The sequence below is a fragment of the Mobula hypostoma genome, chromosome 27 (assembly GCF_963921235.1).
Source record: "Mobula hypostoma chromosome 27, sMobHyp1.1, whole genome shotgun sequence".
NCBI classification, from domain to species: domain Eukaryota; kingdom Metazoa; phylum Chordata; class Chondrichthyes; order Myliobatiformes; family Myliobatidae; genus Mobula; species Mobula hypostoma.
Genome location: NC_086123.1, coordinates 32,334,662 through 32,478,840, shown reverse-complemented (window position 1 = coordinate 32,478,840; position 144,179 = coordinate 32,334,662). Strand labels below are relative to the sequence as shown.

General features: G+C 42.4%; 2 protein-coding genes across 3 annotated transcripts; one reads left to right on the top strand and one right to left on the bottom strand.

Moving 5' to 3' along the window:
- Positions 1–55,518: 55,518 nt before the first annotated feature.
- mapkapk5 (MAPK activated protein kinase 5) lies at positions 55,519–98,449 on the top strand. Of its 2 annotated transcripts, XM_063034104.1 has the most exons (14): positions 55,519–55,916; positions 61,159–61,232; positions 70,703–70,778; positions 73,716–73,813; positions 73,999–74,107; positions 76,961–77,050; positions 84,440–84,535; positions 88,352–88,432; positions 90,714–90,901; positions 91,196–91,316; positions 91,735–91,865; positions 96,696–96,811; positions 96,898–97,002; positions 98,265–98,449. In XM_063034104.1, exons 1-14 carry the CDS (start codon positions 55,884–55,886, stop codon positions 98,354–98,356), a joined length of 1,410 nt encoding a protein of 469 aa, XP_062890174.1. In that variant the 5' UTR covers positions 55,519–55,883; the 3' UTR covers positions 98,357–98,449. The 2 variants fall into 2 exon arrangements, with proteins under 2 accessions (XP_062890174.1, XP_062890175.1); XM_063034105.1 differs by lacking the exons at positions 55,519–55,916; positions 61,159–61,232 and adding an exon at positions 62,190–62,329.
- Positions 98,450–101,851: 3,402 nt separating this feature from the next.
- tmem116 (transmembrane protein 116) lies at positions 101,852–133,579 on the bottom strand. The gene is made up of 10 exons (XM_063034254.1): positions 133,570–133,579; positions 127,861–127,924; positions 125,986–126,117; positions 123,665–123,769; positions 115,878–115,930; positions 113,008–113,085; positions 111,056–111,194; positions 105,556–105,697; positions 104,010–104,086; positions 101,852–102,239 (listed from the first exon to the last, which is right to left on the bottom strand). Exons 2-10 carry the CDS (start codon positions 127,921–127,923, stop codon positions 102,069–102,071), a joined length of 960 nt encoding a protein of 319 aa, XP_062890324.1. The 5' UTR covers position 127,924; positions 133,570–133,579; the 3' UTR covers positions 101,852–102,068.
- Between the last annotated feature and the right edge of the window lie 10,600 nt (positions 133,580–144,179).

Sequence of the window (144,179 nt, the reverse complement as noted above, 5' to 3'; positions counted from 1 at the left end):
GGGTAACATGAGGGGGAACTTCTTTACTCAGAGAGTGGTAGCTGTGTGGAACGAGCTTCCAGCAGAAGTGGTTGAGGCAGGTTCGATGTTGTCGTTTAAAGTTAAATTGGACAGCTATATGGACAGGAAAGGAATGGAGGGTTATGGGCTGAGTGCAGGTCAGTGGGACTAGGTGAGAGTAAGAGTTCGGCACGGACTAGAAGGGCCGAGATGGCCTGTTTCCGTGCTGTAATTGTTATACGGTTATATGTTATATGGAACACTCTGCCATGTCACTGCAGGACACTAAACTGAACTGATGGACAATGAAGGAGAGAGAGAGGTCGACTGTAAAGCCCGCCCATAGAGAAAACTGATAGGTCTACTTAGCACAAAGAGAGACCAATCAGGATTCTCATTCATTCTCTCTCTCTCTCTCTCTCTCCCCCTCCCCCCCCCACCACAATGACTTGGCCCCCCCACAATACACACAATGACTTGACCTCTACAGCCACTTGTGGCAACAAATTCCACAGATTAACCACCCTCTGACTAAAGTAATTTCTCCGCATCTCTGTTCTAAATGGACGTCCTTCAATCCTGAAATCGTGCCCTCTTGTCCTACCATCAGAAATAACTTTGCAATCTGATCTGTCAAGCCTTTTAACATTTGGAATGTTTCTATGAGCTCCCCCCCTCGTTCCCCTGAACTCCAGGGAATACAGCCCAAGAGCTGCCAGGCAAACCTCATACGGTAACCCTTTCACTCCTGGAATCATTCTTGTGAATCTTCTCTGAAACTTCTGCAATGCCTGTATATCCTTTCTAAAATAAGGAGCCCAAAACTGCGCACAACACTCCAAGTGTGGTTTCGTGTATGCCTTATAGAGCCTCAACATCACGTCCCTGCTCTTATATTCTATACCTCTAGAAATGAATGCCATCATTGCATTCACCTTCTTCACAACCGACTCAACCTGGAGGTTAACCTTTAGGGTATCCTGCACAAGGACTTCCAAGTCCCTTTGCATCTCTGCACTTTGAATTCTCTCCCCATCTAAATAATAGTCAGCCCGTTTATTTCTTTCACCAAAGTGCATGACCATACACTTTCCAACATTGCATTTCATTTGCCACTTCTTTGCCCATTCCCCTAAACTATCTAAGTCTCTCTGCAGGCTCTCTGTTTCCTCAACACTAGCTGCTTCTCCACCTATCTTGTATCATTGGCAAATTTAGCCACAAATACATTAATCCCATAGTCCAAATCATTGACATACATCGTAAAAAGCAGCGATCCCAACACTGACCCCTGTGGAACTCCACTGGTAACCGGCAGCCAGCCAGAATAGGATCCCTTTATTCCCACTCTCTGTTTTCTGCCAATCCATCTATGCTAGTAACTCCCCTGTAATTCCATGGGCTCTTATCTTGCTAAGCAGCCTCATGTGCCTTAAAGGCCTTATGAAAATCCAAGTACACCATGTCTTCTGCATCTCCTTTGTCTACCCTACTTGTAATTTCCTCAAAGAATTGCATTAGGTTTGTCAGGCAGGATTTTCCTTTCAGGAAACCATGCTGGCTTTGGCCTATCTTGTCATGTGCCTTCAGGTACTCTGTAATCTCATCCCTCACAAGCGATTCCAACAACTTCCCAACCACTGATGTCAGGCTAACAGGTCTATAGTTTCCTTTCTGCTGCCTCCCACCCTTCTTAAATAGTGGAGTAACATTTGCAGTTTTCCAGTCATCCAGTACAATGCCAGAATTTATCGATTCTTGAAAGATCATCGCTAATGCCACCACAATCTCTCCAGCTACTTCCTTCAGAACCCGAGGGTGCATTCCATCAGGTTCAGGAGATTTATCCATCCTCAGACCATTAAGCTTCCTGAGCACCTTCTCAGTCGTAATTTTCACCGCACAAACGTCACTTCCCTAACACTCCTGAATGTCCGGTATACTGCAGGTGCCTTCCACTATGAAGACTGATGCAAAATACACATTCAGTTCCTCTGCCATCTCTGCATCTCTCAATACAATATGAAACGCTGTTGTAGGAAAGCAGCATCTATCATCAAAGACCCCCACCACTAAGGCCATGTTCTTTTCTCTCTGCTGCTATCAGCAGAAGATACAAGAGCCCCAGGACTCACCAACTGGTTCAAGAACAATTACTACCCCTTAACCATTGTGCTCTTAAACAAAAGAGGATAATTAGACACATCTACTGAGATATTACAACGACTAATGATCTCACTTTAAGGACTTTTTATCTTGTTATTTTATGCTCTCATTATTCATTGCTATTTATAATTGCATTTCAACAGGTTGTTATCTTCTATGTTCCTGCTCTTTCTTTGATTCTGTTTACAGTTACTATTCTATAAATTTGCTAAGTATGCCCACAAGAGAAAGAATCTCGGGTTATATGTGGTGACATGAATGTGGCCTGATAATAAAGTTTACTTTGGACTTTTACTGTACAGTGCTGATGAAATAAACCTTTGTATTGTGTCATGCCAGATGGTTCCCATTGCTACAAACTGGCAATGCTGACAGGGTCAAAGAAAGCAACGGATTGCATAATTGTATTGTATTGTATCAGGAAGTGATAAAAATAAATTGTTGGTTGTTGGGAAGAGGGTCCAACCTCAATGCTTTAAGGGACTAAGAATGGATAGTTTACCAATCGAGTACTATGCTAATAAGGATATGTGAATGATTTCTGAAATTTTTAAGAAATGCTGATGAATTGGGATATAGAGCTACAGTGGAAATCAAGCAGAGTTCTGCTTATTGACAACGGTGCAGCACACTCTAATGTAGAATGTTTGAGAAACATCCAGCTGGAATTTCTGCCTGCCAGTACAAAACCTTTAGTGCAACCAGTGGATATCAAAATCATAAAAAAATTAAAAATGTATCACGCCAAGTTGGTGAAACACATTCTGGAAGCAATTGAAGAAAATTTACTGACTGTTTCTTCAACAGCCAAGGAAGTGAATCCAAAGTTAATCTTTTACAGGCAGTACAGTTTGTTGCTGAGAGTTACTGTGAAATAAGTAGCAAGGCAATTCAGAACCGTTTGCCTCACTGCAGTTTCAAGCATTCAGGCTTGGAGATGCCTGAAATCACTCGGAGTGAGAATGAAACAATTTCACTACTTCAACGAGTTAAGAATATGAAGAATTTGAAGATATCAATAGTCATCTTGAATTTACTTTCAAAATGAAGATTTGGAGAATGCAATCGTCAAAAGCATTGTTTCAAAAAACCAAGCCAGGGAATATGAAGATGAGGAACATGATGAGAATGACACAAATGAATCTGAGCTAGTGACTACACAGGATGCCAAGAAATTTATTGTTGGATATTGCATTACTCCATGCAGGAAGGCAACGAATACAGTCCGTTATCTGCACAAGGTATCTGCGTTGATTTTGTTCATTTACAGTCAATCTGAGAACATGCCAGCATACACTCAATGAATACCTCTGTCAGTAACCAATATGAGCTAATATGCAGTTTTATAGTACTGTAGTAAAGTCGGCAGTGCTCTAATTTGTTTTGTATTTCATCACATAATTTGTTACTCAGTTAAACAGTAATCTACATCAAAGTTGCTGGTGAACGCAGCAGGCCAAGCAGCATCTATTCTTATACCTTTTTAAGGTATCTCCACACTGCCATCCAAATATGTATCTCAATAAATAAATATTTTGTGAGGTACCAAATCTGGTAGTGTTGTTGACAGTGAGAACAGTCGTAGGTTCAGGATGCTGTTTATTAGTTGGTAAGACAGGCAGATGAGTGGCAGATGAAGTATCCTAGTATGTCCAAGGTGATATATTTGAGAAGATAAAAAGGATAATCCATCAATAATGATAGAGTCCTAGAGAGTATTGAGGAATAGAGGGACCTTGGTATGCAACTGCAAGGATTCCTGAAGGCAATATGGGCAGATGAGGTAATTACAAAACCATATCGGACACTTTCATTAGCTGAAGTAATATAACCATGGGAGGATAATGTATGACTTTATAAAGCCTTGGATCAGCCACAGAACAGTTCACATTTCCACATTATAGGGAACAAAGTGACTGTGGAGAAGATTCACCAGCACATTGCCTGGGTGGGGTGAAACGTTTCAGGTATGAGGAGACTGGATAGGCTGAGTTTGTTGTTCTGATAAAGGTATACAAAATTATGAAGGGTATGTGTAGGGGAGATAGTAGGAAACCTTTCTCCATAACTGAGGTATCTAAACCCGAGGACAAAGGTTTACAGTATGAGTCTGTAAGTTTAAAGAGAATTGGAGGAGTATTTGCTTTTCACTCAGGTGATTAGAATCTGGAATATGTCTCCAAGTGAGTTGTGGAGATAGAAAATGGAAAAGTTTAAGTATATAAACAAGCACTTGAATTGCAAGTGCGGAGAAGACTACGGACCAAATACCAATATCAATAAATAGGTTTGTTATAGATCGGTATGTAATGAACGTGGATTTAGCAGCCTGTTTCTGTGGTACCAAATCTGATTCTGTGTTATATGATGCTGTGTACTCTGTGGACTTTGCAATACCATTGCAATTGATGATGATTGAACAATGCCATTTACTGTACAGCACAGAAAATCAACAATGAGTGCATCTGATTTATGTGGACCATATACAGTAGTCTCTGGCAGAATCCTCTGCATCATTAACTTTCTTTGGAAAACATTACATCATTAAACATTTCTTCAAGCAAATGAATGATGTGAAGACCTGCTGGTCTTTAACATTTTGAAGAATTGCTTTTCACAATAGTTGGTAAGAGTAACCAGTATTCTTTCCCCAAAATGCAGTAAAGAGCAATAATATCTGTGAGCTCATTGATTTGTAATTAGGATCTAGATGAAATACTCAATAACCTTCCTGTGCTGAATGTTTATTTTCTCCTTGCATGATTATTCAGTTACATGTCAGGTATATTGTCGATGTTAATATATTTTCTTGGGATGGTTAGGAGTCACAAAGATCTGTCGTGTGTCCACCTGGTTATCAAGAGTTTGTACCTTGCAGAAAAAGGCCAAAGAATTGATGCATTTCAGCAAAAGGCAATAGTTCAAAGCAACTCAAATAGCATAACTAAAACAGCTGCTGTAAGAATTATGTGATCTCAATAAGCAAATAATGTTGTAATTGGTAAGGTCATAGGATTTGTTCACATTATCCCAAAGGTTATTGGGTGTGCCCGTGCGAAAGCACAAACATAGCAGTCTCCAAGGTACTTCTGAGTTTTAAATATGTTTAAATAACCAGTCTTTTTGTAACAAGCCTGATTATACTATTAAAGGGGAATTAATAAAGGAAACTAAAACAATATTAATTTCAGAAGCTGAAAGCACCCTTGTCCTCTTGTGAATTGTAAGGTAGAAATCGTAACAATCTGAATAGATAGTCTCAAAAAAGACAAGCTATATTGTGGTCAACTGCAGATTTCTGCGGCATTCATTGTCTCAGGGCCTCACGTTGGTGCCATATGTTTACAGCCACCAGGACACAGGCATCAGAGCCGATGAGTCCCACCAGTGGTGGTTTGGGTGGTGCTGCCCCCCGGTGTTTACTTTGCAGAAGACAAGCCGTATTTGTGGTTGACTGCAGACGTCTGCGGCATTCATGGACTCGGGGGTTTGGACTATTTTTTTGCGTGGCTGTATTTTACTGGTATCTTGCATGTGCATGCTATTTTGTGTGTGGTATGTGTGCTTCGTGCTGTGTGTGTTTAGCATCTTGGACCCTGAGTCACACCGTCTCAATTTGTCTATATTCATGGGTATTCATGTATGGTTGAATGACAATTAAACTTGAATTGAATTGAATTGAAATTGTTTAGAAATAAATTGTACTCTTTTAATTGAAAATAAGAAAGGGCAGATGCTGGAACTCTAAAATAAACAGAAACTTTTGGAAACAGTCAACAGATTAGGTAGCAACTACAGACTAGATAAAAGAGTTATCTTTCATATCCAGGACTCTATCAAAACAAACCCTCCCAAACTTGAAATGTTTACTGTTCAGTCTATTGATACTGTCTGACTGCTGAATATTACCTGCATTTCCTATTTTTTTGTGTAACATCTGTGACCCCAACTGACTCTCGTTGCCTAGGGTGAATAGCCGCTGACCCCGCCAAACAGTGCAAATGCTTTGATGCGGACATGGTGTGAGGCACCCAAATATCAGCCACGACACAAATATCAAACAATATACAAAGTGCGAGTACAGAAATATACTTTATAGTAACTATTGGTGATGGGTTAGTAGAAACAACTAAAAGAAAAGGCACCACACTACTCATCAGTCTTGTGCACATAATATTTTAATACGTTGGCGCTCACGGCTCCGAGTCCATCCACAACCTCCTTCCGAGACTCCGGCCACCATCCGAACCCCCGAGGTCTGGTGTCCGCCACCCGGGAACTGCGGTCCATTCCCGCACATCCGTCCTCTCCGCTCGCCTCCCGGAAAAGCCCGCGATCCTCAGCTCACCACACACATACAAGATAGCAGAACATGACTTCCATTGGCTAGCAAACAAATGCGGTTTCCATTATCACTAATTATAACCCAAACATGCTGTCACAGAGAACCCCTTACTCAGCAGTTAACAGTACGAGAAACCGTTTTAGTTTAACACTTAAGAGAAGCCATTTTGTAATAGGCAATTAACAGGTAACAGTCCATCTAATATTACTGAGAACCCTACATTTTCCCCCCACCGAATTAAGTCATGCCCTCATGACGTTCCCTTCCTGCAGAACACACAGCCCAATCCACATGCAGAAAGCAGTGACGAAACAGTAGAGATCACACCCTGTTCTCCTCTCCGGGGGTTCTGACTTCTTTGAGACCTACGTACCCCCTCTTCTAACTTTTCCGCCTCAGACACTACAGGGGACCCTTTGAAGCTACAGGGGCGAACCCTCCTCCGAGCGGTCACCCAAGCCCCTCTGCACCTTGGAACCCTCTATTTCTGGCTCAGGCCCTATGTCCTCTCCTGCAGTGCCCTGCGGTACCATGGACTGCCCCTCACTAGCCCCTCTTACCCCATCTAACCCAGTGGGGGAAAGACCAGGAGTCTCTTCCTCCATCACGGGAGCATCAGCGAACGGCAGAAGGTACCAACCATCCCAGTCATCATCCTCCGAGTCAGTATCCCTCACAGGGGCTGGGCCCGGGCCCGTCTCTCCCGGGGTACGTATGTCCTCCACCCTGCGGGGATGCAGAGTCCTGGGACTGGGTGCAGCTACCTCGTCAAGCTCCTGCTCTACCTGTACGTCTTGCCACAGGGACAACAGGTGATTCTGATGGAGAATCTTGACAGGCCCCTTTCCATCCTCGGGCCGCACCCGGAAAACCGGCAGGTTTGGCATCTGACTCTCCACCACATAGGGCGTGGCTGCCCAGCGATCAACCAATTTGTGTTTTCCCGGTAATCCCAGATTCCTGATGAGGACTCTGTCTCCCGGTAGGAGTTGAGAGAACTTTACTTTCTGGTCATACCTCCTCTTATTTCCCCGATTCTACCAGGCGGCCGCCTCCCCAACCAACTCGTAAGCTATTTTCAGCTCTTTCCTCATATCAGACACATTCTTCAAGTAAGGCTTCGGCGACACCTCACCTGCATCAGTCCCGAAACAAAGGTCAACGGGCAACCTTGCCTCGCGCCCAAACATGACATTATAGGGCGAGTAACCAGTAGCTTCGTTGCATGTACAGTTGTAACAGTGAACCAGATGCCCAATATGTCGACTCCATCGATTCTTTTTGCTGATCTCCAGAGTCCCGAGCATGCCTAGTAGCATCCGATTGAACCTTTCCGGCTGGGGATCGCCCTGCAGATGATAGGGCGTGGTCCTCGATTTCTCAACCCCCAGCATGCCCAGTAACTCATAGATGAGCTTCCTCTCAAAGTCTCGTGTCTGGTCACTATGTATCTGCCGAGGAAGGCCATAATGCACAAAATACTTCTCCCATAGCACTTTTGCCACTGTAGCCACCCTCTGATCCTTTGTAGGAAAAGCTTGAGCATACCTGGTGTAGTGGTCCGTGATGACCAAGACATTCACCGTGTTGCTGGCATCGGGTTCTATGGCCAGGAAATCCATAAATACCAGGTCCAAAGGCCCCACACTCTGCAAGTGGAACAAAGGGGCAGTCTGCCTGGGCAGCGTCTTCCGTCATATGCAACGAATGCAGGACTTGCAGTACTCTTCAACCTCCGTCCTCATTCGGGGCCAGTAAAACCGATCCTTGAGCAATCCCTAGGTCTTTTCCACCCCCAAATATCCAGAGTCACCATGGAGGGACTTCAACACAACCTTCTGATACTTCTCCAGCAGGATCAGCTGCCGACACCGAGGTCGGTCCGGGGCTGACATTACCTGGTGTAACATTTGGTTCTTCAACTTCAACCGAAGCCATTTTCTCAGTAACAGGGACACTGAACCGTGCTCCGCCCATGTCACATCCATCCCCCTCTTCCACGGCGTGCCAGACGGGCCAATGTCCGGGTCATCTCGCTGAGTAGCGGCCACTTCCCCAGGGTTTAACCCTGGCAGCTGTGTGGTCTTCAGAGCAGTCAGGTCACAGTAAACTAGGGGCAGAGCGTCATCTGACGCCCCCAGTGAGTCCACTGCTCGATCTGGCCTCTCCTTCTCCTCAGCCTGCACGGTGATAGCAAACTGACACATTGCCTTCACCCCAGATGCAGGAACACTCTCCCACTCCTCATCCTTCTCCAGCTCCTCATGCCCCCGTCGGGACAGGGCATCCGCGTCGACATTCCGGCTCCTGGGCCGGTACTTCAGGTTGAAATCATATACAGGCCACTGATGGCCTGTGGCATCCAGTTTCGCCAAGGTCAGGATGTAGGTGAGTGGGTTGTTGTCTGTCCTTACCTCAAACTTGGCCCCGTAGAGATAGTCACTCAGCTTATCCGCCACTGCCCATTTCAATGCCAGGAACTCCAACTTGTGAATGGGATAGTTTCTCTCAGATGGTAACAAACTCTGGCTGACGAACGCTATAGGCCTCAGCCCAGCACCCTGATCCTGATATAAAACGGCCCCTAACCCCTCATGGCTGGCGTCAGTGTGTAGCACATGGGGCAATCGAGGGTCCGCAAAAGTCAGTACCGGCGCCTGAGTCAGCATCTCCTTTAGTGACTGGAAAGCCACTTCACATTGGTCATCCCATCTCTGTCCGAAGGGCTCTGATGGGTTCAAATATTCTCCAACCTCCCGTCCTTTCCTCCCTTTCCCCCTCTGTCCCAGGGGAGGGTAGCCACGCAGAAGCTGGTTCAAGGGATGACTCACCTTGGCATAGCCCTTCACGAATCTCCGATAGTATACACAGAACCCCAGGAACGAGCACAGAGCGCTCATGGTCTGGGGCCTCAGCCAGGTGGTCACCGCCTCGATCTTAGCCGGGTCTGTAGCTACTCCATCCACGAGAGGATGTGTCCAACATAGCTAACAGACGTCTGGTAGAACTGGCACTTGTCCAGGGAACGTTTTAACCCTTCCTGCTTCAGCCAGTTGAGCACCTTCATTAGTCTCGCTTCGTGTTCTTCCAAGGTGGATCCAAATACTATGAGGTCATCCAAATATATTAGCACTTCGAGCAGGTTCATGTTCCCCACTGCCTTCTCCATGACCCTCTGGAAGGTGGCAGGGGCCCCCAATATGCCCAGGGGCATCCTTTCAAACTGGTAAAATCCCAAAGGGCATATGAAGGCCTCCTTCTCCTTATCGGCCTCACTCATTGGGATCTGGTAATACCCACTCCTCAAATCCAACACGCTAAACCACTTCGCCCCACTCAGACAGGCCAGCGCGTCTTCAACCCGGGGGACCGTGTACTGATCAGGGACCATGCGCTTGCTTAGTGTCCTATAGTCCACATACATACAAACCTTCCCATTCTTCCGGGCCACTACTATAGGAGACATATAAGGGCTTCGGGACTCCATGATGATCCCAGCCTCCTTCAACTTACACAAGTGCTGCTGCACATCTTCCACACCTGCAGGGGCCAGTTGCCATGATCATTCTCTAAACGGACTATCCTCTGTCACCCGTATGGTGTGGTGAGTGCTCCTGGAACATTCCACATCAAACTCGTCAAGGGAAAAAACATCTGTCATCGTCAACATCTCCTCCACGAGCCTCCGCTTCCAACCCTCCGGCACAGGTGATGCCCCAAAGTTAAAAGCTTCACCGGTCAACTTCGGCCTTTTTCCCGACAGCTCTCCCCTGACTAGCCTCATGGGGGGCGCTATGCATCACCGTCACTGGGAACAAATGCGCCAGAGGCATCCCTCACTTAAAGGTGACCTCCCTTGCCGTAGTGTTCCTGACAATCATCACTAGCCTGTGTGCCTGTACCACCGAGGGCTTCTGCAACTCGGGTCTCACCAGCACCCCAGCAGGGAATCTTGACTCCCCCTCGCGATCTTTCAGGGTGTCCACTAAAAGAGCTTCACCCTCAGGCACTCTCGGGAATCTAGGGATCCCCATCACTCTCACTACTTCACCGGGCCGTACCACCCTGGGCTTCGACTGGGCACACCACACAGTGCCTCGTTCACATGCCACGTCCAGCCCAGGGCAACCCCACGCTTCCTCAAAAGCAGCTCGGAACACTGGGTGCACTGACAGGGTCTCCAAAAAGTCTTCACCCACCTTTTCCTTACAGGCTCCCAGGAGTCTCCACACAATAGGGGTGTTGGTCCCCACCACAATTGACACACCCCCAGTCTCACCGGGGTCTGGGCAAACCAGTACCAGAGCCTCATGAGCCTCAGACACCCCCACCTCAGCTTCCAGGAACTCCAGTTTCACAGACAAATAGCCATCGTATGGCTAATCACCATCACTGATACCCCAAATTTCCAGTGCACTGAAAGGTGTCAGGGGTAAATGCGCCAGATACTGATCATAGAACAACCGGTACAGTAATGTGACCTGCGACCCAGTGTCGAGTATGGCCTTTGCATCTACCCCCTCTATCCGTATCAACACACTGGATTGGGGTCCCACCAATCCGTATGGGATATGGTCTCTTCCTCTCGAGGGTCCCGCAGCATATTGTTGGGAACGTACTTACCCAGAGATTCCAGTCCATTCCCTCACTGAGTCTCTTCTAAGTTTCCCGACCCCCCCTACATGCTGGGACACCTGGGGGCTCTCCCTCTGAGGGGCTCCCTGCCGTTCACATTCCCGCCTGAAGTGCCCCTCTTCCCTGCAGTTATAACACATGCCTCGCCTCGTGGGACCCCAGCCTCCGCCTGGCCTCAGTGCTGTCCGTTCTGCCCAAGAGGGGCCTTCTCCGCTAGTCCCCTCCCACGTGGAGCTGGCCCCGGTCATTTCACCACAAGGAGCTACTACCGAGGACTGCACCGTACTAACGGAGCTGCCAATGTGTCCTCCTTCTCCCTACCTCTCTGAGCAACTGAACAAAAGACGTTGGCGGGGGGGGGGACGCGTTCTACGAGACTGCCGGAAGCGCATAGCGATCGCATCATGGCTCTGCGCTCCCCTGGCTACCTGGTCGATCCTCACCCGATCCACCTCATTCCCTTGAATGACCCCCCGGCACCTCAAACAATTTAGCCTTCGCTCCAGCCGGAAAAGATACTCAGAAAGCTTTTCCCCTTTCTCCTGATGCAGATTCTGAATTCCCCCTAAAAGCTCCACCGTGCCCTCTGTTAGCCCAAACGCCTCCTCTATTGCTTCTAGACACTCCTTCCAAGAAGCCAAGGGCTGGTTAACTTTCACGCCTTTTACCACCTCAGCTGCCACCCCTCTCCAACTTTCTCCCAATCTTTGTCGCTTCTCTTCCTCAGAACACTGCCACTCACCCAGCAACTGAGAGGCATGTTCTATCCAGGTTTCATAATCATCCTCCCCTTCGGGAATGGGGGACCTTCCTGAGAAAATTTTTTTTTTTGTCATTTTTTAAAATTGAATTTCATCATTGAACAAATATTTCCATAAGATGTATTTCAGATACTGTACATATATATCATATAATCATATTTGTCACAAATCTCCACATAATATTTATCTGAGGTATACACTTATAGAAAGGAGAGGAAAGAAAGAACAATCGAAAGAAGAAAACTAGGTACAGAGTAGAGAGTGATCTTTTTTTACAACATATTCATTGACTTGTGAGAATAAAATCAGGCCTATGAGGTGTTATGTAGTTAAACAATTTTTTCCAGTGTGAATAAAATTGTTCCAACTTATGATTAACGGATGCTGTTATCTTCTCCATTTTGTAAATGTCCATTGTAATTTCCATCCATACATTTAGAGTTGGGCTCTCCTGTGATAACCATTTCCTGGGTAAGAGTCTTTTTACCAGCCACCAGCAGTACATTCATTAAATATTTATCTCTTTTCAACCGTTCTTGAGGTATACACCCAAAGTATATGGTCTTACTCTCTAAGGGTATTTCACATTTAAAGATGTCTTGTAGGGCATTATGTATCCCACTCCAATAGTCTTTGATAACGGGGTATTCCCAGAAAATATGATAACGGTTTGCATTTTGATTTCCACAATTTCTCCAGCAAACAGGGGGTTGTTATCATAATGGGATTTCTGAGAGTGTGTAATAAAATATCTTATCAAGTTTTTCTACCCGAACTCCCTCCATTTCTGTGAACTGGTACACTTCCATTGATACCTCCATATTATTGTCCAGTCTTCCTCAGATATTATTATCCCTACTTCCTTCTCCCATTTTGTTTTAATGTATGAAGTCGAATGTGTTTTAAGATTTGACAAACCCTTATACACGCTTGAAATGATCTTACTACCATTGTCTGAATTATATGCTTTTCTAAACAGCTCTATCAGACATGCACTTGCCTTGGTTACATTTTTAACCACCCTATTAACATACTGTCGCATCTGTAAATACCGGTAAAAGTCTTGTTTTTTTAACAAATGTTTCTCTTTGAGCATTTCAAAAGTGAACAGTGTTCCTTCTTTCATTATATTGCAAATAGCTGTTATTCCTTTAGCTGTCCAGTCCTTAAATCTAGCATCCAGTTTATTCAGCGTAAAATCCGAGTCATATGCACACCATTTAAGAATTGCAATGTCTCTCTCCAGTTTATATTCTTTTATAAAAGTTTCCATATTTTAAGAGTCCATTTCACCCACAGGTTGTCAATATTATTTATGTAATTTTGTAGGTTGTTATCAGCCAAATTTGCCTGTATGGGGATGGAAAGTATCCTCTCCTCAATGTTTTTTCATTGAGCGTCATATGATTGGTTGCACCAGAATATCACAGCTCTCAACTGTGCTGCAAAATAATAATCTCTAAGAGAAGGTAGGCCCCATCCCCCCCCCCCCTTTTCCTTGGCTAATTGCAAAGTTTTGAGACAAACCCTGGGCCTTTTACCTTGCCATATATATCTTGATAGCATTTTGTTCCATTCATTGAATTGATTTTGGTTAATCTCTATTGGTAGGGTCTGAAAGAGATATAGCAGTCTGGCAGTATATTCATTTTAATAGATTCAATCCTTGAACTGAAACCAAGAAAAGGGATTAGGTTCCATCTTGTTATATCTTCCCTAATTTATTTATATATTTGCTGATAATTGCATTCTGATAATCTTGCCAAATCTTTTGGCATAATGATGCCCAAATATTTGACAGACTCTGTTTGCCATGCCTGAGTAAACCTACTTTCAACTTCTCTTGGTGGGCTATAGTTATATGAAAGTCGTTGGGTTTTATCTATGTTGATCTTGTATCCTGAGAAAATTCTTAACGTCTGACTCGGACCCACCGCCCTGTTCACCAGGGAACTAAAGGCTGAGGCCAACTCAGAGCCCTCCCCCTTCCGTGGGGACTGAGAGCTAATTACATTCTCCAAATCTGACCACTCCCTTCCTTCATCCTTCAAAAACGATTGGACCCGCTCTCTAAAATCTCCGCCCCCAGTGTCGGGGAACTCCTCTGGTGTCTCCTCAGACCCTTCCTCTGTGACAGTGTGCACGCCCCACAGCCCCGCCTCACCAAGGTCACCGACAGACAGCGGCAGTCCCAATTTCTTAACGTCAGCACCAGTCTGTACCAGCACAAAGGCTGAGTCCCCTGTTTTACCAACCTTTCTGCTTACAATTTCAACCTTAGAGATAGCTCTGACCGTACTCAAACATCGAATTACCACATTGTCGGGGGTACTTGTATCCGCCCCACTTAACACGCAGGCATGAGTAACCGGTACTTCCTCGATCTCACACCAAAGTTCAATCTTATCCACGTCCATCTCTTCTAATTTAAACCGGGCGATTTACACCGCATCCGACAGAATTCAAATCCTGGACAAGCCCCCACAATGTAACGTCTGTGACCCCAACTGACTCCCGTTGCCTAGGGTGAATAGCCGCTGACCCCGCCAAACAGTGCAAATGCTTTGGTGCGGATACGATGTGAGGCACCCAAATATCAGCCACGACACAAATATCAAACAATATACAAAGTGCAAGTACAGAAATATACTTTATAGTAACTATTGGTGATGGGTTAGTAGAAACAACTAAAAGAAAAGGCACACATAAGTAACTTATCAGTCTTGTGCACATAATATTTTAATACGTTGGAGCTCACGCCTCCGAGTCCATCCACAACTAGATACAGCAGGCGATGAAAAAGGCGAATGGTATGCTGGCATTTATAGCAAAAGGATTCGAGTACAGGAGCAGGAAGGTACTACTGCAGTTGTACAAGGCCTTGGTGAGACCACACCTGGAGTATTGTGTGCAGTTTTGGTCCCCTAATCTGAGGAAAGACATCCTTGCCATAGAGGGAGTACAAAGAAGGTTCACCAGATTGATTCCTGGGATGGCAGGACTTTCATATGATGAAAGACTGGATTGACTAGGCTTATACTCGTTGGAATTTAGAAGATTGAGGGGGGATCTTATTGAAACGTATAAAATCCTAAAGGGATTGGACAGGCTAGATGCAGGAAGATTGTTCCCGATGTTGGGGAAGTCCAGAACGAGGGGTCACAGTTTGAGGATAAAGGGGAAGCCTTTTAGGACCGAGATGAGGAAAAACTTCTTCACACAGAGAGTGGTGAATCTGTGGAATTCTCTGCCACAGGAAACAGTTGAGGCCAGTTCATTGGCTACATTTAAGAGGGAGTTAGATATGGCCCTTGTGGCTAAAGTGATCAGGGGGTATGGAGAGAAGGCAGGTACGGGTTTCTGAGTTGGGTGATCAGCCATGAACGTACTGAATGGCGGTGCAGGCTCGAAGGGCCGAATGGTCTACTCCCGCACATATTTTCTATGTTTCTATGTCTCTATGTTTCTACAACGTCCTTCCAAGACTCTGGCCACCATCCGAACTGCCGAGGTCTGGTATCTGCCGCCCTGGAACGTGGTCCATTCCCGCATGACCGTCCTCTCCGCTCGCCTCCCAAAAAAGCCCGTGATCCTCAGCTCAGCATACATGTGGTAAACCATATATATGTTGTAACTGGGTTAACTGTCTGGACACGCTCCTCTGCTGTCTGCCCCTGTGGCTCCTCCCACAGATTCCTGAATAAAGGCGATTCCGCCTTGCCCCTCCCCCTCAGTCCGGGGCAGACACTCAGCATGAAGGTCATAAGTACAGCAAATAAAAGCCTTTCAGTACTTTGCCCAACTTCAGTCTTTTGGAGTTATTGAAGGTGCTTCAACGCACATACAAGATAGCAGAACATGACTTCCATTGGCTAGCAAACGAATACGGTTTCCATTATCACTAATTATAACCCAAACGTGCTGCCACAGAGAACCCCTTACTCAGCAGTTAACAGTACAAGAGACCATTTTAGTTTAACACTTCAGAGAAGCCATTTTGTAATAGGCAATTAACAGGTAACAGTCCAGCTAATATTACTGAGAACCCTACATTTGCTTTCTTTTCTTCTTAAAATCTTAGATACCAAGGATACAGAGTGAAGGGAAAAGGTGGGGTGAGGATAAAAGAATAAAGGAGGGAGGGGAGGAATATTCTCTTTAATTGGTATCTTTTAAAAAGTGTATGAGCTCAGGTAATGGATGCATATGCTTTAAATCTGCACATAAAGTGAAGTACTGGGAATATTGGATTTATGAAATGAAACAAATAATGCTAGATATATTCAACATTACAGGGAACAGGTGTAGAGTTAAACAGTAATGATTCAGGCTTAAGTAATTTTTTGTTAAATCGCACAATAACACTCAGTAAAAGTACTTTTAGAGAATATTCAAGTTAAATGGCAAGTTATGTCAGAGGTGTAAGTTGGAGTTTAAGTTTCCTGTCTTCTGAACGGGTATATGGTATTTTAATGCTATGTGATCAAAGGTATGTATACACACACTTGACAATGCTCCCTCATAGAGACTGATCCAAAGGTTAAGATGATGGGATTCGTCATGACTTGGTCATTTGAAATCAGAATTGACTTGCCCACAGGAGATGAGTGGGGTGGAGATAGGTCCCTGCCAAAAGAGGTGTAAGGCATTCCTTCCCCCCGCTAGCCTGGGCAGGGTGTAGCACCTGCTTAGCCCCTGATCAGGGTCACATGAAGCCATGGGAGCAGGTGGTGGATGGTCGTATGAGCAGCTGGTGCAGATCACAAGTCCTGGTTATGTGACCACTGATGCCAGGCAGACAATCTCTTAAGAGTATTGATAATGGCTAGGGTTGTTGGTCTTGTAAAGGTACTGCCCAGGAGAATGCAATGGCAAACCACTTCTGCAGAAGAATTTGCCAAGAACGATCATGGTCAAAGAGCGTGATTGCCCATGTCATATGACACAGCACATAATGCAGATGATGATGACAGGCAGAAGAGATTTAGTTTAATTAGGTATTGTGTTTCGTATAGACACTGTGAGCTGAAGGATATGTTGTACTGTTTTGTGTTCCCTAGGTTGCTTGGAAAATAGGGAACATATTATGTATACTGTAGGGTAGGCCTGTAAAATATTGGGAAAGTTTGATTAATGAGTCTGATAACATAAAATACATGTAGGGAAAATTAATAGTGATAAAAAAAATTCAGCAAGTGAGAATTAAACACATGGTGGATCTTTGATCTGAAGCATTAATTGTAACTCTACAAATATTGTTTAACATACTGAATGTTTTGAATATTGTCTGTACTACTTCATATTCCTGATTTGCCCAATATCTTATTTCTGTATTATTGGAGAATATTTTCATGAATTTTAGAACATAGAACATAGAACATAGAACACAGAAAACCTACAGCACAATACAGGCCCTTCGGCCCACAATGCTGTGCTGAACATGAACTTACTTTCGAAATTACCTAGGTTTACCCATAGCTCTCTATTTTTCTAAGCACCATGTACCTATTCAGGAGCCTCTTAAAAGACCCTATCGTATCCGCCTCCACCACCGTCACCGGCAGCCCATTCCACGCACTCACCACTCTCTGCGTGAGAAACTTACACCTGACGTCTCCTCTGCATCTACTTCCAGGCACCTTAAAATTGTGCCCTCTCGTGCTAGCTATTTCAGCCCTGGGAAAAAGCCTCTGACTTTCCACACGATCAATGCCTCTCATCATCTTACACACCTCTATCAGGTCACCTCTCATCCTCCGTCGCTCCAAGGAGAAAAGGCCAAGTTCACTCAACCTATCCTCATGAGGCATGCTCCCCAATCCAGGCAACATTTGTTAATTTATTTGTGTTAATATTACTTTATATGTTATGTGAGTGAGTTATATATACTGTGCTGTGCACCTTGGTCCAGAGAAACATTGTTTCATTTGGCTGTATACAAATGTATGGTTGAATGACAACAAACTGAATTTGAACTTGACAACTTTTAAAAGACACAGGACAAGTACGTGGACTGGAAAGGCTTAGGTAAGGTTATGGACCAAATGCTGATGAGTGGAGCTGCTTGGATGAGCCGCCTTGGTTGGCAAGGACCAGTTTGCACTGCACATTCGGCTCAACTGGTCCTTGCCGACTATGGTGCCTCATCCAAGCAGCTCCACTTGTCAGCATTTGGTCCATAACCTTATCTAAGTTTTGTTGATGAATTGTAGATTCATATCATTATTCAGATGGATCCACTGTCCGTGGATCTTTTCTTGCAAAAGAGAGTGTACTGCTCTGTTTTTCGTTGCATCTGATTGGTGGTCAGATTGAGATTCCTTTGGAAGCCTCTGATGACCATAAGACCATAAGTTATAGGAGCAGAATTCGGCCATCGAGTTCTTATCATGCTGATCCATCTCTCTCTCAGCCCCAATCTCCTGCCTTCTCCACCTATCCCTTCATGATCTGACTAATCAAGAATCCATCAACCTCTGCCTTAAACATACCCAATGACTTTGCCTCCACAGCCGCCTGTGACAATGAATTCCATTGATTCACCACTCTCTAGTTAAAGAATGGCCATTATGAACTTTATGTACAAAAGCTTGGTATTGGCAAGCACTTCAATGGGTTCGCATTCTGGCTAGGTTGAAACAGTTCTGATATGTATTGAATAGAAAAACTTCTGATCTCATGAAGGTGGACCATAACCTTGTCGTAGCTTTCGGAGAGTTGTGTGCCTCAATGACCCAGAGAGCTATGTTGGGTTGAGTCAGGGTCTCGTGCTTTGGCTCTTGCAAGGGGCACCCATGCCAAACAGGTCAAAGGGTAGAGGCCAGACTAAGAGTGGTCCACTGGTCCTCCAGGCTTGGGGGTTCAGCTCAGGGCTGACAACCCTGACTGGTCAAAAATAATTGTTACGGAAACAGCGATGAAGAATCCTCGTATACCTGTGTGTGATGGTATGGAGAGACAGAGATGAAGGACCTTCGTTGCTGCCTTAAACACCAGCAGTGTAATGAGCAGCAAGTAAGTCATGAAGGTGAGGAATATTCTGACCGAGCTGGGATTTACAGAACACAGGGATAATTAACAACCAGGAGCATGTAAATGCTTTAGATACTAGTTACTTCTGTAGTAATTTATCAAAGCAAAAATTAACTCATGGTTCTAAAATAGAAGAGGGATTTTTTAAATCAATATTTATAATGTTTGGGGAAAAGTCAGGACAATGGGAGTGTAGTGTGGCAAAGTACATTCTGAAGAAAATGACGATGCAGGAGATGTGTCAAAAGGAATCTGGGAGGCAGGACAAGCATGTGTGGGTGGGAGAGAGATAGTAAAGAATGTGGGTGATATATTCACATACCAGAGCCAGATAGATCAGCTGGTTGAGTGGAGTGGCGTGCACTCAATGCCAGCAAGACCAAATAATTAATTGTGGACTTCAGAAAGGGTAAGACGAGGGAACATACAGCAGCCCTCATGGAGGGATCGTAAGCGAAAGGGTGAGTAATTTCAAGTCCCTGGGTGTCAACATCTCTGAGGATCTAGCAGATCGAAGCAGTTAGAAAGAAGGCACAGCAGCAGCTACATTCTATTGGGAGTTTGAGGAGAATTGGTATGTCACAGATACAGATGTACTGTGGAGAGCATTCTAACCGGTTGCATCATTGTTTGGGAAGGTTGGGGGGGGGCGGTTAGCACTGCGCAGGATTGAAATAAGCTGCAGAAAATTGTGCACTTAGTCAACTCCATCATGGGCACTAACCTCCCCGGCATCTAGGCCATCTTCAAATAGCAGCCCTCAAAAAGGTGGCATCCATCATTAAAGCCCCCCCATCATGTCCTCTTCTCATTGCTACCATCAGGGAGGAGGTACAAAAGCTTGAAGGCACACACTCAAGAGTATTCAGGAATAGTTTCTTCTCCTCTGCCAGCAGATTTCTGACTGAACATTGAACCTCATTATGTTTGTTTGCTTTTTGCACTATTTATTTAACCTAATATTTACATAAATATACTTACTGTATGGGTGGCGGAGTGGAGATATGTCTCTACCAAAGGAGGTGTAAGGCACTCCTTCCCTCAGCTAGCCTGCAGGTTACAGGTCTCCCTTGGGCAAGGTGAGGCACCTGCTTCACCCCACACCCACCCCCACCCCCAGATCAGGGTCACCTGAAGCCATGGGAGCAGGAGCTGGGTGGTCACAGGTCATATGACAAGTCCTGGTCATGTGACCACTGACGCCAGGCAAACAACCTCTGAAGAGTATTGATAATGGTTGGGGTCACCTGTCCTGTAAAGACACTGCCCAGAAGGTGGCAATGACAAACGGCTTCTGTAGAAAAAATTGCCAACTCAAGACCCAATCATGGTCAAAGACCATGATCGCCTACCTCATACTACAGGTCACATAACGCTGGAATGATACTTAATACAATTTAGTTTTTTACCTGTCCTGACGAAGGGTCTCGGCCTGAAACGTCGACTGTACCTCTTCCTAGAGATGCTGCCTGGCCTCCTGCGTTCACCAGCAACTTTGATGTGTGTTGCTTAGTTTTTTTACTGTTATGTATTGCAATGTTCTGCAAGCGCATAATAAATTTCACGACATATGCCAGTGATACTCTGACTGAATTAGCTGAGGAAAGGCGGGAGGCTCACTTGGTGGAGAAAAACGCTGATACGGACTGAGTGGCCGAATGTCCTGTCTTTGGGGTTGTCTTTTCCTTAACACCGTATTTTCAAGCATCGAAGGAGATCATCCCTGTAGAAAAATAGTTCTGTTTTTCTCCATATGTGCTTGCTGAGTAGGCTGTCGTTTAAGATTTCCAGCATACAGTCGACCGTTGTGAAATAAAGATCACAAAACAATAACCGATGCTGTGTTTCAAATAGCCTTCGAACGAAAACAAAGCGGCGCCGGTCGAGCCGTCTTCACACGTGCGGTTTCAGTCAGTCAGTACGGCCGGCTCTCCGGTTCCCCGCAGCCGGTGAGGAGCGCGCTGCTCCGCTCTGAGGGCGACCATCACAGCTCTACCCTGATGAGGAGCCAAGCGAATTCAGAAATTGAATAGAAATACCCGAAAACCGCCTAGAATGGGAGTGGGATCGGATGGAGTAAGCTTCTGACCGTTAGTGGTTGGTCAAAATACGGACGATCTTTTTAAATAAAACGTGTCTTTTGTCGAAATGGAGGAAATTATTTCAATGTACAGAAGAGCCACGGGGGTTCTTCATCCGGGATTTTAAAAAAATAATGAAAATTACCTCAGCATAGGTTTTTAAAGAAAAAACATTCTTCGATTTTACGGTTATCTAGAAGATAATTACTTTTTTTTAATCGGATGGCAGAGCGAATCCAAGAATAACGGGGATAACTGAATTATCCTGAATCGAGCAACCGGGACCTCAGAATTCAATACTGTACCAGGGGAGAAGAGACAGGAATACCTCTAAGATAAGCAGGATACGGGCGTATGAAATTGGAAGTAGAATGGGGAGATCAATTATTCCAAATTAAATAAAGACGGCATGTTCCAAGGGTAGTAGCAAACTGCCCAGTAAAAGAGGTGAAATAAACTGAGCAGAGAATATCAGCGAAGGAGAAAATGGGATAGCACAGTGCAACTAGGACCCATCCAAGAATCGACAAGAGGAGCACAGGCCCTTTCCGAAGAATCCAATGACTTATAAGGGGGAGGGAAAAGTAGAAAAACAAATTGAATTCATCAGAGTGAATATTAACAGATTATTTATCAGCATTTGCGATCCATAAGAAAGGTGCAATTCGGAATAAATGCAACCAATTTCAACCAAAGGAAGGGAGAACATTGTTGGGTGCAGAACATTGCATAAAGCAAACTGCAGATAGAGTACCTCAGAGGAATATCCTGGATATTGTGTTTAAAGTGCTGGAAAGGAACATCTGAATTTATTTTATAAGAAGGCCCGCAGTAGTGAAGAGCGGGATTTCTAAAAGTGACTGTCAGTCCTTCAAGGAAATGGTTTAATCCAAGGGATTTCGCCTGTGAGTTATCTCAAGTTAGTCTGGAACCCAGGTCTCCATCGTCACTCCTTCAATGGGCTGCACTTCATCCATCACCACAATCCAAGCACCCGGATATCCAAATCAACAGGAAGATTTATTTGTACACATCAAAACAATGCAAAACCAGAATATTTGAGCTAATTTCGCTCATATGAATAAATTTGTGGTATTAAACAGTAAGAGGTGCCTAAATAACTTTTTAAAAGGTCAGATAATCTCCAATCTCAAATGATTAGATGGTGGTGTTCTATGGCAGACACAAGAAACCGCAGATGAACTGCTGAGGGAACTCAGCGTGTTCAGGCAGCACCTGTGGAGGGAAGTCAACAGATGAAAGGTTTCATCCGGAAATGTCGACTGTCCTTGAACAGGTGAAAGGTTTCATCCGGAAATGTCGACTGTCCTTGAACAGGTGAAAGGTTTCATCCGGAAATGTCGACTGTCTTTGGGCAGGTGAAAGGTTTCAACTGGAAACGTCGACCATCTATTTCCCTCCACTGATGCCGCCTGACCTGTTGAGTTCCCCCAGCTGTTTGCTTTTTGCAGCTTCTCCCAAAGGTTCTTTGCATTGGGTGGTGGAATGGTGATATGTTTCCACCAAAGAAAGTGTAAGGTGCCTCTTCCTTCTGCTGACCTGCAGGTTGCAGGTTACCCCTGGGCAAGGTGTAGCACCTGCTTAGCCCCCCCCACCCCCGATCAGGGTCACGTGAAGCCATGGGAGGAGGTGGTGGATGGTCATATGAGCCACTGGTGCACATCAAAAGTCCTGGTTATTCAACCACTGATACCAGGCAGACAATCCTGAAAAATATCGATCATGGCTGGGGTCACCCATCTTGTAAAGACACTGCCCAGAAGAAGGCAATGGCAAACCACTTCTGTAGAAAAATTTTCCAAGGACAATCATATCTAAAGACCATGATCACCCATGTCATACAACATGGTATATAAAGATCTTTTCATCAGATGCATGTTGTTTCAGAGTAACCTACAGCATAGTGACCGAGTCCTTGACAACATTAACTTGCAACAATTCAAGTCAAGTTAAGGAAAGTCACTTTTTATTGTCATTTCGACCATAACTGCTGGTACAGTACACAATAAAAATGAGACAACGTTTTTCAGGACCATGGTGAAACAATACAAAAACTACACTGAACTATGTAAAACAACACAAAAACTACATTAGACTACAGACCTACCCAGGACTGCATAAAGTGCACAAAACAGTGCAGGCATTACAATAAATAATAAACAAGACAATAGGCACAGTAGAGGGCAGTAGGTTGGTGTCAGACCAGGCTCTGGGTATTGAGGAGTCTGATGGCTTGGGGGAAGAAACTGTTACATAGTTTGGTCGTGAGAAGCCGAATACTTCGGTGCCTTTTGCCAGATGGCAGGAGGGAGAAGAGTTTGTATGAGGGGTGCGTGGGGTCCTTCATAATGCTGTTTGCTTTACGGATGCAGTGTGTGGTGTAAATGTCTGTAATGGCGGGAAGAGAGACCCCGATGATCTTCTCAGCTGACCTCACTATCCGCTGCAGGGTCTTGCGATCCGAGATGGTACAATTTCTGAACCAGGCAGTGACGCAGCTGCTCAGGATGCTCTCAATACAACCTCTGTAGAATGTGGTGAGGATGGGGGGTGGGAGATGGACTTTTCTCAGCGCTCACAAAAAGTAGAGATGCTGCTGGGCTTTCTTTGCTATGGAGCTGGTGTTGAGGGACCAGTTGAGATTCTCCGCCAGGTGAACACTAAGAAATTTGGTGCTGTTAACGATCTCTACGGAGGAGTTGTCGATGTTCAGCAGAGAGTGGTCACTCCGTGTCCTCCTGAAGTCAACACCATCTCTTTTGTTTAGTTCACATTCAGAGACAGGTTGTTGGCTCTGCACCAGTCTGTTAGCCGCTGCACCTCCTCTCTGTATGCTGACTCATCGTTCTTGCTGATGAGACCCACCACGGTCGTGTCATCGGTGAACTTGATGATGTGGTTCGAGCTGTGTGTTGCAGCACAGTCGTGGGTCAGCAGAGTGAACAGCAGTGGACTGAGCACACAGCCCTGGGGGTCCCTGTGCTCAGTGTGATGGTGTTGGAGATGCTGCTCCCAATCTGGACTGACTGAGGTCTCCCAGTCAGGAAGTCTAGGATCCAGTTGCAGAGGGAGGTGTTCAGGCTCAGTAGGCTCAGCTTTCCAATCAGTTTCTGAGGAATGATTGTGTTGAATGCAGAACTGAAGTCTATGAACAGCATTGGAACGTTTGGCACTGAATAGGTCCTTCGGCCAGAAAGCTTAGAAAACTTAAGACAACTTTTCCGTTGCATTTGTTATCTGTGGCAATGTGTGCCTAGGGAACAGCCCTTATGAGCACAGAATCCTTTGATTTTCGTGTGTTCTCATAATCATCTCTATTTTCATAAAATTACATTCCTCCTATTTCAATCCACGTTATATCTCTTTCCTTGTGTACAGCAGTTCTGGTGACCCACATTCAATCCGGAACTCCAGTGCTGTCAGTGTGGAGTCTGCATGCTCTAGCTGTAAATGTGTGGGATTCCCAGTAGCTCCTGTTTCCAAAAGGTGTGGGTAGATAAGTTATTTGGCCACTGAAAATTGTCACTAGTGAGTGTAGAATCCAGGCAGAGTTGATGTGAATATGGAAAAAAATAAAATGGAATGAATATAAATAGATCTTTAAGGAGCAGCCTGTTTGCATGTTGTATAAATCTATTCAAACGGTATCTTCTAAATTCAATCATTACAGCAAAATTTAAATTAAATTAATTTGATAATGGTGCCTGTGTTAAATATTCACATATTTCAGTCTGCATTAAGGGTTTCTAATGGTCTAGGCTTAGCCAATGTAATTTCTTAATTAATTCCTTTCTCCTTCATTCACAAAGCTTATTACATTTGTCACTCTCCAATCTTTTATTGTATTTCCTCACTTACTTTACAAGGGTATGGTGTAATAATGGATCAGATTTTGAATGCAGAGCAAACTAAATAGGTGATGTCAAAGTGGAATCTACAGTACTGTGCTGACATCTTAGGCATTTATTATATGGTTTCACATGGTATAGCCTCCATACAACCCTGATCTCAACATCATCGAGGCTGTCTGGGATTACCTGGAGAGACAGAAGCAAGCGAGACAGCCATAGCCTGCAGAAGAACTGTGGCAAGTTCTCCAAGATGCTTGGAACAACCTGCCAGCTAATTTTCTTATAAAACTGCACGACACTCTACCTAAGAGAATAGATGCAGTTTTAAGGGCAAAGGGTGGTCACACCAAATATTGACTTGATTTAATATTTTTTACTGTTTACTGCTTTTTATAGTAGTTTTTTGATATTTAGAAACTTTTCATTTCATTATTTTAAAGCATCTTCGTCTTACAGAATCTTTACATGTGCCTAAGACTTTTGCACAATACTGTATATAAAGTGGCTATAGATTCAGACTACATTTATTATCAAGGATTATATAAATGATACGACCTTGAGATTTGTTTGCTTATAGGTAGCCACAAAGCAAGAAACCTGAAAGAACCCAAATAAATAAAAAATAAATAAATAAAAGACCAGCACTCAATGCACAAGAGGAAAAAATACACACAAATCAGCCAAACAATTGAAGCAAACAACAGCATTCCAAACCAAATTGAGTCCTCAGATCCAAACCCCAGAGCAGCCCAGAGTAGACCCAAAGCCTTGCTTATCAGTTCATCATATTAGTGGGCATGGAGCACAGCAGATGTGGCAGTCTTCATAGCCTCAGTGCCATGGAGAGAGGAGTGACCATCACGGAGAGTGAGTGAAATTGGCTCTCACCTCAAATCCTGACACCCCGTGTTTTCAATCTATCTGGGCCAGTGTTTAAATTGACCAAAAAATGCAGCAGCAAAAGGCTCCAGCACCATGAAGAGAGGAGTGAAAATTGTGGACAGCAAGCAAAATTGACTCCTGCTTCTGATTTGCACTGGCATTTAAATGGTCTACAGCAGATTGTACCTTGCACTAGGACACATCTACTGTGAAAGACTCGGGCCTAGACCACACCATCCAGTGCCGTGCTCCGGGCTCAGATTTTGCCACCCAGCCCAAAGCCACTCTCAGGCTCTTCAAATCAGCACAGCACCCAGAACAATCCACCCTCACACCGGGCCCGTTGTACGGGCATCGAATCTCCTCTGCCCCGACTTCTCCTCTCAGTACGCAGAGCAATCCACCCTCACACCGGGCCCGTTGTACAGGCATCGAATCTCCTCTGCCTCGACTTCTCCTCTCAGTGCCCAGAGCAATCCAACCTCACACTGGGCCCGTTGTACGGGCATTGAATCTCCTCTGCCCCGACTTCTCCTCTCAGTACGCAGAGCGATCCTGTCTCATACCCGGGCCCGTTGTAGAGGCATTGAATCTCCTCTGCCCCAACTTCTCCCCTCAGTGCGCAGAGTGATCCACCCTCACACCCGGGCCCGTGGTACAGACATTGTAACTCCACTGCCCAGACTTCTCTTCTCCAAAAAACTCACTTCATCTGCATCAATTCTGCAACACACCATCTCGGCTCATCTCGGAACTCGCCTGGCAATCACTTACCTCCTCACAGTATGCAGTGATCATTTAACACAATTTACCTCAGAAAAGGTGTTTTTAGAGATATTTTAGTCAAATTTCCTGCTTTTTTAACTACCAGTGAGTTGTCGCAAGTGTTCAGTTGTACCATCTTAACCAGAGGCTTATAGCTTAATTAGATTAAGATTAAAATTGTTAAAGAAAAAGGAAAAGTTTTAAAAAGTTTGTGCTGACCAGTCCAATGTATACAAAAGCCCACTATGATGCTTAGATAATTCCAATAATTATTCCCTCATCAATTTATGTAGCTGTCTATTGCCATTTTAATTCTGAAATTCTGTGACTCTCTTCTTCTGATTTAATTTTTAGTGATTGAGCCCAGCACTCTGACTGAAGTATGCAGTGACACAGCCCCCTCCGTTACCTCAACAACACAGTCTTCAAGATATAAGACATCTGATGCTCTTCAAGTAACTGGCATTAGGAATTACAGGCGGTGTCATTCGGCAGTCAGCCATCTTGGAGAACCAATCAGAATATTTAATGAAAGGTGGCGCCCCACTTCAGACGGCGCTAAGGAGAAATCGAGTTTGCTCAGGAGAAGCCAGTCTGCCAAAGGTTACAACTCAGAACATGGATTCTGTTCACATTCCAACATCACTGCCTGGGGAATTGGGAATAGTTCCGAACAGGAGGAAAGGATGACAGATCTTGGACCACACCGTGAGTCAGGTATTATTTAAAAACAATGAGTCAGGTATTATTCAAATTCAAATACAATTTTTTGCACATGGGGGCGACGAGAAGGGAGCTTGATATTTGATATTTTTCTTTGAATGGGTTGGTTCCATGGTTCGTCTTTGTTTCATGCCTGTCTGTGGGTAAGGTGAATCTCAGGGTTGAATACTACATACATACTTTGATAATAAATGTACTTTGAATCTTAAAATGAAAAAAGCTTTGCAGGGTATGGGAATATAATGGCTTTTGTAAATAACTCCGAATGTAAGTTAGTGGTAAGAGAAACAGGATGGAGTTGATGTGAGAATGAATAGATTATAAAGCGAGGAGGATGGATGGGATTGCCCTGACAGCCAGCACAGACCCAGTAGGGCAAACGATCTCTTTATATGTAATAAAAATATAAAAATGAAAATGTAACAGGAATTAATAATATATATGACACTTTATAACGTCATCTGCTTTTCTTTAGTTGTTTTCTTTAGCATTTCTTCCCTCACCTGAAGACGATATCTTATATTGGAGTATAATTTTCAATAAAGCAATGATCCTCTACTGCTTTAACTCATCCAACCTTCATTAATGGAGAAACATATCCGAACTCAAATTTCTTCCTATAAATATCCACTTAGACGCACTCCCTGCAAGAGTCACTGAACAGTAACTATTTGAAATGCTGTTTGATCTCCATTCTCCAAAACTGATACCAGTCACATCACACCAAGTCACCATTTTGGCCAAGGATAATTAATTCAGCTCAGGCTAGCAGTGAACCATACTTCTTCTGGTCTGTGAAATTCTGTATTGCACCGAAGAGTATATGTAACATCAATCTCTGTCCTTGTTTTATTCTGCCAAAAATTATTAAAGTTTCTTCAGAACTGGTGAAATACGTTAATCCAGACAATTTACAAAAAAAGCTTTATTTACTGGCCAAATCTAACATGTAAGCAGACTTTTGTTATTGGCTCACCTCCACTACAAGTTAGATTGCAACCATTTCAAATGTATTTAATTTATTGTTCTTACTAATGGAGAGAAGACATTTCCAGCCCTTCATTCTGCACTCAACATACACCCAGAATTCAGAATGCCAAAGGGCAATATTAGGTTTACCACAGCATTTAGCTACCATTCTCCATTCAATTTAAGCAATTTAATGGCTAACAAGAAATGACATAATTTGATCAAACATAGACATTAAGTATTGTTTTTCATATCTCTTCTTTATGATACTAGGGCCATACCAAGAAATAAGTACAGATGAAACGAAATTCAAAGTACAGTTATTATCAAAGTATGTATACTAAATACAACCTTGAGATTCATCTCCTTACAGGCAGCCACAAAACAAAGACACCCAATAGAACTCATTAAAAAAAAGACCCTCTCACAGCCAGCGTGCAGTAAAAAAATTGAGCAAACAATAAAAGTAAGCAAATAACATTCAGAACTAAGGTTTTTAGAAACATAGAAAACCTACAGCACAATACAGGCCCTTTGGCCCACAAAGCTGTGCCAAACATGTACTTACTTTAGACATTACCTAGGGTTACCCATAGCCCTCTATTTTTCTGTGCTCCATCTACCTGTTCAGGAGTCTCTTAAAAGACCCTATCGTATCCCCCTCCACCACCGTTGCCAGCAGCCCATTCCATGCACTCACCACTCTCTGCATAAAAAACATACCCCTGACATCTCCTCTGTACCTACTTCCAAGCACCTTAAAGCTGTGCCCTCCCGTGCTGGCCATTCCAGCCCTGGGAAAAAGCCTCTGACTCTCTACACAATCAATACCTCTCATCTTATACACCTCTTTCAGGTCACCTCTCATCCTCTGTCGCTCCAAGGAAAAAAGGCGAGTTCATTCAACCTATCCTCATAAGACATGCTCCCCAACCCAGGCAACATCCTTGTAAATCTCCTCTGCACCCTTTCTATGGGTTCCACATCCTTCCTGTAGTGAGGCAACAGGAACTGAGTACAATACTCCAAGTAGGGTCTGGCCAGGGTCCTATATAGCTGCAACATTATTTCTTTGCTCCTAAACTCAATCCCATGATTGATGAAGGCCAATGCACCGTATGCTTTCTTAACCACAGAGTCAACCTGTGCAGCAGCTTTGAGTGTCCTATGGACTCGGACCCCAAGATCCCTCTGATCCTCCACACTGCCATTAATACTATATTCTACCATCATATTTGACCTACCAAAATGAACAACCTCACACTTACCTGGGTTGAACTCCATCTGCCACTTCTCAGCCCAGTTTTGCATCCTATCAATGTCCCGCTGGAATCTCTGACAGCCCTCCACACTATCCACAACACCCCCAACCTTTGTGTCATCAGCAAATTTACTAACCCATCCCTCCACCTCTTCATACAGGTCATTTATAAAAATCACGAAGAGCAGGGGTCCCAGAACAGATCCCTCAGTCACACCACTGGTCACCAACCTCCATGCAGGACATGACCTGTCTACAAGCCAATTCTGGATCCACAAAGCAAGGTCCCCTTGGATCCCATGCCTCTTTACTTTCTCAATAAGCCTTGCATGGGGTACCTTGTCAAATGCCTTGCTGAAATCCATATACACTACATCTACTGCTCTACCTTCATCAATGTGTTTAGTCTCATCCTCAAAAAATTCAATCAGGCTCATAAGGCACGACCTGCCTTTCACAAAGCCATGCTGACTATTCCTAATCATATTATGCCCCTCCAAATGTTCATAAATCCTGCCTCTCAGGATCTTCTCCATCAGCTTACCAACCACCGAAGTAAGACTCACTGGTCTATAATTTCCTGGGCTATCTCTACTCCCTTTCTTGAATAATGAAAAAATATCCACAACCCTCCAATCCTCTGGAAACTCTCCCGTCCTCAGTGATGATGCAAAGATCATCGCCAGAGGCTCAGCAATCTCATCCCTCACCTCCCACAGTAGCCTAGGGTACATCTCGTCCAGTCCCGGTGACTTATCCAACTTGATGCTTTCCAAAAGCTCCAGCACATCCTCTTTCTTAATATCTACATGCTCAAGCTTTTCAGTCCACTGTAAGTCATCCCTACAATCACCTAGATCCTTTTCCGTAGTGAATACTGAAGCAAAGTATTCATTAAGAACCCCTGCTATCTCCTCTGGTTCCATACACACCTTTCCACTGTCACACTCGATTGATCCTATTCTCTTAAATCTTATCCTCTTGCCCTTCACATACTTGTAGAATGCCTTGGGGCTTTCCTTAATCCTGCTCGCCAAGGCCTTCTCATGGCCTGTTCTGGATCTCCTAATATCTTTCTTAAGCTCCTTCCTGCTCGCCTTATAATCTTCTAGATCTCTATCATTACCTAGTTTTTTGAACCTTTCATAGGCTCTTCTTTTCTTCTTGACTAGATTTACAAGTTCATGGAAGTGAGTCCACAGCCACGAAGCCAGTCATCACCGCAGCAGATTCAGGAGCCCATTAGTTGCAGGCCACAGCCTTAGTTCAGCACAGAGCTGAGTAAACCTCATGGGGCAGAAAGTTGAACTGACCTGTCCCTCATCTCCAGCCCGAATCACCTTGACCTTTTCAATCTGGCCCAGTGCTAAAATCGGCCAAACTTTGGCTCATTCCTTGCTCTCGGACTGGGCCCCGTTAGCTCAATTCGGCCCATACCTGACCTTTCCAATTTGGAAAGGTCAGGATGTCAGAACAGAAGATATGGGGACAAAGAGTTGATATTGTGTTAACTCATGTGAAAAAAATAACAAGAGTTAAATTCTATACTTGTTCACTTTTTGATGCCAGAGGATTTTAATGTTCCTTTATCTCTTTCAGAACAGCTAGATTCACTTAGCCTGAAATAAATTCAATTCCAACCAGCTGATGAGGTCCCATTCAAACTGGCGGATCAGAGTAACTCAACCCAGTCCAATTTCACTCTTTCAAAACCATCATGAGTTTTATGACCTAATATCTTTTTTTCTTCTGCTTATTTTGTGGTAGGCTAGCTCTTCTCTAACCTAGTCTTTGAACTTTTTACTGTGCTCATGGACTTCTTCATCAAGTTATGGTATTGTTGCACTGTTGTAACTATATGTTATAATTATGTGGTTTTGTCAGTTTTATCAGTCTTGGTCTGTCCTGTGTTTTGTGATATCACACCGGAGGAAATATTGTATCATTTCTTAATGTATGCTTTACTAAATGACAATAAAAGAGGACTGCGTGTCTTCATAATCTAATATGCAGTGGCTACTTGAAAAACAAACCACAAGCCACTGAGAGACTGAGTGAGGGAATTGACACTATGTGAGATGCTTCCAAATAACTGAGTTCCAAGTCAAAAACATATGTTCGACCCTTTATTACAAAACCAGCAAAGACGAGCGACAAAGATGAATATCAAAAATAATGTTAAGAACTAACTGTTACGTACCCCGTAACGGGTTAAAAGACCAGCAGAAATGGAAAACATTTTGGAGTCTGGTATTGCTATTTACTAAAGCTTGTTTATTAGTAACTACGCAATACAGTAATATAAAACCAGATAAATCAAACAGATTAGCAATGATTATGCATATATAAGTGTGGAAATATATTTAAAAGCCAAGCTTCTTCAAGCTTAGGAGGTAAATGAATACAGTCTTACGATGATGGGTAAATGAAATCAGTTCAGTTCATGGTATTGAGTTGAGTAGTGATGGGGGGGGGAGAGGCGGGGAGAGGTGTTTATCTCTTCAGGTAAGCGGATGCTGTCGATTCTCCCATTGTCCTCCGAAATCCTTTAGAAGTCACCAAATGTGACCACAACAAGGAGACCATCTTTTGTGGGTGAGTTATCAACCCAGGCGAGGGTTGGGCACACTAATAACTTCCCACCAGTCACCCCTTTTCCACACTGCAAGAGCCACTCATCGATTCTCCTGATCGACCCTCCAAAAAACCCACTTTTCTGTGGGCACCACAAAGCTCATTCAGTGTCCAAAACCATGTGTGTGTGTCTAACAACCAGCTGACCTTGTATTTAGAACACTCACAATGCTCTGGAGGAACTCAGCAGGTCAGTCAGCATCAGTTGAAAAGATTAGTCGACGTTTCGGGCTGAAACCCTTCGTCAGGACTGAAGGAAGAACTTTGGGGAGGGTTTGAAGAATGCTGGTAGTTGAAAAAAACAGTAATTTGAAAGACAAAGGGGTGGGGGAGGGGAAGCAGGGAGGTGATTGGCAGGAGAACAATGTGCAGTAGTAGAAGGAGGCGGAACTATGAGGGAGGTGATGTGAAATAGGGATAGAGGAAGGGAGGGGGAGGGAATTACCGGAAGTTGGAGAATTCTATGTTCATACCACGGGGCTGGAGACTACCTAGATGGTATATGAGGTGTTGCTCCTCCAACCTGAGTTTAGCCTCATCATGGCAGTAGAGGAGGCCATGTATGGACATATCTGAATGGGAATGGGAAGCAGAGTTGAAGTGGATGGCTACCAGGAGATCCTGTCTGTTGTGACGGTCAGAGCGGAGGTGCTCGACGAAGCGGTCCCCCAATCTGCGTCGGGTTTCGCCGATGTAGAGGAGGCCACACTGGGAGCACCGGATGCAATAGATGACTCCAACAGACTCACAAGTGAAGTCTTGCCTCACCTAGAAGGACTGTTTGGAGCCCTGAATGGTGGCAAGAGAGGAGGTGTAGGGACAGGTGTAGCATCTTGTATTTATCTCTGCATGCTGAACACTAGCTGTCCATCAAGTAGCTCCCTCTCTCTCTCTCTCTCTCTCTCTGTAGGAACTCAGAAGCTGGCAGTGTCCTTGCAGAAATCCCAAACAAACTGTGAGCAGTCTTCGCCCACCTCTCTCTCTCTGTAACAAGCTGTTTGTGCTGTACAGCTGCACACTCTCTCTCTCTTTTTAAAGGCACAGTCCATAAGGGATAATTCAGAATCCCGTCACATAACACTAATAGCATAACGATAGTGAAATTAGCTTAATTAGTGAAATTAGTGGTCCTGATGAAGTGTCTCAGCCCAAAATGTCATCTGTTTACTCTTTTCCATGGATGCTGCCTGGCCTGCTGAGTTCCTCCAGCATTTTGTGTGTGTTGCTTGGATTTCCAGTGTCTGCAGATTTTCCAGTCAACAAAAAATATACATTTCCAAACTATAACTAAACTAACGGCACCATGTGTGAATACGTGACTTCACTCATTTACTTCTACCATGTCCAAACCCACATGACAAATTATCGTAACCCATGATAAAAACACGCAACACAAAATACAATACGGACAGACAGCCAGCCAGGCAGAAAATAGATACATGGCTCCTACACTATACTTGACAACATCCTAACTTGAACCTTTCTAGGAAATACTTCACCAATAATATTTCTTGTAAAAAAGAATCAGAATAACACCTCAAATTTTGGAATGAGAGGACTTGTGAAAACTTGCAGTTTATTACCAAAAAGGATTGCCTTTCGTGATCTTTCGACTTGGAGGAAAAGTCAAAATACCAGCTTGTTCGGAACCATTGGAGAAACTGTACACATCTCCACACAATCTATTGATCCTTAATTCCATATAATAATTGATTACAAGGATATGTACAGAGGTATTCGAAGGTGGCAGGATGGAAATACGACTCTACCAAAGGAGATGTAAGGCGCTCCATCCCTCCGCTAGCCTGCAGGTCACCCTTGAGCAAGGTTCAGCGCCTGCTTAGCCCCCCATTCAGGGTCACATGAAGGCCATGGGAACAGGTGGTGGATGGTCATATGAGCAGTTGATGCATATCGAAAGTCATGTTGATGCGACCACTGACGCCAGGCAGACAATCTCTGAAGGATATTGATAATGGTTGGAGTCACCCATCTTGTAAAGACACTGTTCAAAAGAAGGCAATGGTAAACTGCTTCTGTAGAAAAATTGGTCAAGAATGATCACAGTCACAAGACCATGATTGCCCATGTCATACGACGCAGAACTTAATGATGATGATGATGATGATAGAGGTATTTAGTATCATTCATATAAAAGATGCACGAACTTAGGTATTTATAGACTCAAGTTAGACAAATAAAAATGATTCTACAAAGTAGAATCTGAAATGGCATCAGATGTTAGTTGACGTTTCCCATACACTTAGCAAATTATTATCGTTTATGGATATTTTGTTGATTTTAGTTTACTTCTTGCATCAACCATGCTGTGGACTGTGATTTAAACCTTATGTAATATATTTGAAATGGTGCATAATCCTTTGTTGAAAGACTTGTCGCTTAAATGGGTCCTGTTTTCTACGAATGGAATTCTTTCAAACAAAATTGTTATGAACTGTAACATTTTAGAAATAAACCAGCAGCAAGAGATTTCACACTGGGTCGGGTTTTAATGTTAAAACCACTATCTTTATTAGTATCTACTTATAATATCGTAACTTAACCAAGATAAACAAATGTTAACAGTGTTATGGGTATATATATATGTGTGTAAGTGTAGCTCCCAACCTATGTTGAGCTTTGGGAAACAAGGCTTAAAGTCTTGAGATGATAAAGTAGGAAAGTTCAGTCATCCACGGAATAAATGACAGGAGAGAGATGTTTGTAATCCAGGGTGAAATGTAGAGAAAAGGTGGTTACGTCAAATTCCACAGGTAAAGTATCATCATCGAAGATCTTGTCTGTCGTTTTGTTCCAAATCCACAAACGAGTTATCACCGAAAGGGACCTGTCACAGGGATATCGTCTTCAAAGGATTACCACACAACATACCCAGGCAAGGGTTAACATATAAGTGGTCTCTACAAGATATCCCGAAAAATCCACTCCTTTGGATTATACGAAGTGACAGACACACATTCTTTATGCACTCCGTGCCGATGTTTAACCCACCCTTGTGGGCATAAGAGAGTTCCAAACCCAAGCTGTGACAAGCTCAAGCTGAAGTCTAAATCTAAGTCTCCCTCCCCCCCCCTCCCCCCTCCCCCTCTCCCCCACTGCCCCACTGCCCCTCTTCCCCCCACCCCCCAGCTGGGAGGGGGGTTTTGTTTTTGGCAACAAAAACAATTATTTCAGTTTTCCCTTTGTTTAACTGGAGGAAATTTTGGCTTATCCAATCAGTGATTTGTTCAATATAGGTTTTTAATGATTGTATGGGACCATAGTCCCTTGATTACACTGTTATATAAATCTGAGTGTCATCTGCATAATTAAGGTAAGATATTTTGTTGCTTTCCATGATTTAAGATATGTATATATATGTATATATATGTACAGCATGTATATGTCAAACAGAAGGAGACCCTCGTATGGCCCCTTGAGGTACACCACAGGTCATTTTTATTTGGTCAGATATGCAGCTACCAATCAATACAAAATAGACCTTGTCCTGTAAATACAATTTAAACCACTTTTGGACTGTACCAGAAAATCTCACCCAGTTTTCCAGTCTGGCCGGTAATATGCCAATATCAACTGTGTCAAAAGTAGCACTAAGGTCCAGTAAAACCAAAACTGAAATTTTATCATCATCAAGGTTTAAGCAGATGTCATTTAAAACCTTGACCAGAACAGTCTCAGCGCTATGGTGTTGTTGAAGTCCAGACTGGAAAACATCCATACAGTTGCTAAGTGCCAAAAAGCTATTAAGTTGCTGATAAACAACCTTTCCAATTTTACTTAGACATAGTAAGTTTGATATAGGCCTGTAGTTATTAATTACTGAGGCGTCTAGGCTGTTCTTTTCTAAAGGAGGCGTAATAACTGCGGTTTTCTGGGATTTTGGAAAGCAGCCTGATAGAAGAGAAGTGTTGACTATTTGCAGAATGTCTGGCGCCATGCAATTTAAAACATTTTTTATAAGGTTTGTAGGTAAAATGTCAAGGGAACAGGAGGAGGATTTCAGGAGTAGCATAGTTTCTGCTTAAGTTTTACAGTCAATGGATTTGAACTGTGTCATCTTAACTAAATTAGATCTCAGTGAGTGAAAGGATGACACGGGCACCTGACCTGATACAGAGACACTGACAGCGTGTCTAATCTTCTGAATTTTGTCAGTAAAAAAGAACACAATGTCATTACATGACTTTGTAGGAAGAAGTTCAGGTGCTACTGATATAGGAGGATGTGTGAGCCTATGAACTGTAGCATATAAGGCATGTGCATTATTGCTGTTTTTGTTTAAAATATCAGAGCAGGACTACCTTGCACGTCTCAACTCTGAATTATAGATGCGAAGAGTTTCTTTATAAATGTCGTAATGGACCTAGAGTTCTGTTTTCCACCACCTGTGTTCAGTTTTTTGACAATCTCTTTTTTGGAGTTTAAACAGCGAAGTGTTTCTCCATGGTGCTTTTTGCTTCAGAAACTACTCTTACTTTTGTTGGGGTAATTGCATCAATGATGTCTGTCATTTTAGAGTTGAGATAGTCTGTGGTGGCCAGTGCTATCATGTTTGCTGTTGTGTGCTGGGGCAGCAGGCTGAGAGTAGCAGACACCAACAGAATCAACAAACTCATTCGTAAGGCCAGTGATGTTGTAGGGATGGAACTGGACTCTCTCACGGTGGTGTCTGAAAAGAGGATGCTGTCTAAGTTGCATGCCATCTTGGTCAATGTCTCCCATCCACTACATAATGTACTGGGTGGGCACAGGAGTACATTCAGCCAGAGACTCATTCCACCGAGATGCAGCACAGAGCGTCATAGGAAGTCATTCCTGCCTGTGGCCATCAAACTTTACAACTCCTCCCTTGGAGGGTCAGACACCCTGAGCCAATAGGCTGGTCCTGGACTTATTTCATAATTTACTGGCATAATTTACATATTACTATTTAACTACTTATGGTTCTATTACTATTTATTATTTATGGAGCAACTGTAACGAAAACCAATTTCCCCCGGGATTAATAAAGTATGACTATGACTATGACTAAAAGATCAGTGACAGAGGCCGCAGATAAGGCAGTTGTGGGAGAAAAGGCCTGTGTGACTAACTCCTTGGTGTTTTCTGTGATATACTGTTTTGTGATTACCTTACCTCAGGTTGAGTGCTAGTGGATAGAACATAGAAATCTACAGCACATTACAGGCCCTTCGGCCCACAGTGTGGTGCCGACCATGTAACCTACTCTAGAAACTGCCTAGGATCCCCCTACCGCATAGCCCTCTATTTTTCTAAGCTCCATGTACCTATCTAAGAGTCTATTAAAAGACCCTATTGTATCCACCTCTACGACCTTTGCTGGCAATGCATTCTACGCACCAACCACTCTCTGTGTGAAAATCTTACCTCTGACACCTCCCTTGTACCTACTTCCAAGCAGCTTAAAATTATGCCCTTTATGTTAGCCATTTCAGCCCTGGGAAAAAGCCTCTGGCTACCACACAATCAATGCCTCTCATCATCTTATACACCACTGTCAGGTCACCTCTCATCCTCCACGGCTCCAAGGACAAATGGCTAAGTTCACTCAACCAATTTTAAAGAAAACAAAGAAATGATCAGAAAGACCAACATTGGTTACCACAACCTCAGAAGTGTTAAGACCTTTGGAAATGACCAGGTCAAGCATGTGGCCCTTGCTGTGTGTGGGACCTGTCACATGCTGTGTCAGTCCATAGTTGTTTAGGATGCAGAACAGTTAACTAGCACGACTGTCCTTAGGGTTATCAACATAAATATTAAAGTCACCAACAATAACTACCCAGTCAAAGTCAATGCAAACAATAGACAGCAGTTCAGCGAAGTCACCAAAAAAGGTTGCACAATATCTTGGTGGCCTGTATATAGTTAAAAATAAAGCACAACAGGAGGGTTTCAACTGAAAAGCAAGAAAGTCAAAAGATGCAAATGTTGCAAATGATATCTGCTTACACTGGTAAGAATTATTAAACAGAACAGCTACTTCCACTATAAAAGGTATCATTTCATCTAAAACTCTATTGAGTGACATCAGACACAGCACTTCCATTAAAGAAAGTAAGTTAGCATAGTAAATAGTGCAACTTCATATATTCCCATTCATATACTTGAGAGTTCTTCATTGTTGTAAACTTCTACCTGTACACTGCAAAAGAGTTATCTCTCAAATGCAGCTTTTTAGTGAAGTTTCAATTAATAAATGTCAAAGTTTTATTAATAGTATTGCGAAGTTGGTTTATTATTGTCACACGTATCAAGGTACAGTGCAAAAACTTGCCTGTCCATACAGATCAATTCATAACAGTGATGCCCTGAGGGAGTACAATATAAAACAATAACTTACTTACTGCCCATTACACCACTGGCGTTTAGGGCAGCAATAAAGGCCCTCCACCTCTGCCTGTCCTTGGCCATCTTCTCCGTTATGCCCCAGGTGTGGTTCAGTGTCTTGGTCTTGACAGAGTTCAGGGCTTCCTTCATCATGGCAGTACCTTCCTTCCAGTTTTCACTATGGTTAACTACGCAAGACCCGGATGGAGACTCAGGAATACCATCACACACAGATGTAGAATGATTCTTTATTGCTGTCTCCGTACCAATTTTTTTTTCACCAGTCAGGGTTGTTAGCCCTGAGATGAACCCCTGAAACTGGAAGACTGGTGGACCACTGTTAGTCTCGTCTCCACCCTTTGAGCTGTTTGGCATAGGTGACCCTATCTTTTTCTCTTTCAGAACAGCTAGATAGATACTTTGTTGATCCCAAAGGAAATTACGGTGGCACAGTATCATTACAAGTGCACAGATATGCAAATATTAGAAGAGAAGTAAGAAAGAATTTTTTAAAAAGTTACCTAAACAGTCTAACAGGAGAGGGTCATCACCTCCCCAGCTATAGGGTGACTCATTATAGAGTCTAACAGCCGAGGATAAGAATGACCTCATAGGGTGCTCTTTGGAGCAGCACGGTTGTCTTAGTCTTTTACTAAAAGTGCTCCTCTGTTCAGCCAAAGTGGCATGTAGAGGATGAGAAACATTGGCCAGAATTGCCAGGATTTTTCGTAGGGTCCTTTGTTCTACCACAGCCTCCAGTGTGTCCAGTTTAACACGGCCAGCCTTTTAAATCAATTTATTGAACCTGTTGGCATCACCTGTGTTGATGCCATTTCCCCAGCACACCACCACATAGAAGATTGTGCTGGCATCAACAGAGTGGTAGAACATGTGAAGGAGAGGCCTGCATACTCCAAAGGACCTCAGTCTCCTCGGGAAGTAGAGGCTGCTCTGGCCCTTCTTGTACGCAGCCTCTGTGTTGGTGCTCCACTCAAGTCTGTCATCCAGGTGCACCCCAAAGTACTTGTAGGTCTTCACCACATCCACATCCTCACCATCAATTGTAACAGGGAGCAGTGCAGGCTTAGCCTTTCCAAAGTCCATCACCATCTCCTTTGTCTGACTGATGTTGAGCTACAGATGATTCAGCTTGCACCATTTGACAAAGTCTTCCACCAGGGCCCTGTATTCATCCTCCCGTACTCCCTTTATACACCCAATTATTGCTGAGTCATCAGAGAATTTCTGCAGATGACATGACTCGGTGTTGTATCTAAAGTCCGAGATATACAGAGTAAACAGGGAGGGAGCCAAAACAGTCCCCTGTGGGGCCCCAGTGCTGCTTATAGTCATGTCTGACACACAGCTCTGAAGCCACACAAACTGTGGTCTGCCAGTCAGGTAGTCCATTATCCAGGATACAATGGAAGTGCCAACTTGCATTGAACGGAGCTTTGCCCCCAGCAATGAGGGCTGTATGGTATTGAAGGCACTCGAGAAATCAAAACACATGATCCTCACAGTGCTGGCCTGCTTATCCAAATGGGAGTAGTCTCTGTTCAGCAGGTAGATGACAGCATCATCGACTCCAGTGTGCCCCGGTAGGCAAACTGCAAGCGATCAAGGGATGATCTGACTGGGGGTTGGAGGTGAGCCAGGACCACCCTCTCTAGAGTCTTCATGATGTGTGAGGTCAGGGCCAGATGGTAGTCATTCACGACCTTCAGTTGGCCCTTCTTGGGTACTGGGACCACAGGTGATACTTTGACACAGTCAGGACCTGTTACAGAGCCCTTCCCACCTGCTCAGTGGTGAAGGTGAGTCCATGATGACTGGGGAGTTGGTGGAAGATGGGAGCTGGGGGAGGTGAAGATTGGGGTGATAGCAGTTGGTATGTGAAGGTGTAGTTGGTAGGTGCAGGGCAAGGAGGGGATGTTAACAGTGGTGGCCTGTGTTGTTCATCCACATGTTGAACTGGGGGGGGGAGGAAGCAGGAAGGGAGGTGTTGGTGCTGACGGAGCATTGGGTGTCTCGGCACCTGGACTGGTTTGCTGAGGGGTGTGAACAGGAGGGCAATTGTCAAACCTATTGAAGAATTGGTTTAACTCATTAGCCCATTCACGGCTGCATTCTGAGGCTCTACAGCCAGGCTGATTGAAGCCAGTGATGCTCTTCTTGCCTCTCCACACCTCCCGTGTGCTACTCTACCCAAGTTTGTTCTCCAGCTCTCTCCTGTATTCCTCTTTAGCCACCTTGACTTCCCCTTTACTTCCCTCTGCACGTTTCAATTCCTCCCTGTCTCCTGATCTAAAGATTCTCTTTCTGTGGTTCAGAAGAGCCTTTAGGTCACTGGTGACCCATCGCTTGTTGTTAGGGAAGCAGCGAATTACAGTGTCCACACAGAAGTTGATGTAGTGACGCAGTCAGTAAGTTCATTAATGTCCTCACCATATGATTCACAAAGTACATTCCAGTCAGTAACCTCAAAGCAGCCCTTCAAGGCCTCGATAGCCTCTGGAGACCATTTCTTTATTATGTTGGTGGTAGCTGGCTGTTGCTGAACTCTGGGCTTATACAAGAGCATAAGGTGAACCAGGTTGTGATCTGATCTTCCAAGTGGGGGGAAAGCAGTGGAGCTGTATGCATCTTTAATATTTGCATACAAGCTGTTTATCCAATGTTTTAAGATTCACTTAGCCTGAAATAAATCTAATTCTAACCAGCTGATGAAGACCCACCCAAACTGGTGTATCAGATCTTCTCTGTTGTGCCCAGGTGTAGTTCAGGATCTTGGTCTTGGCAGTTCATGGCTTCCTCCCTCATGCCCAGTAGCTTCCTCTCAGTTTTCACTACTGTCAGTCATGCAAGTCCCCGGTGGAGACTCAGGAATATTGTCTCACTCAGATATAGAAGGATTCTTCATTGCTGTTCCCATAACAATTGTTTTGACCAGTCAGGGTTGTTAGCCCTGAGCTGAACCCCCGAACCTGGAGGACTGGTAGACCACTCTTAGTCTTGTCCTCTACCTTTTGACCTGTTTGGTATGGGTAACCCTACCAAGAGCCAAAGCATAAATCCCTGACTCCAGGCAACATAGCTTTCCGGGCACGCAAGCCTCCAAACCATGACAGGGTTGTGGTCCTCTTGGAAGGGAAAACAATAACAGAGTACAGAGTAAAGTGTTACAGAAGAGAGGAAGTGCAGTGCAGGTCGAATGTGAGGTGCAAGGTCACAACGAGGTAGATTATGAGGTCAAGAGTCCATATTATCATACAAGGGGAACACTGGATAATCTTGTAACAGTGGGGCAGAAGCTACCCTTGAGCCTGATGGTGTATGCTGTCAGGCTTTTTGTATTTTCTGCCTGATTAGGGGGTGGGAAGAAGAGAGAGTGTCTGGGATGGGTGAGATCATTAATTATGCTGGCTGCTTTATGGAGGCTGCAAGAAATACAGACAGAGTCCATGCAGGGGAGACTGGTTTCTGTGATGCTTTATTGTTAAGTAAATCAGCACAGTTATCCTCATTGTCCTGGTCAAACTTTATTCCTTAACTAAATCTAATAAATATGATTATCTGGCTATTGTGGAACTCGCCGTTTCATTTGTAGCAATACAATAGCGACTATTTATCAGAAAGTACCCTTTCACTGGAATGTACTTTGGGAGCCCCTGACGTTGTGAAAGGTGATGTACCGTATGATTGGAAGTTATTAATTTAGTGCATGGTGAAGGATGTAAATTGCTAAACTGGAAGTAGATAAATGGTAATCAAGATGGCCAGCCTTTTACCACTCTAATATCAAAATCAGAAAAGTCTGTTTATCTGCACACAGTAATATCTAATCCTAAAGGAACAACACCTAAGTGTAGAGGAACCACATTGCTTTAAGAAAGCACAAAATGTGGAAAATAGCACAAGTGATGCGTGAATGCAGATTGAACCAGATGTTTCCTTTGAGATAGACTGGGGAGGAATTATAAGGCAACATTGTCACAGTACAGATACCTTTGTATTTGTGATTACAGCCAGTTCAAGAGCCACATTGGACAAGGATTGCAGTACACTTCTCAAAGCTGTGAAAATGTAGGGAGATTTAGAACAGAGAAGCTTGCTTTATGATTTGAACACTTGTTATGTGGCCCAGCTGCATGAAAGGTCAGCACTATATATAAATAGCTGTGTTCCTTGGCTTTCTAAGACATTGGCAGAAAGCTCAAAGCCGTCAGCAACATGTCAGCAGATCCTACACTTTCAAACTATTTCCTGCTGCAGCAGTAGCCAGTCTGTTTTAACATGCTCTATTCAAGCCTAGTTTCCAGAGAATTTTTTGCTCTGACCTCGAAGCAACTCGTATGTCAAACACCAAAAGACAAATTCAAAGCTTAAGATGGCTACCGAGTAACTATGGCAGCTTCTTCAACCCAAGACCGTATATCAAACAAAACTTAAAACTTCAGACAGGTTCTTACGTGTTTCATGCTATGTCCTATGCTGACGAAGTCAAAATATAGATAAAATAAACATAACTATTGATGTATTTCAAATACGCACTTAACACATAAAATTAATTAAATTTTTATGTGTCACATTCCACTGAATGCACTGTAACAATAGTCACAAAGTATTTTTCATATTTACTATATAGCCATTCCATTTTATGATTTTTTTTTAGCAAATTTCTGTCATTTTAATACAACTATTAAAAAGTACCTATTTTATCTATCAAGCTCGCAATAGATCTAGGATTCATCTGATGGATTACTTTCTCTAAAACTTGTGGAAGACATAGCAAGGTTGTACTATAAAATAATTAATGGACAAGCATACAAGCATTCAGTCTGCCCCAGGGACAAGAGTTCAAATAAAATATTGGCAAGTACTCACATAAATATCAAAGAAAGTTAAAATTAGCATTTGATGAAGAATGTTCCAATCTGGTTCACTCATGCCCTCCAAGAAAAGAAAGCTGCCTTTATTACCTGATGTAGCCTGTACTTAATACAAATCCAGATTCTGTATTTTGACGTGACCCAGCAAACCACTCAATTCCGAGGGAAAATGGAGATGGAAGATAATTGTTGGCCTTACCTGGGAATATCCATATCCTATGGACAAATACAAAACTGCAACAATTTTGACAAAAATCAACCAATGCAACCATACACTTATGCTAATTGTCATAATTCCTGAGCACAGCATGAGTTACTAAATATTGTTGTTCCCAAATATGGTGTAATGAAGGAATCAGAACTCCAAGAGGACCACAACCATGCTGTGGTTTCGGAGGCTTATCTGTCTCAATGACCCAGAGAGCTGTGTTGGCTGGAGTCAGGGCTTTATGCTTTGGGTCTTGGTAAGGTCACTCATGCCAAACAGGTCAAAGGGTAGAGGCCAGACTAGGAGTGGTCCACCAGTCCACAAGATTCAGGGGTTCAGCTCATCGCTAATAATTCTAGCTGGTAAAACAAAATTGTTACGGAAACAGCAATGAAGAATGGTTCTACATCTCAGTGCGACAGTATTCCTGAGCCTCTACCCGGGATTTGCATGACTGACAGTAGTGGAAACCAAGAGGAAGCTACTGACATGTGGAAGGACACTGCCAGAGATGGAAGACCATCATGGCTGCTCTAAGGGCCAGCGGCGTAATGGGTCATAGGTAATTAAGAAGGAACGAATACTCCAGCAATGTCTGATTATAGACTCTAAATTTCTCATAATTACCACACTGTAAAGAAATGTAGAATGGCCTTTTAAGGATTATATTAAGGGAGGTTACCAATTTATCAAATTTATCAAATTTATCAAATGTTGTATTTGATTGTCTTGACGTTGTTTGCATGTGTTAAAATTTCAACTTGAAGGCAGACAATAAGTAAATTTAAAAAATGGAATTACAAATGCTTCAGTTTACTGAAGATACTGTATTGATACAGTATTTGCATAAAACAGCCAAATGAGGTGTTCTGGCTTAACGATGTTACATTCTTATAATGCATGTCACAATAGATTCTGCAAATAATGTTCATTATTTGAGAGCTGGAAAGAAGGTGCACGCTAACCTTTTTTTTACTTCGTCACTTTTCAGGATTTGGGCATTATTGGCAAGAATAGCATTTATTGACTTTCCCTAATTACTATTTGCAAGGTGTCAATGAGTAGCCTCTTGATTCTTTGTAGATTAAGATACTCTTTCAATGCTGCTGGGGCGGGGGGAGTTTCATGATTTATTTCCATTGATCATGAAGGAATAGCAATAGATCTCCAAATCTAAAAATAGTGAAAGCTGAAGAATGGTGAAAGACACAGAGGGAAACATACAAGTCAGAATCAGAATTATTATTACTGACATATGATGTAAAATTTTGTGGCAGCATTGTAGTACAGACATAAAGTTACCATAAATTACAAAAATAGTGTAAAAAAGGAAGTTGTTTTGTTTTGTAACTTCAAAACACTGAACTAATTCAAAGAAAGACACGGAAGTCTGAAAATTGTGTTTAAGCGAGGTGCACATGTGTCACATGGTAGTTTGATGACATATGTAATTCATGTAGTTATACATATAACTTGTAATGAATTATTTAAAGAAACAGGAATGCTTATATATATATTATATATACACACACAAGATTATTCAAATATAACTGAAATAGCAATACACAACAGTGTTCATGGATTGTACAGAAATCTGATGGCAGAGTGTAAGTAACTATTTCTCAATCATTGAGTGTGGGTCTTCAGGTTCTTGTACCTCCTCCCTGATGGTAGCGATGAGAAGAGAGCATGTCCTGGATGCTGGGGGTCCTTAGTGATGGATGCAGCCTTCTTGAGGCACAGCTTGTTAGAAATGTCCCCGATGGAGGGGAGAGTTGTGGCGATGACGGAGCTGCCTTGAGTCTACAGCCCTATACAGCCTCATGTGATCCTGTGCATTGGAAGATCCAAACCAAGCCGTGATGCAACCAGTCAGAATATTCTCCATCTCACCTCAATAGAAACCTGTAAGTGTTTAATGACACACCAGATCTCCTGGAACTCTTAACAAAGTAGAGCTGCTGGCATGCGTTCTTCATGATTGGGCCCAAGATAGAACTTCTGAGATGTTGGCATCCAGAAAATTGAAGCTGCTCATTATTTCCACTGCTGATCCCTTATAAGAATTGGTGCGTGTTGTCCCAGCTTCCTCTTCCTGAAATCCACAAACAGTTCCTTGGTCATGCTGACATGAGTGCAAAGGTGTTGTTGCGACAACACTCAACTATCCAATCGATTTTGCTCCTGTACGCCTCCTCCTCATCATCTGAAATTCTGCCAACAGTAGTGTCATTGGCAAATTTATAGATGGCATTTGTGCTATGCTTAGCCGCAGTCATGAGTGTAGAGAAAATAGACCAGTGGGCTAAGCACACATTCTTGAGGTGTGCCTGTGTTGGTTGACAACGAAGAGGAGATGTTACTGATCAGCATCCAAAAGTGGAATACTGGTAAGGAAGTAGAGGTTCCAGTTGCAGTGGGAGGTACAGAGGCCCAGGCCTTAAAGCTTATTGATTTGCACTGAGTGATAATGGTGTTGAACACTGAATTGTAATATCTTAACAGCAACCAGAGGTGCGGTTTGCTGTTCTCTAGGTGCTCTGAAGCAGAGTAGAGAGCTAGTGAGATTCCTCAGTCTTGCTGACAAGGTTGTTGTCGTGACATCACTCAACTGGTCAATTGCTGAAGACTTGCAGCAACAGGTGAACTGCGGCAAGGCTGGAGTTAATTTTGGCCATAATCAACCTATTGAAGCACTTTATTTTGATATGATTGCTGCCCTTTTGAAGCATATGGGAACATTGGACCTCTGCTGTGAGAAGTTGCAGATATCCTTTTCATTGACTACAGCTCTGCCTTTAATACCATCATTCCAAATAAACTGATTCCTAAGCTCCAGAACTTGGGCCTTAGCACTCAGATCTGCAGCTGGATCTTCAACTTCTTCACAGACAGGACCCAGGCTGTAAAAATAGGGGACAAGCTCTCTTCTACAATCACTCTGAGCACCGGTGCCCCACAAGGCTGTGTACTCAGCCCCCTGCTGTACTCACTGTACACCCATGATTGTGTAGCCAAGTTTCCATCAAACTCAATAAATAAGTTTGCTGATAACACAACAATTGTAGGCCGTATCTCGGGTAATGATGAGTTTGAGTACAGAGAGGTAATTAAGAACCTGGTGGCATGGTGTGAAGACAATAACCTATCCCTCAACGTCAGCAAGGCGAAGGAATTGGTTGTTGACTTCAGAAGGAGTAGCGGACAGCACAACCCAATTTGCATCGGTGATGCGCAAGTGGAACAGGTCAAAAGCTTTAAGTTCTTGGGGTCAATATCACAAATGACCTGACTTGGTCCAACCAAACAGAGTTCACTGCCAAGAAGGCCCACCAGCGCCTTTACTTCCTGAGAAAACTAAAGAAATTTGGCCTGTCCCCTAAAACCCTCACTAATTTTTAGATGCACCGTAGAAAGCATTCTTCTAGGGTGCATCACAACCTGGTATGGAAGTTGTCCTGTCCAAGACCGAATTAAGCTGCAGAAGATCGTGAACACGACACAGCACATCACACAAACCAATCTTCCGTCCTTGGACTCACTTTACACTGCCTGCTGTCGGAGCAATGCTGCCTGGATAATCAAGGACATGACCCACCCAGCCAACACACTTTTCGTCCCTCTTCCCTCCGGGAGAAGGCTCAGGAGCTTGAAGACTCGTACGGCCAGATTTGGGAACAGCTTCTTTCCAACTGTGATAAGACTGCTGAACGGATCCTGACACAGATCTGGGCCGTGCCCTCCAAATATCTGGACCTGCCTCTCGGTTTTTTTGCACTACCTTACTTTCCATTTTTCTATTTTCTATTTATGATTATAATTTAAATTTTTAATATTTACTGATTTTTATTATTTTTAATATTATTCATATTTAATATTTGTAATCCAGGGAGTGGGAAGCGCAGAATCAAATATCGCTGTGATGATTGTACATTCTAGTATCAATTGTTTGGCGACAATAAAGTACAGAGTAAAGTACATATCCTTGAACACTCCACCCAATTGGTTAATACATTCTCTATACCCTGCGAAGTGCATTGTTGTTATTTTATTTTTATTTTTTATTTAGTAATAAATTGTGGAGTACACCCTACGAGCCACATCACTCCGCAATCCCCCAACAATCCCAATTTAATCCTAACAGCATATAACAACCAATTAATCTACCCAGTACGTCTTTGGACTGTGGGAGGAAACCAGAGCATTTGGGGAAAATCCAGGCATTTCACAGATCCCTTACACAGGACGATGGAATTGAACTTCAAACTCCGACGTCCCAAGCTGTAATAGTGTTGTGCTAACCACTACACTACCGTGGTGCCCTAATATTTATTTGTTTGTTTGTTTGGCACTAGAGCACCCAGGGAAAACCCCTGTGCTCCACAGAGACTCCTTACAGAGGGGAGGGGCCAGGATTGAACTCCAAAGCCCCGAGCTGTAATAGCATTGTACTAACTGCTACACTATCATGGTGCCCTTGTTGGGCCCTGATGCCTTGTGACGGTTCTGTCATAGTGGGGGCACTGGGAGCAGACCAAAATGCAAGACACAGACACTGACGTACTAGGAACAGGACTAGGCGTGACAAGGAAGCAAGGGAAGAGGGGAAGAAAGGACGTTGGACATGACACAGGCCCTGGACGAGACTAGGATACAGGGCCTGGGCTAGGACTTGACTAGGATAGTGGAACCAGGACATGGAACTTGGAACTAGGAGCCTGGGCTTGGACTCTGAGCCAGAGACTGGACAAGGACCCGAAACCTGGGTCTTGACTTGGGCTCGGACCCCAGATCTAGGTGAAGACATGACGAGGCTTGAGTTCTTCGAGGTTAGGGTACTTAGAGGCTTGGGTATGGACTCCAAGCCAGAGACTGGACAAGGACCCGAAACCTGGGTCTTGCCTCGGGCTCGGACCCAGAACTAGGCAAGGACATGACATGGTCTTGGGAGAGCAGGAACATGGAATACCGAGCCTCATTCTTGGGAGAGCAGGAACATGGAATACAGAGCCTTGCTCTTGGGAGAGCAGGAACATGGAACTCAGAGCTTCACTCTTGAGAGATAGGAACATGGAACACTGAGCCAGGACCCCTCCTTGGGAACAGGACGTAGGGCTGGGACTCATACACAGAACACAGAGTCGGGACCCCTCCTTGGGTACAGAATGTAGGGCCAGGACTCATTACACAGAATGCAGAATATGACAAGATGGTTCCCAACACAAGGTAGCGGCAGATGGCCGGACCTACCTAGCAAAGGCATGGACACAGACAGATCCCAACACTAGGTAGCAGCAAATGGCCAGACCTACCTAGTGAAGGCGTGGACACAGAGACGGTTCAAAACAACGATAGATAATTCCTTATCTTGCTCCAGCGATTGAACTTGACAGTGGTGCAGGCGGGGCAAAGCTTGAGGAGAGGAAACAGAAGGCAGGGGAAGGGAAGGGATACAGACAGGGGGTATGCACAGGAACAATCCAGCAGCCCAAGGCTTCTTCTTCTATTTTGGGCTGTTTAGACACATATAGGTGTATTACAGCCCTCAGCAGAATGTATAATTAATTACAGAACTTCAAGGAGCTCAAATTCTCAAATATAACCTAGTCTCATGTATAAACTGAATAATAAACTCTTCAAACAAATGTTGATTCTCTTGATGGCCAAACAAAGATTTAATAGAAAACCAAATTAAATTTAAGCCAGATAGCCTCTTGAACAAAATGCTTCTTTCAATTTTGTATCGATTACAGCTCAGCAAAACATGCTGGACTGTCTCTGGACTACCACAGTCACATAATCCAGTAGGATGTTTTCCTATTATCTTCAAATAATAGTTTAACCCACAATGCCCCAACCTAAGTCTTGTTAATTTCACTATATCTCTACGACTTAAAAGGTAACAGTCCAAGACCCTTTTAACTAGTGGGGTGACTAGAAAAATAATGCCTGCCCCTTAATTCATTTTTCCAATCCTCCTGCCATTTTTTCTCTATACCTTTTTTAATCCTACTTCTCAATTCTGCTTTGCCTAGGGGAACTCTAATTTCTACTTGCCTGCTCTGTAAGGAAGACCTTGCAATGCCATCCACAATTTCATTTCCCTTCACCCCAGCATGCCCAGGTATCCATGAAAATCTAACTGCACAACCCATCTTCCCTACTCTAAACAACACTAAGAGAATCTCAATAACTATGTCAGGACGAGCTTTTGATTTATTCCTTTCTATAGCCTCTAAAGCAGCAGCAGAATCCGAAGAGATAATAACCCTACGTGGTCGAGAGTCTTCTATCCACCATAAGGCCCAGGGGATTGCTGATAATTCTGTTGCAAAGACAGAAACACCATCTGAAACCCGGTGACCAATCTTAACTCCAAATTGAGACACATACATCCCAAATCCTGCCCTACCACTCTCCTCATGATGCATGGTAACTCTGGTAGAAGATCATTCTTGGCTGGATGAAGGCAACTTAGGAGGCTGCATCAGGAGCATTGGATACCATAGACAACATCAGCAGATAAGCAGGTGAACTGTTGCCTAACCTGGAAGAAATATATAGCGTCCAGAATGGAGGTGAGGAAGGAGGTGAAGGAGCAGGAGTAGCACTTTTTCTACTTGCAGGGATAAGAGCTAGGAAGGAGATTAGTGGGGAGGGATGAATGGACAAGGTGAAGACCTGCATCTCCTCCATTTCCCATCCCATCTTCCTGCCCCCTTAACAAGGATAGAGTTCCCCTTGTCTTAGAGCATAAGACATAGGAGCAGAATTAGGCCATTTGGCCAATTGAGTCTGCTCCGCCATTTCATCATGCTTGATCCAATTTTCCTCTCAACCCCAACCTCCTGACTTCTCCCCGTATCCCTTCATACCCTGACCAATCAAGAATCTATCAAGCTTTGCCTTAAATACACATAAAGACTTGGCCTCCATATCTGCCTATGGCAAAGAATTCCATAGCTTCACCACTCTTTGGCTAAATAAATTCCTCCTCATTTCCACCCTGAGGCTGTGTCTTAGACTTTCCCACCAAAGGAAACATCCTCTCCACATCCACTCTATTAAGGCCTTCCAACATTCAATAGGTTTCAACGAGGTCACCCCTCATTCTTCTGAATTCTAGTGAATAAAGGCCCAGAGCCATCAAACACTCATCATATGACAAGCCATTCAATCCTGGAATTATTTTCATGAATCTCCTTTGAACCCTCTCCAGTTTCAGCACATCCTTTCTAAGATGGGGCCCAAACCTACTCACAATACATCAAGTGAGGCCTCACCAGTGCTTTATAAAGTCCCAACACTTCATCCTTGCTTTTATATTCTCGTCCTCTTGAAATGAATGCTAACATCCTATTTGCCTTCCTCACCACAGACTCAACCTGCAGATTAACCTTTAGAGAATCCTGCACATAGATTCCCAAGTCCCTCTGCAACTCAGTTTTTCGTGTTTCCTCTCCATTTAAAAAACAGTCAACCCTTTCATTTCTTCTACCGAAGTTCATGACCATACACTTCCCAACACTATTCCATCCGCCATTTCTTTGCCCATTCTCCTCATCTGTCTAAGTCCTTCTGTAGTTTCTCTACTTCATCGAAACTACCTGTCCCTCCACCTATCTTCATATCATCTGCAAACTTTTCAACAAAACCATTAATTCCATCATCCAAAGCAATGACATATAATGTAAAAAGAATCAGTCTCAGCACAGACCCCTGTGGAACACCACTTCTCACCAGCAGTCAGCCAGAAAAGGCTTCCTTTACTCCCACTCTTTGCTTCCTTCCAATCCACCACTGTTTTACCCATGCTAGAATCTTTCCTGTAATACCATGGGCCCGCAGCTGGTTAAGCAGCCTCATCTGAGGCACCTTATCAAAGGCCTTCTGAAAATCCAAGTACACATCAACCAATTCTCCTTTGTCTATCCTGCTTGTTATTTCTTCAAAGAATTCCAACAGTTTTGTCAGGCAAGATTTTCCTTTGAGGAGACCATGCTGACTATGGTCTCCAAGTATCCTGACACCTCACCCTTAATAATTGATTCCAACATCTTCCCAACCGTTGAGGTTAGACTAGTTGGCCTATACTTGTCATATTCTACCTCTCTCCCTTCTTGAAGAGTTGAGTGACATTTGCAATTTTCCAGTCTTCTGGAACCGTTCCAGAATCTAATCCTTACCTACCACTCCATGAGCCTCCCCACCTTCCACTATTTTCAACAGGACCCTACAAGCAAACACATCTTTACCACCCCACCCCCCGCACTCTCCACTTTCCACAGGGATCACTCCTTTCATGAGCCCCTCATCACTCATCTCCTTCCTGTGCCAGCAGAAGAAAAAAAGTGCACACCTGTCCATTCACCTCCTCCCTCAACTCCATTCAGGGCACCAAACATCCCTTCCAGGTGAGGCAAATGTGGGGTTTTCTACTGTATCTGATGCTCCCGATGCAGCCTCCTCTACACTGGTGACACCTGATGTAGATTGGGGAACCACTTTATTGAGAACCTTCGCTTCATCTGCAAGAAGCAGGATTTCCTGGTGGCCAACTTTTTAAATTCCAATCCCCATTCCTATTCCGTCATGTCGGTCCATGGCCTCCTCTGCTGCCACGATGAGTCCATTTGTAGGTTGGAGGAGCAACACTCCATGTTCTATCTAAGTAGCCTCCAACCTGATGGCATGAACATCGATTTTCCCATCTCCCGGTAATTTTCCCCCTCCCCTGCTACTCTTCAGTTCCCCACTGTGGGCCCCTTTCTTTTTAACCTCTTCCCTCTCTTCTTCTCACCTGCCTACCACCTCCCCCTGATGCCCCTCCTTGTTCACCTTCTCCCATGGGTCCACTCTCCTGTTAAATTCCTTCTTGTCCTGTCCTCTACCTTTTCTACCTAGCACTTCCTAATTTAATTCTGCCCCCCCTCATCTGCCACCCACATGGCTTCATCTATCACCTTCTAGCTTGTACTCCTTCCCCTCCCCAGGAGTTCCTGAAACACCAACTAAATCATTCATCTACTTGTATGGAATTAATCTGGATGTTCCAGTTTCTTCACACCTCCCGAAAATGTGTTGATTGACAGGTTATGTATAAATTGCTTCCAACCTTGAAGAACCAGTGTGGTGTGTTTTTTGGTACCTGAGATAGAATTAGTATTCTGCAAAGTTGGTGGGAGGGTGAAATGCAATTAATAAACACAAATGATTCTGCAGATGCTGGAAATCCAGAATAACCCATACTAAATGCTGGAGGAACTCAGGAAGTCAGGCAGCATCTATGGTAATGAATAAACAGTCGACGTTTTGGGCCGAGACCCTTCATCGGGACTGATGAATAGAATCGATCATAGCGAAAGGGAATGCTCAAATTGTTCGACTATCAGAATCTTATTTTCCTGGATAACAATATCAAATGCTGGAAGACATGTATTTAATGTTTAAATGAGGTGTGTGGAAGCACGCTTTTTTTTTAAAACACCGGGAGGAGTATGTGCCTAGACTGCCAGGGACCATGGTGGAAGTAAATACAACAGAGACGTCTAAAAGGCTTTTAGATGGACACAAGAATATGCAGGGAATGAAGGAATATGGATTTTCAGAATCAGAATCAGGTTTATTATCATCAGCATGTGACGTGAAATTTGTTAGCAGCAGCATTTCAATGCAATACATAATCTAGCAGAGAGAGAGAGAGAGAGAGAGAGAGAGAGAGAGAGAGAGAGAGAGAGAAAATAAATAAATAAATAAAACATAATAAATAAACAAGTAAATCAATTACGTATATTGAATAAAATTTTTTAAATGTGTGAGAACAGAAATACTATATTTTTAAAAAAATGAGGTAGTGTCCAAAGATTCAATATCCATTTAGGAATCGGATGGCAGAGGGGAAGAAGCTGCTCTTGAATCGCTGAGTGTGTGCCTTCAGGCTTCTGTACCTCCTATCTAATGGTAACAGAGAGAAAAGGGCATGTCCTGGTGCTGGAGGTCCTTAACAACGGACACTGCCTTTCTGAGACACCACTCCTTAAAGATGTCCCGGGTACTTTGTAGGCTAGTACCCAAGATGGAGACAACTAGATTTACAACCTTCTGCAACTTCTTTCGGTCCCGTACAGTAGCCCCTCCATACCAGGCAGTGATGCAGCCTCGAACATGAGGAAATCTGCAGATGCTGGAAATTCAAGCAACACACACAAAAAATGCTGGTGAACACAGCAGGCCAGGCAGCATCTATAGGAAGAGGTACAGTCGACGTTTTGGGCCGAGACCCTTCGTCAGGACGAACTGAAAGAGGAGATAGTAAGAGTTTTGAAAGTGGAAGGGGGAGGGGGAGATCTGAAATGATAGGAGAAGACAGGAGGGGGAGGGATGGAGCCAAGAGCTGGAAAGTTAATTGGCAAAAGGGATAAGAGGCTGGAGAAGGGAGAGGATCATGGGACGGGAGGCCTAGGGAGAAAGAAAGGGGAAGGGGAGCCCACTATAGTGAGAGGGACAGAGGGAGGAAAAAGAGAGAGAGAGGGAAAAAAGGGGAAATAAATAAATAAAGAAAGAAAGAAAGGAAAGAAGGATGGAAGGAAGGATTGGGTATGAAGGGGAGGTGGGGCATAAACGGAAGTTAGAGAAGCCAATGTTCATGCCATCAGGTTGGAGGCTACCCAGACGGAATATAAGGTGTTGTTCCTCCAACCTGAGTGTGACTTCATCTTGACAGTAGAGGAGGCCGTGGGTAGACATATCAGAATGGGAATGGGACGTGGAATTAAAATGTGTGGCCACTGGCAGATCCTGCTTTTTCTGGCGGACAGAGCGTAGGTGTTCAGTGAAACGGTCTCCCAGTCTGCATCAGGGCTCACCAATACATAGAAGGCCGCATCGGGAGCACCGGACGCAGTATATCACCCCAGCTGACTCACAGGTGAAGTGTCACCTCACCTGGAAGGACTGTCTGGGGCCCTGAATGTTAGTGAGGGAGGAAGTGTAAGGGCAGGTGTAGCACATGTTCCACTTACAAGGATAAGTGCCGGGAGGGAGATCAGTGGGAAGGGATGGGGGGGACAAATGGACAAGGGAGTCACGTAGGGAGCGATCCCTGCGGAAAGCAGAGAGGGGGAAGGGAAAGATCTGCTTAGTGGTGGGATCCCTTTGGAGGTGGCGGAAGTTACGGAGGATTATATGTTGGACCCAGAGGCTGGTGGGGTGGTAGGTGAGGACCAGGGGAACCCTATTCCTAGTGGGGTGGCGGGAAGATGGAGTGAGAGCAGATGTGTGTGAAATGGGGGAGATGCGTTTGAGAGCAGAGTTGATGGTGGAGGAAGGGAAGCCCTTTCTTTGAAAAAGGAGAACATCTCCCTCGTCCTGGAATGAAAAGCCTCATCCTGAGAGCAGATGTGGCGGAGACGGAGGAATTGCAAGAAGGGGGATGGCATTTTTGCAAGAGCCTGTCAGAATGCTCCCCACGGTGCAACTATATAAGTTTTTGAGTGTATGTGTTGACATGCCAAGTCTCTTCAAACTCCTGATAAAGTACATGTGCAGGCAGAAGAGATCTGTTTTAATTTGGCAGACTTCGTGGGCACAAGGGGCCTATTCCTGTATTATTTTTTATTAATTGCTCTGCAAGCTGTCGGAGACTCAATGGGCTGAATGGCACTCTATAAAATACTTTCAGTCCATTGACCTGAAGAGTTTTGTTTTGAACGACCCATGACGGGATTGCCTTAAACAATGATCTTTATCGGAATTCTTAGGCAGTGCTGCAGGTTGGGGGACTATTTACCTATAGCGGGAAAATCAAAAACAGATTTGGCGCCGCCGGACAGCAGCCAGGTATCCCGGCAGCCCCCATGATAAATGTCCCTGGCAACCGGGGACGCTGTGACGTTTAACCTGGACGTGCTAGGCCCGGCGATGGCGCATGCGCTGTTCCCTAAGATGCGTAGTGCCAACAATGGCGGACCGCGGATTACGGGGATCCTTGTAGCCGGCGAGGGCAATAACGTAGAGCGCTACCTTATCAACGCCGGAGATGGAGAGGCCTTTGGTTTGATGTTCTCTTTTACCGACTGTCGTCTCGAGCTGGATTGAACAGGGAGAAATATTTTTCTCTTTCCCTACCCTTTACTCTCCCCCAGGCCTTGTCCTCATCCTCCCCCTAACCGGCTCCGTTCTCCCCCCCCCCAACCTTCCTCCTTGCGAGTCCTCGTCTGCTTTCTACATCCCCTCTCCCTTTTCTTCTGCCCCCCTCCCCACTTTCCTCCGGCCCGCATCGGCAGGATGTCCGAGGACGGTGCAGACAGAGTGATCAAGGTAAGTGTGGAAAGTGATGGCTTCGGTGCGCGTGTTTTGTGTGGGGGCTGAAAGCGCAGGCGATCACTGCATGTTGGTGTTTAAATGTAATGTGGTTACACTCAATACATTACCTTCCTTTGCCAAACTACTCTTGGAGGACCCGATGCTACCAAAATTGCACGTTGATTTCGAGAATTGTGAACAAAAATGCGGTCCAGTTAAACTCCTTTTTCCAACAGCCATTATTCTACTAGTAGGGTAATTTGCGCTACTCTTCTCGAGGTAGAACCAGTTACATGGGGAAAAAGGTCTTTTCTACTTGGCTGAGTTATGGAACCCCATGAAATCAGGGAGTTAACTTCAACAGGGGAAGCGGGAAGAGTATTTTTTTCATTGGAATTAGTTTCACATGAATAACTTTAATCTTATGTACAACAGTTTCTTAGATGATGTAACTTTATATTATGTTACTAAAAGTAGCATATTCTGGAATTGGTTTTGCTGACCCCCTGTCTCAACTTTAAGAGTTTTTAATTCTTTGGCAGAACACGATTTCAAGATTGTTTAATGTAATTTCCAGTACACAAGTGTAAAACAGAATAAAATTACTTTGGATCCAATGCGGCAAAAAAACCCCACAATAAATATAAAGAAAGATGTTTGGTAAAGTGACTCTTGTCACAGGAGTGTCAGTACATAAGGTGACTGACAGGAACTGATAAATTAGTGGTAGTGGGGCGGATTAGTGAGTGAAGCTGTTGATCAGCCTTACTGCTTGGGCAAAGGTAACTGTTTTTGAGTTGGTGGTCCTGGCGTGGATGGTATGTAGCCTCATTCCTGATGGGAGTAGGACAGCAGATCATGAGCAGGGTGGGTGGTGTTACTTCAAGATGTTACTGGCTCTTTTCCAGCACCTTTCTGTACGTTAGCAATCATTTGACTTTGCAAGACTTGTGAGGAATTAGTCCTTAGTCATCAACAGTAGAGTAGTCATTAGTAAGATGTAAGTACTTTTCTTTGGTGGTATATTATTGAACTGCTGGGCAGATGACTTTATTTGGCACCGTGCTGGCACTTGTTAACAATAAGATATTAAAAAGTTTTTATTTTGTTGCTCATGTACAAGTGGCGTTGATTCTGAGGAATCTCGCGTACGTATCTAGTTGAGTTGTAAAAAAGGATAAACTATTCACACATTGGTGTTCAGTATTTCAATTGCTACTTTACCAAAATAAAACAAAGGTGTCTGCACCATTTGCCATTTCTGATGCCTTTAAATATTGGTGTTGTCTTTTGGATTGACTAATCTTTTATGATTTATTGGATGGTAGATGACAAGCTGGCTGCATCAGTGACATCTGTTCTTAAATGTTTGCACTAGGGGAAATAACTATGTTTTTGCTGTGAGAAAATACATTATGTTGGATCTCTGCATTAGAGTATGTGGTTCTCAAAGATTCAAAGGATGTTTTTTTAATCAAAGTATGTATGCAACCCTGAGATTCATCTTCCCACGGACCGCCACAAAGTAAAAAACCCACCATGAAACCTGTTGAAAGGAAACATCAAGCACTCAACACACAAAAAATGAACAAAGTGAGAAACGCACAAAATGTAAAACATCAAGCCACAGGGTCCTTCTTACAGTTTAGTAATGTTCAGTTCAGTTCTCAGTCTTAAACAAGTATAAAAAAGGAAGCAGAAGTCATATTGGATCTGTCATTCTTTAATATTATTGCTGATCTTTTACCATAGCAACTCTGCTTTAACTCTGGAAATGCTTCATTTCCCAGCCCTCTGCTCTCGCTTCCTATTCTTCTGGTCCTTAACTTTTGTCTCCTAATCTTCTTTCACAATTTATAACAGTTCCAACAATATGTCACCACAAGACATATTTCCCTTCCAGCATTTCTCTGTGGCCCCTGGTGAAAGGAAGCTGTTCCCCCAATAATAATTTCTCCTCCTTCCCCATTGTTGTTCAAATGTTAGCAGTATTAACTTTTGAATAGTTAGCTGTCAATTCTGACAACTCTCAGAGTTGAGGTGCAATTTCAAAGTTCAGGCATTCAAGGTAAATTTTATTATCAAAGTACCTAACTGTCACCGTATACAACCCTGAGATTTACTTATTGATTTGCTAGTTTTAAATCTAGCTTCTGCATATCTAAAGCTCTCCAGATGTGCTTGTTTTTCTAAATTGACTAGAAAAGTGACAAAAGTGCAAGCACACAAATTGTACAGACCTCTTCTGCCAAGGAGACTTTTGCAAGAAGGAAAACAAACAAGGGAATTGGAGCCCCCTTTTATTTCTTGTTGTTCTTTGCCTGATCTTCCTATTTTTTATGGTATATATGGAATGCATTCTAGTCAAAGAAAGCTCTCATAGCTTAAAATAAAATTGTGATTGTTTTTAAAAATGCAAACACGAGGAATTCTGCAGATGCTGCATTCACCAGCAACTTTGATGTGTGTTGCTCGTGATTGTTTTTGCTTATTTTCTTAGTGAATTAGGCCTCTCATCTGTTGTCCCTTTTCCAATTGTACTGAATTGATTGCGGTGCTAGTTTCTATCTTTTTAGCTTCAGATATTCATTCTGACAATTCCTAATTTATGCAAGTTCAAAATTTATCATTGAGGATTTTCCCTAATATTTATCAGTGATGTATTATTATTCTGTAAGGATTTCAACTTGAAACGTGCACATTAAGAAATGCTATTTGATGGGAAATGTATCTCAAATGTTGAAGGAAGCAGTTTTGATCCTTAATACCAGCTATAAAAGAAAAAAAGCACCATCTTATTGTACCTTTTGACATTAAAATATAAACTTAGACCTTGAAGCTAAACGATAGGAGGTCATAGCCCCCAGAATCAGAATCGGCTTCTATTATCACTGACACATGTCATGAAACTTATTTGGCGGCAGCAGCAGTACAGTACATTACATAAGTTCCAAAGAAATATTAAAAAATCAATAAAAACAACAGGAATTCTGCAGATGCTGGAAATTCAAGCAACACACATCAAAGTTGCTGGTGAACGCAGCAGGCCACTCCCTCGGCCTGAAACGTCGACTGCACCTCTTCCTAGAGATGCTGCCTGGCCTGCTGCGTTCACCAGCAACCTTTATGTGTGTTGCTTAAAAAATCAATATGTAGTGCAAATAGTGAGGTAGTGTTCAAGGTCCATTGAGAAATCTGATGGCAGAGGGGAAGAAGTTATTGCTAAAACTTTGAGTCTGTGACAATAGACTCCTGTACGTCCTTCCTAGTGGTAGCAATGAGAAGAGGGCATGTCCTGGATGGTGAGGATCCTTAATGATGGAATTTTAACCAGTTTATGATGGTTGTTCTAATAAGATACTTTATCACCAGGGGAGCAATTTCCTCCAAGCCCATAATTTAAAGGCACCAAAAAACAGATGCATCTCTATGATTGATACGTACACCAATCCCTTTGCTAAGTGATCTTTTAATATAAAGAACTTCTGGCTCATCACATTTGATAGCAAATGATATGTATTCTTATCTCCAACTGGTAGGTCATTGGGAGAACATTTCAGCGATCATAACCATAAAGATATAAACCTTCGAGATATGATGAAGAGCAAGGTTAGACTGGAAATTAAGGTTTCGAATTGCGATAGGCTGATTTCTATACAAGACAGAGTATGGCAAAAGTGGGTGGAGAACACCCATTTGTAGGCAAATCTGTGGTTGAGCATGAAATGCTCAATTATTACTATTTATTATTTATGGTGCAACTGTAACGAAAACCAACTTCCCCCAGGATCAATAGAATATGATTATGACTATGAAAGGGGGTCATTCAGAATCATCAAGTTCAGGACGAATGTGTTTACATAATGGTTAATCATGGCTGATTTATTATTCCCCCCTCCCCCCGGCCCCAGCCCCTTTCTCTTTCCTTCTCCCCATAACCTTTGACTCATTTACTTATTGGTGACATATAAACCTTAGCTCTAAATATAAGTTGGCCTCCACAGCTGTCTGCAGCAAAGAATTCCACAGATTCACCACCCTCTGGCTAAAAAAATTCCTCCTCCTTTCTGTTCTAAAGGAACGGCTTTGTATTCTGAGGTGTGCCCTGTGGTTCTTGACTCAACTATAGGAAAAATCCTCTCCGCATCCACTCTGACTAAGCTTTTTACTATTGGATAGGCCTCAGTGAGACTCCCCCCCCCCCCCCATTCTTCTAAATTCCAGCAAGTACAGGCCTAGAGCCACTGTTACCCTGCTGTTACCTTAAATTAATAAATTCTACGCAATACTGCAAGTGCGTTCTGACCAGTAGCTTATAAAGCCTCAGCGTTACATCCTTGCTTTTATACTCTAGTTCCCTCGGAATGCATGCTAACATTGCCTATGCTTTCTTTACCACTGACTCAACCTGCAAGTTAACCTTTAAAGGGCAAAACATGCACAAGGACTCCTAAGTTCCTTTGCACTTCTGATTTTGGAATCTTGTCATTTAGGAAATAGCCTATGCCTTTATTCCTTCTATCAAAGTGCATGACCATACTCTTCCAAACATTATTCCATTTGCCACTTCTGTGACCATTCTCCTAAATTGTTCAAGTCCTTCTGTTTCCTCAACACTATCCGCCCCTCCACCATCTTCATGTCTCGTCTGCAAACTTGGCTTCAAAGCCATCAATTCCGTCATCCAAATCAGTGACATATAATATGAAAAGAAGAGGTTCCGACACCGATAGCCAACCAGAAAAGGGCCCCTGTATTCCTGCCAGTTAGCTGATCTTCTATCTTTTATCCCCAGTGTTAAAGTTCCTAGAAATCTTACTAGTTACAGCCCTCAAACTATCTTATGGGTCAAGCTATTTTGCTCCAGCTAAAATATTTTAACTCTAGTTACACCATGTTCCCAAACATTGGTACTTCATTGCTTAACAACCTTGATACCTTGAATGCAGTACCCTCCCTCCTGCCTTGTAATTCTTTCCCTTGGACTCTCAAAGCCCCATGTTGCTGTATTTTTCTGACAGTTTTTAAACTGTATAATAGAAAACAGAGAAAGGATTAATGATGTAACATTAAAAGAGTTAGAAAATAGTTTTTTTCACTCTGTGGTGGTGAAGATAATCTCTCATTTTAAAGTGATTTCTACGTTGATTGGAACGATACAATGCAAGTGTTAGATTAAAACTGATCTGCAATAATTTAGCCTCTGTGCGGAGAACTAAGTTGTCATTTGATGCTAACAGGTACCCTTCCTTCACAGGAATCTTCCATATTAGATGAGTACGCTATCAACTGGACCCAGAAGCTAGGAGCTGGGATCAGCGGGCCTGTACGGTAAGAGGATCAAAGGCAGACATAATTGTTCATTGTGCAGTGTTTTTGGAGGCTGCAGACTTGGTCAAAGTTCACATGAGATAATAGCTTTATTTAGAATTTCAGTAGTATATAATTGAAGATGTCTGAAGTTTGTACCCAGCCCACTAAACAGTTTATAATAAGATTTATAAAGAACAATGAGTGGTGTCTGACATTTTTGTTTACAGTGTGAAAGGACGGCCACTGTTAGGAGCAGTCACTGTGTGATTAGTTTGAGATACTGTTGTTTGTACTTAAATTAGAACTTTCTTTGCTCTTTCATTTAAAATGAGGTCATTGATTATGTCAGAGGTGATGTGAAAGCATTAAATATTTATTTATTTTAAAACTTCTTCTCTGATGTACCAAAATACCAAGAGCACAGAGTAGCAGGCAGATGCTGGATCACTGAAACTCTTCAAGCTTCACTTCTAATGCATATCTGAAACACAAAAATGAATCCTGGAGAAACTAATTTATCATCCTGCGTTCTCTACCTCTGTTACTTTAGTTATTCCTGGGATATTATGTGTGAAAATCCTAGACTCTTGGTGTCTACTCAAATTTTTAATGTAGTCCGTGCCCCTGCCTGCACAGAGGATTAAGAATAGTTGTGCGGTAGTGGATTTCCATGAAATTCATATTTCAGTGGTTCCATTTAATAACAGAGAATGTAACCTGAAACTCTTGCTCTTCGCAGACATCCATGAAAACAGGAGAGAACTCCAAAGAATGAATGACAGTAAAACGTTAGAACCCCAAAGCCCCCTCACCCCCTCTCACATGCACAAGCAGCAGCAAAGCATCAACCCTCTCCCCTCTCCCCACTTACTTCAGCAGGAAGTACCAGCTCCCACCAATAGCAAAGTCCCCGAAGAGAGACCATGAACTGCAGTCCGATTTTTAAAAAACTAATTGTTCACTCGACAATTCGACGTGCCACACGCTCTCTCTTCTTTTCCAGAACAAAAGGAGAGTTAATTCTTCACCCGACGATTCAACATGCCACATGCTCGCTCTCCTTTTCCACAACAAGAGGGGAATTAATTCTTCACCCGACAATTCAACATGCCACAGTAAGAGGGGAGACTAACAAAACAAAACAACTCGCTGATTACGATGCTACAGTCTGCATGTCGCTTTTATTTCAAGAGTTCTGTTCCACTCTGAGGTTGAATGAGTGTTAACTGACTCAGAGGAATGTAATATCTTCCTACTTGTTTCATTTCATATTTTCTTACATAAGGGAAATGGGAAAAGTTTGTTTCTCTCTAACTACCCCACTCCATGGTGATTTATATTTCTGTTGCGGTGAGATTTGAATGCAACTGCATTACCTGCCTGAGAGGCAAAGAAAAAAGACTGCAGTTACTGGGTTGGTGAAAGTTGGAAAGTGAAAATTGAAAGGAGAAGCAACATGCAGCATGATTAAATGTTAATCTGGTTCTCTCTCCATAGAGAAATTTGCTGAGCATTTTCTGGTTTTATTCCCTTGGATAAGATTGTGGAACTAACCACATTTAAATGTTTCAGAATTATTATACCAGATGGCTGAATGAAGTCTCAAAAGCTTGAAATGGGCTGTGTTCTTCAAGAATGCTTCATTAGTAGTTATGAACATGGTTTGAAGCAAACCCCATCTTATCAGGATGAAGCCCAGGCCTGACTCAGCAAATAAAATGTTGTAATTATTGGGTCATTTTTAGTATTTCACTTACTGCCAAGCTCAACCAAAGTTGGAAATTAATCTGTTGTGATCCACACAAAATGCTGGAGGAACTCAGCAGGCCAGGCAGCATCTATGGAGGGTGGTGATGTGTTACTATTCTAAATGTGGACCTTGCTGACAAAGCAATGTGAGAACTGAATAATGAACAAACCAGACCTGATTGAAAGGAATTGATTTTTGTAGATATCTGTCGATGATATGGTTGCAGTGGGTGACCGTGACTTCTGTTGCTTTGTCATACCCTTTGCTTTCCGCAGAGCGTTGCAGTACCACTTTCCTGATAGCTCTCACTGTAGATCTGATCCATCCAGTCCGGCAGAGCTGACTCTGGGTTTTGGGGGGTGTCATTGTTGGAGAGAGGGTTTTAAGGAATTGCAGAGGAGGTGGGTCAGTTGCTGATGGTGATTGGAGCTGGAAGAATTGTATAGTTGTAGGATGTAGAGAGGGAATAGTACTGTGAGAGCAAATGGTTGGTGTACTGGAGAGGATCATAATGTAGAGAGATAGACACAAAATGCTGGAGGAACTCAGCAGGTCAGGTAGCATCAGTGGAAATAAACAAACAGTTAATGTTTCAGGCTGAGACCCTTCTTCACTGTCTCTGCCCAAAACATCAATTGTTTGTTCATTTCCATAGATGCCACCTGACCTGTTGAGTTCCTCTAGCATTTTGCGTGTGTTGCTTTCGATTTCCAGCATCTGCAGAATTTCTTGTGTTAATGATTGATTTTTAGTGATGGACAGTGCATCATGGGATTGAGAAGATTGGAGAAGACTGTGCATTGTGGATGGGGGATGTTTCAAAGAGAGCATCTTGTGCTTATTGGTTCGGAGAGTGCAACGGGATCAGGCAGGTGAAGGCGTAGGCTGAGAGCAATTGGGGAGGGTGTTTGGGAGTGTCCTTAAAGATAAAATTAAAGAACAAAATGGATGTCTTAGATTCTCCCTAAGTGGTCAAGCTGACATCAGGTTCTTTAACACCAATACAAATCTTGACCCTTTGACATTCACAAAATCCTCTGGCAGCTGGATGTCAGACTTTTTTTTCAGTGTCACTGTAAATGCCCATCAGCCACTATCTGCCAGCACCTTCTGTGTGCAGAAGTGTTAGCAACAATTTTGTCTTGCAATTTTCTGTTTGATTTGAAAATAGCCCTCCAGTCGCAAACATTTGAGCATGAATAGCCTGTACATTGTTTGTTCCAAGGTGATTATGGTGCATCACAGCCAAGTCTCATTTATCCTTTCCACCTTCCTGTTGTTAATTAATCCCAGCAGGAATTCTTATCCAGTAACGAGAAGCAACTCAATTAACAGGATTGCCCTTCCATTTGTCCACCCACCCAACAAATGCAATCTTGCTTTCTTTGGCCTCGTCCAATTATAAATACTCTTGGCAAAATTAATTTAAGTAGCAGTTTATCTTTCATGTGTATTATAAGGACTTACAGCAGCCCCATTGCAGGCACGTGAGTTATTCAAAATAATTCTTCGAAGATTGGAATAACCCATCGTTCAAAGTGGAAAGATAGATAAAATACGGTATTTAAATTTTTGGCATTCGTAAGGAAAATTTGCAAAACAAATGCTTATCCTGTTGCAAGGGTTCCCGTGTTCAAAGTTACATTGACGTGTCATTTAAATGCCACCTGAAGTAAACTAAGACGGCTTTGTATATGGTTAGTTCCTTGCTTACTTTGAGCTCCAAGTTTAGAAATGTAGTTTGATAAAGAGTTAATTAATTGAATTTTGTAGGTGATTATTGACCTTTGTTTCACATTGATAGAAGGAAGTTTATTTACTTAGAGAAGCAACAGGCTCTTCCGGCCCAACAAGCCTGTGCCACCCAATTAAACCCAGGAGATCAATTAGTCTACTAACTTGTATGTTTTTGAACTGTGAGGAAATTGGAGCACCTGGAAAAAATTCACATGGTCACGGGGAGAATGTACAAAATCGTTACAGACAGCGGCGGAATTGAACCCAGGTCACTGGTGCTATGATAGCATTAATACATCATAGCTAATTTCAGTTGATTTGATACATTCTTCAATCTACTGCTGAGAGCTGACTTTGTTCTGTGCTAATTCAGATATTTGCAGATGGCATTAGCACTTGGTAGTTCTTTCCACAGCAGGTCCTTTCCTTTGGTGCCTGAGTCCAGCACTGTACTATATTGCTTTGTACATGCAGCTTTCCAATGTGTAATCTTTTATCCAATCATAAAATGCATCACCTCAACAGAGGTTCCTTATTAATTGTTATATGAACAGGCGTAAGCAAACGTGGCATGCCAGGGAATTCCCACAAGCATGGTTTGCTGCAAACAATTCTATAAACAGGCATGTAGACCCATTTATAAGCCAATGTGGGCAAAATTCCAGTCAATGCACAGAGTTCGCCACACAACCAATCAGTGGCGAGACCCCCTCCCTTCGTAACAATTGAGTTTCCATAATGATGACCAGTCAACTGATTGATAAGTATATAAAGGCCAAGCATTCAGAGGACACGCCACAAGTGAACAGTGTGCTGATGATGTCTCCACGTATAGTGATGAAATGCTTGCAAACGATTTACCAAGATTGGAGAACAACTCAACCCAACCACTGTTCTATGAAATTTGAATCTGCTTGCCCATCTAGAAAACTTATTGAGGCCAAGAGCTGAGTTGATGAAGGTAGATATTTTTCAGCTGTCAGTGAATGTGCTTGTTTAGTTTTTCAGTTAAAAGGAATGCCTACTGAAAATGGAAAAAAGGAGAAAACCATGCCTTTGTAGTTTCTGATATAAATAGGATTTGACAGTGTGTATTCTGTGACAGATTCCTGACACTGCTTGTTATGGTAAAAGTCAACGTTCATTTAGTACTTCATGCGTCAATGAGGTGCAACCATTTGGCTGAGCCCAGATGTCAGAAGAATCTTAAGTGAGAGCTTTCCCTTCAAGTGAAAGGCAGCAAGGCACTTTGAGTAATATTCAGTGATAATTACACTGGTTCAGGAATGATCTCTCCTTAGTCACTGTGGCAGAACTACAGATAAGCAATAGCACTAGTCTCTCAGGAAAACTTAAGAGCTCATCCCTATTCATAAAATTGAACAGTTTAGCTCATATCATTTGCAGTCTGTCAAATATCCTGCACTATGCTGAATTGTAATGAAGAGGAGCAAGAAAGAGATAATATACCAGCCTTATTACCGTACTTCTAGTAACCAGTTATAGAGAGACGTTAAGAGGTTTGAGTCTAATGCTTTGAGTGCCTTTGTGTCAAAAGGCACTGCTGGATGCAGAGAAAAGAAATGTTTGGAATGATGAAAATAATCCAATAGTGGCAGTTTAGAAATTCTGTCCTAAAACTCCAGGTACCATTTAATCTGTCTTCCCCAAATGGGAGACTGCAGGTTGTTTACAACATTATAATCTTGTAATTTTATTTTTCAATTGCCTGTCGTGAAAATATTGATCCACATTAACTTAAGCTCTTGTCCTTGCTTTCAATGATGTAGTACCGTATCATATTTAGTACAACTTGGCTGTTTTTAAAAATAATCAAGATGGCAACACAGGTCCGGACTTAAGGACATAATTGATTTGTCTTAATAAACTAAGATTTATTCATTTAGAATTGAAGTAAAGTTCTCCACTAACATGAGCAATACCTTTCTTCCACATGTCATAACCCACTTGTACGTTTTCTCACTGTGTCAGGAGGAAGCATATTGACCTGGATATTAATTGATACTTCACTGTATAGAAACCAAATCACAAACACAATAAAATCTGCAGATGCTAGAAATCCAAGGAACACACACAAAATGCTGGAGGAACTCAGCAGGCCGGGCAACATCTCTAGAAAAAAGTTCAATTGCCATTTTGGGCCGAGACCCTTCACTGTATAAATGTCACTCTATTCAGAATTTCTGCAAAGACCACAAATCTTATAAATCTTCACTGGGCTTCTGTTTTATGGTAGACTCCCCAGTGCCAAGTTGCCCCAATTCCCTGGTTTTCGTGTTGGTGCAGCACTGAAATCTCTACAAACCAAAGTTTATACAGTGGATTCCAGTTAATTGGGACACATCAGGACCAGTACATTTTGGCACTAGTAAGCAGCTGGCCCAAGCAGCTGAAGTTTCGTGGAAATAGTTAAAAAGGTATAAAAAAGACAAACTACCATTTAACTGAGTAACAACTACAGAACAAGTTAGAACACTGTCAATACTGCTACACCACTATAAAGCTGTATTAGTTCATAATAGTTGTGAAGGGAGGAATTCATCCAGTTTACACTGCCATATTCTTTGACTGTAAATGATCAAAATCAGTTCAGACAGCTAGTGCAGATAATGGACTGCTTTTGCATTCCTGCATGAAGTAGTGTCATAATTCAACAATAAAATTCCTGGCATCCTGTGTAGTTACTAGCTCAGGTTGAGATGTATCATCTTCATCACTTTCCTTGTCTTCGTATTTGCCACTTTGATGTTTTTATACAATGCTTTCGATGATTGCGACTTCCAAATCTTCATCTTCATTGTTACGTTCAAGTTGAGTGTCGAAACTTTCAAATTCTTTGTGGTTCCTAACTTACTAAAGTAGTAAAATCGTTTCATTTTCACTCCCGGCTCTAAGCCTGAATGCTTGAAACTGATGAGTTCTCAATTGTCTTACTGCTTATTTCTCACCAACTATCACTGACAAACTGTACTGCCTGTAAAAGGTAAAACCTTGCACTCACTTCCTTGGCTGTTGAAGATGTCAGTAGATTTTCTTCAATTGCTTCAAAAATATGGTTCACCAGCTTTCCGTGGTACATCTTTAAATTTTTTATGTTTCCCACGTCCATTGGCTGCACCAAGGGTGGCATTTTGGCAGGCAGAAATTCCAGCTGGATGTAGTATCTAATGTCCACACAAGTGCACGTGACTGACACTAGATAGGAACTGTTCAGCAACGGTCTCCTGTCCCAGTTAAGCAGCATAGTGTCTCAAATAAACAAAGGGACTTCAGGCAATTTTCTTGATTAGTTTATGTTCTTTAAAAAGGAGTTGCTCCAAGTAAGTGGCTGCCCCAATTAACCGGAATCCACTCTAAATTTATTTCCCTCTCTTCATTGCAATTTTTTTGACATCTGGCTTGAGGCCTTTCAGTGGGACTTCTTAACGCTGCAGGCAAACTCCCATTTATTGTATAAGTATTTCAACTGCCCTGTTTTATGTAGAATTCTTGCAACTATTGAGAATATGCAAAAGAGAGAAGACAAAAAAAGTCTTTCTGTTGATCTGAATGGAAAAAACAGGATTTGTTTTTGCGAGAAATATGAAACTGCAGCTTGGAACTAAATTGCTCCAGTTTGTTGTAGCAAATTTTTCCTTACTGCAATGAATCTTCTGTACTGTAAGTGTACTCTATTTAAAAGTTTCCAATGATGGTTAATGCAGGAGTCATGTATCACCTCATTTTGGGTTCATCAAGACCGGCATTGTAATGGGGGACTTCAAAATGCAAGGGGGTTGGGAGAATCAAGTTGTTGTCAGATCATAAGAGAGGGAATTTGTTGAATGCCTATGAGATGGCTTTTTAGAGCAGCTTGTGCTTGAGCCTGCTCAGGGAAAGGCTATCTTAGATTGGGTGTTGTGTAACAACCCAGATCTTGTTAGGGAGCTTAATGTAAAGGAACTCTTAGGAGGCAGTGATCATAATGATTGAATTCATACTGCAATTTGACAGGTAAGTCACATGTATCAGCATAGCAATGGAATAAAGGGAATTACAGAGGCATGAGAGAGTGGATTGCAGAAGAATGCTGGTGGGAATGACAGCAGAGCAGAGATGGCTGAAGTTTCTAAGAATAATTCAAGAGGCACAGGACAAATACTGTATGTCCCACAGAGGAAGTAGTTCTCAGATGCAGGACTAGGCAATCATGGCTGACAAGCAAAGTTAAGGACTTCCAGTGTGCCAGAGGTCCATGAGTGTCAAGGAGCAGGAGTGAGCGCTGTTGCTATTACAAAGGAAAAGTGCTAGGCAAACTGTAAGGTCTTGAGGTGGATGAGTCACCTGGACCAGGTGGACTACATCCCAGAGTCCTGAGAGAGATTGCTTCGAGATAATGGATGCAAGATCATGGTCATGATCTTTCAATAATCACTTGATACATGATCCCTGAAGACTGGAAGATTGCAAATGTCACTCTGCTCTTTAAGAAGGGAGAAAAGCAAAAAAAGGAAATAATAGGACAGTTAGCCTAACCTCAGTGGTTGGAAAAGTGTTGAAGTCTGTTATTAAGGAAAGGGTTTCGGGGTGCTTGGAGATCAATAATAAAGTAAGTCAAAGTCAGCATAGTTTCTATAAAGGGTAATCTTGCCTGACAAATCTGTTACAAAGGGTGGACAAAGGAAAGGTAGTGGATGTCATTTACTTGGATTTTCAGAAGGCATTTGATAAGGTGCCATGCATGAGGCTGCTTAACAAGATAAAATCCTGTGGCATTACAGGAAAGATACTGACATGGATAGCAGAATGGTTGACAAGCAAGAGGCAGCGATTGGGAATAAAGGGGGTCTTTTCTGGTTGGCTGCCAGTGACTAGTGGTGTTTGTTGGGGGTCAACATTTTTCACATTGTTTGTCAATGATTTTGATAATAGAATTGATGGCTTTGTGGCAACGTTTGCAGATGATACAAAGATAGGTGGAGGGCTAGATAGTGTGAGGAAGCAATGCGATTGCCGCAGGGCTTAGACAAATTGGAAGAATGGGCAAAAAAGTGGCAGATGAAATACAGTGTTGGGAAATGTATGGTAATGCATTTTGGTGAAAGAAACAATAGTGCAGACTTATCTAAGTGGGGAGAAGGCTCAAACATCAGAGGTGCAGAGGGACTTATTGGCATTTATTTCAAGGGGCATAGAACGTAAAAGCAAGGAGATGATGCTGAACCTTTATAGGACACTAGTCAGGCTGCACTTGACATATTATCAACAATTTTGGGCCCCATATCTCAGAAAGGACGTGTTGTCATTGGAGAGAGTCCAGAGGAGGTTCATGTGGATGATTCTGGGAATGAAGGGGTTAACATGAGTGTTTGGCAGCTTTGGGTCTGCACTCTTGGAATTTAGAAGAATTTCTCATTGAAACCTTCTGAATGTTGAAGGAACTAGTGGGGTAGATGTGGAAAGGATGTGTCTTATGGTGGAGTATCCAGAACTAGAGAGCACAGCCTCAAGATCGAGGGCCTTTTAGAACAGAGGTAAGGAGGAATTTATTAGCCAGAGAGTAGTAAATCTATGGAATGTTCTGCCACAGACTGCAGTGGAGGTCAAGTCCATGGGTATTTTTCAGGCGGAAGTTAATTGTTTCCTAATCGGTCAGGGCATCAAAGGATATGGCAAGAAGGCAAGTGTATGAGGTTGAATGGGATTTGGGATCAATTATGATGGAATGGCAGAGCAGACTCGATGGGCTGAGTGGCCTAATTCTGATCTTATGTCGTATTGTCTATGGCATTAAGTCTTTTCTATCTTGAGCCTATTAATATTATTTGTTTATGAATACATCAAATAATAGGGCTATAAAGTTCCAGAGCTTCTGCAGTTCGGAAGCGTAGAACTGCTACATTCCTTCTGGTGAAGGTGCTCTAGTTTTGTTGGATACAGAATTTAACTAATTATCTGCCATTTGTCTTTTATTTATATTCATTAATTGATTTATTTTTAGTGTGTGCATGAAAAAATCAACTGGAGAACGTTTTGCACTAAAAATTCTCCTTGACCGTCCAAAAGCAAGAAATGAGGTAGGTATGATGCCTTTAAAATGTATTTAATGTAACTTGGAATTCATGCAGAAAGACATGCTTGTTCACAAAAACAAGTAGACCACACAAACCGTGAGAACTACACAGTGAAATATTATTACTCCAATGGGAACATTTCGAGAAGAAGCACAATTCTCACCATTTGAGATTTTTTACATTAGGGTTCCTTGCACCCTTTTGATTTGTGGCATTGGAAATTAAAGAACAATTGGATCTCGTGTGCAGCTTGCAGTCTATTGCGGTTTAAAAACTGCAGAACCTTTAGAGAAATTGAAGAATGTATAAGATGTAGCTTTATGTCAATAACTACTGAAGAACACTTTTACTAAAATCTGTTTAGCGAAGGAGATCAAGCTATTTTGCTGTGATTCTCTTCTGCTTTGTTTAATATTGCCTCATTACAGCAGAAGAACAAATATTCCCAAGTGCTGGGCTCTTAGTACATGGGACCATGAAATATTGTGATTATATGCTTGTAATATGGTTTTTGTATTATGAATTGAAGTCATTTTCAAATTTGTGAGTACCTAATCTTGCCATAGGAAATAAAGAGAAGGCAAATGTATTCATCAAGAAATGGGAAGATAGAGACCAGCTACATTCATTGCAAATTTTTGTCAGAACTCCAGTAGCATTCAGATTATTTAGCTTTTGATCAAAATAAATAAGTTAAACTTACTTAAAACAAAAATAGAATAACCAGAATTTCAGATAATACCTAACTAGGTTTTACATGGTGGTGAAGGGGTGAACCTCCAGCTGAAAGGTAGCATCACAAACTTACTTTGCCATGCCAAGCTTTTTGTAGCGAAATAATAAAAAATAAACAGTCTCTCCTGAGTAAGTGCTGAGTTTACCTCCTGTGTTTTTTACACTCTTATTGCTCTCTTAGGCTTGTAATGTACATAATAATTAGCAGTTTAGAACAGGCAGTCCTAATTATAGTGTGGATGTGTACGGAGTGTTAATCTGAGCAGCCCTAATTAAGGACTGCTGGAAGCCTATCCATTCTCCCAGCACGTAACCCATGCCAACTTTCCCAGGTAAAATTAAGCAAGAAACTTGAGCAGAGTGCTGATCTTTCATACCTAACTAATTCCAGTGTAATTTTCTGATTACATAGGAGAACAGGAGGAATGGATTTTAATGAGATAAAAGCATTTAAAATAAAATATGGAAATATATTAAATAAACGTAACTTGAGTGGTTCTGGCTAGATTGCATTTTAATCCATTTTAATCTTTTTTAAATCAGCGACGGAACCACAGAAGCATTAATGCATATTAAATCATTTGTTAGGAGTTTTGGAAGAATTGCAGAAAGCTAGGAGTATATGTACAGTACAAGAGCAACAGGATATGTTCTGATGATTATAGATTAGTCTGCTTAATGGTCGTAGGAAGGTAAAGAAGAGAATAGTTGGAACTTCAGAACATGTGATGAATTAGGCCATTTGCCCCATGAGCCTGCTCTGTTATTCCACCATGGCTAATTTATTATTCTTTCAACCATATTATTCTGCTTACTCCATGTAACCTCTGATGCCCTTACTAATCAAGGACCTGTCAACCTCCCCTTTAAATATGCCCAGCGACTGGCCCTCCACATTTAACGCCTTCGCTAATCAAGGACCCGTCAACTTCCACTTCTAAATATACTCAATGACTTTATAGTCATAGTCATACTTTATTGATCCCGGGGGAAATTGGTTTTCGTTACAGTTGCACCGTAAATAATTAAATAGTAATAATAAAACCATAAATAGTTAAATAGTAGTATGTAAATTATGCCAGGAAATAAGTCCAGGACCAGCCTATTGGCTCAGGGTGTCTGACCCTCCGAGGAGACTTTGCCTCCTTCTGTAGCAATGAATTCCACATATTCATCACCCTCTGGCTAAAGACATTCCTCCTCATCTCTGTTCTAAAGGGAATACAGCCTTGTATTTTAAGGCTGTGCCCCACATCCACTCTCTGTAGGCCTCTTAATACACAGAAAGCGAAGGCATAATGATGAATAGTCAGCATGGATTTCAAGCTGAAAGATCTTACTCTGATCCACTTACTGCATTTATTTTTTGAAGAGGAAATGGAAAAAGAAGACAATGGTAATGCAGTAGATGCTGAATGAAATATTCAAGGTAACAAACCCCTTCGCAGACCACTGAAGTCAGAATGTAAAATTAGGGCCTGATTAGACTGTCAGCTAGTTTCCAGGCACAAAGCAGAGAGTGAGAGTCAAAAAATGGGTAGAAGGAGATATCACAATCAGGTTTAATATCACTGGCATAACGCCATGAAATCTGTTGTTAAAACAAATATGGTGTTCACAATTTATATTAATGATGTAGAGTTTGCAATTGAGAACAGAAATCCTAAAATGGTGAATGGTGACCAAATTTATGGTATAACCTGTAATGTCGAGAAGTTAGTGGGTAGTTAATGTATAGGAAGTCTGCAACAAATTACAAAACAACATTGATAAAGTTGCCTAGTAGTTCATAGTAAAGTACAGATAAATGTGAAGTGATACATTTTAGTAACAAGAGTTGGGTAGACCATTTACTACTTTATAATGTAATTCTTGGCAGGGTGGAAGAGCAAAGAGATCTTGAACTGTAAAATATACGAATTACAAAGATACCCTGCAAGTTAACATGGTCGTAAAAATAAATGAAACATACTGCTTTACTTCAAGAGATAGCGAGATTAAAAGAAGGGGAGTCGTACTTGAGAAATGTATTTTCACAATGAGTGGTTCAGTTATGTTATTCTCTTTTTAAGTTTAATAATAAAGCTTTGCAGAAATAAAAGAAAATGTTTGATACTGTACTAGGAAAAGATTATATTTTCTTGCCTTGTTTTCTTATAAATGACTAAACATCTTAGATTTTAATGCAAGTTAATCATTTTGCAGGTTCGACATCACCTTATGTGTGTGGGCCACAACAATATTGTCCAGATAATTGAAGTATATGCTAACAGTGTTCAGTTCCCTCATGAGTCCAGTCCAAGGTACGCCTTAGTCACAGCAACTCACTAAGGTGAAGTAAACTGAGATGTTTCATTATTTGTGGGAATTGTAATTATACCTTTGAACAAAATGCACCTTATACTGAATTAGAGTGCACAAAATCTTAGTGTTAGATAATTACATTTCCATTGAATTGAATACTTTGTACTTTGGAAACAATTTCCAGGGCTCGGCTGCTAATTGTAATGGAAATGATGGAAGGTGGGGAGCTGTTTCACAGAATCAGTCAACATAAGCACTTTACAGAGAAAATGGCTAGCCAGGTTACTAAACAGGTAAGGATCCTTTCATGTTGATAGAGATGAGAAAATAAAAGTAATCCTGCTTTGTTAGACAATATTGAGGAGTATCAGAGGGCAAACTGGACTTTTACTTCCATGGTGTGCATCATCTTATCTTCAGAAGATGGAAGAATGCTCTTTAATAAGTTGCAGAAGTAATACCTGACTCTGAGATTTTGAGGCATGGGAGCTTTGGAGAGAAGGAGAGATTAATGTGTTGCTAAAAAGAAATTTGGAATCTGTTTGCATAAATTGCTTAAAGTCATCATGCATTTGACCCTCTCTCCTCTATAAGGTGTAAACTAACATGGCAGACAAAGAAAATACTTGGTTTAGTGCAACTATCTTTATTTATACTCATCGCTTAAAGTGTTCTTCTTTTGTCCATTACACCACTGGCGCTTAGGGCAGCGGTGAAGGTCCTCCATCTCCACCGGCGTTCGTGGCTTCCTTCATTGTGTCAGTTCCTTCCTCTCAGTTTATCGTCGGTCATGCAAGTTCCAGGTGGAGACCCAGGAATACTGCTGCACACTGATACAGAAGGATTCTTCATTGCTGTTTCCTTAACAGTCTTGTTTAACCACTCAGGTTGTTGGCCCTGAGCTTAACTTCCAAACCTGGAGGACAGGTGGACCACTCTTAGTCTGGCCTCTCCCTTTAACCTGTTTGGAATGGATGATCCTACAAAGAGCCAAAGTGTAAAGCCCTGACTCCAGGCACGCAAGCCTCCAAATCACAGCTAGGGTATGATCCTCATCGAGGGCCTAAAGTGTAGTTCACGTTTAACTTCCTGTTCTAGCTCATTACTCATTAACTTGTAAAAATCATGACTTGAACTAGCCACATACAATGATCTGGCCTGGTTACTACTGTTGTGATGGCTGTTGTATGGCTGCCATTTCCCATATGCTTGATGTATCTCGTGTTTTCCCTCTTCTTTCATATCTCCATTAAATCGATCAAAGGGTGAACATGCATTTATTTCTAAGAATGGAATTGTCCTGCCTTTTTGTCAGCAATTTTTCTCACACTATCCTCATTAGGATGTTGTAGAGTCATCATCTTTTCCCTCACTGCTTTCTGAGATACTTGTCTTCCAGTCAGGTCCACTGTCCTCATATCCAGAGGTCCTCAACCACCGGGCCGCAAAGCATGTGCTACCGGGCCGTGAGGAAACGATATGAATCAGCTGCACCTTTCCTCATTCCCTGTCATGCACTTTTGAACTTGAACATAGGATTGCCAACTGTCCCGTATATGCCGGGACATCCCGTATATTGGGTTAAATTGGTTTGTCCCATATTTCCCCTGCTAAGGTACAGCGTTCCTATGAAACCTTTCTTGCTGAAATGGTGTGAAACGAAGAAGCAATTACCATTAATTTATATGGGAAAAATTTTTGAGCGTTCCCAGACCCAAAAAATAACCTAACAAATCATACCAAATAACACACATAACCGAAAATAAATAACACTAACATATAGTAAAAGCAGGAATGATGTGATAAATACACAGCCTATGTAAAGTAGAAATAATGTATGTACAGTATAGTCGGGAAGATGAAGGCAAAACCGATTAGTGGGAAAAAATTCGGCACGTACGCGCATGCGCGCACAGGTGCCCGCACAAGGCTTCATGGTCATGGTAGTCTTTCCAGAGGTAAAGTGTCCCGGGATTTGACTGCTACTTTTGTCCCTTATTTGGGAGTGAGAAAGTTGGCGACCCTAACTGTAAAAGACATGTTGAGGTGAGTTTAACCCTACTTGAACACCACCCCCCACCCCCCCCCCCCAGTCGGCCGGTCTGCAAGAATATTGTCAATATTAAACCGGTCCGCCGTGCAAAAGCTGTTGGGGACCCCTGCTCTTACCCATCCACAATTTAATCAGTTTTGCAGACAGAAGGGTTAGATGTTCTGCTGCTTTGGCTTTTTGCGTCATTCAGTTTTTACAGTATACTGGTGCCCACATCAAGTTTGCTTTTTATCCATGATGTTTTATGGAGCTCTAACTGTTTGCCTCTACTACAAAATACGGTATGGAACTAAGAAGGCAGATCATATGTTAGCTGTTGCTGCTAGAGAACTCGGGTACAATAATCAAGATGCCTTTCTGCAGTTATCCAGGGCCAATAAGACCATAAAACAAAAGAGCAGAACTAGGCCATTCGACCAATCAAGTCCGTTCCAACATTCAGTCATGGCTGATTTATTATCCCCCTCAATCCCATTCTCCTCCCTTCTCTGTGTAACCTTTGCCCTTACTAATTAAGATCCTCTTTCAATACACCTAATGACTTGACTTCCACAACCATCTGTGGCAATGAATTCCACAGGTTTGCCACCCCCTGGCTAAAGAAATTCCCCCTCTTCTCTGTTCCTAAGGGACATCCTTGTATTTTCAGGCTGTGCCCTCTGGACCTAGATTCACCCACTATTGGAAACATCCTCTCCATGTCCACTCTTTCTATGCTTTTCAATATTTGATAGGTTTCGATCAGGAGGATTATTGAGTCCTGAAGAAGGGTCTCGCCCTGAAACGTTGGCTGTCTATTCATTTCCATAGATGCTGCCTGACCTGCTGAGTTCCTCCAGCATTTTGTGTGTGTTACTTTGTATTTCCAGCATCTGCAGACTTTGTTGTGTTTATGATTTTAAGCTACAGTTGGAATGTGTTTAGGATGGAAAGACTGTATATGTGGTTTCATAAAAGTGTACCCCTTTGTACAGTTGATTCTATTGTTAATGGCAGTACCTTCAGTCCTACTAAGGATTTTTAAACAACTTGTTTATCCTACGTTGATTACGTAAATATTTACAAGTGTCTGTCTGTACTGTATTTCGTGTAGATTGCTCTGGCCATACAGCACTGTCACTCCTTGAATATTGCCCATAGAGACCTCAAACCTGAAAACCTCCTCTTCAAGGACAATTCTCTGGCGAGTATCTGAATCAGCGTTTAACCGTTTGAGTAATATCTCTAATATACCAGATAAATGAGCTTTAATAATGTTGAATTGTTAAATGATAACTGTATCACTGTGAGAAGTCGCAGTTTTAATAAGGACATTATACCTTTGAAAAAATATTGTTAAATTTATTGTCTGTTTATGCTAGAAAGTGTATTTGCTCAGGAAAAAAATGAAAAAAAAGCTCTGGAAGAATGGAACTTCCCATTTTTTTGTAGCTTGTAGCAGTATTAATATTATCCTGCTGTTTTTCTCATGTTGAAATTTAAGAAAACTTCAAACGACTTTGGGATCCTGTTTAATCTGTAATTCCACTCCCATGTTCTCTCCATTATCAAAACCCTTTGCATACACCTCATTAATGCAATTATAACATGCATCACATCCCATTCAATAACAGGCCTGATCCAGCAAGCAGATTCCCTTTGGTTTCACTCCAGATTAACTCTTAACCTCTAAATCCTATAATCCTCCAAAAGCTCTGTGTACTAATTTTGCCCTCCAGTGGAAACCCAATGTTCATCTCTCCAGTATGGCATTGTCTTTAGCTATGGTGGCATCAGGCTTAAGAATATCCTTTCTAGAGAATATATCTCTTTAAAGATGCTATTTAAAATTTTCCCCTTAAACCATACTTTTTTATGATTTAAATTTTATTGAGTTCTTCTACAAATTTTTCCCCGAACGCTTGTCAGTGTTGAAATTATGTAAATCATAGCTTACAGAACATAAAATACTCCTGAAATGATGGTTCCCCCCCCCCACATTCCTGCAGCCTCTAATTATAATTTGTTTTCCTACCATTATACTTGTCTGGATCCAATTTTGAGAGTGTTTATCCCCAAGTAACCCAAGTGTGTCTCCCAAGACAAAAAATCTAGGGCAGAAAGGGAGTTGAATACCCGAAACTTTGGATTATGTATCATAATCCAAATTCTTGAATTCTGGGACAGGACCAGAGTGCATGTACTCAGTCCCCTTTATCCGCCTCATAGCGCCAGCATTCAGGGGTGTTTTTCAACCCTAATCTCTGTAACCTTGCTGGAGTCCAATAGAAACGGTGTAGATTCTTAAACTGAATAAGGCGCACCCTCACGTCTCTTGACATTGTTTTTGACATTTTTACAAATTTTGTCCCACTCCTTTGTCTCAGAAGTCACACTCAGTTCTTTTTCCCATGCTCTTTTAAGTCCCAACAGAAATTAGTCCCCGGAGATTTGTGGTAAAGCTGAATAAAAAAAGTTGAGGCTTCGTGACCTTTACCATATGCAGCCAGTACAGTAGACAGTATCGTAGCAACTTGTGGGGGTTGCTGTGTAGAACCAAAAGTTGTATGTAGCAAATGACGTAGTTGAAGATATCTCCAAAATTGTGACCTAGAGATATCATACTGTTGGGTTACACACATAAAAGTTGCTGGTGAACGCAGCAGGCCAGGCAGCATCTCTAGGAAGAGGTGCAGTCGACGTTTCAGGCCGAGACCCTTCGTCAGGACTGTTGGGTTAATTGGTTAAAAGATTTTAAACTGTCACCATTAATTATTACCATTATTGGTCTCCCAATTTAATTATACCTTTCCCTTGCCATTCCGTCCAGAAGAAGGGACTTATCAATACACAACTTTGGATTCATCCAGTTACTTGAGGCTTCATTCAAATATGGATTAAATTTAAATAATCTGGCTAGTTTATTCCAAAACAAATGCATATGCGATATAATTGGGTGAGACCTTGCCTCAGGAGGTAACTTGATAGACAAACATTGTAATGGAGGGATGGGAGAAAGAGCAGAACACTCAATACAATACCAAGGAGGCACTCTCTCCGGAGGGAGAGACCAGTGTGCTAAATGTTTAAGCGTAAAGGCATAGTAATAGTATATTAACTTCGGCAAACCTAAACCCCCCCCCACTTTCAACTGGCAATTGTAATTTGTTAAAGTTTAAGCGTGGGCATTTACCATTCCAAATAAAAGCCTTAATTATTTTATCGAATTGATTAAAATATGTTAATGGGATTTGAACTGGTAACGATTGGAACAGATAATTAACCTTTGGAATACAATTCATCTTCAAGGCATTTACTTTTCCCGACATTGACAAATACAATGATGACCATCTGTCTACATCACATGAAATCCTCTGCAATAATGGATCAAAATTTACCTTTACTAAATCCTTCAGTTGAGGGGGAAAATTAATACCTAAATATTGTATACCCTTCTTTGGCCAGTGAAGTTGACCTGGGTAGAAGGCAGATGCAGGGCAATGTACAGTGAATGGTAGTGCTTCCAATTTTGTCCAATCAACCTTATAACCTGAGAATCTAGAGTAAGACTTTATAATGTCAAAAAGACATGACACCGACCGACTAGGGTCCGACACAAATAATAAAATATCATCCGCATAAAGCATCTATTTATGAGCCTGTCCTCCCACAGATACCCCTATGAAGTTCTCATTCTCTCTGATGGCTGCTGCTAGGGGCTCCAAAGCTAGACAGAACAACATTGGGGAAAGTGGGGAATCCTGTCGGGTACCCCTTCCCGGAGAGAAGTAAGGTGAAATGTAACCTCTAGTTCGAACTGCTGCTTTAAGGTTATTATATAACAGCCTAATCCATTTTTAAAAAGATGAGTCCAAATCCAAAAAATTGAGTAATCTTAAACAGATAGCCCCATTCCACTCGGATCAAATGCTTTTTCAGCATCGAGTGAGATAGCTGCTATAGGTGACTGATTATCGGCCACCGGCCACATAATATTGGCAATACGCCTTGTATTATTAGATGAGCTGCGGCCCCTGATAAATCCCACCTGATCACTATGTATCAACCGTGTTATTACTGTGTCTAAACAGTTTGCAAGGATCTGTGATAAAATTTTCACATCTATTGGGATTAGAGAAATTGATCTATAATTCTTACATTCACACGGGTCTTTACCCTCTTTCAGAATCAATGTAATTAGCGCTTGTGATAAAGTAGGGGGTAAGTTACCCTGCTCCATGGACTCATTGTACAATATTCAGCAATGGTGGAGCTAGCTCCTCCGCATAGCATTTAAAAAATTCCGCTGTAAATCCATCTGGGCCAGGAGCTTTCCCAGTCGGTAAGGTCTTAATCACTGATATAATTTTTTCCAGTGTTTTAGCGGAATCAAGGTATTGTTGTTGTTCTTTCGTCAACTTAGGTAACCCTAATGGCCTCAGAAAGCTATCAATTTCTTCCTCACTAGAGTTGGAGGTTGATGTATATAGGTCCTTATAAAACTCTTGGAATGCATCGTTAATATCTTTAGCTGTCATCAGTGTATCACCTGTTGCTGATCTAATAGCTGGGATGATAGATATTGATTCTCTGTTTTATACACCTTGCCAGAAGCTGCCAACTTTCTCCCCCAATTCAAATTGCCTTTGTCTTGCCCTGAAAAGCCAAAATTCTGCTGTCTGGGATAATATTAGATTGTATTGCTATTTCAGCTGTGTTAGTTCTCTCAAATCTTTGGATGACATCCACTGCTTCAATTTTGTCTCAATCTCTTTGATTTTATTTTCTAAGTTTGTAATTTTCTGATTATTCTGTTTTTTTATATAAAAAGTATGTTGAATAGTATATCCCCTCAAAACTGCCTTCAGGACTTCCCAGTCAGTCCCTGCCGAGGAGGCTGTAGGTGTATTTATCTCTAAACACTCCTTGATTTGTTGTCCCATAGCTTGCCTAAACATAGAACCTTGTAACAACGATGAATTAAATCTCCATCTGTGTGACTGCATTCTCTTATACTGAGGTATTGTCTCTAGACAAACCCAAGCATGATCTGATATTATAATATTACCAATTGCACATTGAGACACAGACTGAATAAGTGACTTGGATATAAGGAAGAAATCAATCCTTGTGTATATTTTATGAATTGCAGAAAAAAATGTGTAATCCCTCCCATTGGGATTCATAAGGCGCCAAACATCTACAAGCCCGAGGGCTTTACACATTTTTTGCACTATCACAGTGAGTTTTGAGGTTCTATATGACAACATCTTACTATGGTGGATGATTGGATCCATTACCAAATTAAAATCTCCCCCAGGTATGATATCATAAGCTCCAGAATGTAACTTTCCTTCAGGATCAACCAAAAAGCCTGCATCTTCTATATTAGGTGCATATATGTTTGCTAAAATATGTTGCTTCTGTACTTCTGCCAAAATAATAAGAATTCTCCCCGCTTCATCGTTGGTCTGTTCCTCACATCTAAACTGTAGCTGCCTATTGGTAAGTGTTTTAACGCCCTTGCTCTTAGTTAACCCTGCACCATAAAAAAACATGGTCTGTAAAACTCCTCAGTAGCTTTACTGATTCCTCTGCTGATAAATGTTTCTGTAGAAATACCACATCCCATTTTTGTCTCTTAAGCTTATCATTACTTTTCTCTTTTTTATAAGATTCCCCAGACCGTGAAACATATTTTATCTGAATTAAGAGAAGTCATAGTTAAGACAGACAAAGAAATACATTGCAATATTTTGACACTGACTCATAAACCCCCGTTTAAACTGAAAAGTAACAAAATGGCGTGTAAAACTCTCCCATGCGCAACAGTGGCCACAGAACACGGCCAGACGTCCCTTCCACAAAGGATTATGGTCCATGAAACACCCAGACCAGTTTTAACTGCTCGGAAACAACGCCGGTATAATTTCACAGTCAACATAGCACACTAACAGTATGGCAGCCCTAGTGAGATTAAGGTAGCTTCAGTACAATACAATCCGGCAAGATTTAAAAAAATAACAAACACAACCCGACTCACATCTTGCTCAATTTAACTAACATAGTTAAACTCCCCCATCTCCTCAGTAAATTTTCTTGCTTTACGTGGGCACTCAAAAAAAACTTGAAACAGTCCTTAATCTCTATTCTTAGCTTGGCTGGGTAAAGCAGCGCAAGGCTCACATTCCGCCCCCAAAGCATCTTCTTACATTCTTTAAACTTTCTTCATTTTACTTGCGTGGGTCTGGAGAAGTCCAGGAAGATCATCACATGATTGTTGTCCCAGGAAAACTTGCCCTTGACCCTTGTCGCTCGCAGCACAAAATCTCGATCCTTTGACCTGAGGAACCTTGCGAGGATAGGCTGAGGCCTATCTCTGGTACTGGGTCTAAGGCCCAGCACTCTGTGTGCACGTTCTATTTCAAACTTTTCCTCCCAATCACCGACAAGCTCCGAGACTAGTTTATCCATGAACGCGATGATCCTGCCCTCTTTTCCTTCTGGAATGCCGATGAATTGGAGATTGTTGCGCCGATTACGGTTCTCTGTGTCCTCCAGTTTATCTGTTAGCTGGTCAGTATCCGCTTTGGTAGCCAATGGGTTGACTTCTCATTCCCTATCTGCCGCTTCTTGATAGTCAACCGCTTCTCGACATCTGCAAGCCTGGTTATCAGCGATGACAGCTTTGACTCCACTCCTACCAGGTCATCCGAGATTTTTTTCAAAGCCACATATATGTCAGCCAAATCATGACTCGCCTCATGTTGGTCTCCCTCAGACGATGGTCCTCCGCCATTTTGATCAGAGGCTGTCTGCCCAGAGCACTGCGACCTCCAATGCCTCTTAATATCTCCGGAAGCCTTCATTTTAAGTTGTTTTGGCATCTTACACAAACAGTAACACTTTAGAGCTGCAACAGTGATAAAATAGACTGTGAAAGCAAATTTTTAAAGGATAATTATATACCACCAGCGTGGAACACTGTTCTAAGCGGCCGTCTCTGTCATTGCGTCACGTGACTTCTTAACCATACTTTTGGTCATTTCACTGTGGCCTGGTGTAAAATTTTGAATGATACCAGTTCAGTAAGCTATCTTGGAACATTTAAGTGGGAGGTGCAAGATCTGGTCAGAATGGGGTGTGGCCAGGTTAGAGGCTAATGAATCGGGGGTGCATTTGTGTTTGTGGTCGGAGAGAGGGTAAAAGAATCAGGCTGGGAAACTACATTTTTATGTGAGAGGCACAGCTTCACCTGCCTTGGAGACTCATCTCTGAGAAGAGCAGAAGGCGATACAAGTATGTCCATAGGGAAATTTAAACCTAAAGTGAGCACAGCATACAAACATGATAGAAACACGATGTCCTGATCATATTGTGGGTGTGAAAAGTGTAGAATATGTATTATATAAATATAGATAGTTAATATTCTTCCCAAAATTGATTATCTTTTTTAATGTCATAAGTAGCAGCATACTAAATCTTGGTCAGAATGTTACTGGAAGAGACACAAGAAAAGCAGATGCTGAAATCTGGAGCAACAATCAATCTGCTGAGGGAACTCAGCAGCATCTGTGGAGGAGGAGGGAAAGAGGAAGGAATTGCTGATGTATTGGGTTGAAACCTGTTGTAGCAAATTGTTTGTTACTAGGAGACATTCCTAATTGGGTGAGGACAGCCATTTGGGGTGGGGAGGGGGAATGGAATTCTTCACAATACTTTGCTAATGGCAGTGAAGTTCTTTTAAAATGCTGATCAAGTTTTATGGTGAGATTGGTGTACTTCCACTTGATGCCTTCAACTTGCCTAAAATAAAATGGTGACATTATTTATTTTGGTCTTTATGAAAATGTAAGGATCATCTTGTTACGTTTATTATTTGTATGCAAAAGATCAGAGGGTTTCTGTTCACTTTTAATTATTTGTATCCAGGAAAATTGGCATCCATGTTTCATACTTTCCTGTTATTAATAGGCCTATGTTTGTGCCGTAGAGTCTTCTACTTTGTTTGAATCGTATAGGAATCATATTTGTACTGTTATGTTAAATTAGAATGTAAGTTTAGCTTCTCTGAGCACTGATTTTTAACTTGAAAGCAAGTATATAGAGTAACTTTACTAACTATAGATGATTTTTTTTAATGCTCAAGACATTGACCACTGGAATGGTATGCTGATAAAATATTTACATCTAGGCAGGAGCACAAATGTATTGGTTGGAATAGAAAACCTCCATAATTTTTTGAAATCTGATGAAACTGTTTTAAAAAAAATACTGCTGAGAAAATGGGACCCATGCAATTTAGAACAAAGTAAATTTATTGAGATTTAGTATTGCACAGGCCCTTCTGGCTCTTCAAATCACACGCACAGCAACCCCCGATTTAACCCTAGCCAAATCACAGGACAATTTCCATTGACCAATTTGGGTATATGGGAGGAAACCAGAGCACCCGGAGGAAACCCAAATGAGAGAGCATGGTATTATGGTAACGAGTGTTGGACTGCATATCCCCATGATCTTTTAATATATAGTATGCTGATTATTTTGTTTTCCGTTCCTGGCTTTGATGCATAGTTCTTTCATCTTGTAGGATGCACCAGTTAAACTATGTGATTTTGGATTTGCTAAAATTGATCATGGGGATCTGATGACACCACAGTTCACTCCGTATTATGTAGCACCTCAGGTAAGTGTGTGTGCGTGTTGTTGTTAAGCAAGCCTTCCAGATCAAGAAAGACTTTCCTTCCACTCTGCCTTTGTGGGCTCTGAAGAGGCTAGTGAGGATAATGTGAAAGCCACAGACTCGTCCACAGTTGAGGCAGCACATGAGTGGGTGATGTGGGAGTCAGTGTGCTCCTTCCACAGTTTTACACTGGGCTTCTCAATGAATAGACCCTGTTCCTGTTACTATTAGGAATTCTTCTTCTTGATTTTGAGCTTTTGTAGGTGCCATGGAGTAAAGGGGATATTGTATTTCTTCAGGGAAGCTTTGAATTCATCTTGGAATGCGTTCCACATCCACCTATAATTTCTTTGCATTACAGCAGGTTGAATTGACTGTTTTGTGAGTCCAGTGTTAGGCATGCAAATGACATGGCCTGCTCATTGCAGAGAACTGAATGTACCCAGTGCCTCAGTGCTGGGGATTTAGGCTAGGGAGAGCTGGCCATTTGGTAGATTATTGGAACGTTATTTGTAAAACCTGCAGCTCTGAGGCTCTGTTGGCCACATGTGCTTTAGTAGTTAGACATCTGGGACATGTTCATCTTGGTTACCAGTCTCAGATTTGGAAGATGGTGTGTACTAGTGATACTTTGCATTTATTTAGGGCAGGAAGCAATGCAACATACTGGAACTTTTTCAATTGACCACCAACTAGAAAGGGTAATGCTATCATTTCCAAATAATGTGTTCATGACCAACTATAATCTCAGTAAGATTGATAAATTAATACTACTTAAAAGCAACTTTGTAGATTGACCTAGCCAAAAGAAATTAAAATAAAGCTAGATTTCATACGAGCTCTTGTAACCATATAACCATATCTAATGAAATGACAAAAACCCTTACAGAATCATGGCTAATGATTTCTCGCTTTTGAGAAATAAGAGTGGAAATGGGCAGAGGTGGGGAAACAAGCCCTGGGGATTCAGATACCTGCTATGACATCTAATACCTCCTGCGTTTTGATGTTAATTGTTCTAGAATTCTTACATCCTCCTCCTTGAATTCTCCAACTACTGTGTCCTTCTTTAGGGTGAGTACAGATGAGGAAGCTTATCCTTACTCTTGAGATCTGTTGGTCAGGAAGTCAGAGATCCAATTGCAAAGGGAGGTGTAGAGTCCCAAGTCTAGGAATTTGGAGATGTTTGCTTGGAATTATAGTATTGAAAGCCCAGCTGTAGTCAATAAACAATAGTTTAACGTAGGTGGTCTTTACAGAACAGTTGCTCCAGAGATGAGTGTAGATCCTTGGAGATGGCATCTGCTGCCATGGTCTTATTTCAGGGTTAGGTGAATTTCAATGGACTGAGATTGTCTGGAAGGCTGAACTTAATGCAGATCATTACTAGCCTCCTGAAGCACTTTACAATGGTGGTTGTCAAAGACATTGGGCAGTAGTAATTAAGGCACATTACCTTGTATTTCTTAAGTATAGGGGTTATAGTGGTCTTACTAATGCAGATGGGAATCTTAGATTGAAGCAGGAAGAGGTTAAAAATATCTGCTAATACCCCTGCCACCTGATCTAAGACCGTGGCCAGGGACACCAGATGCATTCTACGAGTTCACTCACTGGAAGACTGATCTTACAGTCACACTGGTGACTAGGTTTAGGTGTATTGGAGGCTGTCAGGGTGAGTTGTGGCATTCTAATTTCCTTCTGTTCAAACCGTGCACAGAGCGCAGTCGTGTAGTCAGGAAGGGATGTACTTTGGCAATGCTGCCTGACTTGTAGCCCATTCTGGGACCTGGTCTGGGACTCGATTTTGGACTGATATTATCTCTAGGCATTCCTTTACAGTGACCATATCTTGATTTCTTGTAATGGTCAGGGTCAACTGATTTGAACACTGCAGTCCTGAATTTCAGAAGGGGGTGGATCTCCTGGTTTGTCCATGGTTTCTGCTTTGGTACACATTCATCAATGTACATGTGATAAAATATAGGATGGTGGTGACATACTCAATCTAGGCTGGCTGCTGAGTCATTGAACATAGGCCAGTCTACTGATTCAAAACAGTCACGTACTTGAAGCTCATCTACTGTATTTCCTCAGACTAGCACTGAAAACTTTCTTTACTGGGCCTCGAATTTCAGCTCTGTTTGTAGGGATAAGGAGCAGATCTTGGTGGTCTGTTTTGCCAACAGTGTGGACAGGGAGTGGTTTGGTAGGCATCTTTGGTAGCAGTGATCAAGGAAGGTATTTGAGGCCCCGTGGGACAGGACACAAGCTGGTAGCATTTTGGTAACACACTTCTGAAGCTGGATTGGTAGAAGTCGCTGCCAGTGATGAAGTGGGCCTCGAGGTGTCCCATCACAAGCTTGTTGAACACAGTATAGTTCATTGAGTGCAGGTTTCATAACTTCCTGGGATAGGATGTAGAACTACCATCAGGATAGCTGAAGTGTATTCCCACAGTAGGTAGAATGGGCAGTATTTTGCCATTAGATATTCCAGGCTGGGTCAACAGGTCAACAGGAACTTGCTAAGACTCGTGACTGAGCACTACGTCCCTCAGAAGAAATTCCCCCACATTTTAATCAAATTGGAAGTAATTTTTTTGTGGTATATTTTTACATGCAATACCACAGAGCAAGTAAGCCAATAGGAAAGCTGAACCAGCCAGAATAGATGTATCAAAATTCAAAGTAAATTTATTATCAAATGACATGTATGTCACCATATACAACCCTGAGAATCATTTTGTTGTGGGCATACTCAATAAATCCATAATAGAATAATAATCGCTCGGAGAAAGCAACGCAGCGGACTTTTAACATCGTAAACCAGCAAGTTGCTTGTTATGTCTCCCCTCTCTCTGTGAAAGGGAAACACCCCTTTCTCCCTTATTAGGGAGAGAGAGAGAGCCTGCAGTATGTCAAATACCGGGTGAATGAGTAGCCTTTGGAGTACTACAAGTCTGTGTCTTTGCTGTTACTTTGCTGCACGCTTGAGTGCTCGGTGGTGGGTGCCGATGCTTTTTTTTGGCTGGGGGTGGGGGAATCGTTGCTTTACTGCTGCTTACGCCTGGGGGTGGACTTTCAGGTTCTCATGTTTAACCGTCATTCATTCTTTGGGGGAACTCCTTCGTGGATGGTTGCGAAGAAAAATGCATTTCAGGATGTATATTGTATACATTTCTCTGATATTAAAATGTACCTTTGAAACCATATTAGAGTCAATTAAAGACTGCACGAACTTTGATGTTCAGCCAGTGTGCAAAAGACACAAACTCTGCAAATTCAAAAAGAAAGAAAAATAATAATAATAAATAAGCGTGACTATTGAGAACATGAGATGGAAAGAGTCCTTAAAAGTGAGTCCAAGTCCCTTCAGGCAAGAGTTGATATGTTTCACCACCAGCCTCTCAAAACACTTCATCACTGTAGATGTAAGTGCTACTGGACGATAGTCATAGAGGCTGGTTACCACATCCTTCTTGGGTACTGGTATAATTGAAGCAGGTGGATACCTTAGATAACTTAAATAAGAGGGATTAAAAATACCGGTGAACAGGTCTACAGTACTCCTATACCTTTGACAGTTTGTGCATGCCTTCAGTAATTTACTAGTTACTATATCTCTAATCTGTTTCTTTATTCTGCAGCCCCCTCACCACTATTCTTTAAATACAACAGGGTCTTTTTAAACAAGGTTTTCCTCTGTATTTTAAATTCTTCAATGTACTTTATTACTATTGAACTGGGGTTCTACCTTTAAATTTTGTGATCCATGATAAATTTCTCAATTTTAATCTTCTTACTCTTTTTGATGCAGGTATTGGAGGCACAGAGGAGACATCAGAAAGAGAAATCTGGAATAATACCTACCTCGCCAACTCCTTACACGTACAATAAGGTAATTCCTTACCACTTTGAACCAGAATGGGCAGGCTCACTTGTTAAATAGTGGAAATGAAGTTTATTTTTCTTCCTGTTGTAAAGTGCATTATGTGGAAATGAGATAAATGTGTAGTTTTCCACAGTGTAGTCATTCTGTCCTATTTCATTTGCCATCCCATTTTCAATTGTCCTTTTACGCCCCACCGTCCCAAATTGGAACAATTTTTAGCTGTGATTCCATAGTAGTTTTGGTAATCTCAGGCTGGCATTGTGTGTTTGGAGAGTCCTTTCTTCTAACCCCTCTCTCCTTGGTAGCCAGAGGAACAGGTAAGTGAGACATCTTGAGATGTAGACAAAATGCTGGAGGAGCTCAGCAGGTCTGGCAGCGTCTGTGGAGAGGAATGAGAGTCTCAGCCCGAAATGTCGACTCTTTATTCCTCTCTATAGCTGCTGCCTGACCCACTGAGTTCCTCCAGTACATTGTATATGTTACTCTGGTTTTTCAGCATCTGCAGAATCTCTTGTGTTTGTGATCCTGAGCTGCGGTTTCATGTTGCCCAGCTTCCATGTAAACAGGTGAGTATTCTGAAAGATTTGAATATTATTTAAACAAGGAAATGGTTAAACATGCTGTTTTGATGCGAAGCATCAACCTTGCCTCTTTAGTGACCACTTAATCTCTTCAAAATTTAATCCCTCAAAATAAGGATGTTTCAAAACAATACAGCAGATTCCAGTCAATGTGGACACATCAGGATCGGTACATTTTGGCCCAATTGAGCTGCTGCCCCAATTAGCTGAAGTTTCATTGAAATAGTTAAAGGGTACAAAAGAGATAAACTACCATTTAACTGAGTAAAATTTATGTATTTAAATAAAATACAGAACAAATTAGAACACTACCAATATTTCTACAGTACTAGACAATTGTCTATTAGTTCCTAATAGTTATCGACAGAGGAATTCATCTGCCGTATTCTTTTGATTGACCATAAATGAACAAAATCTGCGGAGACACCTAGTCCCTATCTTCATACAATGCTTTAGACAATTGCATCCTCCATATTTTCATTTTCATTGTAACATTCAACATGATTGTCGATACCTTCATAATTCCCAAATTGCTGAATTTGTGAAATTGTCTCACCTTCACTCCCGGCTATTGCTTGCATCTCCAATCCTGATGCTTAAAACCACAGCAAGCAAAACAATTTTGAATTGTCTTGCTGCTTATTTCTCATCAACTATCAGCAACAGAAATCGCTGCTTTTTGAATACAAACACACATGACTGACGCTATTTAAAAACTGATCATTTAACAGCCACACAAGTTCGCGCAACTGATGCTAGTTTGAAACTGTTCGGCAACAGTCTCCTGTCCCAATTAAGCAACGTAGTGTCTCTTAAAAGAAAAGAATCTCAGTTAATTTTCTTGATTTAGTTTTTGTTCTTTAAGAGTTGTTACAAATGAACGGCTGTTCTGTTTAAATAGTGGCCCAATTAACTGGAATCCACTGTATTTAAATAAAATTTAGAGGTTTATTTAAAAGTGACAAGTAAAAGTAAGTTACTGAAGCCTCCCTAAAGCAGCATGTTTTGCATAATGTAAAACGAGTCAGGTTTAACATACTGTATAAATACACTATTTTGTGGGTTATTCAGAAAATAATTAGTGTTTAGCACCTGTTACGGATTACAGTAACATTGCTGAGCCCAACTAGGCATCATCTCCCTATCTATTTCTTTGATATCCTTTTACAAGATCAAATCTAATTCATTAAAAATATTTCATTACAAGTCTTAGCATGAGGCAATATTATTTTTTTCATTTCCAGCTAATAAACATAACTAAAATCATGCAATTTTGATTAAAATATATTTTTGTATGCTAATCATTTCACTTGTATATCTGATGCAGTCTGGTGATATTTTGAAAAAAAGTCCAGTGACACACTGCAAATAGTGAAGGCTACGGAAACAGGTGGTTGTAAGATTCCCTTCCCACCCCTCCCCGCCCCAATTTGATGTGCTCCCAATCTTGAAAAAGGGGCTGTAGGTAGTGCTAAGCAAATCAAAAATGGGAATTTTCTACAGGAAAATAGGAAAGCCTTGTAGGTCACATGTTCCTATCCTACCCAGCACCATTGATACAGACCTGAGCGATGGCTAACTAGCTTCCGCCCAAGTGGTGTTGGGAGAGATCGTTAGCACATTCACCAAGGGAACCCCAAGATATAATCCCATACTACTTTATAAATGGCATTTTTCTATATAAAAACTTTTTTTGTTTATGCCAGAGCTGTGACCTGTGGTCGCTGGGTGTAATTATTTACGTGATGCTATGTGGATATCCACCGTTTTATTCCAAACATCACAGCCGGACAATCCCAAAGGACATGCGAAAAAAGATCATGACGGGAAGTTTTGAATTCCCAGAGGAAGAGTGGAGTCAGATATCCGAGATGGCAAAGGACATTGTGAGAAAGTGAGTTGAATAGCTGGGTCTCTGTTGTACAGTAGGTCTAGTCTGAGGTAGTATTGGAGACATTGTAGAGAAATTTGTAACAATGAATCAACCGGACAAAATATTGGTGGACCTTACATTCAGCAAACCTTTCTGTTATTGGACATATATTACAGTCAACTGGTGTTTGGTTGTTTTCTGGTTGGAATTGGTAATCTGATTGTAATATGCTTTTTCTTTACTAATAGAAATAGTTTTGTGGACTCGGTTCCTTTTTGAATGCTGGTTTCACTGTTAAATTGTTCCCTTCCGCAGATTGCTGAAGGTGAAACCAGAGGAGCGGCTCAATATTGAGGGGGTGCTGGATCATCCCTGGCTGAACTCCACTGAGGCTTTAGATAACGTTCTCCCATCTTCTCAAATGATGATGGATAAGGTAAATCCATTAGGTCACAGCTAGCGGCTAGTATTTTATTTAGTATTTGTGGTGCAGGCTGAAATGTGCAGAGATGTGTGTGTTATTGAAGAGTTAGTATTTTTCATATCACTTAAACCAAGATGGTAAACTCATGTAATGTCTAACTTTGAAATTTGTACTTCAAAGTCAGAGCCTGTGACAAAATTTAGGATAAGGGATTCCTGGACTTCTGTCAAGTTTTAAACCAGAGAAATTGATTCCTCTAAGACTTCTTGTTCCTCTTGTTGAAATTCATTGGAGCCTCTTCTCAAGTTTCCTTCAGGCAGAAATTTGTGTGGCAGTCGTTGCATCTGCTTGCAGGGTCGTATCGTCCCTCTGTTTGTCTGTTATTGTCTTGTAACAGAGCGTGTGTTGATGGTGAATCTGTGTATTACAGGCAATGGTTGCTGGGATCCAGCAGGCTCATGCAGAACAGCTGGCCAGTATGAGAATTCAGGATCTGAAAGTGAGCCTTAAACCTCTAAACTCTGTTAATAATCCAATTCTTCGCAAGAGGAAACTGCTGGGGTAAGTTGTACTGAATGTAATGTATATGGCTCAGACATACTGGGTGATGAGATATCTTGGTAAAGCTATAGTGGAATTTCTGTTTGGTGCTCGGCATTGTGAAGATACCATGCAAATTTTCTTTACAGTATTTGGCAATGAAGCCTACCATCTGTTCTTTTGCTGTGCCAAACTTCGTAAAGTTCTACATTAAAATTGAGCACAGGGGAGCAAATAGTTGGAATAATATTTCAAGCAATTTGAGCTCATTTTTAGAGTGTGTGTTTATTTTAGGTTTCCAGTATCTGCAATTGTTTTTTTTTATGTTTTAATTTACTGCAACATTCTGACTGATCACATCTCCCAGTTCATATACTGATAGATGTATGCCCTGTCCCCTTTAGAGAAAGATCACAAAGAAAGCGGGCTGAGTGACGAGCCCTGGAGTGCAGGATGGTTACAAATATAATAATATTTGACCTCTGTTAATTGACTTCTATGAATTTCTTAGTTTGGCTCAGTGTCCTATAATGACAGCAGAGTGATTGGAAAATCAGCTGGATAAGTTTGTTAGGACAAGATGTGAATGTTGCATTGACTTTCACATTTTAAAATTCTTAAGCATTCATGTTGATAAAGGACATGTAAAATACTTTTTTCTCCGAACAAGGCATTTTTTTTTGTAATTTCAAATTAGGAGCATACAAAACAATTGCTTTCCCCATGTTATCGAAATTAATGAATGTCCAGTGTGCCAGGGAATTGTTTCTCTCTGCATCAGGTGAATATTGTGACACAGGGTCCACGGATCCCTTGTAATGGAATTGGTCCATGGCATAAAAAGGGCTGGGAATCCCTGATTGTAGGCATGCTATGTTGGTGCTGTAATGTGTAGTGACACTTGCATATGCCATTTGTTAACACAGATGACACATTTTACTGTATCTTCCGATGTATCTGCGATAAATAAATCTAAATCTAATCTTTTGGCAGCATTATTTAAAATGTGCTGCAGCAAATTCAGCTCTTATTTTAGATGAAATAAATCTGGTGTATTCCTGCTTTCTTGTTCCTCTGTGCTAGAATTTGATTAAATAGTTCAATTGTGATGTGCCTAGGTAGTTCCCTGTGTTTCTTTCCTTTGCCATTCTCTTCCCCACCCAGAACAATTTTTTTCCCACTTTTCAATTTGGAATTGGAATTAGTTTGCAAAGAAATAGTGTTGTGAAATCTGGAAGACAAATAATAGGAATCATTCTGTTATACACCAGTCAGAATAAGAACAAAATTCAAAGTAAATTTTATTAATGAACATTTGTCACCATATGCAACCCTGAGATTCATTTTCCTGTGGGTATACTCGCTAAATCTATAGGATAATATCTGTAACAGGATCAATGAAAGATCAATCAGAGTGCAGAAGACAATGAACTGTGCAAATGCAAATATAAATAAATAGCAATAAATAACAAGAACATGAGATAAAGAGTCCTTCAAGTGAGCTAATTGGTTGTGGGAACATTGCAATGATGAGGCAAGTAAGTGTAGTTATCCCTTTTGTTAAAGAGCCTGATGGTTGAGGGGTAGGAACTGTTGTTGAACCTTGTGGTGCGAGTCCTGGTGGGGAGCTCCGATGATGGATGCTGCTTTCCTACGACAGTGTTTCATGCAGATGTGCTCAATGGTTGGGAGGGCTTCAGTAAAAGACTTTTTTTGCATAAAATCACACTTGGAAGAATATTAAATTTACAAGTGGATTAATTTTATGGATATTCATCATCCAATTTTGATTTATTTTGTTGTATTTGGAGTTGTACAAAAAGGGTTGTGAATAAGAGATGCTGTAGTTTGTCTACATTCCCTGCTGAGATCAGAATTATTTGTTCCTAAATATTGAAGTACACATCGTTAAACTGAGCATCCTCGTGTAAGCTATACAGATCACACGTTCATAGGTTTTATTATTTGTGCTAGATTAGTTGATCTTGCACAGGACAGCAGTTGGAAAACTGCAGTTCACTTAAGCATCCCATGGGTAGGAAGATCTAAATTAACCAAAGATCCTACTTTTTGCTGCTGTTGAGTGGGGTTGCTGGAAAGTGTGTCTCTTTTTTTGGCAGGATTGGCTTGGCTGTGATGCATTTTCTGGTCAATTATTTTCTGACTGTCATCTTTAATTTTGCTCATGAAGTGTAGGTCAATGTAACCATATCCATAAACACACGAGAGTCCGCAGATGCTGGAAATCCAGAACAGTGCGCACAAAATGCTGGAGAACTTCCCATCGAGCAGCTTCCATGGAAAGGAATGAACAGTCGGTATTTCAGAATTGATGAAGATCTCTGCCAGAAACATCAACTGTTTATTCCTCTCCATAACCTGAGTTCCCAAAGGCCTTCTGTGTTTCTCGAACCATATCCATTATGCATTCAGGAAAGAAGAGGACATAATTGTAATTAAAAGCTAAATAATTTGATTTTATGATCTTTTGGCACAGTTCCTGATGCTTTTGATGTTCTGCAAAGTATCTATTAATTTTACCCAAGCCCTGATTTGATTCACTTGCTGCTAGACTGTCTGGGGCCTTTAGTGCTGACTGATATTGGATAACATTAGTCTACAAGTGAGTTGAGATCAGCTTTCTAAATTAAAGTACCTATTAAGACTAAGTTATTAATGTATCAAGGGATTTTTTTTAAAAACATATTGCAGAACTGAAGTGACAGGTTTTTAACATAATTCAGTGTATTTGAATTATGTGATAACATGGAGAAACAAAAGGCATTGCTTGTGTCATAAAGACCATGAAACCCGGCAAAAGAATTTAGCGGAGGGGCATTTCTTATGCAAAGCAGCATTCTGTATTATGCTTTCTAGCTGATGAATTTACACAAGTTGTAGCAGAGATATGTGACTGAATCCAAGATAGCGGTGTAAAAATCTTGTGTAGCTGTAGCCAATTAAGTTTAACAAGCAGTTAGTGTTTATCACAAAAGTTGAAAGAGGAGACTTGTTATTTTACCGAATGGTTTTTTTAATAGAACAGTATTGTTTACTACATCAGTACAATCGCTTCCTCTTTTGATAAAGACTGTTAACTGCCATTTGAGTCTGGAGATTATTTCAGTACATTGGTGGTCATAAGCCCAAAGACTTTAGGAATATCCTATTTTTTTTTTAACCATTTTGAAAAATAATATTGTTGTCAAGCCTTGAACACATCTTGGAAGGAGGTTGCATGGGCGTTTGTTGTTCCTGGTACCAATTCCAAGAGTCCATTCTGCTTGTGTGAGCTACGATTGTGCTGGCAGCAGGCAGTTTGACCATGGGAGCAGGAGGAAGAATCACAGCCATGCCCATTCCTTTTTTACATCTGACAGCTACATGAAGCACTGTTGGAAAGACGTGGATGAGTTATTTTTTCCCCCACCCTCTCTCCCTGAGAATTCCCTTCTCCCACCCCCACCTTCGCCCCCAATCCTGGGACTGAAGCCATTAGTTCCTGCCTCGGGCAGGGAGCTAGAGCTAATCTACACAGACATGAGAGCTTGCAGGTCTGTATGGCTCAGTACTTCAGTGTGTTGCATTCGCCCAGAGAGTCATCGGCGACCTCTCAAAGTTTTGGTTGTTTGAAATGGACATCATTCCAAAAGGACACTTTCTGAAGCTTGTTTCAATCCATGTGGTCAGACGTTTTCACCAATACTGCAACAGTTGAATCCTCCTTAAAGGGAAACTGTGTTCATTTGAATTGCACGACAGTCCTAAGCGTTATAAAGATTGGTGCATGTGGTTTCTTGCTCCTCCTCTCTTTGATTATTTTCATGGTTTTTAAAATTTTGCTTATGGTTTCTTGTTATGGCATTTTCAGCGGTGATCCGAACGGAAGAGTAAAATTCACTCTAGGCTTGTTGAATTCCAAGATAGTGCCGTCATTTCAGTTATTGACATGGAACTTCATGATGTCACAGCACAGGAGAGGCTGCACAAAACGACAATCCTGGTTCTCCGTCTGACTAACGGTTTTAAAGCATAAAATAAGATCCAGGCAAGGCAGAGATGCTAGTAAGTGTACAGAAAAACCAAATGCTATCATTGGAAGTGTAGAGCCAGACATGATCAAAGTGCCGGTGTTCTGGCTTTGGCAAGGCTTGTGTGATGAGTGAGCACTGGAGATGTTGAACTCAATAAGGAAGTCTTTGTTGGACTGCCACTGACTTGAATAACATATGGGGTTATTATCGCCAAATCAAATACATTGATCAGTGCATGGGGTTTAATGAAGATTCAGCTGTTGTTACACCTGTGAAGAGGAATATTTGAACTACAGATTTTCAAATGAAATCTTACGATGAGGAGGGATGTCCTTTTTATCACATTTAGGATTATACATTGATTCAAGTGAAGACTGTTCCCCTTTAAGAAGATTTTAAAAAATATTATTTCCCTAAATGTTCCCCATTATTGTTTTTCTCATATGGCTGTTTGCCTCCAGATAGCCTCCTTCAGCCAGCAGGTGAGGCAGGCAATCCAGACGTCGGACTTCTCCAATGGTCATCAGCAGTGCCACAGCGCGACCGCCTGATAGATGGCACACTTGTAGTGGGGGCGAGATGGGTAATGTCAGTTTTCCCGTCGCTCTTCTCGTGTTTTCTTTTTAATTGCTTTTCATTTTTATTAATTCTTTCTACCTTTCCTTCCTTTTTATTTTTTTTTGTTTGTTTTATCTTAAGAAAAATAAGCCTGCTTAATGTCTTAGCCCACTAAATGTGTCTCGGATTTGGCTGGCTAATTGCGCCTGTTTTTACAGGGATCTTTCCCCTCCCATAATAGAATGTCATTTTGTTACAGCACGAGGCCCAGGGACAGTGTCTATATTCATGATTCGGAGAAAGAGGCAGAGGATGCCAACGTCGCTGTGGAGAAACTGCGGGATGTCATCGCCCAGTGCATTTTGCCACAGGCTGGTAAGGCAGCTAATGTTGAATAAGGATTAAGTTAAAAGAAGACTATGTCGGTTGCACAGGTTTTATGCTGAAATTCTGTTTTGTAGGAGAGAATGAAGATGAAAAGCTAAATGAGGTAATGCAAGAGGCTTGGAAATACAACAAAGACTGTAAAGTTCTGCGTGATACACTGCAGAATCTCAACTGGAATGGTGAGAGAATAGCTTTCTGGTGTATTTTTTTCATGGTGTTTAGAATGGGCTTAGTGATGGTGACAGCTCCGACTTTTCATTGTCTGAATTATCAGCTGCCATCCTCTGGACAGGGTGAGAATTATCCAACACATTCTCTGGACGGGCTTTCGCTGCGTGATCAAAGTCGGCTTCATCAGCCACCATCCATCTCAAGTGTGGGCCACGTGACTGGCTCCCTTGCCAGGTCTACTTGACCAATTAACTAAGCTAATTCCTACCCAACCTGTGAATACTGAACATTGATTGAGAGGCACTCTATGAGGCATTCCTCATTGATTCCTGTTCATTTTAGTTACTATGAATAAAGGAATAATCATGTCCATAACATCAACTCCACTGCCCTGTTGCCTTGGTAATGTTATTTGGATTTAATAGTTCAAATTCTGATATCAATTCTGACCATGAGTAGTCGAGTACTAGCTTTGTATGATTGTTGCTGCTTCTTAGCCTGTCACCTCTACTGGGGCAGAGGCCGCTGACAGCAGTTCGCCAGAGTCCTCCAGACCTGGGCCAAAGGCTGATCCACGCTGTGGCTTCTGCTGTCATCACGACCTCATACGTCCTCTAGGTGAAGAACCTTCCTCTCTAAAGAAACTCTTTCTGTGGCTCTAGGTCCTTATGGGATGAGGTTGCTAGCCCCATGCCCAGCCCACCATCTTTCACAACCGGGCTTGGAACCATTCATGGCGGAGTTACTAGCTTTGATTTAGTACCTTTAAAACCTTTATGCCATGGACCCCTACCGTTAACTGAGGGGTCTGTGTACTCCAGGTTGGGAACCCTTGCTTTAAAATAAAACTGTGAAGAGTGAAGTAGTTGTGCTGGTGAAGATCACCAGTCAGTATTTCACCCAGACTTCTGCTCTATCCCCAGCTGGTGTTTTACCCTTTTTTAAATTGAAGCAGCTTTGCTTTTGTCTGCAAAGATTAAGCTTCATGCTCAAATTTTCCCTTTTTAAAATTGAACTAAAAGCAAAAAATGCTACAGGAAAATTCAAATATAACTGAGGCTAAATAAAGAGTCAAATTTGTTTTGTTCGACATTAAATATATCTTGTATTGGCACATTAGTCATTTGTGGTCCCTGAGGAAATGGTGCAATAATGGTACACTTTAAAAATTACAAAATCTCTCGTGTAATTCTTCAAAATATTCTCTTGTTAATCCAGCAAATTGTCCTTAATGGACTCTGTAGGGTGACAGTGCATTTATCTTTTTCAGGCCGGGGTTTCAATGATAAAGTCGATCGTCTGAAACTTGCAGAAATTGTCAAACAGGTCATTGAAGAACAAACAAACTCACAAGATTCCTAACATTAGTGTATGCTGTTTTTACACTGTACCAGGAGTATTCTTTGATAAATGTAAAAAGAATTTTTATTTAAATAAAAAATAAAAAAATGCAAAAACCAGAAATGTTTCCAAAACTTTAAAAATTTTAGGCACTCTCTTCAGTACTTGAAGTTGTGCTTTTTGTGGTAGTACTCGTAACACCCAGGGGTTCTCGACCCGAGGTCATGGACACCTTGCTTAATGATATTGGTTCATGGCACACACAAGTTTGGGAACCCTTGCAAACACCTAAAAGGATTAGATGCTGATCCATCCACATGAGGACACAATTAGTGCAGGTGACCAAGTTCAAAATAGCAGGTATTAATGGAGCTAAAATGAAGTTTAAATTTGCAGTTCCAGAACTTGGGGCTTTTTTCATCTCCAAAGCATATTGTAAATGGGAAGGAGTACCTGAGGCCAGAGTTGGAGACTGCAAAGGGCCAAAGAAAATTTGAGATCTTCCATCAGAAGGCTTGAAAAGGGAGTGAGTGGAGCAGATTTGATTATGTGGCCGCAGCCATGGACAAGAACTGAAGCACATCCTGATGGAGGTTCTTTTTCCTCAGCAGCAGAGATGTTCTGAACTAGATGTCAGGGGAAGCTGAAATACACAGCTTGAGTGTGTGGCTCAGAAGGCAGTCTCACAATATTTAAGTATCCAGACAAAATAGATGAATTGCCAAGGCTTAAAGAGTTATGGAATAAACACTTGAGTATTTGTTGATCAGTTTGGATGCAGTGAGTCAAAGGGTCTGTTTCTTTGTCGTCTGTGACTCCTCCTGAAATCAAAATGCAACAGATTCCACAGCATCTGCTTGTTTTGCAGTTACTAATGAGGCTCTCCGAGGGAAAGTTTGTTGAAGGCTGGAAAATGCCACCTTCCACCTTTCCATTATTATTGGATGACATTTCTGTACCTAGTTATTCAGGCAACCTGGCATTTTGGGAATAACTTGGGTGTTCACAGGGATGTGATTAATGGGGGCTGGGTGTCATCAGCGTACACCTGCATCTGTTTTGATGCAGAAGTATAAAATAAAATAAAATTGTAAGGGGCCAAGAGTCCTTTTGAGGTACAAAATGCCCAAAATACATGTACAGAGAAGGCATTATAGGTACTTCCTCAGTTGTGACAAGATGCATGTGTGTTGACAGTATGTATTGCAACTCAGCTGGTTAATGATAGAGCATCATTGAAGAAAATGACACCGAACTATCAGTCTTAAGATACCGAGACAGGAATCAATTGCACACATTTGTGATGTTGATTAGAATGTATTCTATATTTGTTTTCATGCTGGGGGAAAAATGAGTGCGATAAAGTAAAACAATTTGCCTCTTTCTTGTCAGAACTGTAACTACCAAATTTGAACTATATTGCACAATGGGCCTCTTAATGCAGAAGGATGGTGCAGAATGGGAGGAAGAGAAGTACCCAAGTAGTGAGTAGATTCAACATATTATCAGAAGAATTAGAGCAGGGGTTCCCAACCTGGGGTCCATGGAACCCTCGGTTAATGTCAGGGGTCCAAAGCATTAAAAGGTTGGGAATGCCTGGATTAGAGGAAATAGTTACAATAAGATAAAGGATTTAATTATTTGATTGATTATCCATTTTACTGTGCAAGGAAAGTAATCGTAAGTATTTTCTGTTGGTTTCTTATGTTGCTTGTGGAGAACTTGAGAAATCAGATCTGATTTCAGCATAAGCAGGAGGAGTATGTACAAGTACTTCGTGCTGGCCCACACTGACAGCTGCTCTGGTAGAGTGCATCTAGTCTGAACACTAATGCACGCACAATCTCTTTTTTAAAAAGAAATAATAATCTGTTTGGACTGTGCTCTATTGTACCAGGGATCTGGCACACATTTCTCCTTGACCCCATACCCCCATCTGCTGTCACTCTGGGGATAGTACAAACCCCTCTTCTGCTGCTGTGTTGCATACCTGCTGCCATTCCATCCCTGTTACAGCGTTGGGAACCTGGCACGAGATCACCTTCCCTCCTGCTATGTTGGAAACTGCCGCAGGCGCCAGCCCCTGTGGCAGTGTGGTGCCCAGGGCTGCAGCCTGGGAGCTGCTGGGTGTTGACACATTCCCCCAGCTCTTTCAGCTGTCATGAAAGCCGCTGTCCCTTTGGCTTCACAGCTCTCCCCAGTCAGGCGATTGCTCTATGATAACAGGCTCAATGGTGCATACTGGAGGTGAGAGTGCTGGGAAGTCCCACAAATATGTGGATACCTGTGCTCATCCTGTCAGACCAGTTGGAGCCTCGAGCCCAGAGTCTCCCAACCCTTTTTTTATGCTTTGGACCCCTACCATTAACGGAGGAATCCATGGACACCAGGTTGGGAACCCCTGGCGTAGCTGTCCTCCACCAGCTTTTACAGGCAGCCTCTTCACAGCAAGTCATTAACAATTTTATTGGTGTAGGTACGCCAGTGGAGGGTAGGGATCGATGCCTGTATCACAGCAGTGCACTGGGGAAAGAGTTGGGGGTTCCTTCTTGCTCACAGGAGAGCAGGGAAAAACATCACTGTGGCAAAAGCAGGCCTGCAATAATGTACCTTTTCCTACTGTGTGCTATAGTGACCCATTATAGCCCTGATTCCTTTAGTGCTGATGTTGCACCTGAAAAGCAAGTGAGGTCCCAATGTAATTAGCAATGGTGATGGAGAATGAGCGTTTTGCAAAATCAGAATAAATCTGTACACATTATCTTTTAAAACAGTGTTTCCTAACCTGGGGTCTATGAAGCCCAGGTTGGGAACCCCTGTTTTAAAAACATCTGAGGTCTTCATGCTGCACTTCGCTCATCCAGTGGGTTTCTACCTTCTACGCTGCTCACTTCAACACTTCTAATCTTGCCTCTCACCTTTGCTTTCTTATCCGCTTCAAAATCTCTCCAAATGTTTTAACTTTCCCAAACCTAATCTCAATATCTTCAGTGCAATCATCGTGCTTCAGACACAAGATGGTGCCGCATCTAAACTCCTAACAGCTCAAACTACACAATCTGAATATTGACATCCAGAGTTTTAACCATGTTTAACAACTTGGGCAAATTGTGATTTCAGAAAGGTATAGTAATCTATGGGGTGACTGAGTAAGATCAGGTTTCCTTCCTAATCCATCTATTGATATGTAACTCATACAGCCGTGTGAGTCTGCAGTTGCACAATACAAACTACATCAGCCTTTGGAATGAGATGAGGGCAGTTGGTATTTACTAAGATATCTAGCACATTTCACTCTTTCCTCCTGTAAATCCCCTTGTTATCAATGATTGAACACAACACTGACTGGTGTCAACGAACTCACTGGAGAAAACGTTTCCCCTTGCAAAAGATAGGATCTTGACAGTTAAATTAAAAAAAAATTTACCCTTAACATTTTTAAGGTGCTTTGTTTTGTATTTCAGAGGTTTAAAAATAAATATACTTAAGAGAAGAATCAATATTTCTCCCCCTCATTTGTATCCCCTCCATGCTGTCAAACATGAAATAGAGTTTTTACCATCACCGAGGTGGATGGAGGGGTTGTGGGAGTTGTGAACTCTGTATGCTTCATTGGTTGGTAAGGCACTTTTGGATGTCTTGAAAGAAATGTGAAAAGAACTATTTTAAAAAATGGAATGTCCATTAGTGCATTCTTGAGACCTTCAGACCATTGAGGTTTTCAGCTGATTCTTTAGAACACTTCGGTACTCTTGGTACTGCAGTATAATCGTTTCTGGAAACGCAGGAGTGGGGTTTGTGTGTGAGCATCACAGTAGGCACTCTGCTTCCTGTATAGGAACAGTCTCTGTGTCCAGCCATACAAAATGCAGTTCAGCAGTCCCTGCGATGGAGCTGTGAGTGCCTGGAACAAAAGTAAAAATAGCTCGGTTTCTAAACTTGGACTTGCAATGCTGCATTTTTCCTTCTGCTCAGTTGACAATTGTACCTTCACGTCCTGCCAGCCCACAACCAAAATTTTTGTTGCCAAACGCTTTCTTGAGCTGTTGTGCTGTACTTTGGCCTCTAGAGGGCGAGCATTAACCACTACGCTGAGATTTCACAATTGGCAAATAAATGCCTCACCACTACAGTCTCACTTCTGAACCACAAGACATGCTTTTTTTTCGAGTGAACATTCAACAAATTTTGTTAAAAGGTACTGACTGTATGTATCTACAAGCTTCAACTTCCACATCTAACAATTATGCTCATCAGATGCAATTCTTATTTATTCTGCTTGAAACATGATTAAATTCATGCTTTATTGGCCCAGCAAGCAAGCTCTTGCCCTCGTCTATTCATACATGGAACAGTGCCTCAGGGGACCACACAATATTTGAATCTAGCTTGTCAATAATTGCAAGCTAGTTGTGATCTAATCTAGCATATCTGTGAAAAATAGCCTCTTCCAAATTTCTAGAACCAAGTTCAAACATAACATGTGACTTAAGTGGAATTGGGCTGTCTGCAATTTTAAAGGGCAGTTCGATGGTAGGATTGTGGACACCCTGGATGTGTGTAGAGATGGCTCAGTGCTAGACTCTTGCTTCCTGACTCTGAATCAGAAAGAAAAAGTCAATTCCTATATTAATTATATCATTGAATCTGATACTCTATTGTAAGAGAGGCCTTTCTTTCAGAAGCTGCGAAGCATCATGAGGCTATTTGATGAAAAATACAGCAGGAAAGTTTTGAGTATACTGTATTGTCCAGTATTTGTCTCAATCAACATCAACTTTTAAAAGATAACTTGTCAGATAATGCTAATATTTCATACAAACATCTAAATGACTTGGGAATTTTGGGAACAAGTTGAGCGTTTAATGGGTCAACTACTATTGCAGTAATAGTATAAAGTATGAAAAGGTGCAGTATTGAAAAAGGAAAGTGTTCTTACAAATTCTCACCCTGCTGTCAATGCTGTGGGCGGTGTCAGCAACATCACTGTAAGTCATGGGGATATCTGGGAACCTATTGTATTTTTAATTAGTGATGTATCCACATATCTTGCTATGCTACTGAACTTATCTTAGATTCTTTTAGGATACATCTCTCTCTACACTTCGTCCGTCAAAGTTTGAAACAAATTAAAGTCGCCTAGAGAAATGGGACTGATCACCTGTTGGATCTTGGTGCACTTTGGCTTATTAACATGTTTTAACATAAATGCAAAAACGTTAACCCCGTCATCGTGAAAATGATAAATGCTGGAGCTGAGTGAATCGTGTTTTAAAATCGCTATGCTGTGGAACTGCAGGTACGCAGTTTGATCTCTTTACAAATATAAACCATCTTCAATCCTTAAAACAACCTGCCATCTTTGAATGGAGTCTATGTTGGAAACACTGGATGTGAATACAATATTGGCTAAGATGCCCTTTACAATTGGATAGCTTGCTGGATGCCACTGTCTAGAATTCAACATAGAACAGCCATTTTCATAAATATATTCACTTTCTGAACAATTCTGTGGTTGCTGTTCCCCACAAGGAAGAAGTCAGCCAGACTGTATTAGGATAAATACGTAAATCATTGAAAGTGGTGAGGAGAGCAATCTTGGAAGAGAATGTGATAAAGGTTCTCTATCCCAGTCCTTCCCCAAAAAGAACAGCAAGTCCTTCACAAGCCTTACCTGGAGGAGGTAGAGTACAATGTAAACGTGGCTCATGTTCATTGGTTTCAGCAGCTTGACCACGGCAAGAATACTCGCTGAAGGGAGGAAATCAGAAACTTCTCAGCAACAAGCTTTAGAAGGGCAAATAAAAATTCTGCGGAACATTCTGAAAGGAACATAACTTTGTGGTATTCAATGAACAATGGATATTTTAATCAGGAGCCTGTAGCAGAAAATTACAGGACATGAAACCTGAGACCTTGCACAATAATATGCACAAAGGTCTGTCCTGAGTGTGAAAGCACATAACTACATTTCACGTTTGTACAGTATGTCAATATTAATGAGAGGATGTGGGCATCACGGTGCTGGTGGTGGGGAGAGGAAATGTAAACTTCAAGTGTCAAATCAGCAATCGGAGGATTGGTGTGAAATACTTGTCTATATAGGAAACACCAAGATAGGGAGCTCCTTGATAGAATTAAAGTCTGATAAATAACTTCTAAAATTTCTGTCACAATAATTCCTTCCTCCTTTATTGTACATTCTTCCTCCTCCCTTTACCTTCAGACAATCAATTCTTATAAATTACTGCAAAAGAATGTTAAAGTGTGGTTCCCCTTGGTCCCTTGGATTTCCCCACTCCTGAAATTGCAAGGTTTTTAAAACCTAGCTTTGTCTTCACCATATCATTACTTCCTTGTTTACCTTGGCTTCTCGTTTACTCACTGCAGCCTTCGTGGTTCCCTGCTCTGCGGTCCTATGCTCAGGTAGTAACTAACAGAGGGGTGCTTTGTGTATCTGATAACATCAGAATCAGGTTTAACATCACCGGCATACGTTGTGATATTTGTTTTTGTAGCAGCAGTACAATGTAATACATAATACAAGAACAATTACAGTATATGTATGTGTATATATTATATATATTAAAAAAGTAATGAGGTAGTGTTCATGGGTTCGCTGTCCATTCAGAAATGATGGCAGAGGGCCAGAAGCCATTCCTGAATCAGTGAGTGTGTGTGCCTTCATGCTCCTGTACTGCCTCCTTGACAGTTGCAATGAGAACATGGGTGATGGGGGGGCCACCTTTTTGAGGCATCACTCCTTAAAGATGTCCTGGATGCTTCAGAGTGCTCCAGAGGCTGGTGCCCATGATGGAGCCGACTGAGTTCACTTTCTGCAGCTTATTTCCATCCTGTGCAGTAACCCCACACCAAACGGCGATACAACCAGTCAGAAAGCTCTCCACAGCCCATCTGTAGAAATTTGCAAGTATTTTTGGTGACATACCAAATCTCCTGAAGAAGTAAAGTTGCTGTCAACCAAATCTGTCGTCTTTGCGTATATTGTAGTTTTGGTCAATAAAACAGCATAACTATTTCCTGCTGTCAGGTGTAGCTTAATCCATTAGTGTCGGCACTAAATCATATTTGACTCTTACTAATTAATTGACTTGTGGCACCTTAGCAATTAGCAATATGTTAGCGTTAGTGTGATCCATTGTTAACCCCACAAGATTCAGGAGAGAGAGGAAAGACTACACATTCAGACTCTCACCAACCTGGGACCCAACAGAAGATAAAAGCTGTGGAATACAGGACGATACTCCGTTCAATCACAACGACCTTTGCCCACTGTTCAGCTCCAAGATATCCCATCATATGCACCGGTTTATACAAGAACCAGGTTTTAATTAGAAAAATCTGCAAAGAAATAAGAAAGCAAGTCAATCAATTGCAGAGAGACTGAATAAAATTACTATAGCCAACCAACAACTTGCCTCTCAGGTAGCATCAACGGCCCAGGGTGCTCCTAAGAACCTTCCACAGCAGGGATTCTAAACCCTTTCTTTATACCATGGACCAATACCATTAAGCAAGGGTCCATGGACCCCAGGTTGTTTACCCATAGTCTACAGAAAGTTTGACTCCAAAAAGCTACAGGATTATTATAACTCAGGAAGGTCATTTGAACAATTGAGTTTAATCTAGAACAAAAACTGAATGCCGGAGGAACTGAGTCAATGTGAAGGCAAAAGTATTTCAGGTCTGGACCTGCCTCAGGACTGATGTGTCGGGGGAAAGGAGACTGGTTGGAAAATGTTGGAACCAATGGAGAAAGAATGATGGGTAGACGGCACCTAATTCTGCTCCTTAGAATGTCAATTCCATCAGAACTGTTCCAGCAGTACAAGCTTCGTGATTAGTCAGGGCATCAAAGGTTATGGGGAGAAGGCAGGAGAATGGGGTTTAGAGGGAAAATAATCAGCCATGATGGAATGGGGCAGCCTCAATGGGCCAAATGGCCTAATTCTGCTCCTATGTCTTGCGTTGCCCAGACCTGTCCTGTAAATTATGTCTCGCGTGAACACAATATTAAGTTTGTGGGAGAATCACCAAAGTGTTTAATTATTTTTTAAAACCCGGGGGTGGGTTTTCCAAGTGTAAGTGTATACAGATAGTTTAAAATATGAGAAGTGCATTTATCCTGACTTGTTGAAAAAGGTTAGCAAAAGAAATGTCTGTTACTGGTCAATAATTTCACCAGCCTTGTGAGTGTTTGGATTAGCCGGGATTGTCAAATCTCCAAAACAAAATCAGTACATACTACCTAGATGCAGTCATAGTTCTGAGGAGTATTTCTGTTCTAAGAGACAATGTAGAGGGCGATAGTTGAGGCAGTATTCCCTCTAAGGTGTGCACGTGCATGCACACACTTCTTTTGCGACTCGCACACAAAGGAATTCAAACTGCGTACAAAAGGTTGTCACCCTCTACCTCGTTGGCATGTTAGGTCTATTTCATGATCGTACACAATCACATTTCCTTTTCCGGTTTCTCATGCAGATGGGGATGACAATGTGGAGTTTGTGATGACTTGTCTGCAGATTTTAGAACTGGCTTATTTATACTGTTTTTACTGAAGAAATTATTGATGCACTGTTTCGAGTTCCAAAGAAGTGCAAATGAACTATGACTAGTTAATTTAAAATGAAATGGCTTAAAGAAACAGTAGGAACTGATACACTGAAAGCTCATGAGGTCAGGAACATGCAGCTAAGAGAAATATTTATGTACAATACAGAAACTGGTGTTACCTGTGTGTATTGTTGCAATGCAAAAGTTGCTGGAGAATTTGCAAGTGGGGAGTAATATTTGGAAATTTGACTTTTTAAAGCATCATTTAGCAAACAAATTACATATGGATAGTGTGCAAAAGCTCCAGCAAGAAAATCCTTCATTACCCACTAAAGGCCTGTGTCATACGTTTTATGAGAGTGCTGATGAACGAGTGTGAAAGCGATCATATCCAGAGGAGATCAAAATTCCTATTGGCAGTGTTTTGCTAGCTGTTAAAATGAATACTTCTATATATAAAATTCAGTGCGCAAATATTGTTGTCACTGGGCAAAAAATTGCACAGCACAAGATTTGTGCGCACACTGGCCATAACAAATTAGAAGGAACATTGGTTGAGGGCAGGTCAAGCTGAATCAGGCACTTCTCAATGTAGGGCCTAAAACCGTAACACAAGTCCAGGAGTTGAAGTTGATCTAACTGTGGCTGCTGGAGCTTCTCTGAACAGCCATCAATGGGAGAGATGATTGTCACAGAAGTTAAATTTAAGGGGTAATTTCAAAAGACAAGAGGTTGGGGAGGGGGTTCTCAAAACCTGGGGCCAAAGGTACAGCCACCAGTGGTGGAATGACCCAGACAGAACACCCTGCCTCATCCCCCAGTCTATAGTGGATTTGATTTCAATTCTATTAGGTGTGGGTTATCATTCAAGCCAACAACCTTCAAAAAGTTAAGGATTGGGAACTGAAGGATCCCTATCCAGTGTAAACCGTGGGTGTGACAGGATTAGATTTCAGGGAATGTTGGGGACTACCAGCCTCAGACATGGTCAGCTGAGTAAAATCTAAAGAGAACCAATGGGAGCGTATTTCATGAAGACTGTTCACAGGAGAAAGTTTCTGTAGGATAATCAGCCAAAGAAAAACGTCAGAATCTACTGAAAGTCTTAACCAATCCACGTTATATTATAATACAACATCGATTTAGCCTTATCATTGTATGTAATTAATCAGGACCTACTGGAAGTAGCACCCAGGACATCTTCCAGGGGCAATGCCTCAAAAAGGCGGCATCCATTATTAAGGATCCCCTTCAGCCGGGACATGCCATCTTCTCATTGCTACCATCAAGGAGAAAGTACAGGAGCCTGAAGGCACACACTCAATGATTCAGGAACAGCTTCATCCCCTCTGCCACTTGACTTCTAAATGGACATTGAATCCATGAACACAACCTCACTACTTCTTTTTATTTTTGCACAAATTATTTAACTATATACTTTAATTCAGGTTTTTTTTCCTTTTCTCTATTATTACTATGTATTTCACTGTACTGCTGCTGCAAAGTCAATGACATGTGCTGGTGATGTTAAACCAGGTTCTCAATATTAGCGAATCCATTTTACATTATGATACATCATTGGTATAGCCCCATCATTTCTGTATTTAGATAAAAATAGAACCACGTGTTTGGAAAAAATCTGCTCCCAAACACGATTTGCATTCAAGCTCACACCGATCTCCATACCCACTATATATAATCACTAGAGATTGTCAAGTGCTTAATTTAGACGAAAGGAAAAAAACCCTTTTAGGGAAATGAAACAAAAGAGAAAATTGATTTTATGCAAATTAAGTTGCAGTGGTAGAACGCAGCCCTACTGCACAATTTTAACTGTAGTACTGAGAACTCTCACACTTTTGGCTCCAAAACCAACACAAAATCTTGACTGTTACTCCAGTGCAGTAACGAGGTGTATCCTACATTTGACTGTTACTCCAGTGTAGTATATAGGTGCACATTTGCACTTTTGGGTGGTAATATGTTAGTATATGGGCCAGAGGACTCAGGAATGGCTAATGAATTGTAAGAAAAGATTCAGAAGCAATTTAGTTAATTTAACTGATATGGCAAAGTGAACTATCAAGTTTATCATCATTATTATATGCCGTAACATATGAGGTAGGTGATCACGGTCTCATGACCGTGATTTGTTCTTGGCAAATTTTTCTACAAAAGTGGTTTGCCATTGCTTTATTCTGGGCAGTGTCTTTACAAGATGGGTGACCCCAGCCATTATCAATACTCTTCAGAGATTATCTGCCTGGCGTCAGTGGTCACATAACCAGGACTTGTGATGTGCACCGGCTGCTCGTACGACCATCCAGCACCTGCTCCCACGGCTTCACATGACCCTGATCAGGGGGCTAAGCAGGTGCCACACCTTATCCAAGGGTGACTTGCAGGTGAGCGGAGGGAAGCAGCACCTTACACCTCCTTTGGTAGAGACGTATCTCCACCCCAACACCTAAAAGAGAATTATAGTGTCTCTAATTATGGCCTGTAAGCAGACACATTTCAAGGTTGTATAATGTGTACATTCTTTGATAATAAATGTACTTTGAATCTTGAATTAGCCATGTATCTTTTAAGGATTAGGAAATAACTGGCTTGGATAAAGTGCCCCTTGGAATATTTCTTTTCGGAGAACGGACCACGTCAAACAGGAAGAATGTAGTAGCTATAGACATCATGGATTGTCCCTTATGGGAAACAACCGAAGGAAATAAAAACGATACTTAAATAGTTGATAAAGGAGATAAATAGTTATCAGAAAGGAGTGAACGTTGGGAATTAAGAATCGCTTTCTGGGTACTTGGAAGAAAACTGTGGTAAATCACAGGATTTTAGACTGGGATAGTGTTCCTAGTTCATTTCAGTGATTTAGGTACAACATTTAGAGTGTGTTGTGTTGAAATGTGACACTAAAATACAAAATAAAGTCAAGATTAAAAAGAAGTGAGATGAGAACTAGTTGGTGGAATTCAACTTTAGTCGTCACAAGATGTTGGAATAAAAATCAGTTGTAACAACACTGAATCAATCTCTCATGGATTCTATGATGGTCATTATTCTACTATAGGTTTATTGAGTGTGCCCACAAGACAATGAATCTCAGGGCTGGATTTGGTGACATATATGAACTGTGATAATAAATTTACTTTGAACTTTAATGGAAGCAGGCTCAGTGCTCTGAATTGGGAAAGGGAAGCAAACCACAGGCTCTAGAACATTAGAACATACAATCCACACAGGAACAGGCCATTCGGCCCTCAATGCTGTGCTGAACCAGCAAATCAAAAACACCCAAACACTAATCCCTCCATCTTCCTCACATCCATGTGCCTATCCAAACCTCTCTTAAAAGCTTCTATCTGCCTTTACCATCATACCAGGCAGCGCATTCTAGACATCCACCACTCGAGTAAAAATACTTACCCCTCGCATCCCCTTTGAACCTACCCCCTCTCACCTTCCATGCATGCCCTCTGATTTTAGACGTTTCAACCCTGGCAAACAGATACACCCTGTTCACTCTATCTATCCTCTCATAATCATATAAACCTCTATCAGATCTCTTCTCAGCCTCCAACACTCCAGAGAAAACAACCCAGTTTAAAAACAGAGCCTCAAGTTAATGGAATTCCACATTAGTAGATTATAATAAAATTGCTGCATACAATTGTAAGACTACTGTTGGAATACAGTATTCAATATCAGGACTGCACAATGAGTGGTGATTGAACAAGCTGAAAGACTCCAAATGTTCATCTCCACCTTCCAAGTTTAACACTGGAGATAAAAATCTGTCAGCGTTAAAGACAAATTGGATTGGTGGAAGATGGGAAAGAGAACAGGAAGGCAAGGGAATGGGTAAACGTAATGTACCTTGGGGTGGGCAGGGAGGGGCAGTAGCTCTAGCCCCTACCCCTGGGCAATAGATTGTGTCTGCATGTTGTAATTCTGTGCAGAACAGGGGAGTGATAATGGCATGAATGAACCAAGGCACTCTAAGCTCATTGTCAGTGGGTGTCTCAAGGACAGGTGGTGGATAATCACACGTCAGGCTCATCTGAAGGAATTTGGCTAAACTCCCAGGGAAATTGAGAAGGAGAATCTGCAGTCTAAGCAAATCATTCTTACCACAAGTCCAAGTAAGCTAAAGAAGGAAGTGATGAGGAAGGTGACGGTGCTGTACAGGTAGACAGCATAACATGCAGGTTTGTGATCCACAGCGTAGCTCTTTTCAAGTATGAACGGCCCAGTGGGCAGCAGGAAGCATCTGTGAAGAACCAAACAAGAAATATCAGCCTTCTGCCCCTTGCAACCTTCAACAGAACCCGATGCAGATTAAAGTGCAAAGCAAAATAATTCTGGGTAGAAGTGTTCAAGTGGTCATTCAACATTTCCCAAATCCTCGCTCATCACCTGGTCATGGAGTCAGACAGAAGCACAGCACAGAAACATGCCGTCTGGCCCATCTTGTCCATGCCAAACCATTTAAACAACCTAGTCCCATCAACTTGCACCCGGACCAGAACCCTTCGTACCCCTCCCATCCGTGTACCTCCAGGTCTAGTCTCACCCAACCTCAGCGGAAAAAGCCTGCTTGCATTTGCCCTAACCTCCTCATAATTTTGTATACCTCTCTCAAGTCTCGCCTCAGTCTTCTCTGTTCTAAGGAATAAAGTTCTAATATATTCAATCCTCCATTATAACTCAGGTCCCCCAGTCCCAGCAACATCCTTGTAAATTTACTCTGTATTCTTTCAACCTTATTTATATTTTTCCTGTAGGTAGGTGACCAAAACTGCACTCAACACTTCAAATTAGGCTTTACCAATGTCTTATGCAACTTCAACATAATATTCCAACTCCTATACTCAATCCGTTGAACTACAAGTACAGTAGTTGGGTTGAGTAGCCTGGTGCAGCCTCATTGAATTCCACACAGACAGAACATCAAGACTACAGCAACCCTGGTGCAGGGACTCTCTCTGCCACTTTGTCAGAAGCCGATGATCTCAGGAGAGATTTCTCAGAGAAGTTCACCAAGCTTTTTTGGATGTCTCATATGATGAAAGCTTACTGACTTGAGGAGTTACTGGTTTTCCCACCATAGATGCTGCTCAGCCAGTGGAGAAATTTCAGTGCTTGTTCTTATTTCGGAACTGCAGCAGTACAGTGGTCATTCGCCTCCCTAAAAAATAATTATGTGCCTGTAGTCAGATTCCCACCCTGACAACGCTAATTTTCTGAGTGCGGAGCCAGTTAGCTTCCTGCTAGCGAGTCGAATCCCCATCTGGAAGCAAGCTCCCTTCCCAAGGAACAAATAACTGCCCAGAAATCAGCCGCACACTCAGATAATGGTGACTTGCTGCTGTGCAGAGTGTGCACCGGTCACATCAGTGACAATGTACAGAGCTCTTTCAACGGAATAAACGTCCTGAGCCAAGTTAAGCATTGACCAATGGTCCAATCAAAGTGGCATATCCCAGTGGAGAACTGGGATGGAATTTGAGAGCCCAAGTCAATGGCAACCAGTGGTGGAGCTTTGAAAAAGGAAACTGCTGCAGAGGCCAGTACTGGAAGGATGCAGATCCCTCGATGGGTTTGCAGAGATAGTAGAGACCAGGACAAAGGGATTTGGAAACTAGGATGAACCAATGTAATAAAATGAAATTGTGGAAATACTCATCAAGTCAGGGAACATGTGGGGAGAGAAGCAGAATTAGCAGCTCAAGTCAGCAACCTTTCATCAGATCACATGAGCCAGGTAGGTAACTGGGCCCAGTGGGTGAAGACAACACGGAGGAAGATAGGAGTTAGTCAGCTTTGTTTTGGATAAGTTTGCAAAGTGTTCAGACAGGAAGCCAGCTGAGAAAGGACTGGAATGGATGAGTTCAGAGACAAGAGGGGCCGCTGGCAGGCGCCCTGCCAATCAGGGGGTCGCGGGTGCAGGATTGTGAGGTGGAGAGAAATCGATGGTGATGCCACAGACATGTAATAGTCTTGGTAATGACGGAATATGGAAAGGACACTCGAGCTTTTTATAACTGCACCAAGGTATCCATAGTCTGATAAAGATTACTTACAAGCTGCTGTAGTTGGCATAACAGCCATATCCATTTCCAATAGAAAATACCGGAACCATCAGCAAGACAGGAATCAAGCTGCAAAAAAACCTGAGACATTAATGGTCTGAAAGGCTTCACCTTAAACTGGCTGTAAGAATGCTGAATGTAATCTTCAGATATTCTGTATCCCACTCATCAGTAACCAATGATCTCCCTGTATTCCAGTACAACTCGCACCACCTCCCCAGTCAACCGAGTGAAGGTGGGAATGACTTTGTATTAAACAAAACATCCGCAATACAGTTTGCACCGAGAGTCTGGAGAAAAATAGATTTCCTTTTATTATAGTAATTTTTTACTTATTGACACGCCGCCCAGCAATCCCCCAGTTTAATCCTAGTCTAATCCACGGGACAATTTACAATGAGCAATTAACCCACCAATCGATACGTCTTGGGACTGTGGGAGGACACCGGAGCACCCAGAGGAAACTCACGGGGAGAACGTACAAACTCCTTACAGACAGCGGTGGGAATTGAGCCTATTGCTGGTGCTGTAAAGCGCTGTGCTAACCACGATGCTACCGTGTTGCCCCCTATTTAAGGAGGCATTAATCAGACTCTCAGTGCTTTAGCCCGTTCAAAAACCAAGCCATCTGCTCTAACCCGAGACACAATGCTGGTTTCGGCTGAGATGATACATTTGCAGCTAAGTGTGACTCTGGACACCGTAAATGAATTTATGTGACATGTTGTTGAGTGAAGGGGAACTTCTCCTGGACCATGTAGATTATCAAGAATAAAACTCCAACTTCCACAAGTGAATGAAATATTCAGGGTAGTAACTACAATACAACTGGCCCCTGTTCAGCCTGCCACTGTTCAGCTCACATAAAGTTTCTCAATGCAGGAGTGTTACCGAGTGAAACGATTTAATACCACCCACTATAAAAATATTATGATGGATCTTAGCGATTTTTGTTCTATGAAGTGACTCACGGAAGAAGAGGGAGAATGGTTCAGGGAAGGAATGGGAGGACTCAGGGCTCAGCTACAACAGGGATGACCAAGAGGACAGGATTGGAGTACAGATCTCGGGAAAGGTTTAGGAGTGCTGACAAGGAGAGAATAAAGGTTCATTTTATTATCAAAGCATGTACGCAGGATACTTCTCTGAGATTTGTCTTCTCCAGATAGCCAAGAAATACAGAAAAACGTGGAAGTCTTTGAAAGGCAAGACATCAATCACTCCCCACGCAAAAAAGAAAAAGAAACAAGAACTCGCAAACCTCAAACCACCCCCAACCCCTCTCTCGCACAAAAACTAACATTGCCCGCCTGCAAAACACCAGCTAGAACATCAAACCCCAAACCCACAACCTGTCCCTCGCAAAAAAACGTAACATAACACCCACAAGGAGAAAAAAAACAGCAACAAGAACATCGGACCCAAAATCCTCAACCCCTCCCTCCCTCACACAGAAACTAACATAACTAATATATTACCCATAACGTAAAGGTAATAGAAAGGGACCATTTTACATCTAAGACCAGGAGCCACAGGGGAGATGGGTGAATAAGACTTTATAAAGTTAGGCCACATTTGGAGTATCGTCTACAGATCTGGTCACCCCACTGTAGGAAGGCTGTTGAGGTTTTGGAGAGGGTGCAGAAGAGGTTTACCGGGATACTGCCTGGTTCAGAAACGTGTTATCATGACAGGATGGATAAAGCTGGATTCTTGGCTCTGGAATGGCGGAGGCTAAGGATAGATCCGATAGAGGTTTTCAAGATTATGAGAGGCACAGACAGAGTGGACAGAGAATATCTGTTTCCCAGGGTTAAAATATCTAATACCAGAGGTCATGCTCTGAAGGTGAGAGGGGGTAGGTTCAAGGGGGATGTGAGAGGTAATTTTTTTTACTAAGCGAGTGGTGAATGTTGGAATGTGCTACCTGGTACGGTGGTAGAGACAAATACACCAGAGGCTTTTAAGAGACGCTTGGATAGGCACGTGGATGTGAGGAAGGTGGAGGGATATGGGCTTGGTGTAGGCAGGAGGGATGAGTGTTTGGGTGTTTTTGATTTGTTTTTTTGCAGGTTTGGCACAACACTGTGGGGCAAAGGGCCTGGTCCTATGCTGTACTGTACTGCTGTGTGCTCTAAGACTCAGTGAGAGTAAGGATGCAGCCAGAGAGTGAAAGTGGGACACTGCAATTGGCAAGTCTAGTGAAATCAAAGGCATGGATGAACAGGGGTGAAAAAGAGATCTCAGATTCAAACCTCAAACATCCCAGTTGGGACAGAGCTGTGTTCCTATTCGATGTGGAACCAATTAGTCAAAATCATTAATACTAGAAATTCTGTAGATGCTGGAAATCCAAACCAACGCACACAAAATACTGGAGGAACTCAGCAGGTCAGGCAGCCCCCATGGAAATGAATAAACAGTCGACATTTTGGGCCAAGACCCTGCCTCAGAACTGGAAAAAAAAGGGCGGAAATGCCTGAATAAAAAGGTGGAGGAGGGAAAGGAAGATAGCTAGAAGGTGTAGGTGAAACCAGGTAGATATGAAAGGTAAAGGGCTGGAGAGGAAGGAGTCTGATAGGAGAGGAGAGTGGACCATGGGGGAAAGGGAAGGAGGAAGGCACCCCAGGGGAGGTGATAGGCAGGTAAGAAGAGGTAAGAGGCTAGAAGGGGGGAACAGAAGAAGAGGGGAGGGAAAGGAAATAAATCACCGGTGTAAGTGATTGTGTAGGTGGGTTTCTGAGACAACTAAGGTCAAATGTGACGTTATATGTGGTCAAATCGCTCCACTTCTGCAGAATGGGATTAAGTGAATGAAACCCAATACCAGAGATTCAAAAGACCGATAAAAGAATATTTACCTGGATAAGATCACAAGAACCTTCTTCGCTCTGCCTCGCCATTCGGTCATGTTCTTAGGGGAAAAAACACAAGTAAAAGATCAAAGCATTAAAACAGGTGAATTCTGACACCTGAAGCCATCGTTTGGTCAGGGGCAACCATAGACATTGTGTCCCAGCTGTCTCCATGGTATACAAGCCTGGGCAGTAGGATATGGAGAGCAAGCTGCTGCCCATGTGGCAGGCTCTCCCTCTCTCCACACAGGTGATGAATCCAAAGGAACGGCAGAGACTGATACAGCTTGGCACCAGCGGTAACCCTCAGGGTGCAGGATCTCAATACAATAGCTAACACTAAAGAGTTAGTGCTGAGCAAACTTGCAGGCCTAAAGATACACAAGTCCCCTGGCCCCGATGGAATGCATCCCAGGGTACTGAAAGAAATGGCAGAGGTTATAGCAGAGGCTTTGATGATAATATACCAAAATTCTCTGGACTCTGGGCAGGTGCCAGCAGATTGGAAGATGACAAATGTCACGCCACTGTTCAAAGAGGATGTAGGCAAAAGGCAGATAACTATAGGCCAGTTAGTTTAATATCTGAAGTTGAGAAAATGCTTGAAGCTATAATTAAAGAAGAAATAGCAAAGTATCTGAAAAGAAATGGATGCAACAGGCAGACATAGCATGGATTCAGCAAAGGCAGAATCCTGTTTGACAAACTTACTGGAGTTCTTTGAGGATATAGTGAGCACAGTGGATACAGGGAAACAGGTGGATGCTGTTTATTTGGATTTCCAGAAGACGTTCAATAGGTGCCACATAAAAGACTTATCCATAAGATAAGGATGCATAGCGTTGGGGATGATGTATTAGCATGGATAGAGGATTAGTTAACTAACAGAAAGCAGAGAGTTGGGATACATGGGTGTTTCTCTGGTTGGCAATCAATGATGAGTGGTGTGCCACAGGGGTCAGTGCTGGGCCCTCAACTATTCACGCTATACACTAACGATCTGGAAGACGGGACCGAGTATAGTGTATCTAAATTTGCTGATGATACTAAATTGAGTGGAAAAGCAAATTGTGCAGAGGATACAGAGAATTGGTAGAGAGATATAGATTGATTAAGTGAGTGGGCAAGGGTCTGGCAAATGGAATACAACGTTGGTAAAATCCACTTCGGAAGGAAAATGGAAGAGCAGATTATTATTTAAATGGTAAAAAATTGCAACATGCTGCTGTGCAGAGGGACTTGGGAGTGCTTGTGCATGAATCACAAAAGGTTGGTTTGCAGGTGCAGCAGGCTATCAAGAAGGCAAATGGGATGTTGGCCTTCATTGCTAGAGGGATTGAATTTAAGAGCAGGGAGGTTGTGCTGCAACTGTACAGGGTACTGGCGAGGCCGCAGCTGGAGTACTGTGTGCAGTTCTGGTCTCCTTACTTGAGGAAGGATATACTGGAGGTGGTGCAGAGGAGGTTCACCAGGTTGATTCCAGAGATGAAGGGGTTAGACTATGAGGAGAGACTGAGTCGCCTGGGACTGTCCTCTCTGGGGTTCAGAAGAATGAGAGGGGAATCTTATAGAAACATACAAAATTTTGAAAGCGATACATAAGATAGAAGTAGGAAAGTTGTTTCCACTAGTAGGTGAGACTAGAACTAGGGGACATAGCCTCAAGTTTTGGGGGAGTAGATTTAGGACAGAGATGAGGAGGAACTGTTTTTCCCAGAGGGTGGTGAATCTGTGGAATTCTCTGCCCAAATGAAGCAGTGAAGGCTACCTCAGTAAATATATTTAAGACAAGGTTGGATAGATTTTTGCAAGGTAGAGGAATTAAGGATTATAGGGAAAGGCAGGTGGGTGGAGAAGAGTCCGTGGCCGGATCAGCCATGATCTTATTGAACGGCGGAGCAGGCTCGATGGGCCAGATGGCCGACTCCTGCTCCTATTTCTTATGTTCTTCGGACCAAAACCTTATATTCTGTCTGGGTAGCTTCCAACCTAATAACATGAATATCAAATTCTCCTTCAGTTAAAAAAAATCCCTCGCCTCTCCCCCCTCTTCTTCTATTCCCCACTCCGGCCTCTTACCTCTTCTCACCTGCTTATCACCTCCTCCTGGGACCCCTCCTCCTTCCCTTTCTCCTACGATCCACTCTCCTCTCCTATCAGATTCTTTCCTCTCCAGCCCTTTAACCTTCCTACTCACCTGGCTTCACCCATCACCTTCTAGTTAACCTCCTTCCCCTCCCCCAACCTTTTTATTCTGGCATCTTCCCCCGTCCTTCTCAGCCCTGAAGAAGGGTCTCAGCCCGAAACTTCAACTGTTTATTAATTTCCAGAGCTGCTGCCTGACCTGCCGAGTTCCTCCAGCATTTTGTGTGTGTTGCTTCTAAACACCATGTCCACACTGACAAGTGATTCCAGGAGAGGAAGACACAAGCTTGTTACCTTAACTGCACATTCTGAATTGGCTGCTGTAAAAATGGAACAAGCAGTAACAAGCTCAGAATTCTAGATTTCAAAACCATGGAGGAGGCCTTAAAACCCATCGTGGGAATGTGTCAACACTTCACTGGAAACTTTTCACCTTAATTCCACCCGCTTATTATAGACGTCAGGAAGAGGAAACCAGAGGTCCCGAGATTCCTCATCGGAACTTTAAATTCCTGGGTGTCACTATCTCCAGTGGTGCTGTCCTGGACACAGCACATAAGTGCAATTGAGAAGAGAGCACAGCAGCACCTCTACTTCCTTAGGAGATTGCAGAGATTTGGCATAACATCTAACTCCTTGACAAGCTTCTATAGATGTGCAATGGAGAGTATGTTGACTGACTGCGTCACAGCCCAGTATGGAAACACCAACGCTTTTGAATGGAAGATCGTACAAAAAGTAGTGGACATGACCCAATACATCATGGACAAACCCTCCCAGCCACTGAACACATCCACGTGAAACACTGTCATAGGAAAGCAGCGTCCGTCATCAGAGATCTTCAACACCCAGCTCACACTTTCTTCTCGCTGCTGCCATCAGGTGGAAGGTACAGGAGCCTCAGGACTTGCACCACCAGGTTCAGGAACAATCACTACCCCTCAACCATCAGGCACTTGAATAAAAGGGAATAACTACACTCGACTTCATTTGCCCCATCAATGGAATGTTCCTACAACCAATGATCTCACTTAAGGACTCTTTATCTCATTATTTCATGATATTGTTATTTATTCCAATTTAATTATATTTGCATTTGCGCAGTTTGTTGGCTTCTGATCTTTCACTGATCCTGTTATAGTTACTATTCTAGTGATCTACTGAGAGTATGCCCACGAGAAGATGAATCTCAGGGTTATATGTAGTAACGTATAAATACTTTGATAATAAATTTACTTTGAACTTTGTCAACATTGTTATTAACAAGAACCAGTTTTGATAGTGAAACTGATGCCTACAAGAGCTGAAGTGGATCTGTGGGCACATTAATTTCACTTCTTCCAATTACATTGCTCCAAATGCCAAAATGCTACAATTAGAATGGAGTTAAAATTTTCATTTTCTCTTTCCACAACAGATGTCTAACCTGCTGTGTACTTTCACATCAGAAAGATGTACTCACGTGGTGACTAATACATTAAAGCTACCGCTGAGACCTCCAGTTTCTCATTTCATTGCATTAGAAAATAAAAACTAATTTACTTATGAAGAGACACAAAGATTCGTACCATCACTCAGCATGGAAACAGGTCAGACACCATACCCAAACTGAACAGTGGGCACATCCATCAATCCCATCTTCCACCATTTCAGCCTTTTGCCAAGGAGATTCAAGTGCTCACCTAGACATTCCTCAAATGCAATCAGCAACTCTGCTTTTCACAAGACCAGTAGATATGGGAGCAGAATGAGGCCCGTCGTGCCTGCTCTACCATTTCATCATGACTGATCCAATTTTCTTCTCAGCCCCAATCTCCTGCCTTCTCCCCGTTTCCCTTCATGCGCTGACCAATCAAGAATTTATCAACCACTGCCTTAAATGTACATAAAGACTTTGCCTCCACAGCTGCCCGTGACAACGAATTCTACAGATTCACCACCCTCTGGCTAAAGAAATTCCTCCTCATCTCCGTTCTAAAAGGGCGCCCCTCTTTTCTGAGGCTGTGCCTTCAGCCTTCAGCATATGGCAGGTACCCTCCCCTCTGAGTGAAGAGGTTCCATTACCTGGGCCCACGCGCAGATTGCTCCTCTTGTCCCTACTCTACAGGAGCCGTTGAGTGGTGTCGCAGCAACAACCTAGCACTCAATATGCAAGACCAAGAATTGATCATGGACTTAACCAAGGGTAAGACAGGGGAACGACACCAGCCCTCATAAGGGGATCAGAAGGGGAAAGGGTGAACAATTTCCAGTTCCTGGGGATCTCTGAGGATCTATCCTGGACACAACATAACAACCCAGTAACAAAAAAAGGCATGGCAGCAGCCATATTTCCTTAGGATTTGAAGAGATTTGGTACGTCACCAAAGACACTTGCAATTTTTTACAGATGTACTGTGGAGAGCATTCGAACTGGCTGCATCACTGCCTGGTATGGGTGGGGAGGGGGCTACTGCACAGGATCAAAATAAACTACAGAGAGTCGTAAACTCAGTCAGCTCCATCATGGGCACCAGCCTCCCCAGCGTCCAGGATATCTTCAAGGAGCAATGCCTCAAAAAGGCAGTGTCCATCATTAAAGACCCCCATCACCTAGGACATGCCCTCTTCTCATTGTTACCATCAGGAAGGAGGTACAGGTGCCTGAAGGCACACACTCAACAATTCAGGAACTGCTTCTTCTCTTCTGCCATTACATTTCTGAATGGACATTGAACCCATGAACACTACCTCACTACCTTTTATTCCCTCTTTTTGCACGACTTATTTAACTTTTTAATATTTTACAGTTTACAGATTTTATTATTATGTATTGCAGTGTACTGCTGCCACATAACAATGATTTCAACGACGTGCCGGTGATATTAAACCCGATTCAGATTCTGATTCCCCAGTTATTCTTTTGCCTTTATCATGCTTTGAGAACACCGAGAGATGAACCTTAACGCTGTCTGCCAGTGATAGTTCATGGATCCCCTTTGCTTTCCCAGTTTTAATTTTTAGGCATCTCCCAACGCTTTGTAGATTTGATGGGTTTTCCCATCTTTTGTTCCCTGTACAGTACCTGTCACGTCCTTCCCTTTTCCTTGATATCCGACCTTGATTTCCTTTCCGCCATCCAGGGTTCCCTGCTCTTGCGAGCCTTGCAGGAACACAATGACCTTGGACTCTTTTTATTTCCTCTTTGAATGCTCCTCGGCTCGTAAACCAGGGGTTCCCAATATTTTTATGCCATGGACTCTTACCATTAACCAAGGGGCTTGTGGACCCCCAGGGTTGGGAACCCCTGTTGTAAGTGATCCTTGTCTATCTTTGCTGGTTCTTGTCTGATTTTAATAAAATTGGCCTTCCCCAAATTTAAGAACTTTATTCCCAGGTTGTCCTTATTTTCATCGATATCCACTACAAAATAAATAAAGTTATTGTCACTATCTTCAAAATTTACCCCAGTTGACTTCCCCTCCATTTAACCAGCTAAATTTCTCAAATAAGGTCCATTAGTGTTCCTTCCCTCATTGGTCTATTTACATACCACGTCAAAAAGTTCTCCAAGAAACATCGAAGCTCCCCCTCCTTTCAGCTGTTCGTTCTATGATAATGGATGGCGAGGTGGAGATACATCTCTACCAAAGGAGGTGTAAAGTACTCTGTCCCTCCGCTAGCCTGCAGGCCACCCTTGGGTAAGGTGTAGCACCTGTTTAGGCCCCCTGGTCAGGGTCACGTGAAGCCAGAGCTACCTGGTCCATATCACATATGTGATCTCTGATGCCAGGCTGACAATCTCTGAAGAGTATTTATAATGGCTGGGGTCACCCGTCTTGTAGCGGCACTGCCCAGAAAATGCAATAGCAAACCCGCCCCCCAACTTCTGTAGAAAAATTTTCCAACAACTATCATGGTCATGAGACCAAGATCACCCACGTCATACAACACGACACATGATGAGGATGATAATTCTATGATTACTCCAGTTAATAGTTGGGAAATTGATCTCTTAGTACTATAATCCTATTTTTTAAAATCATATCTCTGTACTACTTCACTTTGTAAATTTACTTTGAAATTTTCTTGCTACACATCTGTTTCTCTACCTCTCGTTGACTATCAGATAGTCCCCCAGTAAAATGATGACACCCTTTTTATTTTTAAATCTCTACCCATACGGCCTCATGAGGCACATTCTTGGATACCTTCCTTCAGGACTAAAGTGATGCAAAGCTACCTGTTCATCGACCACCCCCTCTGTCTGACCTAAAACCCTGTACACCAGGGTACTGGTTGCCAGTCCTGCGTCTTTCAATCAAGTCTCAAGTGATGGCAACAACATTGTAAGCCCACAAGCAACAATATCATAGCCCCAACAGAAGGCACTCAATTCCCAATGAGGCTACCGGGTCTCCCAATTCCCAATGAGGCTACCGGGTCTCCAATTCCCAATGAGGCTACCGGGTCTCCAATTCCCAATGAGGCTACTGAGTCTCCAATTCCCAATGAGGCTACCGGGTCTCCCAATTCCCAATGAGATTACCGAGTCTTCAATTCCCAATGAGACTACCGAGTCTCCCAATTCCCAATGAGGCTACCAGGTCTCCCAATTCCCAATGAGACTACCGAGTCTCCAATTTCCAATGAGGCTACCGGGTCTCCCAATTCCCAATGAGGCTACCGGGTCTCCCAATTCCCAATGAGGCTACTGAGTCTCCCAATTCCCAATGAGGCTACCCAGTCTCCCAATTCCCACTGAGGCTACCCAGTCTCCCAATTCCCACTGAGGCTACCGGGTCTCCCAATTCCCAATGAGATTACCGAGTCTCCAATTCCCAATGAGACTACCGAGTCTCCCAATTCCCAATGAGGCTACCGGATCTCCCAATTCCCAATGAGACTACCGAGTCTCCAATTCCCAATGAGGCTACCGGGTCTCCCAATTTCCAATGAGGCTACCGGGTCTCCCAATTTCCAATGAGGCTACTGAGTCTCCAATTCCCAATGAGGCTACCGGGTCTCCCAATTCCCAATGAGGCTACCGGGTCTCCCAATTCCCATTGAGGCTACCGGGTCTCCCAATTCCCATTGAGGCTACTGAGTCTCCCAATTCCCATTGAGGCTACCGGGTCTCCCAATTCCCAATGAGGCTACCAGGTCTCCTAATTCCCAATGGGGCTACCAGGTCTCCTAATTCCCAATGGGGCTACCAGGTCTCTTAATTCCCAATGGGCTCCCGGGTTTTTCAATTCCCAATGAGGCTACCAGGTTTAATGCCTGGTCTACAAGATTCACTGATCACTGCTGAGCTCAAACTGCAGATCCACAATCAGCCCTGGAATTAGTTCATTGTAATAGTAATGGAGCCATAGAGAGATACAGCACAGAAATCAGGCCCCCAGCCCATCGAGTCTGTACTGACCATCATCCATTCATTCGCATTGGAAAAGACTGGACGAAGGGTCTCCACCTGAAACGTCGACTGTACACTTTTCCATAGATGCTGCCTGGCCTGCTGAGTTCCTCTGGCATTTTGTGTGTGTTACAGTATAGATAGTGATGGCGAGGGGAAGGGGAAGTGGTCGGTTGAATTGCGGGGGAGGGGAGAGATTGGGCAGGGAAAAGGAGATAACGTTGCTTGAATGATTAAAGAAACCACTTACCAGGTCAGATGTGCCATTCTCCATAGTGTGAACCCTTGTCCTCAGCTCACTGAACAGGCACCAGATATAGTTCAGAGTGTAGCAAAAAGAACAGATACACAGGATCTGAAATGCACATGGGGAACCATTACAACAATATCATTACTTCAAAGGATTCAAAAAGAGGGAACTTTTCAAGGATATAGTTATCACCTCACTGCTGTAGGGGTCTCATGGCAACGAAACTACTGGTACAGATATTGTGGGGGAGTCAAATCTACCTTTCACTCAACTCCACAGGGAACTCGAGAGAAACGCCTTTTACGGTAATATAATTGGTGGAAAGTTACTGACATTGAGTTGGGGTTCACCTTAAGAGGCTGGTCTGATGTGATGATGCAATTACGTACTTTTCCTGCACCTTGCGTTCACTGTTTGTAGTGCAATAAGTGAGTTGTTAGGTTTTTCTGGAAACACAAAACGCTTCCGCTGTTTTTATTTGCGAAGACCTACACTTTGCCTGCACAAAATTCAGGTCATGGAACTCACCGTCACACTTTTACACAAATGCATTCAGGGAAAAGTCAGATAAGTAAATGAGGGGGGAAGGGAACTGCAGGTTATACTGCTCTCTGCCAGAAAAAGGCCAGCGATATCATGAAGGATCCCACACACCCTACTCGTGGACTGTTTGCCCGCTCCCTTCAGAGAAGAAGCTATGTAGCATCCTCACCAGGACCACCAGGCTCGAAAGCAGTTACTTTCCCCAAGAAGTGAGGCTGATCAACACCTCCACCCCTCCGCACACCCAACCATCACTACTTTGTCACTTCCTGTCAGAGTCACCTTGTGTGAAACATTCCTGTGCCTAGAGTCACTTTATGAACATAAAATCAAACTACAGAAGCTATCTTGTGTATTTATATTTATTGTGGTCTTCATCATTGTGTTCTTTACCTTACTTTGTTTTTTTTTGGGCTACGTTGGATCTGGAGAACAATTATTTCATTCTCCGTTACTTTTTTGTACTGGAAGTGATGTTGAGCAGTCTTGAATCTATAGTCGGATAATGAGGGAGTGACAAGTGGATCACAAGTACTGTCAGGGATCCACTAGGATCACAGACTATACAGTTGAACTAGATTTTGCAGAAAGTTTCCTTAAATCACTTACTTAGGTTGGCATTAAGTGCGGCAGCAGCTCAGGCCCTTTCACCAGTCATTCGTTCTTGTCAAACAGCTGGCCAGAGAGTACTTTCCCCTCACCCCCCACCCCCACGTCTTCTATTCCCCACTCTGGCTTCTGATCTCTTCTTACCTGCCTATCACCTCCCCCTGGGTCCCCTCCTCCTTCCCTTTCTCCTATCGTCCACTCTCCTCTCCTATCAGATTCCTTCATCTCCAGCCCTTCACCTTCCCTACCTACCTGGCTTCACCTATCACCTTCCAGCTATTCTCCTTCCCCTTCCCCACCCACCTTGGGGAGCTTGTTTAGTGAGCCCAGCTCAGCTGACAAGCAGCTATGATCAAATAATCACCAGAGTCTCACCTACCAGGCTTACAAAAAAAATTAAGATAATTTGATCGGGGAATTGGTGAGTTACAAATGTCATCAGCCTTTTAATCCAATAAGTCTTAAAAGATGAGAGCACAGGGAAAATTAAAGAACATCAGAAGGAAGAGAAAGACTTCTTTCAATTAGAGGTCATGAGTTAAGGGTGAAAGGTGAAAAGTTTAAGGGGAACGTGAGAGGAAACTTCTTCATTCAGAGGGTCATGAGAGTATGGAACAAGTGGTGCCTGCAAGCTCAATTTCAATGTTTAAGAGCAGTTTGGATAAGTACATGGATGGTAGGGGTATGGAGGGAGGGTTATGGTCCCGGTGCAGGTGAATGGGAGCGGGCAGTTTAAATGGCTCGGCACGGATTAGATGGACCAAAGGGCATGTTTCTGTGCCGTACTTTTCTATGACACTATGACTCTAAGTTTATGAAGAACGTAATGGAGCATTTCATTCAGGTAGATATTCTGGAAATTTCCAACTCGCATTTTCAAACTCAAAAAGTAAACAGACAATAATTTAGAAATTACCTGGAGACAGAGATGCTAGAAATTCTCAGGTTCAGGCAGTATCTGTGGAAAGAGAAATCCTCCTTGTACCAGCCACTGCCCTCCCCCAATAAGGCTAACATGTTTTTCTTTCTTTGCCCCAGATCTGATATGTTAAGTTTCTCTCTTTGTAGTTGCCTGGCCTTCTCAGTTTTTAAATACCATGTTTCACCTCCTTCCCTTGTTGGTTTTCTACCTTACCCTACTCTCACAACATTTGTTTCAGAGCACTCACCTGTCCGACCGCCTGGAGATTGTAGCAGTTCACGTTCTGAGCAGCGAGAGTGTCCCCGTAAAGCAGATCTCCAATCAACCAACAAAGCACCAGCAGCAGATCGATCAGACTCAGGTAGAACAAAGGGTGCATCTGAAGAACCAAGGACGCGGGATCTGTGGCTTACAAACTGACTACAGCACAGCTTCCACTCAAGCCATCCTCCAGCTAGATGGGTTACTTTCTACCCATCTTCTCCATCAACCCCTCCCCCTTTTACTTGATCAGAGGAATTTGCTGACGACTCCAGCGTACGGACAAGGAAGCAGATGAGGGGTACAATACAATCTGGGTAGATGGCGTTATACTTCAAGCTGGGCTGAAACAAGCTCAAGCATTTACCAATAAAATCTAGCAAACGTTGAAAGGCCTGGATAAAACTGAAGTGCTGAGAATGTTTCCATTCATACTGGAGTTCCCAACCTGGGGCCCACAGACCTGTGCTTAATGGTATTGGTCCATGGCACAAGAAAATTTGGGAACCCCAACAGTAGAAGGAGTCTACAGCCTCAGAATAAAGAGATATCTCTTTGGAACTGAAATGAGGAGGAATTTCTTCAGGCAGAGGGTTGTGAATCCGTGGGGACTAATTGCCACAGAGAGATGTGGAGGCCAAGTTATTAAGATTGATAGGTTCTTGATTGGTAATTGTGTTAAGGTTTCAGAGAATGCAGAAGAAAGGGGTTGAAAAACAAATCAGGCATGATTGAATAGTGGAGCAAATTCAAAGGGACCAAACAGCCTTGTTCTGGTCCTACATTTTACGGTCTTCAAATATTCAGAAGTTCATTTAGTATCAAGGTATGTATGCAGTATACAACTCTGAGATTTGTCTTCCCCAGATAGCCACGAAACAAGGAAAATCATGGAAATCGTTCAAAGGGGGAAAAAACATCAACTCCCCTCCCACCACCCCCCACTCACAAAAAAAAACAAGTCTCGCAAACCCCAAACCTCCAACCTCCATCCTCACACATAAAACAAACAGATCACTCCATACGGAAAACAGCAACAAGAATATCTTACATTGAACCTTAATAACTGGGCACATGGAATCCAGATGTCTTGTGCGGAAATTGCTTGAAATTAAATATACTTAATCAAAATGAGTACAATATTTATAAAAGATTAAAATATTCAATAATCAGGATTAAAGCCTGTCTCTCTCTTCCCAGAGTTGAAATCCCCATAAATCCTGCAATCATTGCCCTTTAGAAATAAGAATTTTCCTTTAAATGCCAGAGTCCTGAAAAGATTTCCCTGATACTCGGGAGTTGAAGATATTGTTAAATGCAACATTTGGCTAATTGGAGCAATCATATTGGATCATTGGCTTTTAAGCAGATTCATCTGTGCTGTCCCAATAGAATATCTCTTCCTGACTGTAATCCACTGATTCCCACTTGAAAGTATACATAATCTAGCTTGGTTTTCACATTTTTGCCACGGATTATTAAGGTCATCTTTAAAGAATGTGATCCCATGGACTGACTGACACCCAGTGAACTAAATACCAGAATAATTTTCAACCTGAGACGGAGAGAGAGTTGGGCAACATGAAGATTTCTGAAGAGTGGACCAGTCGATTCTCAGACCAGGGTACACAAGAGCCTAGGGATGGTGCCAAGGATTACTAAAACCCTCGGTGTTCTCATAGTAGTAAGGTAATTGAGTTAAAATAGTTCACTATAAACATACTTTGCATGCCAGATGAAAGATTATGGGAATCCTCAAGACAGCCCCAACTCCTCAAAGGAGTGACATCAGATACTTCTGGGGGCAAGCACAAACTGCCGGGTCTGTCGTACTAATTAAGTGGAACAGAGTTAGCCTTACCTCTGGGTTTTGGAAAAGCTGCATAAGTGCTGTATATCCAAGGATGGAGCCTGAACCCACCATGCTGAGGGAGAGGGAGAGCACATTCTGCATTAAAACCAACCCACAAAACATGTACAAGCTAAGAGCAATCGGGGGGGGGGGGGGGGACTTATAGAGAGTTAAACAGAATATATCAAAAGTCCACCACGGAGTACTAAAGCAATGCTGGGGTGAGAAACCACTTCTACTACAGGGAACATGAAACCACAGGTAAATGTATCATATTGATCATTCAAACCCTAAGAGTCTTTACGGTACCTTTTGTGGTGCTCAGACCTGGCAGTTTTGTCATACTCTTGTTCCTCTGACCTGGAACATCTAACGATTACATGCTGACTGTTCTACTTACCAGGAGAGTTCTCCTCCATGATCCTGACTGCAGTTTACACACCGCCAAAAGCACATGTTAAGCACAAGATATTGAATGCTGCCGTCTCCAAACAAGAAACAGCCCTGCCTGATGCATTTCAAAACATAGTCAGGGGTTTCAATCCGGCTTGTTTGAAGAAACCCCTGTCCACAATGGTCATCAGCGTATAGCCTGCAGCACCAGGGGTCCTTGGGAACAGCCAAGGATGCCACCAAGCAACATGGAATGAAAAATCTTTTCATGGCTGCCATCTGCTGGCCACTGCTGAAAATTCATGCACCGTGTCAAGCTGGGCTGGGCCTCTGTGTTTCAGACCTCCTGGCACCAACGAGACTTAAGTGGCATCAATTGTGGCTGTGTTACATGGATCTGTATCCAGGAAGAAACCTTTTAGAGAAGAGAAATGTAATAAGACCATGAGACATGCGGTAGGAGCAGGATTAGGCCATCTGGCTCATCCGCCATTTGATCTTGGCCGACTTATTTGCCCTCTTAACCCACTTGTCCTGCCTTTTGACCCTAATTTTTGATGGCCTTACTAATCAAGACACTAACAATTTCCACTTTAAATACACCCAATGAATTTACCTCCACAGCTGTCGGTGGTAATGAATTCAACAGATTCGCACCAGCTTCCAGCTAAAGAAATCCCTCCTCATCTACTCTAAAGGGACAGATTCTGAGGCTGTGTCTGCTGGTCCTAGACGCTCCCTCTATTGGAAGTATCCTCTCCACTTCAAGGTCTTTCAATATTTGATAGCTTTCACTGAGATTCCCCCCTCATTCTTCTAAACTCCAGTGAGTACAGGGCCAGAGCCATCAAATGCTCTTCATGTTAAACCTTTCATTCCTGGTATCATTCTTGTAAGTCTCTTCTGGACCCTCTTTAATACCAGCACATCCTTTCTTAGATAAAGGGCCTAAAACTGTTCAAAATACTCCAAATGAGGTCAGACCCTTGCTTTAAAAAGCCTTGTTTTTTATTCTAGTCCTCTCAAAATAAATGCTAACATTGTATTCACCTTCCTCTTGACTGATTCAATCTGCAAGTTAACCTTTAGGGGATCCTGCACTAGAACTCCCAAGTCCATTTGCTCCTGTTTTCTGAATTTGCTGCCTGTTTAGAAAATAGTCTAGGCCTTTATTCCTTTCACCACAGTGCCTGACCTACACTATATTTCATCTGCCACTTCTTGCCCATTCTCCTAATCTGTCCCAGTCATTATGCAGACTCCCCGTTTCCTTAACACTGCCTGCCCCTTCACCCATCATCTGCAAACCTGGCCACAAAGCCATCAGTTCTATAACCCAGATCACTGACATACATGTGAAAAGAAGTGGTCTTAACTCTGACCCCTGCGAAACACCACTAGACACCAGCAGCCAACCATAAAAAGCTTCCTTTATTCCCAAGCTTTGCCTCCTGACAATCAGCCTATCTTCTGCCCATGCAAGTATCTTTCCTATTGGACCAAGGGCTCTTACCTTATTTAACAGCTTCATGTGTGGCACTTTCTCAAAGACCTTCTGAAATGCAAGCAAACATCCATGACCCCTTTGTCTATCCTGCCTGTTATTTCCTCAAAAAAAATTCAAAAAAATTGTCAGGCAAGGTTTCCCCTTAAAGAAACCATGCTGACTTTGACCTAAAGTATCATGTACCTCCAATTACCCCGAAACTTCATCATTAATAATGGACTCTAACATCTTAGAGTTAACATCTAGCTCTAACTAATCACCGATGTTAACTCTAAGGAGGGAGGAGAAGATGGCGGTGCAACGCAGCGTGCGCGGTCTCTCCATTGAATGATATCGTATTTGTTAGATAAGGGCCGTGCACAATTCTAATTTGACGGAGACAGACGTGAGAAGCACGGAGGAACATCTGGAGAAACTTCTGAAATGCCCGCTTCGCTGCTGTTGCTACTGTGCGATTGAGAATCTCCGGAGGGGAAGGCCCCAAATCCTCGGCTTTGCCTGTTGCTGGCGGCCGGGGCCGGGATCGAAGCGCTCAGCAGAGATGGTGCTCGGTGTTGGAGGGCTGGTTGGAGGCTCAAAGTTTTCGGACGGACTCAGAGTCGGACTGTGGTCGGGTGCTTCCAGGGTGCTGCCTCGGCAAGTTTGCGGCGCTGGAAGTTTATGGCAGGGAGAGTTTTCTTCCCTCTACTGTCTGCATGAGATGATGGGGCTTTCGAGAGACTTTGAGACTTTTTTTTTACCATGCCCGTGGTCTATTCTTCATCAAATTACGGTATTGTTTGCACTGTTGTAACTATATGTTATAATTATGTGGTTTTTGTCAGCTTTTCAGTCTTGGTCTGTCTTGTGTTTCTGTGATAACACACTGGAGGAACATTGTATCATTTCTTAATGCATGCATTACTAAATGACAATAAAAGAGGACTGCGTGTCCTCATAATCTAATCTAATCTAATCTAATGTCAGGCTAACTGACCTATAATTTTCTGACCTTTGCCTCACTCCCTTCTTAAAGAGTGGAGTGACATTTGCAATTCTCCAGTCCTCAGAAACCATTCCAGAACCTAGAAGTTCTTGAAAGATCATTACTAATGCCACCACAATTTCTTCAGCCACCTCTTTCAGAACCCTAGTGTTTAGACCATCTGGTCCAGACGACTGATTTACCTTCAGACATTTCAGCTTCCCAAGCATCTTTTTTTCCCAGTAACAGCAACCACATTCACTTGTGCCATCTAACACTCCAATTTCTGGCCTGCTGCTGGTGTCTTCCGCAGTGAACACTGACATAAAATACTTCAGTTCATTCCCCACTTCTTTGTCCCCGATTACTAGCTCTCCACCATCATTTCCCAACAGTCCAATATCCACTCATACCTCCTTTCCTCTATATATACAGTACATGGAAAATCCTTTGCTATATTATTGACTAACTTATCTTCATATTTCATCTCTTCTCTATTGCTTTTTTATCTGCTTTCTGTTGGTTTTTTAAAACTTCACACTAACTTTTTGCTATAGTTCGCCCTGTATTGCTTTTATCTTGTCTTTGACTTCCCTTGTCAGCCACAGTTATCTCATCCTCCCTTTAAAATAGTTCTTCACCTTTGGGATGCATCTTTCCAGCGCCTTCTGATTTGCCCCCAGAATCTCCAGCCATTGCTGTTCTGCTGTCATCCCTGCTAGTGCCCCCTTCCAATCAACTTCGGCCAGCTTCTCTCTCAAGCCTCTATAATTCACCTTACTCTACTGTAATACCAATACATCTGAGTTTAGCTTCTCCCCCTCAAACTGCAAGGTGAATTCTATTATACAGTATATTATGCCTCCTTTACCTTATGCTCCCTAATCAAATCTAGTTCATTATATAACACCCATCCAGAATTGCCTTTTCCTTGGTGGCTTGACCACAATTTGCTCTAAAAAGCCACCTCATTGGCATTCGACAAGTTCCTCCTCTTGGGATCCATCATCAACCTGATTTTCCCCAATCTACCTACCTATTGAAATCCCCCATGACCATGATAACATTGAAATATGATAACAATGAAATATTAAACAAGGTCTATTGTACACTTCCTTGTGTAAAAATAAAACTATTTAAAAGCAGAGACACGAAAGAATGCAGATGCTGTAAGCCCCAAGTCCTGAGGCAGATCTCAATCATTCCTCTACCTCCACAGATGCTGCCTAACCTACCAAGTTCCTCCAGCAGGTTGTTTCTTTTTGCTTTTCAAAACTAGAAGATGAACTTAACTTTTCATCAAAGCCAATGTGAACAAATGCACTGCTCAGTGGAACTGATCTACTGAGCTTTAGTAGATTCAGGTTTGATGTTGAGCTTAAACAGAAGTACTGCTCTGATCATTTTCCACATGGGCATTCAAGGTTCTCATGTTCTTCATACTGAGGAGTGTGAATGTTCTGATGTACAGTACTATGCAAAAGTCTTAGACATGTAAAAAAAAAATTCTGTAAAGCAAAGTTGCTTTCAAAAATAATGCAATGAAAAGTTTTGAAATATCAAAAAAAAAACAAAGGGCAGTAAACAGTAAAAACTAAGTCAAAACAATATTTGGTGTGACCACCTTAAAACCACATTTATTCAACTCTTAAACTTGTTATTTCATCTTGTTATTTATTGCTATTTATTTATATTTGCATTTGCATAGTTTGGTGTCTCTACTTGATCTTTCATTGAATCTTGTTATAGTTATATTCTAGATTTGCTGAGTATGCCCACAGGAAAAAGAATCTCAGGGTTGTATGTGGTGACATATATGTGCTTTGATAATAAAAAAGGTCTCGGCCTGAAACGTCGACTGCGCCTCTTCCTGTAGATGCTGCTTGGCCTGCTGCGTTCACCAGCAACTTTGATGTATGTTGCTTGAATTTCCAGCATCTGCAGAATTCCTGTTGTTTGAAATCAAAACAATATTTGGTGTGACCACCTTAAAACCACATTGGTTCTCTTAGGTACACTGTTGAACTGTTTTATAAGAAAATCAGCTGGTAGATTGTTCCAAACATCTTGGAGAACTTGCCACAGTTCTTCTGAAGACTTTGGCTGTCTCGCTTGCTACTGTCTCCAAGTAATCCCAGACAGCCTCGATATTGATCGGGGCTTTGTGGAGATCATACCATCTGACACCATATAAAAAATCTAGGGTGCCTAAGACTTTTGCAGTACTGTATATAAGACAGAGAATGGTTCAGCTATGGTGCTCCCCACTATTGACTATTCATTTATTGAGATACAGTTTGGAACAGGTCCTTCCAGCCCAACGAGATGAACTGACCAGCAACCCACCTATTTAATCCTAGCCAAGTCACAAGACAATTTCCAATGACCATTAACCTACTAACTGCCATACATGAGAAAGCCTGCAGATGCTGGAAATCTAAAGCAACACATACAAAATGCTGGAAGAACTCAGCAGGTCAGGCAGCGTCAATGGTAAAGAGTAAATAGTCAACATTTCGAGCCAAGACCCTTCAGCAGGACTCCTAACTGGTATGTCTTTGATCTGTGGAAGGAAACTGGAGCACCCGGACGAAACCCGCGAGCTCATGGAACGAAAGTACAAACTTTCTTGCAGAGGGTGCCGGATTTGAGCTCCGACACCCCGAGCTGTGATAGCATCGTACTAACCACTACACTGCCATAGCGCCCAATTATGACTGGAGCACCTATAAATTGGCCACTGTAAGATTGCAACCTCACGTCGAACAGAACTACAGAAAGAGAGAAAGAAACAATCTTGTGATGAAACGGAAGGCGGGTTGAAATTGAAATGAGTTGTTGTAAAAACACTAACCTCAAAACCACCATTGAAAACTGGATCCAATGCAATGCCGTGAGGAACTATAAAGGACAGATTCACATTTGGTTATCACTCAAAACAAAAATTAATGGGTTTAATAAATTCTACAAACTATTCTTTAAGATTTTATATTTGATAAATTGGTTTCTGCCTCATCTATCGATTTCTATGCTAAGTGTTTTCAATATATATAGGTAGTAGGAGGGGGGTGGGGTAAAGAGTTTATTTATCTATCTATCTATTCAGATATTTATTTATTTACCTACTTTAGATACAGCATGGAATAGCCCCTACCAGCCCTCTAAGCTGCGCCGATCAGCAATCCCCGATATCACCCTAGCCTGATCACGGGACAATTTACAATGATCAATCAGCCGACCAACCATTACGACTTTAGACTGTGGGAGGAAACCGGAGCACCCGGAGGAAACCCACGCGGTTACGGGGAGAGCGTACAAACTCCTTACAGTTGGTGGTTGGAACTGAACCAGGGTCACTGGCAAAGTAATACAGTTACACTAACTGCTACTCTAGCATGCGGAACCTATTCACCCTTAATCAGTCGCCAACAACCTGAAATTAATTACTATCTTTTGATGTGATAAAGCAACCCAAGGTACCTCAAAGGTCAGCCACTAAACGAAGTTTAGGGGTGAGGAATAACGGAACAGATGACCAAATGATTAGACGACACCATCACAAATGAAACAATTTCCATTTCAGACAACACCATCATAAATAAACAATTTCCATTTTAAACAGAAATAGCATGTTGAAAACCTAAATAAAAACACTGAGAATGAAGCCACACATTCCAAACACCCACGTACACCTGCTCTTACATTGTAAATATTGCTTCCCCACCGCACCCCCCCCCCAACTAGAATGAAAATTTGTTCAGGAAATTGGTTCAAGCAGACCAAACAGAGTTTAAGTTGTGCAGCACAAAAGTCCGCTACATCTTTCCAACCTTTTTCCCATCTACACCGTAACACCAGAGATTACTTACAACTCTCAGATGTATGACAAGTTCAGTGATGATTCACAGAATCATCTCGTGGGGGGATTAGTTTGTTGTTTAAAGAGAGGGATAATGCAGACCAGGAACATTCCCACAGGGTTTTGTAGAACAAAAAGTGATCTCATCGAGACGTACACTATTCTTAGGGGGCCTGACCGGATTGAGCTGGAGTTAATGTTCCCCTTCCAGAGGTGTCTAGAACCCGGGATCACAGCCCCGAGTGAGAAGAAATCTCTTCAGACTTGGGGAGTGAATTTTTGCAATTCTCTGCCCAGGATATATGAAAGTTCGGTCAAGGTGTGTATTCAGCATAGAGATCAACAGACTCGTAGATATTAAAAATAAAATCATGGGATACAGGGATCATGCCAGGAACAGGAGCCAAGGGAAAACGTCAATGGTGAGTATAGCAGATAGCATGTGTGGGCATGTGGTCAAGTGGTTAAGGCGTTCGACTAGCGATCTGAAGGTTGTGAGTTCGAGCCCCAGCCGAGGCAGCGTGTTGTGTCCCTGAGCAAGGCACTTAACCACACAGTGCTCTGTGACAACACTGGTGCCAAGCTGTATCGGCTCTTGCCCTTCCCTTGGACAACATCAGTGTTGTGGAGAGGGGAGACTTGCAGCATGACTTGCAGTCTTCCATACAACTTTGCCCAGGCCTGCGCCCTGGAGAGTGAAGACTTTCCAGGCACAGATCCATGTTCTCACAAGACGAACGGATGCCTTTACTATAGTGTGAGCCTCTTAGTGTTCGGTCTCTTATGTTCAAACACATGTAAAGTAATATCAGTACTGTATAAAGGAGCAGATCTTTCATCTCTCCACATTACTATCCACCTCCAATAGATTGGGCAACTCTCCACATTTTTGTGGATTTTTAAAGATTCTAAGAGGGTGTCTAGTCTGTGCCCAAGGATCTCATCATCAGACAACAAAGGTAATGTCCAAAAATTTGGCACCATCGTCTCACTTACACAGGCAGACACGTGAAACAAGACAGTTACATGAAGATATAGGAATTGCTGGGGCATATTGTTCAGTCAGAATTGGAGTTTAACTCATCTAATCCAGGGGTTCCTAACCTGGGCTCCACGGACCCTACAGTTAATGGTAGGGGTCCATGGTATAAAAGAAGGTTGGGGAACCCCTGTTCTAACCAATGCTTTTGTGTTAAAAAGTTTGACAGTTATCGCAATTGTTTGAAAAGGAAAGTTTCCTTTCCCCATAAAGCTCGCTCAGCTTGATCACAATAGAACAATACTTTCACCAAAATGAGACTGAAATATCTACACAGGCTGGAAATCAGTATTAAAAGCAAAGTGCAGGAACTACACAGCAGGTCAGGCAGCATCCGTGGGAAAAAGCAGAGACAGTGATCTGTCAAAGGTGCCTTCACTGAAGAAGAGTCCAGAACTTGAAACACTAAGTCTGACCCAGCCTAAAGAGTGTTTCCAGTTGAGTGGTGGATACAACCCAGTTCATCACAGACAAAGGCCTCACCACCACTGAGCACTGTCACAAGAAAGCAGCATCCATTATCAAAGATCCCCACCTCCAGGTCATGCTGCCTTCTCACCATTACCACTGGGCAAGAGCCTTAGGTCTCACACCACCAGGTTCAGGGACAGTTATTATCCTTCAACCATCAGGCTCCTGGACCAGCGTGGATAACTTCACTCACCTCAACTCTGAACTGCTTCTACAACCTACAGACTCAGACTCTACATTTGACATTCTTGGTAGTATTTATTTATTTATTTGCATGGTTTGTCTTTAGTACATTGGTTGTTTGTCAGTCTTAATGTATAGTTCCTCATAAATTCAATTGTATTTTCCTGTAAATGGCTGCAAGAAAATGAATCTCAAGCTGGGATGTGCTGATTCTACATATGTTGATAATAAATTTACTTTGGCTGATTCGCACATTGAGTAGGTTAAAAGGTTGGCACAACATCATGGGCAAAGGGCCTCCGCTGTCCTATGTTCAAGGAAGCTCAAGAATGAAGGATTTTGACAAGGAAGACGTATTTCCACTGGTGGGAGAGTCCGGAAGCAGAAGGAGTGATCACCCATTTAAGACAGGTGAGGAGAAACTGCTTCTCTCAGAGTTGTGAATTGTTACAGGTCTCTCCCTCCAGAGGGCTGTGGAGGCAGAATTGTATAACCAAAGCCAAGAAGGAAGTTTTTATCTGCATGTCTATCAAGAGTTCTGCGGGTAGGAAGGTGGAGTTATAAGAATGAGCGACGAAGTCTGTCCCCGCCCCTGTGTATTACGCCGGCCATTAGACCATGGGGCAGGTTTGGCGGCCGGGGGCACACAGGTCCACATGTTGACTGAGGTTCGAATCTGCACTTACTTGATGCTCCGAGTCCCATGGTCACCTGCCATCCACGAGTAATCCAACAACAACTTCCTTTTGGCAGATGGGGGAAAACATTTTGCCTTTCAAAGTAACGAAGACACTGCCTTTCCCGCCAGACAAGAGGTGAGACTGGCCACGTCGACAAAAGGGGGAAAACAAAGCTCGTTTGGAAATTTCATTAGACGGTAGCATTGGCTCCATAATCGTAAATATTTCAAGGTGAAAAGTATCAGCCAAGTTAAATAAAAGTTTCCCTCCTGATTAATGTTACTTTGATGTATGTAGGGAGGGCACACAGTTCCAAAAGACTGCCAACAACAGGAATTCTGCAGATGCTGGAAATTCAAGCAACACACATCAAAGTTGCTGGTGAACGCAGCAGGCCACTCCCTCGGCCTGAAACGTCGACTGCACCTCTTCCTACAGATGCTGCCCGGCCTGCTGCGTTCACCAGCAACTTTGATGTGTGTTGTCCAAAAGACTGCCGCTGGGACTGTTTTCACTCAGAGAGAACGCTTCACAGAAAGAGCCGGCTTATGTAAAACAGAATGAGAGAAACTCCTCCGAGAGCCAAAATTCTTAAATAACGGAGGACCTTGATAATATATTTAATCTTCCCCCGCCCCCCGGGTTTCTGCCCTTGTACCAGCCTGGACCTTCACCAAGGTGAGAAAATCTAACAGCTGCAAGAAGCCCGCCCGATCTCCGTCGGCAGATGGAAAGTCCCGGGAACCCCATCGTCCCGCAGTGAAGACTGGCAGTGGCGCCCCCTTCGCCTGAAACCACGACACCGCCCAACACAGTCTTCCTCATACAAGGTTATAACAGAAATCGTTAGAAACACTCAGCAGGTCGGGCAGCGGCTGTGAAGAGCGGAAATACAGATTTAATGTTTTTTTTATCGAGACTTTCCGTCAGGACCTTCGGGTCTCGAGTCTGAAGCTTGACTCGGTTTCCCTCTCCATTTTATGTTACCTGACCTGCTAAAACTTCTTGCATCTATTTTGTTTCAGCTGACTAGTATCTGATTTTTTTTCCCTTAACTGTACTCTCGTGACACGGAATGTATGATAAAAAAAAGTTATGTGTCTCACTTCAGTCCAGTCGTCTTCGACGGCGCTGCCGTTGCTCCAGAGCCGGAGATCTCGCCCTTGTCCCAGTGTTAAATGTTCCATTGCAACTCCCTTCTGGCTTTCCTTCTCCGGCGGTGTTTGGTCAGAAAGGTTCTCCGAGCTGTCTGCCCGGAATCGGAGAGGGAAGCGACAGACCCTGGGGAATATCACCGGGCTGTTCACAGTGCTGCTGGTGCCCACCGTTTTCCAGAGAGACTGCATATATTGCCGGGGGGGGGGCGGGGGGCGGAGGTGGATTACACCCGCCGTTGTGCAACACAGGGCAGCCGTGCCAAATCAGATCGGGATTTTACCTAACCCAGAATTCGGGAAGTAGCCCAATCTGACAAACGTGCATCAACAAATTGAAGCGATGTTATATGTCCTCCCCAGGTGCGGGACGTGGGACGGAAGATACGCTCGGGCACATTTTCCCAGCTGGGAGCTAGGTTTGCACCGCAATTCCGTCGTGTGAACTATTCGGGTTACGAATACTTGACAGGCACGAAATCCTGTCGTGACCTGGGAACGGCCTGGAGTAAGGACTAGGAGCACTCGGCAGTGCGGAATGAGCCGGCGGCGGTAAACAGGCGCCTTTATAGAACATAAAACATAGAATAGTACAGCACAGTACAGGCCCTTCAGCCCACAATGTTGTGCCGACCCTCAAACCCTGCCTCCCATATCCCCCCCACCTTAAATTCCTCCATATACCTAACTAGTAGTCTCTTAAATTTCACTAGTGTATCTGCCTCCACCACTGACTCAGGCAGTGCATTCCACACACCAACCACTCTCTGAGTAAAAAACCTTCCTCTAATATCCCCCTTGAACTTCCCACCCCTTACCTTAAAGCCATGTCCTCTTCTATTGAGCAGAGGTGCCCTGGGGAAGAAGTGCTGGCTGTCCACTCTATCTATTCCTCTATTATTTTGAATTTCAAATCAGGAGCCCATCAAAGTGTGTGGTTAGGGGCACATTTGGTTCACTTCGAGCAAGGAAAGCCGCTGTCCTAATCCTTGTTCGTGACTGTTGACCACCTGCTCAGTTCTGGGGTCATTATTTAAGGGGGTCAATAAATGTTGCCGTTGCCATCAATGTGTACAACTCCTGAAGAACTGAATCTACTTGTGCAGAGGAATTTCCAGATCGATAACCTCTAATCAGAACTGTGAGGCGTCCGAATGATGGTAAATTTCAATGCACATTGTTTCCCTGATCTCAATTAACAGTGTGAGAGGTTGCACCACGAAGAACTTCTGCAGGTTCCCCTTCCCTCCCACTCTTTCCCCTTTGCTTATCTGATTATTTTCATAAACAGGCATTGCTAGACTGTAAGTTTATTTTCTTTAATTATTTATAGAAATACTGTACAGCGCGGATTATGTCTTTCAGACACTTCAAGCCGCACCTCTCAGCAATCCCCCGATTTAATCCTCGCCAAATCACGGGGCAGATTTACAGTGACCAATTAACTGACTAACCAGTATGTTTTTGGCTGTAGGAGGAACCCGCCCCCCCCGCACCCAGGGGGAGAACGTACAAACTCCTTGCAGGCGGCGGTGGTATCACAACCACGGCCTCTTCTGCAGGGTCTGTGCACTCACGAGTATGCAGATTCCAGCTAATTACTGTTTCATCATTAAGGTTTGAACAATTTAAAGTGGAAATGGCCGAAAGAGAAGCAAATAAAATAAGGGAATTTAAAGAAAGAGAAGCTGATAACCAGAGGAAATTTGAGCTGGAGATGGAGAAATTAAGGTTGGAAGATCAGTCCTCTGGTTCTAGGAAACAGTTTGTTGCCAGTTGAGAAGTTATTTTGGCTCCTCCATTTAATGAAACAGAAGTGGACAAACATTTCCAACATTTTTAAATTGTTGCTTTGAGTTCAGGGTGGCCGAAAGATCAATGGCCAGTGATGTTACAAAGTATAATTGGAGATAAGGCACAAGTTTATACAGCTTTCACTGCTGAGCAAGCACTGGATTATGATACTGTGAAGCAGCATATACTGAAAGCGTATGAACTGGTTCCAGAAGCTTATAGAGAAATACAGAAATTTGAAGAAATCCGTGGAAAAAACTTATGTGGAATTTGCTTACGAGAAATCTGTGTGTTTTGAGAGATGGGTTTCCTATAAAAATATGAATGGGGAATATAATAAATTAAAAGAGTTAATTTTATTGGAGGAATTTAGGAGGAGCATTCCTGTTGAAGTAAGGACATACTTAAATGAGAGGGACACTGCTACATTGCAGGAGTCTGCTAAATTAGCTGCTGCGTATGCTTTAATTCGTAAGAGTAAATTTTCTCCAGGTAGAACTTTTGAAAAGAAAAATAGCACAGAGAGTCAAGGTAAACCAGAAATTAAATCTGAAGTTAGTGAGAAAGGTAAGGATGAAGGGAAACATGTGAAAGAAAGACATTTTGGTCCTATTTGTAATTATAGTAGAAACATGGACATGTAATAGCTAACTGTTTTCAATTGATAAAGAAAGAGAAGGAGGCAGTTCCAGATGCTGGTGTGCAGCATATTGAAATACCTGTAAATCCACAGAGTTCGATAAATACAAATGAAGCTTTGTCACAGTCTGACCAAGATATGATCATTTTATAACTGAGGGATTTGTATCCTTACAAGAGGGATCCACTCCTGTGCCAATAAAAATATTTAGGGATACTGGAGCTTCTCAATCACTTATATTAGACAGTGTTCTAAAGTGTAGTGATGAGTCTGACACTCGTGAGGTAAACTATATACAAGGAGTTGGGAGTGCCCTTATACTAGTACATTTGCATAGAGTAAACTTAAGGTCAGGGTTAGTTACACGACCTGTGAAAGTAAGACTACAACCCAGTTTACCCATGAATGATGTCTCTCTATTGTTATGAAATGACTTAGCAGATGGACAAGTTTTTCCTGAAGTGCATTTGACAATAAAGCCCATTTCTGAGGAACCAAAGATGGATTCTAACACAGATTCTTCCTGTGTTGTAACTCGAGCTATGGCTAAAAAGATTGATGTGCAGGATGGGTCTGTTACCCATGACTGTTCAACTCGGGATTCAAATTTTGAGGAAATGTCAGAAACTTTCTTAACTTCATTGTTTGATCAAGATTCTTGTAGTAAGTCTGACCATGAAGATTTGTCTCTGTCTCGGAAGGAGATAATAGCAGAGCAGAGTAGAGGCCCTGAGATTATCAAATTAAAGGAACAAGCTCTTCCAGATAGTGAAATTGAGAAGGTGCCAGTAGGATATTATTTTGAAAAGGGAGTATTAACGAGGAAGTGGAGATCACCTACAATTCCTGGCAGTGAGGAATGGGAAGTTAATCACCAGGTAGTAGTTCCTAAAGTTTATCGAAATGAGATTTTAACTATGGCTCATGGTATGCCTTTGGGTGGCCATCAAGGTGTAAAGCAAACTATGAACAAGGTTTTTAAACATTTTTACTGGCCTAGTTTAAGAAAAGATGTAATCAAGTTACTCCAGTGGCCCCACTGCAACCTATTCCAGCATTTGGTGAGCTGTTTTCCAAAATTATTATAGATTGTTTAGGCCCATTGCCAAAAACTAAAACTGGACATCAATATTTGCTGACCATTATGTGCACAGCATCTAGGTTTCCAGAGGCAATACCACTCAGGAATATAACAGCTAAAACTGTAATAAGGGCTCTTGTAAAATTCTTTACTTATTTTGGGTTAGCTAAGGAAATACAATCTGATCAGGTAGTAGAAATTTTATGTCTGGATTGTTCCTGCAGATAGTTTATAAACTGGGAGCAAAACAGATTATCTCATCTGCATATCATCCAGAACCGCAGGGAGCCTTGGAGAGGTTCTACTCTCAAAACTATAATTAGGACGTATGGTATGGAAAATGAAAATGACTGGGATGAGGACGTACATTTACTACTTTTTGCAGTACGGGAGGCAGTGCAGGAATCATTAGGTTTTAGTCCTTTTGAAGTTGTGTTTGGGCATAGAGTTCGAGGATCTTTAGCCTTGTTGAAAGAACAGTGGATTAATAAAGAGGTACACATTAATTTGTTGGATTATGTTTTAAAATTTAAAGAAAGATTACATAAAGCTTGTAGTTTAGCCAAGGAAAATTTAAAAGCGGCTCAGGAGAAAATGAAAACTTGGTATGATAAGGAAGCTAGAATGAGGTCATTTAAGCCTAGAGATATGGTTTTGATTCTTTCCCCAGTGCAAACGAACCCATTACAAGCTAAATTTGTCATGGTCCGGTCCGTGAAATCTGCATTCCAGTTCATGGTCCGGTCCATGCTCCTTATTCCAGATTTTCCAGTTTTCCCCAGTTTCTGTTGAGGCAGCTGATTCTCATTTGGGCTGGCTTGATAAATAGCTTCAGGATTCAGCCTCGGGCTGCTGGATTGTTCCTGTTCAGATCCCCTGTCTGTATCCCTTCCCCTTCCTCATGGAGCCTTGCCTGAAGCCTCGCCTCACCTGCACCGCTGTCAAGTTCCATCACTGGAGCAAGATAAGGAACTGTATCATTGTTTTAAACTGTCTCTGTGTCCACGCCTTCACTAGGTAGATTGGCTGTCTGCCACTACCTTGTGTTGAGAACTGTCTTGTAGTATTCTGCATTCTGTGTAAAGAGTCCTGGCCCTACGTCCTGTTCCCAAGGAGGGGTCCTGGCTCTGTGTTCCATGTTCCTGTCTCTCCCTTGACCAAGGCTCTGTGTTCCTGTCTCTCCCTTGACCAAGTCTAGGCCTTGGGGTCTTGTCCAGTCCCAGCCACGATCCAAGAACCTTGTCCTGTCCAAGCTACGGCTTTGTGTTCTCGTTTTGTCCATGTGTCTTGCCCAGCCCAGTGCTGGGGTTCCCTTGTCCTGTCCAAGAGTCTCTCATCCAGTCCTGTTGCCTCTCCTCATCCTGTAGCAATGTTTTGTCCTCACCTAGTTCTGGAGTCCAAGCCCAAGTCAAGACCCAGGTTCTGGGTCCTTGCCCAGTCTCTGGCTCGGAGTCCATACCCAAGCCTCGTCATGTCCTTGCTCAGTTCCAGGGTCCGAATCCAAGTCAAGACCCAGGTTCTGGGTCCTTGTCCAGTCTCTAGCTTGGAGTCCAAGCCCAGGTTCCTAGTTCCCAGTTCCATGTCCTGGTTCCGCTATCCTAGTCAAGTCCTAGCCCAGGCCCTGAATCCTTGTCTCGTCCAGGGCCTATGTCAATGTCCAGCATCATTTCTTCCCCCTTCCCTTGCTTCCTTGTCACGCCTAGTCTTGTTCCAAGTACGTCAGTGTCAGTGCCTTTCATTTGGGTCCACCTCCCCAACCCCACACTATGACAAAATTTCATGGTTCTTATGAGGTCATATCTAAAGTTAATGATGTGGATTATGTGATAAAAACCGCAGATTGAAGAAAGCCAACACAGCTGTGTCATATAAGTATGATAAAACTGTATTATGAGAAACAGGCTGCTACTATGACTGTCGTGGTCAATAATAATGAGTCTGATCCCACTGGGAACTTAATGGATGTTTCATCTGAAACTCATTTAAAACCCAACATTATTTCTGCCAGATTACCAAATTCAACAATTCTGGAAAATATTGATGAGAAATTAGCTCATTTACAGCCAGAGCAGAGACAGGAGATGAAACAGTTAATTTTTAAATATCAGGATTTATTTCCAGACGTTCCTAAAAGAACCACAATAGCTTCACATGATGTAGGTGTTGGAGATGCAAAACCCATAAAGCAACATCCATACCGGATGAACAGGGAAAAATGTGAACTTGCTGAACAAGAAATTAAGTATATGTTAGAGAATAATATTATTAGACCTTCTAATTCGAATTGGAGTTCACCTTCTGTTATGGTACCTAAGCCAGATAATAGTATTCGGTTTTGTACAGATTACAGGAAGGTGAATGCTGTGACAAAAACTGGTGCAAATCCAATCCCTAGGGTAGATGATTGTGTGGACAAAGTTGGACAAGCAAAATTCCTTACAAAGATTGATTTATTAAAAGGTTATTGGTGTGTTCCATTGACGGATAGAGGTAGAGAGATTAATGCATTTGTAACCCCATCCGGTTATATGAATATAATGTACATCCCTTTGGGATGAAGAAT

Bases quoted from the DNA above. Each gene is read 5' to 3' on its own strand.
- tmem116 (XM_063034254.1), bottom strand. From the start codon at position 127,923: ATGGTGGGTTCAGGCTCCATCCTTGGATATACAGCACTTATGCAGCTT. The intron at 111,195-113,007 runs GTAAGTAATCTT...GGTTCTTCACAG, and splicing joins TATGCCAACTACAGCAGCTT to ATGCTTCCTGCTGCCCACTG. The intron at 102,240-104,009 runs GTAAGGCTTGTG...CTTTTGTTCCAG, and splicing joins TTGTACTCTACCTCCTCCAG to GCACTCACAGCTCCATCGCA.
- mapkapk5 (XM_063034104.1), top strand. From the start codon at position 55,884: ATGTCCGAGGACGGTGCAGACAGAGTGATCAAG. The intron at 77,051-84,439 runs GCGAGTATCTGA...TTCATCTTGTAG, and splicing joins TCTTCAAGGACAATTCTCTG to GATGCACCAGTTAAACTATG. The intron at 96,812-96,897 runs GTAAGGCAGCTA...TCTGTTTTGTAG, and splicing joins GTGCATTTTGCCACAGGCTG to GAGAGAATGAAGATGAAAAG.